At 39.6% G+C, this 144,179-nt stretch overlaps 4 protein-coding genes across 12 annotated transcripts in view; 3 read left to right on the forward strand and 1 right to left on the reverse strand.

Annotated features, from left to right (window-relative positions):
• Positions 1-13,125: 13,125 nt before the first annotated feature.
• On the forward strand, positions 13,126-83,392 carry LOC131685017 (progestin and adipoQ receptor family member 3). Of its 6 annotated transcripts, none has more exons than XM_058968369.1 (8): positions 13,126-13,344; positions 13,417-13,479; positions 25,225-25,640; positions 68,663-69,166; positions 69,228-69,380; positions 69,443-69,631; positions 70,039-70,210; positions 81,199-82,856. In XM_058968369.1, exons 3-8 carry the CDS (start codon positions 25,446-25,448, stop codon positions 81,267-81,269), a joined length of 1,284 nt encoding a protein of 427 aa, XP_058824352.1. In that variant the 5' UTR covers positions 13,126-13,344; positions 13,417-13,479; positions 25,225-25,445; the 3' UTR covers positions 81,270-82,856. The 6 variants fall into 6 exon arrangements, with proteins under 6 accessions (XP_058824352.1, XP_058824362.1, XP_058824371.1 ...); XM_058968379.1 differs by having other exon boundaries at positions 25,360-25,640; XM_058968388.1 differs by lacking the exon at positions 81,199-82,856 and adding an exon at positions 82,876-83,392 and having other exon boundaries at positions 13,126-13,479.
• A 15,022-nt stretch (positions 83,393-98,414) lies between these two features.
• Positions 98,415-112,248, forward strand: LOC131685040 (beta-mannosidase-like). Of its 2 annotated transcripts, none has more exons than XM_058968422.1 (7): positions 98,415-98,652; positions 109,090-109,284; positions 109,345-109,649; positions 109,715-110,079; positions 110,152-110,540; positions 110,603-111,076; positions 111,134-112,248. In XM_058968422.1, the coding sequence occupies exons 2-7, from the start codon at positions 109,149-109,151 to the stop codon at positions 112,210-112,212; spliced, it is 2,748 nt and encodes a 915-aa protein (XP_058824405.1). In that variant the 5' UTR covers positions 98,415-98,652; positions 109,090-109,148; the 3' UTR covers positions 112,213-112,248. The 2 variants fall into 2 exon arrangements, with proteins under 2 accessions (XP_058824405.1, XP_058824394.1); XM_058968411.1 differs by having other exon boundaries at positions 109,108-109,284.
• A 564-nt stretch (positions 112,249-112,812) lies between these two features.
• On the forward strand, positions 112,813-126,526 carry LOC131685047 (beta-mannosidase-like). Of its 2 annotated transcripts, none has more exons than XM_058968435.1 (7): positions 112,813-112,899; positions 123,234-123,388; positions 123,463-123,767; positions 124,058-124,422; positions 124,479-124,849; positions 124,906-125,379; positions 125,441-126,526. In XM_058968435.1, the coding sequence occupies exons 1-7, from the start codon at positions 112,889-112,891 to the stop codon at positions 126,511-126,513; spliced, it is 2,754 nt and encodes a 917-aa protein (XP_058824418.1). In that variant the 5' UTR covers positions 112,813-112,888; the 3' UTR covers positions 126,514-126,526. The 2 variants fall into 2 exon arrangements, with proteins under 2 accessions (XP_058824418.1, XP_058824424.1); XM_058968441.1 differs by having other exon boundaries at positions 112,829-112,899; positions 123,203-123,388.
• Positions 126,527-132,665: 6,139 nt separating this feature from the next.
• Positions 132,666-144,179, reverse strand: part of LOC131685053 (WD repeat-containing protein 44) — a 17,977-nt gene continuing 6,463 nt past the window's right edge. For both annotated transcript variants that reach the window (XM_058968462.1, XM_058968455.1), the window contains 4 exons: positions 134,082-136,154; positions 133,799-134,013; positions 133,595-133,726; positions 132,666-133,523 (listed from right to left, as the gene is read on the reverse strand). In XM_058968462.1, the coding sequence (XP_058824445.1) occupies positions 133,362-133,523; positions 133,595-133,726; positions 133,799-134,013; positions 134,082-136,154 (2,582 nt within the window). In that variant the 3' untranslated portion in view covers positions 132,666-133,361. The remainder of the gene's footprint in view (positions 133,524-133,594; positions 133,727-133,798; positions 134,014-134,081; positions 136,155-144,179) is intronic.

Raw genomic sequence — 144,179 nt, forward strand, 5'->3', positions numbered from 1 at the left:
ATTGTGAAGTCATAAAATAACATAAATAGTCAACAGGAAATCTTACGTCGGATGAATTTGTATTTTAGGTTCGTTTAGAGAAATCTACCCATACTCTTCGTACATTGGAAACGGAAATGCTGCAAATTTTGAATTATACTAAGACGCAGCATTTCGCAAGGCAGAAGGAGATACAAGATACTGAGATAGTGAGATTCGCGAACAGAACTTAATGAATGTAAAACAGCTACAGTTTGAAGGATAAAAAAACATGTGTGAAATTGAAGTAAAGTAAAAAAAACAACAGATACAAGAAAAACCCTATAATTAATTTTTATTAGACTTTTTTAATTAGATTAATTATTACTATTACTGCTATCTTATTACTAAACACATGAAAATATTACTGGAAGTAAAGCGAAACAAGAAAGATACAAAACCCAGATGGAACGTGTTTTTGTTCACAGAAGTCTCCTCGTAGCACCGCAGGGACCGAAAATCCCACGTTATTATGGGCCGCTTATTTAAAGACATAAAGCTACTTTTCCCTTGGGAAAATTTTATTCGAACAAAATTCATTCCGTGAGGGCCACTCTGGAGTGTCAAAAAACTAAAAAGCGCAAATAACCAAAAAAAAATACTTGGAACTTCGCTAATATGATATTGGAAGGACAAAAAATCTCAAGAATCGAATGTAAGTAGGTCCTATATACCACATTCTTCTTCTGTTCTCCTCGTTAACCCAAAAGATGGCATTTACTTGGATGACAAAATTAAGCTGTTATATACACTCAATTCTTGAGACATTTTTCTGTTATAGAAACAATCTTATACCCTTTATTAGAGTTAACCACCGGCCAATAATTACGTAGGATTTTGGGTTTCGATTTTCCACTGCGCAGCGGCAAAATGTAGCATTAAAAGTGGATTTTGGTAGTTTGTTTTTTACTGATCAAATATTAATTTAGGTGCAGCAGTATTTTAGTACAGAGAAATTCGATTGACCATCAATGATCTTTATTCAGTACTAGAAAAATGAAATATCTGACCCTATTCCCACAGTCACGTCAGCTAGTAGTCACTAATAGGGGAATAGGGCCAGCTATCTAATGACCATCGACAACAGCTTATGTTTTAATCCTTTTCCAAAAACCACACACACAGTTTGTGGATTGTTGACGTTCTGTGGTCATATCAGTAATTCAGGGTCCATTATCGCTGAACTCAGATAGGAATGCACTCTTGAACGACACATGAGTGGTAGGGGAATCTTTCATCAATCGAGTATACTTACCTCTGCAAGGCCTGTCCTGTTTTGAAGTGGCGAATAATGTATGAATTGCATTTTGCTGATTACAGAGTTTCGATTCAAACTTTTTAGTGTGGAAAGTGCAGTATTTTTGTGTTGAGAACAATAGTATATGGGAACTGTGAGTAAGACGGACACATGGTTATTTTAGGGAGGGGGTCGTTTGGCATAATTTTGAGAATTGATCACGTGATCCACTCGTTTGCCCGGATTACTCTGACACAGGGGCTATAAATTAGTTTAAGTCCGACAGAGCAACAGCGATGTCGGATAGCACGCGACCTGAAGCGAGCCACATTAGGCGTAAATGTTATTTATTAATTTATAAAGAAGAATAACCTAATTAATTTTGGTTCAAGTTCAATTTTAGTACGATTGGTGGAGATCGAAGTAGGCTTTGAGCAAAGTTGGACACATTTTCTTCAAATGTCACGTTTTTTTGTCGAGAAACCAGTCGTTTGTGCTGCAAATTAATTTCTTTTCGTGCATTTTTTTTCATAAACTTAAAAGTAATTTTGCACGTACGAGTGCGTATGAAAGTTTTATGTACAAAAGCCCGTAATCTATTATATATAGTTGCTTCGTGGAAGCGTTAGTTCCAGTCATCGGTATCGGTTTATTACGGATTTTGGAATATTATCCTTCGGAAGCAGTATTCGGATATGGATATATAGTGTTTGGATCGTTAAATATCCGTTTGCAGCACACCACTTGTAATGAGGACCAGGGAAACAGCATGTAAGCAGATGCATTGGCGCAAAGCAGCGACAGCTGATATGAGGGGAATTTGCGAAAAAGAAGTGCACGTCCGACTTGGCATACAGTTGTCAACACCACCAGCGGTATACTAGAAGGAGGTGGTTGAACGATGGTGTCTGAAATCCTTACCTTTTCCAGCCCTACTAAGTAAATCCGGTGAGATAAATCTAAGTGATTTGTTTATTATTAATTATGTTGCTTATTATATAAATCTAGAGATGGACGGGTTGGGGGTTTTGGACCCGAACCCAACGGGTTTCGGGTCGGATTCGGGTTCTGTAAATTTAAGCTTCTCGGGTTCGGGTCGGGTTCCGGGTTTTCAAATTTGGAATACTCGGGTTCGGGTCGGGTCCGGGTTTTTGAAATTTTGAACTTTCGGGCTCTGGTCGGGTTCGGGTTTTACAAATTATCGAAGTCGGGTCAGGTTGAACAATACAACCCAACCATTTCATGACACTGTTTGCGTCTCCACACAAAACGCAGTCTTTTTTGTAGTAGTGAATTATTCTTCGTGATACGAATGGATGACACACATAACCATACCAAATGTTGGCACCTCTGAATCGCTAGAATTCGTCGTATTTTCTGGTGCTCAAATATTGTATTTTTTCATTCTTGCATAAAATTCCGTCTCTTCAGATTTGCAAACTGCCTGAACTATTTAATTTTTTAAACGAACATTCATGAGAGAGCATTCAACAATACGTGTTTCACATCTAAAATCTCTTTGCGATTTATTTTTTACGATAACTAGTAATAAACCAAGTCAACAAGAATTTATCGGAAAATTTCGGTTCAACTTTCTATAATGGAATAAATTTCAACAGGTACTTTAAAACCGATACTTAGGCCGCGGCGACTTTTTCTCTAAGTAAACGATTTTGTGGTGTACATTGGTACCCCAGAACTAAAATCGCTCTAATATATCTAATTTTTATTAAATTTATAATCAAATTGGATAATTTAATTCTAAAATCATTCGTAAAGTAACCTGTTTAAAAATACTCGTGTTTTGACTATTCAATTATGTAATAGTTCATTTTGTATAGAATAAGTCTTTAAAATACGTCAAAATTCCCCTTTTTCTTCATATTCCTATAACTCCGGTAGTTTCAAATCAATTGTGACCATATTATATACGACGTTGTAAAGATTATTAAATTTCCTTTTGAACAATTTTTTTCAAAAGCCGTATGTATTTATTCCGATGCTTTTTTGAAAACCAAACGCCAGTACACTGCCGCTCTACGCATAATTGTCCCAAGTGTATAGGGAATCCCATAGCACATGGGACATTTATGCGTATTTAAAAATACAGCAATATGCAGTAACGGAGATGAAACAGGAAGGCGCCGAAGGAACAGGTTGAGCCGGTGCATTGTACGTGTATTTAAAGTATGTTCCAGAGACTGGGCTGTAGAAGATAACGAATCGAATGATGCATCTTGTATACTATATACAAATCATATTCACGAATGTGTTTTGCCTCTTTCATCCGCAAAAGCAAAAATTACGATGCCGATCCAAGCGCATTTTCTAGTTACTTTGCTATAGTAGTTTTATTATATGAAATAACAAAGTTTATAGAATTTCACATAAGTTTCTCGCTTACTATGTATTGATATTTTGCTTTTAGAAAAAGATATGATAATTTTTTGAATTATGTACACATGACAAAACACTAACGCAAACGGCTTTGTGGGGTACATTTGTACCCCAAACAAACTTTAAGCGAGCACTGTTAAGTTGGGCAAATGAAACAAATAGGTTGTACCTTCTTTAACGGAAGTTCAATAATCAAATTGGTTTATGATCAAGATTGCTTGAAATTAAAATAAACTGTTACGGAAAAATAAGGATTTGAACTCACAAATTTGGTGATACTATGGCGGCTCAAATTTAAAAAGGACACGTTATGTATTTTTTTAAAAGCAGATAGTTTAGGCCAAATTTATTTTCTAGAGACTGTCTTTGTTCCATCAGACCTAAACCTAGCTACACTTTCGCCAGGTTTCGCTGTTCATGACACTCATATGGTGATGGTATAATAACACCACTATCAAATCAGTGGTACATATATGAAACAAACACTTTCTGTCAGATTGTTCCCGGGCTGAGCAGTTGCATGATCCGGATTCCTTCATGAAAATACATAAATTTCCACGAACTTAAGGAATTGATCGCAAAACTGTTGTATGTTCTGTTGAAGCCATTAACGGATTTTTAAAAGGTAGGATTCATTCCGAGAGCTCTATTGAAGATATCGAAGCATCTCTACTGGCGCGCTAATACCATATAATCTGAAGCATAAAATAACTTAGATACCCCATCATAGATCGTCCTAACGCTAATGATGGGACATCAAGAACACGTCAGAAAATCTTGACTGATACCCTTCGATACAGGTTTGACCCTACCAACCAGTAACGTGGGTGACGTCATGTAAACTGTCGAAAACGGATTGCCAATTGCATGTAATAAATTATACGAAACTGCCTTGCAGGAATGGTTTCTGATAAAAATATTAGAAATATAAGTTTTACAGAACACTACAAATTCGACGTTCAATAATAGTAAATATAGATGCTGATTCTACTCGGCAGTGATTTGTTTTGCCATATGCAGATATAACTCAATGTGTATGGTGCTACTTCAGATTCGAGTGATTCTACTATTCTTAGATGAGCCTAGGGTCCAGCTCGGGTGCCTAGAATTAAAAATCTTCGAGATTTTTGGTTGATTCTCCGTATTTGCAAGTTGGATTCGGATCGGACTTCTCAAATTTTAAATTTTTGCGTTCGGGTTTTAAAATTTTAAAATTCTTGGGTCGGGTTCGGGTTTTACAAAATTTTCATTCTCGGGTACGGGTCGGGTTCAGGTTTTTAAGTTTTACAATGTTCGGACTCGGGTCGGGATCGGGTTTCTCAAATTTGATAATTTTGGGCTCGGGTCGGGTTCGGATTTTTAAATTTTCATGCTCTCGGATCCGGGTCGGGTTCGGGTTCGAAAAAATTGAAACCCGACCATCTTTCGTAGGAGATAGGATGGTTACCACACACACATTGGTAAACAAACTCATTTAAATATTTAGGTAGTTGCCGCTATGCTCAAACATTTGAGCTACATGTAGTTGAAAATATGGCAAATGGCCTCCATTGTGATCACTCTCCAAATTATGCCGAATGTCCGTTATGCCAAATGACTATGCCAATTGAACCAGATCCTTATTTTAGGCATATACCACACAAAATTCAAATGAATTGTACGTGTACCCTATCGTAATGTATAACCTTGAATTATGAAACACTCGATAACTTAACTCTCAAGTGACATCTTCGTTGAAAATAACAGGTAAGTTGATTTATGAGTGAATAAGTGCAACGTTTAATTGGGTGAATGGAAAACAGTAAGTCTAGTAATGTAAGGTATGAAAACTAGGCTCGATGGAACTATTCAAGTCAGTCTTGGATATCACATACATTTATCAGATGTTCATTCAAGCTGTTCTCAACCCCTATTCGTTTCACGCAATCGCCCGCGTTACGGCTTGGTAAGGCCAACCTGGAGTCGAAGGAGTCAATTAAGGTTGTCTGACGTATTAGCCAAGTTATTAGCGTTCCTGCATTAAAATCGACAGACAGCCTTTGTTAATTATAAGATTAGGGAATACGTATAAAGTTATATATAATGTCTTTTTCGCTTCAGATTGCTGGTATTCGCGTCAGATTTCGATTCCATGAGACGATCGACTGACGGTGTTAAAATGCCAGAAGAAATGAGCAGCGATAAGCTTCAATTTCGTAGGCATCGAATTTTAAAACAGAGAATGAGACACTTACTACCACTGAAATGAAATCTGCAAGTGGCACTAAACATATATTACATTTCCAGCTAAAACAGTTCAGAAACTGTACGGGATGGCACTGGGCCTGTGGCTTTCGACTGGCTTGGTCCATTCTCATTGGTTTGGACGTCTTCATGGCTGGTTGGTAGACGTGTACCCTCACTTACAAGTGGATATATCAATTCGCTTGGGTGGGGGACATGTAGGAAAGCTGCTGCTAGTTGTCGACTCTTTTCACCTACGAGATAAATCATTATTCAGGACTCGTTTCTATGGTTGTTTAACTCAACCCAAGCATACCAGCTCCTAGAAATGCTGAGTAACCTTTTTTCGGGTCGGTGTGGTCTGTTCGAGTCGAACCATAAATAGTGTAGCAACTAATAGTATATTTTAAGTAGGTGAAACATCAACCTTTGCCGTGTACCTTATTCTTCCCCGTGATTGATGAAAATGTGGGATGGGTCAGCAATGGTGGCTGTCATACTGTTGAGGTTTCGATATAGGTCAGATTGGTATTAACTCCTACTTGCCATTTCTTAAGCAATAATTCCTAGGTAATCAACCGTGAAACGAAATCGAAATCACAACGCAACAGGTAAGTGACAAATTTTGCGTTAGCAGTAGTTGACATTGCTGGCAGCAGGTCGTAGATCCAATCAAAAGATCACTTTCATGACGTTACGACGATTTGACGAATCTTCATTCGACAAATATGTTATAACTTTATCAAATGAACGCCTACATCAAAACTTATTATAGATTCAGAAAGTAGACAAAATTTCACGAAAGATTCAATCAGCATTAACTGAATGTACTGGAAGAGGATTGTTTTATAAACGATAATGTAACGTGACGTTACAACGCGTGACAAATTAGAACTTTCAACGTATTTCAATAAAAGGCAAATCATCCAATTCTAGTATATTCAGTTTATGTTGATTGAACTTTTCGTAAAATTTTGTCTACTTTCCGAATCTATAATAAGTTTTGATGTAGGCGTTCATGTGATAAAGTTATAACATATTTGTCGAATGAAGATTCGTCAAATCGTTGTAAACGTCACAAAAGAATGTGTTGTTAGATGGAACACTGCGAGTTTTAATCATCATTATATTTGAATAAAAAGTTGTTCTTCCACGTATCCTTATCAAACTATAGGTGTGGTCCAGTATTACGAGAAACTGTAATTACTCCGGGGTTGGCAAAAAGAAAATTGTTTGGGCATGCGCATTCTTCTCATTTTTGAAACAAAGTGTAATCCATTGAGATTGGCTAGGAGAAAGACGCGATAGCTCATCGGTTATATCCAGGATAGCAATTCCATCTCAATACAAAAATGTATCACAGCCCTGGTATGGGGATTATCCCATGATCAAATAATACTATAGAAGGTTGGTAAGGTTGACCCCATACTATACAAGGTTGGAGCTTCAGTAGAATAAGCCATCGATTTGTTTCACGTTCCATGAACAATAGGGATCTGGGCACGGTGGTGTTATAAGTATTCCCAAAAATAGTAAAAATTGTCATAAGCACATTAATATTAAACTTCTGTGTTATGGAATATACTATACAAATCAATTACCGCCTAACTATGCTGATGGTAATTATGTCGTTTTACACATGCTTACTCCAACAATATAAATCTCTAACAATATAAAACCACAGAGAAAAGACATATAAGCTAGAACAACCTTTCCCGAAAAACCTGTGTAAACATTCAAATGAAAATACGTTGAAAATCACCATCGCATACAGGTTCGCATGCGTAAATCACCATTGCATCCAAGTTTGCACGCAAGGCCCGTATAGTGATTGCTGGTTGATCGTAGCGCCGACCAGTAGCAAGTTGCTACTTGCTGTTGTCATTTCAAAGCGACCTTATTTCTTACACAAGTTGAAAATTTAACTTGTATGTCAGTTCTCAGTGATAAAACTGCTAAGCATGGAGGAGGCAGTATTATGGAGTGGGGGTGTTTCGCTTGATCTGGTGTGAGAAATCTGTTCAAGGTTGATGGGATAATGACAGCAGACTCCATTCTAAATGAAAATTTGGAGGAATATTTGCTGAAAATTGGACTGAAAAATAAATTTGTGTACAGCAGGATAACGATCCCAAGCACACTGCCCGAAAAACTACTGCTTTTTCCGTGCCAACAGAATTAAGTTACTGGAATGGCCACCCCAGATGCCAGCCCGTAATCCTATTGAAAACTTGTGGTCTATTTTGGATCAACAAGTTAACAAGGGAGGTAGTTGTCACAGATAAAACAAAATTGTTTTCAGCCCTTGAAAATTGCTTGAACTTGAAATGATAAATCCAACTTACAAGTACTACATATATGCACTTTGAATACTTTAAGCATTTTCAATTTTGTGTAATCATATTAGATATGGCGAAGCGTCCCATTAGCTATAACAGAGGTAGACTTTCATTAATTATTTATTTATTTATTTAATTGCAGGCTTTAACCAACTTGGTCATTCGTCTGAAATTAATTAGTTTAATTACATAATAAGTAGATATTTTCATTACGACGCAATCAAGCCTAGAGACCCGTTGCTAAGAGATTAGTTACTTATTCGCGTTACTAGAGATGGTCGGGTTTCAATTTTTTCGAACCCGACCCGAACCCGAAAGCTTGAGAATTGAAAAATTCGAACCCGACCCGAGCCCGAACATTTTAAAATTGCAAAACCCGAACCCGAAAATAAAAATTTTGTAAAACCCGAGCCCGACCCGAACCCGATATTTTCAAAATCCAAAAACCCGAACCCAACCCGAACCAGAAAATTTATAATTCGAAAAACCCGATCTGAACCGGACTTGTTAATACGGAGGATCAACCAAAGATCCCGAAGATTTTTAAACTTAGGCATCCGAGCTGGATCATCCAAAAGTATCATCCAAAGCTCATCCAAAATAGTTATAGAATCACTCGAACCTGAAGTAGCACCATACGCATCCAGATATATCTACCTATGGAAAAACGAATTACTAGCGAGAGAAATTGGCATTTATATTTTGTATCATCAAACGTCGCATTTGTAATGTTTTGAGAAATATCGTCGATATCTTAATCAGAAAGTAGGGTAAATCGGCTAACGGCTAACGAATAGGGAAACCAGAAGCATAATGATGACAGATTCAAACAACTTTGCCCGTCGTACTTAACCAAAATTTCTTTAGTAAGTTTGTATAATTTGCAATAGTAGTTTTGTATAATTTATTACATGTATTTGGCAAGTCGTATTCGACAGTTTACACGACGTCACCCGCGTTACTGGTTGGTACTGTCAAACTTAAACTTGTGTCGAAGGGTGTCAATCAAGATTCTCTGTCGCGTTCTTGATGTCACATCCAGGGCCGAAAATTCTCATACCCATTCAATGAACGATGAAATTCACTGAATTCACCTTCGTCTTTTCGCTGCCTCCTTCGTTACTAAATTCACACAAAGGGAAACAATGAAGACAACGCCCCTTCTTCTTTCGATTCTATGAATGCGAGTAGCAGAAGTAGTTACTTTCGTTTTCCTATGACAATACGAAAATTCAATCTCGTTTTAATTTCAAATCAGTAATTTTGATTTTTATTTTAATTTTCATTAAATGAAATTATAGCAATGTGCATCATAAAATGCAACTAGAACGCCGCAAACACAGGAAATACGCACACCACTGCCCCTTCAGTCGTCCAATATCATCGCTAGCTTGCTACTCTCCCAAATCGAACAACGACAAATAAATATCGTTACTAGTTTCTTTTTGTTTGGTCAGCGCTATGTGCAATATCGAAGAGACTAATGTCGTTCTCAATTTCGAAGCGAAAACGAATGTGTGGAGGAAAAAATGAAATTGAATTTACCCGCATGCTTTGTCGTAGGCCGTTGTCTCATTTTCGGTTTCGTAATGTTCTAGTGGTTTAGAAAGTAGCATCGCTCGCTCGTCATTTTCGTCGGATTTTGGTAAACGAAAAAAACATTTTTCGACTCTGGTCACATCATTAGCTAGTACAGTATGCGCGCCAGTGCAGATCTCCAATGGAGTTCTCGGAACGACTCCAAACTTCAAAACACAAATCCGCTCATGGCTTGAACAGAGCACACAAGATTTTTAATATTAATTCCTTAAAATAGTGGAAATTCGCAATATTTTCATGAAGAAATCCTAATCATGCAACGGCCTAGCCCGGGGACAACCTGACAGAAAGTGTTTGTTTCATATATGTACCACTGATGTGATAGTCGCGCTAGCATACCATTATCATATGAGTGCCATCGTTGATAGATTGTGTCTACTTCCGATAGATTCTTCTTGCTTGAACCAATATATTTTCCGAAAAATTTACTTTGACTTGGTTTATTGATGATTATCATGAAAAGTAAATCGCTTATTGTTAAATGCTCTCTCAAGAGTACTCGTTTAAAAAAGAAAACAATTCGGACAGTTTGCGAATCTGAAGACAAGAAATACATGAATAAAAAAATACAATATTTGAGCATCAGAAAATATAACGAATTCTAGCGATTTAAAGGTGGGAAAATTTAGTACGGTTATATGTGTCATCTATTCGTATCACGAAGTAAAGTAAAGTAAATAAACTTAATACTACAAAAAAAGACTGGGTGTTGTGTGTAGACGCAACCCGGTCAAAAAAAATGCGGACGAACATGGTCAGGCGATTTAAACAGTTTGACGTTTGACTCAACTCGCCTGTGCTAATTGCCCCTAGGAACAAATGCAATTTGCGAATGCGATTTAAAGGCAATTTCAACACTAAGACAAATTTTCTGGCGGCTAAAAAGGACTTGGTTGTTTTTGCGTTTTTCAAACATGGCGGTTCATGCTTGGCTTAAGCTTAAAATAGTTTTTTCAAAACGGCGTGCTCCCGCTTGTATTTTGTTTGTCTATTGCTCTTTATTTAGCCAACGAATGTGGGAAATTGTGGAATCGTGTGTAAATATAGTGGAACAAGATCTCTGACCTAAAATCTTAATAAAAGTCAGATTGTGGTAAGTTTTAATGTGTGTAATGCCAATTTCACCATTGATTCTTCCTATAGTTTGGTGATGATTACCTAGTGTAGTGATAAGTTTATGTGAGTACATAATGAATCCGAAAATAAGTATTATTTGTAATTTTCATAGTAGGCAATTAAGGGCGATTAAATGGCGCGTTCCCTGGGCGATTTAGGGGCGATTTAAGGGCGGATTGAGCGGCTAAAAAATGACGGCGGTAAATCAATTGCCAAAAATAAGTCACTAGTTACTTTTGTTAGTGTTTAGATAACAGTTTGTCATGAATTTTTATTGAATTCAAACTTCAAATGCGATAACAACAACGACGCCCGTGAATGCCCGCGATCACACTATACTCATTCGAAAGCTTTTAATTTTCTCTTTCAAATGAGTATATGCTAGTTTTGTGAAAACTTGCGATAAGCAGTCAAAATTTAAAAAAAAACTGTGAATGGAGACGAATGGTTATTACTGATATTGAATTTGGATAATCACTTTATAGCTAGAATAATGACACGAATACATGCACAACTTTCAAATAGCATTGAGAGCATGATCTACAAGGGTTTTACTAGTGATCAGGACTAAGGAGCTGAGTGGGAAGTATGTTTTTTAGATGGTAGAGGTATTAAGACTGATTGAAAATCAGCAAATATTTTTAACCATCTGAAATAGGGTATAAAATGTTTCTGGAACTACTTCTTGCTAACTTGCGCAATAACTGTCAAATAGAGTGAACACAGTTGAGTTTTAGTCATTTGGTGAGTCTATTTTGATCCGGATTTACATAGCACTGATATAGCTTAAGGGTATGCGATATTATCCAAATAAAATAAGACCATTTTTAAATGAACCATATACACGAAAAAAGGGTTTTGGGTTTATTTTCATGAAATAAGCAATCTAAGTAACTTAAAACACACTTACGAAAAAAATCGTTAATAATCTTGTTGATTAGTGAATGTAATTAAACATTCCACTCAGATGCTCAAAATGTTTGTTTTGAAAATGATAGAAAATGTAGCTTTCATATCAAGTAACCCACTAACGAAATAAATATTCCAAAATTAGTCGAACACATCTCATTTGATTCGTAAAAACAAAATAGTCATTTCTGAAGCCCCATAAATTCCAAAATTACTATTGAAAAAAAAATCATTATAAAAGACAAAATACTTACTTTTGAGCCACTCTAATAAGTAGTAAAGCTAATTTCTGATTTTATAATTAAAATAGAAATTTAGCGCACAAAAACTTTTTTAAATTTTTTTTTGTATCTTCGCTACAAAATAATTCTTCGAGCAACCCTAACGCATAATGATTTTTTTTTACATGTGTTAATATCAAAAACGATTTAGTACACGAAAATTAATATACACAAATTGTAAGAACGACTCCGAAAAAAAATTTTTTTTTTGAGACGCCCTAATGAATAGTAAACGCTTATTTTTGAAATGTTTTAATATCAAAAACTAATTCAGCGTACTAAAATTACAAAAATCGTCCTATTTAAACCGATACGGCAAGGTTTGGACTTTAGTCCACCTTTTGTTCTAAGTCGTCCCACTGTGCGTTAGCCAGCAACTTGCCCTTTTTGACTGGGAAACAGCGTCAAGAAATGGTTAAGTGTGATCTGTTTAAAAACACAAACCCGACCCGAATTCGAAAATTCCGAATTCGAATAACCCGAACCCGAAAGTTTAAAACTTCAAAAACCCGGACTCGAACCGAACCCGAGAAATTGAAATTTGAAAACCCGGAACCCGACCCGAACCCGAGAAGTTTAAATTTACAAAACCCGAACCCGACCATTGATATTCATTCTGTGGGTACTTCACATCTTCTTCGTGTTTAGACCCTAACCAGAAAACTAGTCGAAAGCGACAGTAAGTGCGAAATATGAGAATGTGAAGAATAGGGGTCTTCCCGAATAGAAATGTACAGTAACAAAATCATCATTTTCACTGTGACAGTACAGTAATTTTGTGTAAAAGCCCCTAATATTATTATTAACTATATTTAGTATCGTTATGACACCTCCTTAATTCTCCTAAAACAATTTATCATTTCCGCAATAAGATAACATGAACCTTACAACCAGATTTCTCCGATTCTCTACCCTCGGTATAAATATGTATGCAATCTTCTCTCGCTCCCTAGAAATTTTACTTTCAGCAAGGCCGACCGACAAACCGTACTGTACGTACTAGCGTAAACAGTTTCTCTCCGGGCTGCGCATGAATCGGTCCGCAGCAGCAACCCGGCAGAGCCGCGGTGTGTGTCGTGTGGTGCCCCCTACCTACCCTATACATAAGCTGATTAATTCATGCATTCATTGTGATCAAGTGCCCTTTACAAGAGTGAAAGTTTCGACACGCATCTTCTTCAGTATTTTGCTGGGTCAATATATATCAAAGGCATAGTGTAATACGGTGTGTTCTGTTTGACGGAATTCGTAGAGCGAAAATTTTAAGAGTAATTTGATTTCTTTAAAAATACCCAAGCAAGCGGCGAGAAAGCATCGAGACCGGCAGTGTCTGTGCAATAGGAAAATCCGGCAGTCAAACGTATGCGCCCGCTATATTATTTACCTACATCATAAATTGTTTAATGACTTTTTATTGCAATACAATTCCATATCAACTTTTGAATAGGGCTAATAAGATTTGTAAACAAACTTTTATTTTGTTGATTTCTCTTAATTTGTTATAATTTCAACACAGAAAACATTTGAAATTGAATCTACCAAGGGTAAAGATGTTGATTCATGTGTAGTGTTCATGAAATTCAACTCGGTAGCGTAATAATGAGCGAATAAGTTTGTTTACAAAAATCTTATTAGCCCTTTTGAAGAATTAATATTGAATTGCCAGTTTGAGACGGAGAGAGAGAGAATGGATGCTTTGCGAATGTGCAGCGTGTGGCATGTGCTGCGACGAGACGATACGCGTTCCTCAACTAACTTCAAGTATAGTCCCGCAAATGTGCTGCAGTGTCTACGTCAGAGAAAAGATGCGATATTTACAGTGCAGCAAATTGGAATGCACTTTTAAGAGCAAACTGGGAGCGAGAGAGTGTTCTCTTTTGATCTGTGAATTTTGACAACATATTTAGGGTGCCCGTCGGTTGTTCTTTATTATGGGTTTTATACACACGTGATTGGGGTGTAGGTGCTCAGATGGTTGCAAAAGCTGTTGTAAAACATTTTGAAAAACGAAGTCTTCAAATTTGAGCCCAGTCTTGTTTTAAGACGTTAATGTACATATTCTCAAACTCAAAGCCCTGTTTGAAACTGATGGGTAATTGAGATGGTTGGTTTCATAGTTTTGAAACGGAAACCCGTACCTGAGCCGAATTCCTCGGATTTTTACTCATTAATTTGCTTTGTCGTATGCTAACGCTCGGCAAATTGAGACAATTATCACAAATCTTGCAATAGTATTTTTCATCACTTTCAATAGAATCTATTATTACCTCAAAATTTTAGTTTTTTTTAAAGAATTTCCATTGTTTATTTATGAGTTTAAAAATGATGAAAAATATTACTTTAAAAACTATTTGGATTTACTGCTTTTAGTGAAGTGTATTTGAACCATTTTTTAACTGAAAATCTCTACATTTCAGTTGTAACTAATAGTTTAATTTTTTTTTGGAATTTTGGTACTCAAAACATACTTTAACTAAAGGAATATCTAATCAATTACTAAAAAAGCCCAGAAAGATTCACACTTTGAGGTGATTGATCTCTATTACAAATTTTAAAAAAATGTAAAAAGATTTGTTATGTTGGCACTTAACTATTAACGCCGTTTTGGTTAACCAAAATTATTAACCAGCCACGGAAATACTCAGTATTAATTATTCAACCTGCAACTGATGTTTTATTCGCCATTTATAGACATTGGTATAATTAAGTTATGTTAGTTGAAAGAGTATTACTTCAACCAACGCTTTGGTCTGTGGTACCCGGTGACACCATTCAAGGCACCCCCGGGGATGCAAGTATTTCGTTATTCAGCAGAAATTTTTAGTTGTTTTCACTAGGCACATTAAATTGTTTATTTGTTTCAGTTTAAATGGAAACAACAGGACGCAAATTCGTTTTCAAATCAAAGTAACCAATGCCGGTTTTCTATACATTAATGCTGACGCGACCAAAGCAGCGCACGCTTATAATTGAGTTCAAGCAGTTAGTGTGAGGCAACCTTTGCAGTACTACTTTTGACACCAATTTTGTCAGCAACTGAACAGAAAAATCAAATCTAACAGTTTTTAGCAGGCTTGGGCAATAGCAATACGATGTTTATGTAAATTGTCATAGTTCGTTGCACTCGCCACGAAAAACAAATACTTAGAGGTTAGTTTATGCCTAAATTCAGCTACGACAACCGAACTAAATTACTATAAGAACGTAAATCATAAAAACACAAGAAATGGAGTGATTGCATAACTTTCCTCTGACGAGAGAGACAACAAACGGTTTGTGCGAAATACAATTTTCTGCTATTTTTAAATGGAAGCACGAGTGGTTGTCGCTTCTTTATTGTCTTAAATTGATCATATCAGAAAATGGATGGGAGTTTGATTAAATTGGTTTCATTTTATTGTAACGAGTTTACCAAGGACATTGGCGCCAAACCTTTTCTGTAGTTTTATATATTTTGTTTGTTTGGTTTTTGAAACACCGAGTGCCTGTATAAACGCTGCCATACGCATGCGGTCTTTTGTTTACAAGCGGCAACACAGTGGTCTAGTACTGTGACAAAACTGGTCAAAAGTACTTATTCCGTGTAGCCCTATTGTGTTTTAGGGAGTTTCTGGGCAAGAATAACTTCACTTTTGACATTAACAGGTCATTGGAAGTAAGATCTAAAATTATTTATTTTTTCAGGACGTTCGTTTTATGATCTGAATCTTCGGTAAAGCTTTAAAAAATATCCTGCTTAGACATATGGCACCAAGTGTGGTTTCTTTATAGTTTTTAGTGCACAGCTTTCAATCGTACATAGTTTTAACTTGATTATTATTTTTTCTAACTTCTGCTGGTATGAAAGATTCTACTGAATCATCCGACTCATTAATACACATAAATTGTTAGGATATTAGCATAATTTAGGTTGGTTATTGTTGATGACTTTCGCAAGTTACACACCATTTTTTGTTTTTGTTTCAGCAAAATATTGTACTGAAACTGCTCCAGCTAAACAGAATTTGCTGAATGTTGAGACTTGCAATTATTATTTCGCTGATTTTTAGTAAAGACACTTATTACGCCGAAAATCAGCAAATCCGTTGAGCTCGATTGCTGCCACAATAAGTGAAAGAATGATAATTATGCCAAGTTTCAGCAAATCAAACCAAAATTTTGACAGTTTTGAGTTGCTGAAATTTCAGCGAAATATTTTTTGCTGTAATTTAGCTCGACAAAATTCAGCAAAATTTTGCTGACACTCGACAATCATTGGTGTTGAATTGATACGGCCAAGTGCATCATTATTATTCGTCTCCTGATTATGATTTACTAATAATTTCTCACCACTTTCTACAACAAACAGAATAACTATTGAATCGGTTGAGTGTGTTTTATTAAATACATTTAAGCTTTCTTGCACAAATGTTGTGCAGATGCATTAAATAGATTGGTAATGCAGTAAGATTCCGTTTTTGGCAACATAGTTGTTGTACATAGTATGTCTTTGAAAAATGTGCAATACATATTTTGTTGTAAAAATTGATACTACATTCGATTCTATTTCAAACATGAGAGTCATGCTTATTATATTTGACGCTATACGCATTGTATTTCATGTACACAATGTCACATGGTTATTTTAGGGATACAACATAAAAACTTCAATTATTTTGTATCAGTATGGGTAACCTTGAGTTATGAAACACTTAGTAGGCCTTGACTACTGTAAAACGTGTACAATTTAAGCAAATATTTATAATCAGTAGTGCAGACTCACGCGGATGTAATTTTGAAGTTTTCGATTTTAATGTTTATCGAGAAAAAAAATTCATGAAAACATTTCACATATTTTTATATAGTTAAAAACCCTTACATTTTTGAAGCCACAAGTTTACAATAGAAACTATACAATTTAGGTTCCACAAAGGCTGCTCCACTTAGAATCAGATCATTTTTTTCCTGTAGCAGCGCTTCTAGCGGTCGGTATGGAATTGTTTTGACAGTGACAGTACACTTATTTTAATGATAAAAGTTTCGTCTCGATACGTGCATCATAAAAAAAGTTGCGGTAGATGGAAAATGAGAAAAGAATATTAGTCCTATACTTCCACGTCGCAAACCCGATGTGGTCGCTCATATATTCGCCTAGAAACTGATCTAGCAAGGAATTCGCAGTCTCGGACTCACAACCATACTTTTGATCGCTAACAAAACGATGACTCGAAGCTGTATAAGCAAGAGTGTACCTGGCGACATGTTTACCTTTCATTAAGGTTTACAAAGGTCCAGTTCTGGCCAGATTTGGTAAGCTGCCACTACAACCGGGAGGTGTTACAGGGATACCGTAATAATAAGGTGGACTTCGTTCCCAAGAATATCAATCCATCCAACTACCTGCAATTCCGCCCAATCGAAAAGTATTGGGGAATTACCAAGCGTAAAATAAAAAAATCTTGAAAGACGACTCAGAACGCTGCACAAATGACTCAATGTTGTACAAAAATGGCCGCTAAGGTTCATCAGTTCAGTGTCGGGTTTTAGATATGGGTGTACGGGATCAATTTACTTTTCTGATCTTCCATCTAGCATAACATTTCTATTACTTGGAATAAAAGCCTACGAAATTTTATTAAACGCCTGAGAAAAGCCTGAAAACGATCCTTCAGAAAAAGATGCGAAGGCGACAAATCGTTCGTCCGTGATTTAGAATGCCAATTCGAAGCGCAAATTTCTTTCGCTCATATGTTTCCCGAACTGAGTACAAGTTTAATGATGACCATAAACTGTTTTGCTGTTATCTGTGAAGCTGTCAATTATAGAGACAGGATATTAACGACACCGGCAGAGACAGCAAGTCTGTTTACGTAATTCTTTCAAAACGTATGAAGTAATAAATCACCAGTCTGAATCGTGCTGGAGTAGTTTGCCGATGTTCCTTTTGAACTTTACTACAACTTCATTTACCGAGCAGGATATATATAGGATATATATCAATATTCGTGGTGTTGACAGTTCATCAAGAAAGGCTCTTTTTTTCTGACACTATCGGCATCTATGCTGTTCAAACGTTCTCTTACAGAGAATGCTTATTCCACGAAGTGGAAAAAGGTTTTAATTACACCAATCTACAAAACCGGCAACGTACATGATATGATAAATGTTTGAGGAATTTCAATTCTAAGCTGCCTCCCAAGGATATCCTACTATATTACATCTTCTTTGGAGTCATTTCGGGCCTCTTTTTTGTGCTGTTTTTGTGAAAAGTGTACCGTCGTGTCATTTGTTTTTTTTTTTGGGAAGCAGGGAAAAGCCCGCTGGTGCTGAATTTTATTGTAATTATCTCTCCAGCAGGCATAAAACCTCCTCATCTTATCAACAGATAACCGATATCCAAATGATACATTTCGACACTTATAACTATAATTAAAACTAACAACATAATCTTAATAACAAATGGAAGTCGAAGGCAGTGGAACAACGATTGAAAAGACGACACATACTGACGAAAGGTCCGTTATAACCATAATTTGTTTTGGCTACCGAGATGCGAACGAAAGGATGGATTCGAAGACTACGACCACGAATGTCGATGTCCAAAAGATGTAGAAGTTCGAAGCAATCGATTCGAGATTGTGTTATCTTGAGAGAAAAAAGGCTCGCTGACCCACTAACAAAACCGAACAGAGTGCCTGAGGTAAGATGAGACATGTGCAGACTTATCGCTCAACCGTCGTGGTTCCTCCTCCTCCTTTGGAGAGTCTATTGGTGTCCGTTCAACCTGGCCAGGTAAGTTGACGTTGGATTTACTGCTTGTAGATTCTTCACTGTCCGGCACGCATTCGTCTGTCTTCTTAACCCTTGCCGGTGGCGCTTGTGTCGCTCCCTTTGATGAACAAGCTAAATAAATGCTGCTTGCTAGTGGCAATCCTACAACTACCACGAGGACGGCCCACATCCAACGGTTTTCATTGGCGAACTTCTAAACGCGGGAGACAAATGTTTCCGCTCTATCGTACGATACACTGGCCGTCCGTATTTCTCCGGCTCACAAGTTACCGTTAGCTTCTCGCAATCACTCCGAAAAAGATAGCGACTGGACCCGTACACTGCAACCTACACTCGCGGGCCGCGCGAAGAAAACTTATTGTGCCACGGAGAATAACTGCTCCTACCTTCTGCTGCGGGCTCGCACGACTAATTTGCGGCGTTTTTTTCCTTGGCCGCTCTCGCCTCACGTCCGCACTCAACCTGCTATCCAAAATTGTGAACATGCGGTTTTCTTTTCTGACAGCTCCAGTGCTGCCGTTATCCCGACAACCCGTCGCGGGTGGGGTGCGTTCACGCGCGTGCTGCACACTCCCGTCTAACACCTCATTATTGCACTTATAATTACCCTTAACCCATTTTAAACGTACCAATTGCAGTAGATCGGCAATGAAAACGATCTTCGAAACATCCCGGCGTACATACAGGAGATCGACGTCAATACACGGTGTCTTTTTTTAACAACTTTATGCAAAAAAATTCAGCATCTCTGAAACTTCAGGATATGAAAGAATGGGCTTTCCCCTTTCATTTGAAACCAAAATCTAAATAATCCGTCGGGGGGTCCAGAGCAACTTTTTTTTTGAAGTTTTTTCGTGAAAACATAGATTTTACAATGGAACTAGTTCATATTTCTGCCCCCAGATGGTGCTTTAGACATTCGAACAACACTAAAAGTAAGATTCTGATAGATTATTTAATTGTCTACAACTTTGTTACCAACTAAAAACTGATTTGAAATTATCCCGAAAAGTAGTTTAAAATGTTAACGAATTTTAAGTCTAAGTTAGTTTCACAGAAGACCTAGTGGTTTGTCAATTCACAAGCACTTTTTTTATTTGCCAAATAGTTGTGTTTAGTTCAATAGTGAATTCAGCGGAATTTGAGAGCTTGGAAAGTCTCATCTTTTAGCTGAAAATTATAATTCCCTGATACAGGGCACCATTAATATTTTTGGGATGAGAAGTTTTAGATAAGTGTTGACCAAACTAGTATGATATTAATATTCTTTTTCATGATGGTAAGTGATTCCTCCCGCAGAAACAGCTTTTTCAATTATGTATGCCTTCTTTTTCATTTTTTTCGATTGTCCTCAGGGATGACTGATAACTATTCTTACATGAATCTCCTACTCTGTTAGCATCTTCGTATAAAATTGACTTGTCCTGAACTTCAACCTTTATATTTGAACAAACTTAATAAAACTTTTAACGCACCATTGCAATATTTCGCGGATTTCATTGCAACGTTTGGTTAAAAACGCTGATTATCCGTTTTCAAAATTAACTCAATGTGACAAACAGTGAACAAAAAACTTTGGATCAAGATAATTTTTTTGGGATATATTCGAAGACTTCTATGTATATAAGATTATTGTTGCACTCAAATCATATTTTGTTTTCAAAAGTAATACATATCGCATAATCTAGGACCAATTAAGTAACGATATCTCGCATAATTGATAGGAAATAGCCGTAAAATCCAATTGCCACAATATGCTTTGCGGAGAAAATTTGAATAAATCGTTTCACACTAACCACTAATTTGGACAGTTACTGCTGTGGTTTGCGTTAAATTAGGAACGGTGTGTCCCAACATTTCGTCTTGAACGGAATTATAATAGCTAACTTAAGCGATCATAACCTAAATTATACGACGCATGAACCTTTCTAAAACATAAATGTAAGCAAACCCTTGTAACCAAGCAGTAACTTCCGATGAATGGTAGTCCCTTCGAACCTATCGGGAAAGATTACAAACCAAAAGCACAAATAGTTTTCTGACTCTGTCAAACATCCTTATTTTCAGAAGTTCAATTAGAATTGTCAACGTAATGAATCCCGTCTAATATGTTCATGCCACAAAACCCAATTATTTTTTTGGTGATGTAATAAGTGCGAGAAAACATATTTCCAAACCACTAGGCCTCGTGTGAAACTATCTTAGATATAACTTTGTTAAAATCTTAAACAACTTTTCCGGATGATTTCAGATCAATTTTTAGTGGTCAACAAACTTGTAGACAATTAAATTTTCTATCAAATTCTCACTTTTAGTGTTGTTCGAATGTGTAAAGCACCATCTAGGGACAGAAATATGAACTATCTCCACTAGTAAAACTTATATTGTTACGAAAAAAACTTCAAAAAAAAGTTGCTCTGGACCCCCCGACGGATTATTTTGATCTTAGTTTCAAATGATAGGGGAAAGCCCATTCTTTCATATCCCGAAGTTTCAGAGATGCTGATTTTTTTTGCATAAAATTGTTCTAATAAATACACCGTGCAATAAGCTTACAGCGATCTATGTAGCTCAATAGGTTCAGTGGGTCCCTCGATGGGAGTCGAAAAAGTGCGAAACGAACAAATTTGCGCTGAATAGCTTCAATGCGTTGAGTATCATTTTGGTAATAAGGTACCCAGACTACATTGCCATATTCAAGTGTAGAGCGAACCAAAGCACAAGAGAATGCTTTTAGACAATGTATGTTGGTAAAGTTCTTAGTGACTCTAAAAATGAATCCCAATAGCTTAGAGGCCTTAGCAGTAGTGTACTCAATGTGGTGCTTGAAGTTTAGTTTGGGATCTAAGTAGACTCCCAAATCATTAACGGATGATTCCCGTTTGATAACGATTTGTGAGATATTGTAGTCGAAATTAACTTTCGAATGTCTTTAACGAGTAAAAGATATAATCGAACACTTGGAGGCACTTAACATCGTTCATCTGGGACTGCAAGAATTCTGCGTCTTTGACATTCCTGATAAGCTGAAATAGTTTGAAATCGTCAGAAAACGAAAGTTTCGTGCACATCAGCAAATGGTTTAAGTAGCATTACATTAAATTAGCAGTTATGTAACGCAGACGATGAAAATTTATCTTGTTATAACAACTATGGTAGATGCTCCACATTACAAATGGTAGTCGAAACCCCTGACCCGGATTGGTGTGGCTATTACATAGCTGCTAAAATATCTTTTCAGGCGAAGCTTATTTTTGATTTATGACAGCGATTGTCAACCCCCAGGGGGCCGTGAATTAGTTACCAGGGGTCCGCGAGGAAAACTATTTATCTCGGAAGGACCTTTTTTGTAACAGAATGAAAATAATATTTGGATAGTACACAACATGGACATTAGGCCGCGGGGATCCGCAACAACCCTGAGTAAATATTTGAGGAATTCCGGGGTCCGCGGGACGACAAAGGTTGAGAACCGCTGATGTATGGGGCATCTATTAAACAAAAGTTCCCATTAAGTGCGCTGAACAGCCAGAGACGATCCTATAGATTCCATTTTATTCTGATAAACTGTTGTGTGTTCCTTCAAAAATCGATTTATTGAAAACTAAGTTCGATGAATGAAATTCAAACAGAGCGGCAACCCTAATGTGTATAGACGTAAACACAGACAAGAAATGATTGGGTTTGATTTATCCGAAACTAAACCCGAATCCGAGAATTCCAAATTGAAAAGCAGGAAACCCGACACGAACCTGAGAATTTTAAATTTATAGAACCTGAACTCGGACTGAAGGTAGCAGCCATGGCTTCAAATAAATTTTGTAGGATGGAAGTTGACTTCTCCGTGCGTGTTATTCATCAACCTGGACACGGCCGGGATCAATTCGTGCTTCCATTTTCCATTCGCGCCACGTTGTCCTATTCCTATTGTCGCTTCCTCTTGGTGTAAATTCGCGTTCTTTGTCGGCCTGCTCAGCTGGGCCTTTTATCTTCGCCATGGTAACTCTGTAAATGTCTCCCCAAGAATTCGCGTTGGCTTAGTGGCAAAGCCCCTGAAGGCAGGCTTTCTTGCTTTGTTGAGAATGGTCGCAGCTCTGTGCACCAATTTTCGTTCCTCTCTTTCGGTTTCATTGCAACCCCTGGAGCTGTTTCTCCAGTCTCCGAGATAACTTACAATATAATCGGTAATCGTATTCTACGTTTGTTTGCTGGTTAGCGATTGTTTCTCGGTTTTGCATTCCTCAGCATAATTGTATCGTTCGTCTTTGTTAGTACTGCCATGAACTAGTCCTCACTTAGGTTCAAGAGGATGCTCTCAAATCTAAGTGCTTCTTCGACCAACACGTCCTTGTCAAAGATCGCCGTTTTCCTTCTTTACCCGTTTATCGACTTTCTCCGTGATTCAAACTGTGTTATGTTCGCAATGCCGTACCGGATCGCTTGATGGTCGCAGAGGGTATACTGCTAATACACTTTTCGGTTTATATTCTCTGTCAGTCTAGGACTGCAAAAAGTGACATCGATGAAAATTTGCGGTAAGTTTTGATGGTGTTGATGGTACCTTAACAATTATCGAGATCACTGATGGTCAATCAAAGTCCCTTTGAATACAGTGTCCGTAAGTCTCGGGTTCTGGGAAAACTCCATATTAAAGTTTTATTGGTTTCTTGGAAAAGCCTTTTTTGATTGTCACAAACTTAGTCTCAAATGAAAGGTTTAATATCCCCAAAGGTAGAGGTAGGTAGAGTTCGCATGAATCAAACCTCCCAAGTAACAATTGAAGTTTTATAGCATGCTACAAGTGCAATCTAAGTTTTATGAGTGGCTATAAAACCATTATAAAACCTCAATTGTTACTAGGCCTGTGGCTGCGGAAATACGGTCTGAATATTACGGTCCCATATGGAGTCTTTCAATGTCAATGAATTTAGAATGGTTTTTTAGCAAAATTCATTCCGAATGAATCAACTGATTTTGACTTTATCGAATCTAAGAAAACAATCTGCATTAGCCTTTTCATGAGACGTTTGTTTTACAATTCACAGGTGGATCCGACGAACGTCACTCGTCATTCATATTCATTTGAATACGGTTTTGTCGGACGTTGAATCCACCCGAGAAACGTCAATACAAAAAAAAATGGAAATGTCTCATGGCATAGCAAATTACAAATCAAATCCCGGGTGGTTTTTGAGGATAGGAGAAAAACGTGCTCTTAAACAATATATAATATAATAATGCGTGAAAGTAATTTCCAAAACTGCCATAGTAGTATTCAAGTTCGAAAGGCAAAATTATACGAAAGTTGTTTTATGAAACAAGACCGTAATAATCTAAAGCTTATTCCAAAAGAAGCACAATTTTATCTTGAGAAAATTTCCTGTAAAGACCAAGCATGAAAATGCAAGCGAGAACCCGAAAATATTTATGACCACCTTTCCTCCAATTTGAGACCACTGTGCGCCACTAGGGAAGCAGACATAAACCGCGAATGATGATATTAATTCACGTGCCCGAGCAGTGCGCCGCTCAACTCAAACGGCAAATGTGCCAAGTGTTAATTGGGCAAAATGAGGTTTGCGGTATAAATTTGCCATTCTAATTTGGGGGAATTAATCGAGTAAGGAAAGTATGTCGAAAGGTGTGCTGTTTCGCTGCTTGTATTAGATCTTCTCGGTGTTCCTGAATCTAAGTCTGTCGATTCGTGGATACTTTCATGTAAATTTTGCCATAAATTAGGAGATAATGTTATTGTGCAGAGTATTTAAGTCACAATAAAATATTAAAAAGCATCAACGTACATACTAGAATTAATACTTCAAGGGTAAAGTATTTGTTTATACCGCCTAAATTTTCAACCGCGCGAAAAGTTTACAAAACAATCATAGGCTTCAAATTCCGCGAAAAATTGAGTTACCTCGTGGAGCAAACTTTCGTGAAATTAAGAATGATTTGTACTCGTCTAATCAAATGTATGTAAAAGAGCCGGACGTTGCTCAGGACTGCTCGAGTGTGCACGCGGCAAAGTTGATTGATATGTCATTTAGGTTCAACAAATTTTTCCTACTCAATAATGGAAATGACGGCGAGATTGCCGCCTCAGCCGAACGAACACAAGGGGCTTAGAGTGACTAGCGTGAACAATTCCTTTTATATTGAGTACCTATCTTTCAAGCAGCACGCTTTCGCTAAAGCTAACTATTCAACTGGCATATGCGGTGGTCGTGTTGCACATGCACACAGGCTCTGCTGCAATTTGATTTCCTCTTAATTTACAATTACCCCGGAAAACGGAGCCAGTGCACCAACAGACATCGCTTCATAATGTTTGTAGAAAGTTTCACTCGTAGTGTATCCCGTCATCGCTTTGCATGATCTCTCGCAAAAAGGGCAATAATCAGTCATTAAAGGACAGCGAAAGTGTTTTAGTTTTAATATTGACAAAATTTTACGTCCGGAACAACTAAAGTGTAGTGTGCTGCAATGTTCTAAAAAGCCTTCGTAAGCTGAAAACAAATAGTGCTATAATTAATGCTGAAACACAAGATGTGATAGATGCAGAATAAACCATCGGTTACAAAAATGGAAGAACTAAACAACTTACTTCAAACGGACCTGCTAACCGCTGCCGGTTCTGCGACCCTGTCGCTCGACGAAAACATGAGCTCCGGTGGTATGATGGCGTCGACGATTCTTACGACCACTACAACGGCTGCCACGTGCTACCAGCGGTTTGCTAGAAGTCGAAAGGTGAGTTTTTTACATTGCTTGTAGAAATTTGGTGCTACACCAGTGACGTATGTTTACAAAAACAAAAATTACTTGCATTGTACTGGTGGAATGCGAATTGTTAGTTCAAGTGCCTAACAGTGGGTTACTGTTGAGATGGATGTAAATTCGTCAAAATTGTACATGTCCGGGTTAATTGCTAGATACCAACGGTACACACACTTAGTACTATTACTTCACTTGGTTTACAAGCTTTACTTCCTTTCGACATCACGATATTATCAACATATCTGAATTTTGACGTACAATACGATCCAAGCAGCCGCTGCAATTCTTGGTTCGTATTTCAATGTGGTGTTAGCAATATGAAACTATTTTGACGCATCGCTAGGGATGGTGCGGTTGTTTTGATAAAACTAGTGACTGTTTATGCTTATTGTGCATTCTCAATAACAATTTTATGTGCACAGGAACAATTATTAATGTTAGATTTACGCCTAGGGTATTTATCCATTCCGTTTGCTGTGACCACGAACTATGATCCGAACATGTGATTTTATCTCAAATACTTTCTAGTTAGCTTCTTATGTTAAATCGTTCAGGTATTAAATATACTGATACAAAACAAATGACATAGTAACAGTGATTCATTACTCCTACAAACTATTAAATTAATAAGATAGGCTAGAAAAATTATCCGTAATAACTATAATTTGAAATTCATCACGCAATGGAAAACTCAAACAGCCAACAACGATGATAAATTGTTCGAGGTACAAGTATACCACAATGTAATTGGGTGTATATCTATTGGAAGGTATTATGTGATGCTTTTAATGTGACGTTCCTTCCTAATTATTCTAAGGTTTTAATATTTTTCCCGGATCGAATATTTACGCAGTAGCGTAACTTATTCTGGCTCACAGACTTCTCTAATGGTACAAAGTCTGTGAAAAGAAATCTGATAATCATCAGCACCGTATTCTGATATTTAAACTTTTATGAAAATGTATATAAAAATTCAATTATTAACGGTTAAGATTTGAGCGCCATCTTTAAAAAATTTTAGGACCTACAAAGTTTGTATCTTGAGAAAATATTCTTATAATTACCGTAAAATGGGGGAATATTGATCAATTTTTTTACAGTTCTTCGAAAAAATTTCCTCAAAACAGGTAGACAGTAACTGTTTGCATTTTTAAAACAAGTACTGGTACCCATAGATTGAAAACGTCCAAATTCTTTGGTAATTTATTCCGTTTTACTATAAAAATAAAATTAATTTGTTATAAATTTTCATTCGTTGTTTTCGGGGTAACTTTGATCAGCAAAATATGGGTATCGAAATAAGAAATAAAGCTCCAAATGTTGTGTAATTTGCATATCTGCAGGCGATTTTATGGCCCGATGTTGTGTCGTCTCGTAAGAAAACAAAATTGCCTGGAAGGATACGACTGACTTTTATCGAACTTTTTCGGGAAAATAGTCGAAATTAAATAGTTAGTAGTAAAAATCTCGGAATATTTGGAAAAATTATTGGATAAAAAAAATTACGGTTTCTAAAAAAGTGAATAGTTCAGATGAAATTGATTGATTTCATTAATATACAAGGAATTGTTTGAACAGATTGAAACGATGTGTGAAAGTTGTATCATTTTCAAATTGAATTTATGTTCATAAAAGGTACATTGAATGACAAAATAATCGTTGCCGGTAGATGTTGAACTTGTTTAGAATATGGTTTGTATTTTGTTTCTATGATTTTGTTAGAGGGAATCATCTTATCGCACGCTACTGAAAAAAGTCTCATTTGATCAAACTTACCCTGGTGATCAAAGATATCCCGTTTTACGGTACCCGACTTCGTCGTAGACACCATTATAATATCTAGTTCCGTTATAAAACTTGATAACGGCACCGCTCTAGGGACTGAATTTCGAACTAATATGGTACGATGAAGTAAAGCGCTAGATAGTACAACCAAACACAAATAATAAAGACATAAATCGCACGAAATTTTTTTTTTAAATTTGTGGTTCATTTTACAATTTTAAAATGAGCGACACCGGTCCCTTAATATTTGACCACACTCACCGCTTGATGGCGTCCCAGTTTTGAGAGAAAGAAAATCACCAACGCAGGCTAGATGAATGCAAATAAATATAAACAATGTTTCGAAAGAAGATTGGCAAGTTTCTTCGTCATGAAGTTTGACATCGAGACGGAATCCAATTACGTTCTGGCTTCCCATGAACGTCGACGATGTGGAGCGCAGCTGTTTCCAACAAAACAGTACTGGAATGGGATTGACCGGTTGACACACTTGGCGAGTGTATAGTGGATGGTCCTGGTTTTCTCACATTTGACAATGTGGGAGGATTCGGTTGCTGGCAGGTATCTGCTACGCCGCCATGATTTCAAAGCCAAAATCTAAAACGTCGCGTTGAGGTCGATCCACAATAAACATAATCGATTTCATTCGACACAACTTTGTGATGGTCCAGTTCGTTTAATTTGTTGGTATCATGGCGAAAAGTTTTTGTTATTCACTGACATGTTCAAAACAACACTTTTCTTCCCTTTTCGGTCCAATTTTTTCACTTTTCGACAAACATCTAACGATTGAGTTATACCGTACGGTGTATGATTAGTGCAGAACGAGCTTCAAGCAAAATGAGCAGAACAATCTGAACTGTCAGTGATAGGGGTGCCATATACGTGGTTGCTGGGCTAGAGAAGAGGATGTCACTGTTGGAGTAACAAAGCTTTTGGATGAAAAGTTGGAATCGTGTATCAACTTATGATAGCGATCGTGACAGATGCGGCATGTGAACTTGGATCCGCAACTTCTAGCGTTATGACCGGTGCGGAAGTAGTTCCAGCATAATTTTCGTTGGGAGATTTACTCACAACTTGGGTTGATGACCATTTTGGCAAAGGCCGGACATTGGAACAGGTAGTGACTCTCGGTACAGGCAAGACAAGACGCAGCGGGTGACTTACCTTCGGAAGCAACTGCATTCGCTGCTATTCAGGGACCTTTACTTGAGTCGACTGTGACCGTTGAAACAGATCTCCGACGCAACAGAATACAATATTCTCATTAGTTGATATAGGAAGTTGACGAGGACGTCGAAGAGCACTTCGTCACCTTGACTACTTCTTTCCTCCCATGCGTTGCTGGATCGAGATTATAACCGAATTCGTCAAGCTTAGCGAGAGCTCATACATGATGACGTAGACACTCTTCGATGAGTTCGTGTAACTGTGTAGATCATCAAGAATTCGAAAGAGGTTTCAGTGCTCAAGGTGAAGATATGTGGAAGCCACGAACGCGCGCTTGTTGCTAGGCACCGACTCGCTTGTTTACATTCAGAAAAATTGAAATCTGAAGTGAAAATTCAAACGCACAAAAGAGATTTTTTGGACATTTTCCTTCTGTCATCTGCACCGTGGCAGAAAGTTTGAAGTTTTGTTAGTAAACGATTAAAGTTTCGCTTGTGTTTTTGCAGTGGTGTGTGAATAAAGTGCATTTGAAAAAGTGCAATAAAAATGAAAAGAAGAAAAATAAGAGTGTTTGAAAAGAAACCCCAAGTGACGAGGGGTAAAATATTCGCACAAAATAAGGACTACAGACGGCATTCCATCAAAAACTTGCATTGATTGTATAGGAAAATTTTCTAGTTTCTACAAGTAGCAGTTTCGTGGCACACCGGCAAGGTTAGTGTGTTGAAAAACGTATATTTATGTTTGCTCATGTCAGATACATGGTTGGGCAGGGGAAAGAGGGGTGTATAGCGTAGGAGCTATGTTGAGGCTTGCTTGTATAATGTCCTTAACCTACGAGAGACTGATACTGTAGCTTACAATGGACCATTAAGTTAAATGTATCGCGGAACTATCGAGAAAAGTTACCGTTGATTTTAGGAAGGTCTATCTTTGGCAGCCTTAAACGAAAACTGCTGGATGGAGGCGGCGTAGCAGTGATCATTAACGTATTCAAAGCCATCTGGTTTAGATCCGATATTCGAACCGACAGCAAAATATCTTTGGCTTCACAGTATAGCATTTCAAGGTAGGTCTGTTCTGTAAGATGATCATCAAGACTGCCTGGCTCATCAGTTCTCTCAATCTCCTATTGCACATTCAGGAAAAATTAAAAAAAGAGAAATAAAATAAATTGAAATCAGGAAAATTGTTATTGTAACAGATTTGTTTATTTTTAACTACGTTGTTTTTCTTTCCTTAGATACGAGCTTATAGCGTGTTCCTTTTTTATTTGGTGCTACACCGGTGTAGTGCAAAAAAGAGATAGACTGATTACACCCAAGTTTGAATGAGTGTAGCACCAACTAGGTGTAGTTCACTGTCAAAAACAAAAACGCCATTAGATACCTTCATGTTGTTTTTTTCTTTGGACACCATTCGTCGATAGAACAATGAGTGCCTGTATGTTGTCAATAAATCGTCATGTTTGGGTTTGACATTTCGAAAGACTGTGAGTTACTTACTGGCGAATCCAAATTGTACTGAAAAATAATTGTTAGATGCAAGGCAACTTTGCCAAAGACACAATAACCAGAGCCTTGAAATATTGACGTCCCCGGGTGAACTTGAAAAAGGAATGAAATTCAGTTCATACCCGCCGCGCTGAATGGAATAATTCGTTTGTTTCCCTCGCCATTCGTTCGTTCGGTACAGCGCATTCATTCAGATATTTTTAAACAACACACACTTAATTTAAATTACTGGGTACAGTAAAATTTTGCTGGGGTTTTGAACAGCAAACCGTTGGGTAATCAAGTCAGTAAAACAATTTGGTACCGAACTCTCCGCAATCCGTTCTATCCAAACGTCAAAAAACACTGGTCAGTCAGCAGTTTCCTCTGAAAATGGCGACTTGACAGATGATTTGCTGTACCCGTTTTGTAAGTTTTTGACGAGGTTCGGTAACGTTGGTACAATTTTGCCGAACAACCAGTCAGTATTTTACTGGATAATGTTTATGTACCGAAAAAACAGCCCTCGATGACGGTAAGCTAAATATTACTTGTATATTTAAAAAGATAAGGTAAAATATGGTGTGGCTAAAAACTATCACTGTAGCAGGTCCAAAAACAATTTCAACGATGGATTTTGAAAGAAATTCTGCAAAAAATTGTAAAATGTACTATTTCAGGATAAAGACCAGAGAATAAATAACTCAGCAAAATTGTTGGCAATGTTTTTCAAAAACTGTGGCTATTTTTAAACTGTAAACTAGAATAAAATGGCAATATGGCCCTAGGTAAATGCATCGTCACCGCTCATTTGGATAAGTTTTAAATGAGAAACTATAATTAAGAAGAAGAAGAAGAAGCAAAGTAACCGGAACTATATTAATTCGGAAATCAACAAATTAAACAAACCAGTTATTATCGGGTTTGCCCCAAATGATGTGATGGACATTTGCGTCATTAACAAAACTGACTGATGGAAGTTAATTGCCTTTACATACACAGCGCATAAACCATAAAGTAAATATAACTCAAAGTATACAAGCATAGCAAAATGATATCAACCAAATGAAGCTTTCAAAATTTAATTTCAATTTGCTGCAATTTCGAAGTTTGACTTTACTCGGGTCCTGACCTTGGCACATACAACCGCTACCGTATCTAAAGAATTTAATTCTGATTCAGTGTAATTGGAGAGTCCGTACAATGGGCTTTCTAATAACTATTTACTTTGTGATGAAACTCTTTTGATATAATCAGTAGGCGAGGAAAAATATGTTTATTTTTCTGTCAGTTTTCAGCGGTCAGTTGAATCGCGATAGAACTGCTATCGCAAGTCATGAACTTGCATTAATTAAACGAAGTAGTTCAGTTGATATTGAAAGCATCCTAAATAAAATTGTAAACAAACAACCTTGGCTTGCCTTAAATTGTTTACGTTTATCCAGAGGGTTATTTCCACTACGTTTAAGTAGAGCGCACACTAGGCATCAGGACACACTCCACATCGTGCATCCAAGATTACCTGGCAGTAGATAATCGGTAATGTGTACTCCCTTTTCGTCCAATAAAAAATGAAATGAGTCCAATTGTAACCAAAATTTTTAAAATATTCCACAGAGACTGTATAAAATTGGTAAGTGATCGTAAAAAGACGTTTTTACTCAAATTGGACGCCAGCTAGAAACTTTAAAATAAATTTCTTGAGGATTTTTTTTAAAAAGACATCTACAATGAGTGACCATCGTCTTTCGATCTGTACTGTGAAATAAGTGAAAAGTACTATAGTGACGCCGAACAATCGAAAGAGAAAGTAAACAAAGAGAGTCACTCATTGTAGATATGTCGTTTTGAATGCAAGCTCTAGATTTGGTAAACTCAAACAAGAAATCAATCAAAACCGCTGACGATAACTGAAACAGCTAGGATCAATCTATGACAGCCGGAAGCAGAATGTCCTTCCACTTTCCGGTTCTACTCACAAACAGCCCAAGTCATTAAACCCACCGGCATCAATCATCTATTCGGCGCGAGAACACGACCACGAATCTCCGCACACCTCGTGGCATTTACCGTTACACTGTGGGACAGCTGACCGCGGATTGTTCGCGCATTACTTGAACCACTCCTCCTCCGGTTCGATGGATGGAGAGGGTATTGTCGATATATTTCTTGTATATAGCATTTTGCAACACCACCAACAGGGGTTGCCGTACCAAGGTCAACTAAATAAGCGCCTCGCCGAGACATTCAGAGGAACCAAATAACGGCGGCGGCGGTTGAGTCTGTCAAATTATTAATGGCCGGGTGAATGGCCAAGAGAGCGTAGAGCGTTTCTTGAAGGAAAAATCGGCTTCGTGATTTGCACCTTTCTACAAGTGTGCCCACTTGGCGCGCGGAGGTATATTTGAGCCTATTTTGTACGGCTCAAACTGTTTCGTCACAACGCACAGCTTTGAAGGTTAACCAAAAGTTGGAAACGTAGTTCGTATAGTGTTGAGATCCACATTGACTAGAGTAAGGTTTTTTTTCTGGCGATAATCGGCTGTGACGCATGGCGAAAAATATCTGAGATAAATAAGACGTGAGTTAGCAACTTTCAATATTTTTTTCAGAACTGGTTTGATAAAGTGAGATGTATTTTCTTCGAATGGGATTTTGATCTCAAGGACATTTCGAGGAACGGCATCACAGGTTAATTGAAAAACAACTGTTAATTACGGAATAATTATCGATGTAAAAAGCTCAATCCACGAATGGCGTAATTATGATTTGTGAATATATGTACACGACCAAGTTTGTTCATATATCCAATGTAAATGTTAAAATGCTTCTGCAAATATTTTAAATAAAAAAATATTATTTCGACTTTTGGGGGGTGGAGATAGCGTAGTTGGTAAATCGATTACCTTGTACGTACCTCACCTGGGTTCAATTCCCAACCCCGCACATAGGGTTAGAGATTTTTCTAACCTGACAAAGAGGCGAATGACCCTAAGGTTAAAACCTCTATAATAAAAAAAAATTCAAATTGTGTTAACCATTAAAAAGGTTCTAGGTTATTTGACCGAAAGGTGTTTGGCCGAACGCCGTTTGGCCGAAATACATTCGGCCGAAAGGGCCATCAGGCCGAATGCTATTTGGCCGAAAGGGCCGTTTGGCCGAATGATATTTGGCCGAAAGGGTCATTTGGCCGAATGGGTCATCTGGCCGAATAGGACATTTAGCAGAATGGGCCATTTTGCCGAAAGGGCCACTTGGCCGAATGGGTCATTTAGCCGAATGCCGTTTGGCCGAATGCTATTAGGCCGAAAGGGTCGTTTGGCCGAATGATATTTAGCCGAAAGGGTCACTTGGCCGAATGCTATTTGGCCGAAAGGGTCATCTGACCGAAAGTTATTTGGCCAAAAGAGCCACTTGGCCGAATGCGCCATTTGGCAGAATGGGTCAATTAGCCGAATGCCGTTTGGTCAAATACTCTTTGGCTGATTTAGCAGAATATTTATTGGCCCTATACCGTTGACTAATCGATGACCCAAATAGTGGTACCAATTTTTGTGTTTATGCACTATTACCTGCGCTATTTCGAGCAACACGCACCTTGATAAAAATTGAAAGGGTAACACCCAAAGGCTGCAACCCTGTGACGACATCGTATGACAGGCGTGATAGTTGACAGAGGCAAATTGTCATCAAAGCGATTAAACAATGTGCACGGCTTGATCGTAAGTTAATACTAAAATTACCACATTCTTCAAGATATTAATTGGATTAAATTAATAATTAAGTTATTGAATTATTGTCACTACTGAGCCTTAAAGGTAACTAAAATTATTAATTATTAACTGAATTAAAACCTAATTAAACTACGGTTAGGTTAGGTAGCTAGTCCGCAGATCCATCTGCTCCGAATCCGTATATTGGTAGATAGTGCAAATATAGGCGGAAGAAACTCGGGAAGAGAAAGGTGGCCGAGGATTACTAAACGTAAGTCTAAGCATTAACGAACAACACTGAACTCAAAGCTGTCCTATTTCAGGAGATTTTTATTTCTTCAATAAAGTTATACGAACACGGAAAATTCTCGGTCCACTGTTTGTTGCCAACAATATAAAAATCTCGTTTAACAGTATGCCTAGCACAAGGTCAAAAAATGCAAATTCGGATCAACTCGGAAGAAAGAATCCGCAAGGTGATTGCGATCTGTGCAGAGAACCGAATACTAGCGACATGGTTCAATGCGATACTTGTGATAGATGGTTTCACTTTATGTGTGTGGAAGTGACCGGCGGAGTGGCTGAAAGAGATTGGAGCTGTGGACAATGTGAAAACGCCGATAAAGCAGACCTGAACAAACGACAACCCGTAACAGACGATCCTGCAACAAACAAGGCGATTTCACAATCCTCACATCGATCTAGTAAGCTGAAACTGGAGCTAAAGCTGCTCAAACTAGAAGAAGAAAGGAAACTTAAGGAGAAGTTTGCCTTGCGTAGATTGGAAGTAGAGGAACAATTGGAGCAGCAATATCAGGACAAAAAGTTCAGTGTCCTTTTGGAAGCAGCCGACGCTTCATCAGGTGCAAGCGATAATGGGACAGAATTGTCGATGCCAAGGATAGCAGAATGGATCCAGGACGTCAAAAGATGCCAAAGCCCTGCGGGTGTTACGAGCGAAAATAAGAAAGAACGATATTCGTTCCACGATCAACGGAAAGTTGGCATTTAAGGAACAGCGGCCATCTCGCGGAATCAAAGCCATTCTTATACAGTAACCACACCCCAAGGTAACAGGAGCGTCACCAACGACGATCCTTTTATTCCTGGTCAACGATCTACACCTAACGATCGACAAGATCAAGGAAGGTTAGGACAGCAGACCGCTCTATCTGAGATAGATGGTTTTGTTTTAAACCGAAGTCAACTCGCCGCAAGACAAGCAGTTTCTAGAGATCTACCAGAATTTAGCGGGGACCCCGAGGAATGGCCGCTATTCTTCTCAATATTCAACTCATCTACTCAAATGTGCGGATTTTCTAACGAAGAAAACATTTTGCGCTTGAGAAAGAGTCTTAAAGGTCAGGCGTTAAACGCAGTACGTTGTCGGCTTCTACATCCATCAAACGTTACAGGTGTAATGTCGACGCTAAAAATGCTATTTGGGAAACCAGAAGCAATCATCCACGCAATTACAAGCAAAATCCGAGTATTGCCACCTCCAGATATCGAACAACTTGATACCATCGTTAATTTCGCGCTGGCAGTTGAAAATCTGTGCGCCACGATTGAAGCATGTGAAGTAGAAGAGTTCTTGTACAATGCCTCCCTCCGGTACGAGCTTATTGAAAAGCTTCCATCTAGTCTGAAACTAGACTGGGCAAAGTTTGCCAGAAGCTTGCGTTGCCCTAAGCTATCCGACTTCAGTGCGTGGTTGTACTCGACGGCGGAAGACGCTAGTTCTGTGCTGGTCACCCCGGCTAGTTATCCAAGATCTCGTGGCATCAAGAAAGATCACCGGTATGTAAACCTTCACGGCAACAGCCGATCGTCATCGCAGGCATCTTCCGTTAAGTTGAAACACCAGCAGTCCCACTCCACTAGTGACCTACAACAATGTCGGGTGTGCAAAGAGAGTTGCACATCCATCGTGAAATGCAAGGTTTTCGGCGAGCTTAGCCATGACTCGAAGTGGGCGGTAGTGAAAGAGCAACATCTGTGCAAAAGGTGCCTTCGCCGTCACAATGGTAGCTGCCGGCTACAGAGAGAGTGCGGGTATGATGGCTGTAAATATAAACATCACCCACTTCTGCACAATCCTAGTCAAGCAACAGGTCAAACACACCCTCCACAAAACGATTCACTTTCGCAAACCTGCAACCTACATCAAGTACATACTAATAATGTCCTGTTTCGGATTGTTCCAGTCACCCTGTACGGGCCGAGCACGGAAATCGAGACATACGCCTTTCTAGACGATGGCTCTGAGTTAACCCTAATCGAAGAGGGACTGGCCAGTCATTTAGGGCTTGAAGGACCCCTGCAACCGCTTTGTCTCAAGTGGACGGGGGGAACGCGACGGTTTGAGGAAGGATCTCGTAAAGTTGACCTAAGCATTTCAGCCGCTGCAAACTCAACCACTAAGTACCGACTTGCTGGTGTACGCACCGTAAAGGAGCTGAAGCTGCCTCATCAAACGATGGTTATGGAGGAACTAGAGCAGAAGTACGAGCATCTTCAAGGGTTGCCGATAACAACGTACCGTCATGCAATCCCTCGAATTCTCATTGGCCTGGACCATACCAGCCTCGGTCACGTGATGAAGAGCCGAGAGGGTACACATAATCAACCGGTAGCAGTCAAAACACGACTCGGATGGACAGTGTACGGAAATTTCAACGAAAATCACATTTCCAACCCCTTCGTGAACCACCATTCTATTCGTGCGCACAAGTGCGCTTGTGAAACCGACGATGAACTTCACAAGGCCATGAAAAACTACTTTTCACTGGATAGCATGGGTGTGCGAGAGTCTACCAAGATTTTACTATCTGGCGAAAACCAACGAGCTCTGGACTTACTAAAAAACCTGTCGTGTGAGAATGAAGGTCGTTTCGAGACAGGACTCCTGTGGAGGTATGAGAACGTTAGACTACCAGATAGCAAACCAATGGCATTGAGGAGATGGAAATGTTTGGAGCAGAGATTAGCGAAAAATGAGTCTTTAGCAAGGGTATTAGACAACAAAATTCAAGAGTACATAGACAAAAACTACATCCGGAAGCTATCCGCCGCAGAGCTTGCCATTCCACATTCGCGTATCTGGTATTTACCAACCTTTCCCGTATTTAATCAGAACAAACCGGGTAAGATCCGTATTGTTTGGGATGCAGCAGCAACTGCTTACGGTATATCATTAAATTCTATGCTGCTGGTTGGTCCAGACCAGCTAACATCGCTTCTGTCAGTCTTGCACAAGTTTAGAGAATTCCGAGTCGGTATCAGTGGGGACATCCGTGAGATGTACCACCAGATCCTTATTCGGGAGGAGGATCAGCAATGTCAGCGATTTTTCTGGAAAGACGACAAGTCAAAAACTGAGCCCAGTGTGTTCCTGTTGCGTGTCATGACATTCGGCGCCTGTTGTTCGCCGAGCAGTGCGCAGTATATTAAAAATATGAATGCTATGAAGTACGAAACGCAGCATCCCGTTGCAGTCGACGCGATCGTTCGAAGGCACTATGTCGACGACATGCTAACGAGTGTTGAAACGGAAAGTGAAGCGATTCAACTCGCTCGAGATGTAAAACAAATTCACAGTTTCGGAGGATTTGAGATGAGAAACTGGGTTTCAAACTCACCTTCAGTGCTTGAAGCGTTACAAGAAGCGGAAACAGGAGAGAAGAATCTGGACGTTGGAACCGGAATATCAAATGAAAAGGTTTTGGGAATGTATTGGTGCACATCGTCCGACACATTCACATTTCGTCTATCTTCTCAACACGATCCTGAATTGCTAACAGCCTCACGAAAGCCGACGAAACGAGAAGTCTTGCGCACGCTGATGATGCTGTACGATCCATTGGGCCTGATCGGGCACGTACTAATCTATCTGAAGGTACTATTGCAGGAGATCTGGAGATCGGGAATCGGATGGGATGAGAAGATTGAAGGTGAGTTACTGCGAAAATGGTACTTGTGGTTAAAGATCATACCGAGCGTGGAAACGGTAAAGATTCCTAGATGTTTCCGAGTAACAACACCCATGTCCACGAACACCACGATAGAAATGCATACATTTGTTGATGCAAGCGAAAGCGGCTTCGCCGCAGTAGTGCATCTGCGTTTTGAGCACGATGGAATGGTAGAGTGCACGCTTGCCAGCGCTAAGACACGCGTTGCTCCATTAAAGTTTTTATCGATCCCAAAATCGGAATTGCAAGCCGGAGTTCTTGGTGCTCGCCTGGCAAACAGCATTGAAAAATCCCTTACAATCAAAATATCGAAAAGATTCTTCTGGACGGACTCCAGAGACTTGCTGTGCTGGTTGCACTCCGATCATCGGAGGTATAGTCAATTCGTTGCATTTCGAGTTAGCGAAATACTGGAAACCACAGATATAAGTGAGTGGCGGTGGGTGCCAACAAAAGAGAATGTAGCAGACGACGGCACGAAATGGCAACGAGTTCCTGATGTAACAGAAAATAGTAGATGGTTCAAAGGTCCCGATTTTTTGTACAAATCAACGAACGAGTGGCCCGCGATGCCTTGCAAATTGGGAAGCACTAATGAAGAAAGCCGACCTCACTTGCTGTTGCACGCAAAAGCAACCGAACGCATAATCAACGTTGAAAAGTTTTCCAGTTGGGTACGACTACGTAGAGTAACTGCCTTCGTACTACGTGCGATCGCTAGATTCAAAGCCATCTCGACCAGGACAACTATGAACAGAAGGTGTCATCAAAATGGCAAAACGGATCCCCTGAAAAAGGAAGAGTTGCTACAAGCCGAAAACCTTCTCTTTCGACAAGCACAACTTGAATCATATCCAGAGGAGTCTGCAATTTTGGAAATGGCTGTCGGTAGCTCGCACTTAAAACTTCCTTCACGGAGTCAGCTGCTTCGTGAATCTCCCTACTTAGACTCCAACAAAGTTATCCGCAACAGGGGTCGAATTAGTTCCTGCCGCACACCGACTTGGAATCACATAACCCGATAATCCTCTCTCCAACACATCCCATCACGCAGCTTATCGCCCAGCACTACCATCGGAATCTTCTCCATCGCAACCACGAGACGGCTATTAATAATAGAGATGGGCCATTCGTTCGCGAACGGTTCAAGTGAACTGGTTCTTCGAAGAGAATGAGCGAACGGAAGTTCTTTTTAAAAGAACGGTAGTTCTCAATTCTCTTCAAAGCGAATGAACTGAACCTGATCCAAAGCCGTTTGGCGAATTTCTCGGACCGATTTTTAGGCGAACGAATGAAAATGAACCGACTTGCCGTCCCACAAATCGCTCTCTGTGCTCTCCCAGAATGGAACCGGCGAAGAACGACTCATCACATTCTCTATTTCTCTAGTTATACATCATGAAGAAATCGCTACCGTTGATGAACTTGTTAAGCATACAGGGGTATAATAGTTTGGGCAGCATCTGTTTGGTTCCTCTCCAAGAATCGAATGTTTTGAGAGACATTCGCTAGATACAAGTAAAATATCAGCTGAACGGAAGAACGGTTCATCTGAACTAGTTCTTTTTACAGAACTGTTCAGTCGGGAATGGTTCTTCGAAGTGAACTGTTTCGCCCATCTCTAATTAATAAGCTTCGACTTCGTTTTCACATACCAAAATTACGAACAGTATACAGGAAACTTCATGGCAACTGCCAGCGCTGTAAGCTGGACCAAGCTACCCCGCGTCCTCCAGCGATGGGAAATCTTCCCATAGCTAGACTAGCAGCATACACTAGACCCTTCGCGTATGTTGGGATAGACTACTTCGGTCCTATGACTGTATCACTTGGGCGTCGCACGGAGAAAAGATGGGGAGTCCTAATAACCTGCCTAACAGTCCGTGCGGTTCATATCGAACTCGCCCACTCGCTGAGCACCGATTCCTGCATCATGGCACTAAGATGCTTTATGGCTAGACGCGGTGTCCCCATAGAAATTCACAGCGATAGGGGCACAAATTTTCAAGGTGCCTCCAAAGAACTTGCCAGCGAATTGCAAAGGATGGACCAAAACAAACTGATTTCTGCAATAGTATCTCCACATACCGCGTGGAAATTCATTCCTCCGGCCTCACCGCATATGGGTGGCGCGTGGGAGAGGATGATTCAAACAGTGAAAAAGAATTTACAACAAATGAAACTGCCTAAACTACCAAACGAGGAGGTTTTGAGAAACGCGTTGGTGGAAATAGAAAACACAATTAACTCCAGGCCATTGACGCACATTCCTCTCGATGATGAAAAGGCAGCAGTTCTCACTCCAAACCACTTTCTAGTGGGCTCGTCTGATGGCCTAAAGTAGAGATGGGCGAAACAGTTCACTTCGAAGAACCATTCCCGACTGAACAGTTCTGTAAAAAGAACTAGTTCAGATGAACCGTTCTTCCGTTCAGCTGATATTTTACTTGTATCTAGCGAATGTCTCTCAAAACATTCGATTCTTGGAGAGGAACCAAACAGATGCTGCCCAAACTATTATACCCCTGTATGCTTAACAAGTTCATCAACGGTAGCGATTTCTTCATGATGTATAACTAGAGAAATAGAGAATGTGATGAGTCGTTCTTCGCCGGTTCCATTCTGGGAGAGCACAGAGAGCGATTTGTGGGACGGCAAGTCGGTTCATTTTCATTCGTTCGCCTAAAAATCGGTCCGAGAAATTCGCCAAACGGCTTTGGATCAGGTTCAGTTCATTCGCTTTGAAGAGAATTGAGAACTACCGTTCTTTTAAAAAGAACTTCCGTTCGCTCATTCTCTTCGAAGAACCAGTTCACTTGAACCGTTCGCGAACGAATGGCCCATCTCTAGATTTTTTAGATGAGCTTCACAAATAATATAAGGGAAACATAAATCCAGCACGATCTCAATTAGTGTGATTTTTCCACTAGAATTATGAGGTCAAACAATCGCTTTGTCATGTATTACTCACTTAATTACTCGTATTGGCTAAATAGCGTTGGGCCGAATTGTATTCGGACAAGAAGTATTCGGCCAATCGACATTCGGCCGATCTACAATCGACCGATCGACATTCAACCGATCCACATTCGACCGATCGACATTCAACCAATCGACATTCGGCCAATCGTCATTCGGCCAAATAGCATTCGCCCAATTGACCCGTTCGGCCAAATGGTATTCGGCCAATTAACCTTTTAAATGGCATTCGGCCAAATGACCGGACACCGAAGAAATGGTTACCGTTACCGATAAGGCTTACACCAGTGTTTCGAGGTAGAGTCGATTGCTGGTATCCTCTTAGTTAGACAGTTTCCGAACAAGAAATGGATCGAAACTTTGAACCAGGAGGTGTAAAGGTTCATATCCCGTCAGAAGAGCTTAATTATCTTTTATGGGTTTTCAGTCCCATTATTTCATTCGTTCATTTTGTGTTGCTTTCCTGTTGCACGGAAAAAATCCGTTCATAAAAAATGAACAAAAGATCATGATTTTGTGAACTGAACGATTTACGAAAATCGTGACCAAATTCCTGAAATTGTGAATAATAAACCTCGTATTCGTGAAACTATTTGTGTTTCTAAAAACTAGTTCACCCCGAATATATACATGGCGTTACATTCGAATGTTTGGTTTGGTTACTGTGGTTGTTCCCTAGACATGTTTAGTTTTTGTTATGATTCTTGTTCATAATTTGGGAATACACAGCCGACAGCTTATTCGCGATTTTTGTGATTTCTCATCACGTTACCGTGCTGTTTTATTCATGAGTTTACTATCAGATTTTTCTTTAAGACTGGCGGGATTTACGTTCATGATGTCAGGATCATATTCGCGCATTTCGTAATTTCTATTCACGTTATCGTCATATTTTAGTCATGATTCAGGTTCATGATCTCAGGATCTTAGTCACGATTTTTGATATGTTAATCACGAGTAATGTGGTTTATGTTCACGATTTCAGGAACTTTATAATGATTTTCGTGATTTCTATTTACGTTGTCGTGATATTTTAGTCACGAGTAGAGATTTATGTTTATTTATGTTCTTTATTTCAGGATATTAGTTACGATTTTTGACATTTTTGTCACGAATAGTTTGGTTTATGTTCATGATTTCAAGATTTTAGTCACGATTTTCGTAATTTCTATTCACGTTATCCTGATATTTTATTATAGAGCTAACTTTTCAATTTGACAAGTGGCGTAATGTGACTCATGTTCAAGATATCAGCAGTTTTACTCTGTGAACTATATCAACAACTCGATTTGTGGTGCTCAACGCAGTTTTTGTTTTCTGTCAAGACATCACACTGAACCTTCTTATCAAATGAATAACGATGTTCGAGGCTCTAATAGTTTTCTTATATCTACAACTCGTACCTATCACAGGCCGCCAGCAGCTGAACATTTCATGAAAAAGTGCATGGAACAAAAATGATTCCACGAATATTACCCCAAATTTCATTATCTTGTTGCATGAAATTGAAAATGATAAGAAATGTATTTGAAATATTACAAGCACACAACATATATCGTAAATCATGTGCTATGTATTATGAACTAGTTCACGAATCCATGAATAATATTTCATAATTTTGTGAACCATTTGACGAGCACGAATTGTCAAACGTATACTAGAAATCATAAACCAATTCACTAATACATGAAAAATATTTTATGATTTCGTGAACTATTTCACGATCACGAATGGTAAGTCGTGACTATTATGTTAAGTATCATGAAACAGTTCACGAATACATGAGCAATATTTGATGATTTTGTGAACTATTTCACGAGCATGAATGGTAGGTCGTGACTATTATACTAGGATTTATGAACCAGTTCACGTATACATGAAAAATATTTTATAATTTTGTGATTATTTCACGGGCACGCATGGTCCGTCGTGACTATTATACTAGGAATCATGAACCAGTTAACGAATACATGAAAAATATTTCATAATTTTGTGAACTATTTCACGAGCAAGGATATTGGATCGTGACTAATATATTAGGAATCATGAATTAGTTCACGAGAATTGAAGAGATTCATGAATAAAATTTCGAGTTTCGTGAACTAGTTCACGATAAAATATCCAGAATGTTTTGATTTTGCGAACTAATGTTCCTAAATCTAAGAACAACATCATGAGTTAACCATTGGTTTTATGAATAATATTTATGAAGTTGTGAATTAGTTTACGAACAGAAAATCGATTTAGTAGTGACATAGCGGAAAGTGTGACTGAAGTTCACAAAACAAAAACAAATGTTTCCACTAATAAAAGCGTTATGTGGGTGTTACTGAAGGGAAGTTGAACATAATTATGAAACACATGATTTTTGGTCATGGTCCTGTTTTCGTAACGTAAAAAAGTGATTGTTCCAGAATTCATGGCACTTTATTCACGATTTTGGGAACAACTTTTTTTCCGTGTGCACCACTTTAGTAATATCCACCATGTATTTTATTTATTTATTAGAAGGCCCCATTTCCATCATAATTCTACTCATAGAGAAACATATAAGAAAAATAAATACTGTAGGTACCATCACCAGAAGCGTAGGCTAACTACCACGTGCATTTGGGGAAATCCCCGGATCAATATAGACGACGGACATATTTATGCAGTCTAGTTATTCGACTACGTACATAAATATAACGATCAAGTTCAAATAACTTTGTCTATCTGGTGTAAAGCAATTGGAAATATCTCATGATAAATTAATGTGCTTTTATATATACATAGCACTTCTTCTTGAGGGTGGCAAATTACGTGTACTAGCACTCCGAAGCGACCGATCGACCGACGAAGCCACCAAATGACTTAGTTCTCATCAAAGCAATATACTTGCTACCCCTGAGGCGTCGCGACGAAACGAAGAGCGAAAAATACATTTTTTTTCTTCCAAGGCTACTCTACTCGCCGCCTGCACCTTCCAATGTACTATAGCCGATAGGTCGGCAGCCAATTCGCTGGCTAGCAAGCAGCAGACAGAGGGCGCGTGGTAGTGCAAGAAATTCACGCCATTCAAGCATATGTGCAATGCTAAACCAGCGCAGCAGCGGCAGACCACGAGAAGTTAGTTGACTTCTCGCCAGACTCAGTCTTTGTTCGCGTTTTGTGGTGTATCGACCTGCGACCATACCCTGTTCTGCGTGGTGCGGCAGGGACCATCGTGCGCAGGATATTATCTTCACCGTTGTTGCGCAAGCCGATCGGTCAAGTGTTGTGTAGTTTCAACGCGAAGGCACTATTCAATTGGGCCAACGAATTCTGGGACAGCTGGGCGGGTTGCCGTTCCGTCGTACAGCAAGTAACCACAACCCATTGCCAGTAGAATCGGACAGGGGGAGTGTGAAGCGATGGAAAAAAATTGCACACAGTGCAGAACATAGAATTTAAACAATAATAATCAACAGTGGCCCAGAAAGAAATCGCTAGAATAGCAGCTGCTTTCGTGTCGAACAACCGCCGGAAGGTTAGATAATTGCGCATGGTGGTGTGAAATCGTTGAGCCTACCCCACAATAAGCCACCAGTTTTTCGCGGTGCTCAGCGATCGGAAACTGAATTTTCATTTTGCATTGGTGTTGGATTGGAAATGATATCGTTCTTGCCTCAGCAGTGGTGATTTCTAACGACGATGGACACTTGTTTTCGGTGATGATGACAAAGTTGGATTGATGTTTGTTGGAGGAAAATTAAATTACGGAACGGTTCGATATAAACGTGATTCAAAGCAGCAAGCAAACAAACAAGTGTCCAATAAATTGAGTGGAGAAGTGATAATTACTTGACCGGACCAACCCGTCGTGTTGTAAGATGCAACCGAACGAGAATTATAATAACGTACGTATGACATTCGTAGGTTGCGACCACGTGTGGTCAAAGTTTTGAAATTTCACAAGTAAACGATATATTGTTTTCGGAATATACGGGAGGCACTGACTGAGGGGTGGCCATCAATTTACAATTTCGAATCGAGTTTGTCGTGGTGTTGATGTTGTGTGTGGACGTATCCATAGAAACTGCATAATTTTGACGCTTCGTGGACGTGCTGTACAGGCGACGGAAGACTGACGGATCGTGTAAATGGTACTTAAAGTGACAAATAATAACCTCTGTGACTTAAACCACTATTTAGTTCGGTCGATAGTATCGGAAAAGACGTAACTAGTTAGGCAGTGAAATATGTCTCATTGAAATTTAGTTATATTTCATCATTTGTCAAACTCTATAAAAATGTGCGCAGTCAACTTGTAATTTAGTGTAAAATGACACACACACACATATTTTTCTTAAGACGTATTTTTTCGCTTTATCAGCCGTGAATTAGACAGCGAAAACAACAATATTGTTTTTACTGCCAACGTTTCGATGGTTTTATTCCACCTTTATCAAGGACTAAAATATTATTTTTGTTTTCTTGTTAACAATTTTTAATCCTTGATAAAGGTGGAATAAATCCATCGAAACGTTGGAAGTAAAAGGCAATATTGTTGTGTTCGCTATCTAATTCACGACTGATAAGCCGAAAAATACTCCTTAGAAAATAAGCTCGACAATCAATAGACATTTTCAATCACATTTTTTCGATTTCCAACCGTCAAATTAACGATATTTCTATAACGATACTAGCCCAATCATCGCAACACGCACCTGCACGTTTTCCCTAATGGCAAGTTCATTCCCAATAGAATAATATCTTTACTTCGCAGAGAACGAGTTCGCGCCTATTTTAACTGAGACTGAGAAACTTAGAATTATCAAGCAATTAGTTTGAAAACAGTCGAGAACAATTTAGTTTCGAATCAGATGAGGACGGTTTTTGGTACAATAACAATGTAGTTTCACCTGTATCGATCTCGAAACATGATAAAAAAACTTTAAAAACACACGCAAGGTTAAAAGTTTGGTTTTTTAGTGCTTCGGATTCTCCTCGTCAGTAACTAACACCAACTTAATGCTAGTTAGATATGTCCAAACCACCACCAAATTGACGCTAGTAGGACACTAAAATCCAACAAATCACACATCTTGCGTGAACGCTAAAACGATTGGCTTGTACCGAGTGATATCTCGGTAGTAGGTGTTCATGTTTTCTGATGAGGAATATTAGGATGAAACCCAAAAGCCTGATACTGAGCATGAGCAATAAGCATGTGCATAATGGCCGCAAAATTCGTAGTTTCTACTCCGTGATTGACTAGAACAAGCGAAATTGCAAAGAGAATCAACGAATGGAGCCTGGGAGTAGCTATGCATCATCAATGTGCACGTTTCGATAGTTCTATACTTTAAAATGTCAATAACGGCGCCGGCCACATCCTTACAGTCATCGGGGAAGGAAAGGAATATTAGTAGAAACAAAGTGTACTGTTGTTATAGAGACCGTGTATGCGTCTACATCTCCACGTTTGCACGGGCAAGAGTTTTTGTTAGTAGGATAGGGTGAAGATTTACGCAATTCTGGATTCACCTTGATAATCTATACGATCTATGCAATTCTCAGTGGTTTTATAATGTGTTTATTGCTCTGGGCAGCTGACTGCCGAGTATTTATGAAAGATTTATCGTTTGTTGAGTTATTTCGAAAATATTCAGGTTGTAGAAAATGCTTAAACTTATACTCCGGACAGCCGACTGTCGCGAGTGTTGCTTATGTTTGACTGAATCAAACGGCATTTGTACGATTTCATTACTGCTTCTTTCTTTATTCCGGCGAAGCACGAGATACTAAGAACAATGCCAAATAATGAAAAGCGTTTACCTTTGTCGAGACTGTCGAAATAGGTATGGTAATACTTATGAAACTGAAGATTTTGTAATACCAATATTATTTATTGTGTATAAACTTTGGTATTATTATAAGAAATCATATGACCATAGCTACAGATTGCTTTTCATGCTCCGTCAAAAGGAGGGCCTCCTGTAACTGTAACAATGTGGGCAAATTGATAGGTAAATATAAAACCATCAATTTTGTATCATCATATGACGAACGTTCCGTGTATTCCAATCACAGGATGAATAGAATACCCTAGCCACCAGACGAAACATTGTTTCTCTGATGATCTGTCCGTTAATCCGTTGACGGACCGGTGCCAATAATCGCGTTTTTCATTTGCATTTGTAGCGTCGCGTATATTAAGAAAACTTCGGGCGATCCGACGTTCAAAAATCCCTTTCGCATATAATTCTAAGCAATCTCTGCCCACCACAAAGTAGGAGACTGTTCACGGTTGTTCGCATCCGGTACTCGTTTCGTCTGACATTTAATCGTAGAGCAAATGCATTGTGTAAAACCTGGGTGGAAATGTAGGGATTGAAACATAGGGACACCTCGGGTTTTTGATGCACCATGTAAAAAATTCCTGCGAGTTTCTAAGATTACCGAGACCAGGAACCACTTACTTCGGTTTTATAACAGAACCCTTCAAAGGACACTCTCAGGCTTTTACGAGGAAGCTTAGCAAACAAAACTTCCTCTTTCCTCTTTCGGAAATTTATAGGATGTCGAACCAGAACTTTCACTGACCGAAGCAAAGGGTTCTTGGAGAAGCAATTAAGGCCCCTACACCATCAATCTCTACTTCCCAGGCGGGTACATAGACAAGATACTTCTTCGTACATGGCCAAGCGGCATTTAGTTAAATCTCGCATATATCGATGATGTTAAATGGATTAGCTTTGCCCTCATTCAAGTTTGTTATGAATATACACCAAATTCGTTACTGATATTTTTTACATGTATCAGGCAACTAGCAGTTCAGAAATTGGATTCTGAGATGATTATGACTTTCATTGGTTTAGTTTTAGATAAAAATACACAGAAAAAAATAAATTCAGTTTAGACAAGGAAATTTTTTTATTCATATAACTTTTTTTTGTTTAAAACTTGAATTTTTGACGGTAGGTAGGGAACATAATTACCTATCTTGGAGCAAAATTTCATCCAAATTAAAGGTTTTTTTTTGTAAATCGACTTTAAATTTATAAAATCGATTTTTTTCAGTGTAGGAGTCGATGAAGAATTTTTTCAATATTTTTTTTCAAAAATTTAACTAATTTTGTGCAAATCACTTTTACAACACTTTTTGTAGGATTTGTCATTTTAGACTATAGCCGTTTGAATTGAATTTTCAAAAGACAGTCTAGATCATTTTTGGAAAAACAAAGTATGTAAAGTGGCTTTTTGTGACAAAGTTTTCATGTACGGAAAGTTTCATTAAAATCTGAGAGGGTGCTGCCAACTCTGAATACGATTTAGCGAGAAATTCGTCTATAATCTTATTTGACACATGCAAATCAATGATGCAGTGCGTGTGACGCAAGATGATATGATACAGAGTATAGGCGAGTAATCAATACAATGAAAATAATATAATGAACATGGTTTAATGGACTAAGAACAATCCAACAAATATGACAATAAATCAATAGTTTTTCGTACTGTTATTATGGCAGCCGCTAATTGGTAACTGGCCCTCGATCGCTCTCGCGAACTGTCAGCTCTCAATCGTAATATATGATTCACAGCCACTTTACCACTCGGGCAAGACCATGCGCACTCCCCACGCACATTAAATGCCCCTTGAATCAGTTCGATAGTCTACCAAACAAACACTATATAAACAAAAAAATTACCTGCTCGGTTAAAAGAAATTTAAACTCGTTAGCCGTCAATCAGTGGATACATGGCTATGCACAGTGGTTTTTTTTCACCAGAAACGCGCGAAAAAATTATTCACTCGAATACGGTAAAGCGTACAGCAATGATGTCTTCTAGGATGTTTTGTAATGATCCAAGATCTTTATTTGGCTGATATAGTTAGTCCCCCTTGAAGTGAGATATTTGCTCTATTTTGCAGTCTTCAGAAATGTTAATCAGTTTGCTTTTGTGAATAACTTTACTGAAGACCAAAAATCTCTATTTATAGCATACTCGAAGTTATTCACCGTTGTTTGTGAATGACCCCTTAGACACTTTTTTTTGTCAAAATAACTCCTACAATATCGAAGATAAAGCTTCAGAAAGTTGTTCGTCTTTTCGAGATACATATCTTTCCAGAAGCGATCATTTGTCTATCTCTTGTCACTTAATAGTTATTAGATTTTTTTTTTTGGTAAAATTAGTAAGTAATAACTTTTCAAATGGGAAAAACAGGCAGCCAGCTCTAGCTGCAATTAAAAATGATACATCAACACTATAAAAATCAATAAAGTTCACTTGTCTCTCGTTGTCTCCAGTAGAGTTATAGATTAGAAAAAAAACTATTGTTTTTCAAAAAATGTCCAATATCTTCGAAAACACTGGAGATAAGAAAGTTAATAAAAATGTGTATTTTGACGATTGAAAAAACTTCTTAGAATACATGAAATCCGTATCCGCGATAATTGAAAAGATATTTAAAAAAATGTTTTTGGGGGTCATCCAAATCTAACTTCTCAATTATAGTAATGAATTAACTTTAAAAGGATCATCCTCAAACAACAAAGAAAAATGTTGAAGATATTAAAGGTAAAGACTTTCTGTCTTCGGCAAAGTTGTTCAAAAAAGCTTGCTTTACAACTTTGCTGAAGGCATAATTTTAATATATACACTTGCAAGAAAGTTGGTAAATATATCTCACTTTTAGGGGAATTGATCATTGAAATAACAACATTATATGAAATGGCTTGTAATGTCTGCAGATTCCCCCGAAGATGACAATAACCCAAATTTAACGATTTGGGCGTAATCAATAGATTGCACAGTTTTGGCAAAATAAAAACGCTGTGCAACGAGGGGGATTTTTAGAAATTGCTCGAAGATTTTAAAATTTTCCAACTAAATCATTGAAATTATTGAAGCTATGCATCTAAAAACTCAAAATCGATTATTTGAATACCTGTGCTCCAATACGTTTTGGTAAACTTATTTTTCGTAAGAAATTTACAAAAATCTTGAATTTTAGCAAGCGATGTTAGGTACTTCCTTTTGAATTATTATTGAAACTCAAATCGAAAATAATGATCGTTTTCGAGCTCTCCATCGAGTCAGAGGTTGTTTTTTCTAGTCCGTAGTGCTGTGTGAGGCGATAAAGAATAGTTTTAATCCGCATTCAAGGTTATTTTGCCAGTTCGGTTCGGTCCTCAGTCTTTTGTTCGCGTGTGAGGATTAAACAATAGCCAGCTGTATAAGCTGGATCGGTTCGTCGTTGGACACCAGTTTAAAGCTAAGTGGTTTTTGTCTTTTGTAACACATTTATTGCTTTCTTCCGTCTGCGCGGGCGCTGACCCCGTGCGTTGACGTTTTCTATGGTTCCCTCTCCGGATGGTCAAATGGAAGTTGAATCGGGTTCAACTTCTAAGGCTCCCCCCCGGCCCAAATGCTATCCAGAACTCTCAACTGGTCCATTTGTGGTCTTCTTTCGGCCCAAGACTAAATCACTGAATCTTCTTCAGATTTCTAGAGACCTGACGGAACGGTTCTCGGCTGTGACCGAAATTTCAAAGGTCCGCTCGGACAAGATAAGGGTGTTGCTAGCCAACTCAAAGCAGGCAAACGATATTGCTTGCTGTGAGCACTTTACGCGGGATTATAACGTGTATATTCCGGCTGTAAGAGTACAATCCGAAGGCGTCGTAACCGATGAGAGTTTGACGTGCGAGGATCTGCTGAAGTACGGGGTTGGCCGATTCAGAGACCGCTTACTTCAGCCAGTTAAAATACTTGAGTGCAAACGTTTGCACTCAGTAGTAGTTGCGGGGGATGGTTCAAAAACGTACCCCCAATCAAACTCTTATCGGGTGACTTTCGCTGGTACCGCTTTGCCAAATTTCGTCCTCTTGCACAAGGTTCGTCTGCCTGTGCGTCTGTTTGTGCCGCGGGTCATGAATTGCACAAAGTGTAAACAATTGGGTCACACAGCCACCCATTGTAGTAATAAGGCCCGCTGTGGAAAATGCGGGGAGAATCATCTGGATGATTCGTGCAGTAAGCAAGCCGAAAAGTGTCCTTACTGTGCGGAGAGTCTGCATGATATCTCGGCATGTCCCGCGTACAAACTACGCGGGGATAAACTGAAACGTTCCCTTGCGGGACGATCCAAACATTCTTTCGCAGAAATGTTAAAGAATGCTACGCCACCATCCTCAGCAAACATCTATACTCACTTGCCTCCTGACGAGGGCGAGGCTGGTAACCCACAAGAGGGAACATCTACTAGGGTGCCTAGAATTTATAGGAAGAGGAGGAACACTTCCTCTCGTAAAGTTCCTTGTAAAGGCCAGAAGGTGTCCCTTGAGGGGGCTCCGAAAGTCACATCTATTGGAAGTGTTGCAACCAAACCGAAGCAATTAGCTCCTGGTCTCGGAGGATTAAGCTCAGAGAAGGAGTTCCCAGCACTTCCAGGAACATCAAAAATCCCAAGTGTTCCTTTGTTTCAGTTCGAGAGTAATCACAGCACTGGAATTATAAAACTCTCGGACATAGTGGACTGGATAATAAAAACTTTCAATATTACTGATCCTATTAAAAGTCTTATGTTAGCTTTTCTCCCTACAGTGAGAACATTTTTGAAGCAGTTGACTGCTAAATGGCCCCTCCTCTCAGCGATTGTATCCTTCGATGGCTAACTCATCGAACGAGGTCACGGATTTGATCACTGTTCTACAGTGGAATTGCAGAAGTATCATCCCGAAAATCGATTCCTTCAAAATTTTAATAAATAATTTGAGTTGTGATGCATTTGCATTATGTGAAACTTGGTTAACTTCCGACATAGATCTCAACTTCCACGACTTTAATATTATTCGCCTGGATCGAGACACCCCCTATGGAGGAGTGCTTTTGGGGATCAAAAAGTGCTATTCCTTCTACAGAATTAACCTTCCCTCGATAACAGGTATTGAAGTTGTCGCTTGTCAAGTAACAACCAAAGGCAAAAGCCTTTGCATAGCTTCCATATATATTCCCCCCAACACCGCGGTTGGGCACCGACGGCTACAAGACATCTTAGAATCTCTGCCAGCACCGCGACTAGTTTTAGGAGACTTTAACTCTCACGGTACAGCATGGGGTTGCCTCTATGATGATAACCGGTCTTCCTTAATTCAGGATCTTTGCGATAACTTCAATTTGACAATTTTAAACACGGGTGAAATGACACGGATTCCTGCTCCTCCAGCGCGCCCGAGCGCCTTAGACTTGTCCCTTTGCTCAACATCGCTGCGGTTAAATTGCACGTGGAAGGTAATTCCTGATCCCCACGGCAGCGACCATCTGCCGATTGTAGTCTCAATCAATAACGGTTCAAGGCCATTGAAATCAATCAATATTTCGTATGACCTCACACGAAATATCGATTGGAAGAGCTATGCTGCCGCGATATCCGACAACATCGAATCTACCCAAGAACTTCCTCCGGAGGAAGAGTACAGCTTTTTGGCTGGCTTGATTCTCGACAGCGCGAATCAAGCTCAGACTAAGCCAGTACCCGGCGCGAACATACAAAAACGTTCTCCCAATCCCTGGTGGGATAAAGAGTGCTCAGACGTGTACGCAGAGAAGGCCGCCGCGTTTAAGACCTTCCGGAACGACGGGTTACCCGCTAGTTTTCGACAGTACGCGACGTTAGACAAGCGAATGAAGAGTTTGATGAAAGCCAAAAAACGCGATTATTGGCGCCGGTTCGTCGACGGATTAACGAGAGAAACATCGATGAGCACTCTTTGGGGAACAGCCCGACGTATGCGAAATCGAAACAGTACTAATGAGAGCGTGGAATATTCAAACCGTTGGATATTCAATTTCGCCAAGAAGGTTTGTCCGGATTCCGCCCCGGCACAGAAGATTTACCGCGCCGCGTCTCCTCACGATAGCGCGAACGAAACACCTTTTTCGATGGTGGAGTTCTCACTTGCTCTCTTGTCGTGTAACAATAAAGCTCCGGGGCCAGACAGAATCAAATTCAACTTGTTGAAGAATCTGCCTGACTCTGCCAAGAGACGCTTGTTGAACTTATTTAATAAGTTTCTCGAGGCTAACATTGTCCCACTCGATTGGAGACAAGTGAAGGTCATCGCCATCCAAAAACCAGGAAAACCAGCCTCCGACCACAATTCGTACCGTCCGATCGCAATGCTATCCTGTATCCGGAAGTTGTTCGAGAAAATGATCCTATCCCGCCTCGACAATTGGGTCGAAGCAAATGGCTTACTGTCAGATACACAATTTGGCTTTCGCAAAGGCAAAGGGACGAACGATTGTCTTGCGTTGCTCTCAACTGAAATTCAAATGGCCTATGCTAGCAAAGAGCAGATGGCATCAGTGTTCCTAGATATTAAGGGGGCTTTTGATTCAGTTTCGATCAACATTCTTTCAGAGAAGCTGCACCAGCATGGTCTTTCAGCGACTTTAAACAACTTTTTACTAAACTTGTTGTCGGAAAAGCACATGCATTTTTCGCATGGTGACTTATCGACATCACGATTTAGCTACATGGGCCTTCCCCAGGGCTCATGTCTAAGCCCCCTTTTATACAATTTCTATGTCAACGACATTGATGAATGTCTTGACAATTCCTGCACGTTAAGGCAACTTGCAGACGATGGCGTGGTGTCTGTTACGGGACCCAAAGCTGTCGATCTACAAGGACCATTACAGAATACCCTGGACAATTTGTCTGCTTGGGCTATTAAGCTGGGTATCGAATTCTCCACGGAGAAAACTGAGCTAGTTGTATTTTCAAGGAAGCGTGAACCAGCACAACTACAGCTTCTATTAATGGGTCAAACTATCGCTCAGGTCTTCACAGTAAAATATCTAGGGGTCTGGTTCGACTCGAAAGGTACTTGGGGATGCCATATTCGGTATCTGAAACAGAAATCTTCTTTCTTCGTACAATAACCGGAACATGGTGGGGTGCCCACCCAGGAGACCTAATTAGGTTGTATCAAACAACGATACTGTCGGTAATGGAATACGGATGCTTCTGCTTTCGCTCCGCCGCGAACATACATTTCATCAAACTCGAAAGAATTCAGTATCGTTGTTTGCGTATCGCCTTAGGGTGCATGCAGTCGACCCATACGATGAGTCTCGAAGTGCTGTCGGGCGTTCTCCCGTTGAAAAATCGATTTTGGGAACTCTCATATCGATTGCTCATTCGATGCGATATCTTGAACCCGGTCGTGATTGAAAATTTCGAAAGGCTTGTTGAGCTCAATTCTCAGACCCGTTTCATGTCCCTGTACTTTGACTACATGGCGCAGAATATTAACCCTTCTTCTTACAATCCCAACCGTGTGCATTTCATAAATACTTCTGAATCTACTGTTTTCTTCGACACATCCATGAAAGACGAGATTAGTGGAATTCCGGACCACATACGCCCACAAGTGGTTCCAAACATTTTTTATAATAAATTCCGACTAGTCGACTGTTCTAAGATGTTCTATACTGACGGATCAAACCTCGAAGGATCCACTGGCTTCGGTATTTTCAATCAAAAGTTCACCGCCTCCTACAAACTCAGTGACCCTGCTTCAGTTTACGCCGCAGAACTAGCTGCCATTCAGTATACCCTTGGAGTCATTGAAACATTACCCGCAGACCATTACTTCATCGTTTCGGATAGCCTCAGTTCCATTGACGCTATTCGCTCGATGAAACAAGGCAAGCACTCCTCGTATTTTTTGGGGAAAATACGGGAGCTACTGAGTGCTTTATCTGACAACTCTTTCCAGATTACCTTGGTATGGGTCCCTTCTCATTGCTCCATTCCGGGCAATGAGAAGGCAGACTCCTTAGCTAAGGTGGGTGCCTTAGAAGGAGACGTTTACGAAAGACCAATTTGCTTCAGCGAATTTTTCAGTATTACTCATCAGAGAACCCTCGAAAGTTGGCAAACTTCGTGGAGCAGTGGAGAGCTGGGAAGGTGGCTACATTCGATAATCCCTAAGGTATCGACGAAACCTTGGTTCAAGGGGATGGATGTGGGTCGTGACTTCATTCGTGTGATGTCCCGACTCATGGCAAACCATTACACGCTGGATGCACATCTCCGGCGTATTGGGCTCGTGGATAGTGGTATCTGCGCTTGTGGCGACGGCTATCACGACATCGAGCACATTGTCTGGGCGTGCACCGAGTACAGTTCCGCTAGGTCTCGGCTAATGGATACCCTGCGGGCCCGAGGAAGACCAACCAACGTCCCGGTTCGAGATGTGCTGGCAAGCCGCGATGTTCTCTATATGTCCCTTATATACACCTTTGTGAAAACCATCAATATACAAGTCTAACTGCCCCTTGTTATCTCCTTATCATTCTCAGAACGCTCTTCCACCTGTATCAAACCATCTGTATCGAATGAGCCAACAAACACGGGACCTACGGCACGAACATAACACGCTTAACTCGAAATGTAGCCGATCCACATCTGAGCCGTACTACGAAATCGTCTGGAAAAACCCCTGCCATCTTGAGGAGGACCACCCGGCGTCCCAGTACATGATTCCCCTGATGAAGGCCACCCGAGTTTGTAATCCATCCGTTGATCTCACGATGCCTGAAACTGAAATAATTTTCTCTCCCTGCCATCTTTGTCTACCCTCCCTCCCCTGACTCTTATACCCAGAAGTAACACCCCTACCCCCCCCCCCCCCCCGCCCAATATCATCACGAAGCATTTAGCTCTTCTTGTCTCTTCTAGTTTTAACTATTATATTATATAATCTCATTGAAATTGCCCAACTCTACTACCCACAAAAATAACTATAATTACGAATCTTTACAAAATTCAATCATGCCCTCTAGTTATTCCTAGTTTTAAGTTAGTCGTAAAAAATTGTCCCCCTTAATTATACATTATTTGCTCCAATAATCTCACTGATAAAAATGTCAAACCATATTGCCACAAAAACTAAATGACCCCCCTAATCTTACGAAAACAATATTATGCCCTTGTGTAGATATATAAGATAGCTATAAAATCGCATTAGTTTCATTTTTAAAAAATCAATATGTAATCCCCTAGTTTTAAGCAATTTAAAATGTAAAACAAAACAAAATTGGCACCTTTAAGCTAACGCAACGTGCCTTATCAAATAAACGATTTGAATAAAAAAAAAAAAAAAATAATGATTTTTGTTGAAAAACTGGTAAGAGCATATTTAAGTGCTATTTGTTTACCGGCCGTTTATGTTTTCGAGTATAAACATATTCTGATGTTTCATGAAACCCAAACGCCTGGTAGTATGCAAAAATTTCAAAACGGGACTTTCTTTTCTGACAAGACCAAACACATTTTTTTGTGCATAAGAATACAATACCCAACATAAAAGTTTAGTTTTTAGTACTTCGGATTCTCCTCGTCAGTAACTACCAAATTGGTGCCAGTTAGGCACTAAAATCCAAAAAGTCACACATCTTGCGAGAACGCTAAAACGTCTGGCTTGTACCGAATGATGTCTCGGCAGTAAGCGCAGAAGTTCATGTTTGCTGATGAAGAATACTGAACCGAAACCGTCTTTTGGGATGAGACCCAAACGCCTGCTACTATGCAAAAATTTCCAAACAGGAAGGTTACCAAATCTATTTGTGCTATTGTGGATTTACAATAAATGATATATTTTGACATGTGTCAGCAATATGTAGCCTATCTGAAGGTAACACCAACTTTCATAGAAAAGGTTTATTAAAAACCTTATCTTGTTTAAATTAATTATCTTAATAGACAATCTTGATTTTGCTAAAAAAAATACTGCATTATGCTGAATTTGGCATCACTTACACTTTCTATATCAATGTATACGTAACATTTCAGAACCTCGCGGTGATTTTGAACACAAACTAGGTAAATATTTCGTTATGCAGATAGATTAGATAAATATTAGGATACATTGGAACAAGTTAGAGGAGCATAGACACGAAAACTGAAGCATACTGTTGACAAATTTAATTGATTTTTTATCTACTTTTCTTAATTTTTGATCATTGTAGTTCTATACTGGGACCTGGCGTAAGCAGCGCGGAGACTAGAAACAGATAGAGCCTAATGGATATAACCATTAAGGTAGCGTTCCCCTAACCCCAGCACGACAGTAATTGTCTGTATTGAGCAAGCCAAATTTTACCAAAAGTGTAACAAATTTTGACATCTTCTAAGCTCAACCGCACATTTCATGCCAACACTGGCCTAACGAGATACATAAGGGATCACCTACCCTTAGTCCCACAACACGGCACGGTGCTAAATGTTCATTGCGAAAGATTTTTGTTCTCTTTATCTGTTTAAACATATACTTCAACAACGCTCAACAGGGGAGGGACGAAAGTTTGCCATTACCCATTGCATAACATTTGCGACAGTCAGCTGTCTCGGGGCTTTCCCACCTCAACGAAAAATCATTCATTATAGTCGGCAGCCTTACCTGCACTCTGATCAAGTCACAAGAAGAAGATGATGTCGCAAGACTTGTTGTTTTGCATGGCATTCACTGACAGACAGACAGCCAGCGGGGTGGTAACGGGTTTTAGAGTAAATAATCGATTGGCAGCGGACAGATTCAGTGACACAGCTGCACACACCGGTCAATTATGGTGAAATTGAACTTTGATTTGTTAGAACAGATTCACTATACGATTAGCATTATATGCAAGCTGTTGCTACGCTTATAAGATATTATTAACCAGTGTTCAGTGTAACCAATGATTTTTTCTTAGAATATTCATGAATTCAAATCTCTATAGTCTACTTGAACCTTTGGATTTGGAAACTTACCTTGTATTCGGGATGCAAAAGCCGTTTTTATAGGCACTAAATTTTGAAAAATCGTGCCGTTTAGGGTGCCTTTGGTCACTAATGTCCACAAGTCCATATGGCCTACCAAATCAGGTACTACGAAGTGAATTTCCACAGCTTCTTGCATTTGAAACGACCAAATTCTCCTTAGACGTGAAATATTTTTTTATGTTTATTCGTTAGTTTTGGCAAGGCGGGATACGACTGCTCAGATTTTTTTTGTGTATGTAGATGCACGAAATTCTTTCGCGAACGGTTTGCTGATTTTCTTCCATCTCGAACGGAATCTCACTGATTAGTGTACAAATGGGTAAAAGCGAACAATACATGCTAAAAAGAAACTGAGTTAAATTTGGTTAATTTCGGTCAAGTATGAAAAAAGTTACGCAAGTTTAAGGCTCGAATGAAAAAGCCTCGAGAAGCGGCGATTCTTGAAAACGAAAGAAAAAGCTACCCTTTATTTAATCATCCTGAAAATTAATCTCTATATTTGAGGCATTGATAGGATACTACTGATTGATTTTCCTCAGAATTTTTTAAACGTTGTGGAAAAAACTGATTTTTTTAAACTAAATTTAAAAAACTTCAAATTTGACGTTATGGTTCTATTCTATTCTATTCTATTCTAACCCTTACACAACCAGTATTGAAAAGCATCCGGTAAACACCGCAGTTATTCTTTAGTATTTTTCTTGTCAACATTAACATTTGAAGCATATTATTTGTAATATGTCGCAAATATAAAACGGCAAGGCCCACTGTGCAGAATTTGGTTAAAAGGTGTTTCAAAACTATACGGCAAGTAGTTTACTCATTTAATGAATAATTTAACTGCCGAATCGTTTTGAATCTTGAATGAGGAAGAAACGAGGACAACCGTACCGACATTTTTTCAGTTTATAGGGGATTGGGATATATCGTTGGGAGTGACTTGGCTAAGAAGGTATTTACTCCTTGCCCTGGCTCATAAGCCTAGGTTAAAGCGCCTTTACTCGCTCTGCCGGTCCACTTTGTTTCTTTCCAATCAAACACAAATATTGAGGCTAGAGCGATTAAAAAAATAGAATAATGCTAATCGCATTATTCATCAGTCGCTGCAACCTCAACATCTGCGTTTGATTGGAAAGAAACAAAATGTAACAGATACACTTCATCTAATTTCATGCTATACGAACCACAATGGCTGTCTGTGAAGCAAAGAATCTATTACTTGACAATGGTGTTCATTTTTTAAATGTTTGCCCTGGGATAGTGGTACGCAACTTTCACTAAAGGGGTCTGATGTCGATGATACAACTCGATCGGATTCACTGCCACTAGGTACGCCACTTCTCGCCCTAGCAGGTGGTAGTACCGATATCTTGGTCAGGCGGGAGGAATCCTACAGAGTATCATCGGAAACGGAAGCCATTATATTCTACTCCCTATTCCATCAAGTATGCTCCAGGAATGGAAACATTCTTGATGGACCCAGGTTGTTGGCGGAACATTCGAAATGCACCTAGTTACGCTCCATTGAAGGAAAGGTCATGTTTTCAAACAAAATCAGTCCGTTGTTTTGTTATCTTGTACATATCACCCTTATCCTCTACAAACTCCTCCCACGAACGCCGCTTCATGTTCAGAAAAGTACCAGTAAACCTCACTGCAGCACTGACATGAAACCCCTGTTTCTGATTACCACTATGGTTATGGACCCAATAGAACCATCCAAGACAATGGATCGATCCCTGGTTCCAGTCGCTTGATGCCACACGCACTTATAGAATATATTCGAAAATCGCTATGCATTAGTTTCGTACAGATAATTTTCATAAAATATACGAATTTTTCGTACATATAATGAATCGTTCGTAGTTCTATTGAAACACATATATTTTTCATTACGAGTTTTTCGTGAAAACCACGAAACGAATTTCGTTGGCTTATTACGAAACAGCTTCGTTCGGCAAACGAATTGTTCGCTGCTATATACGAATATCTTTATAATATTTACGAGCACCATTCGTCGAACCGTCAACGTCAACAGAGCTTCAATATGGAGTCATTGTTGCTATACGTCATACAATTGTTGATGATTACGACGGTCTCGGTCTGACTATTTAGTAGCCGTATCCGGGTCCGCCGATTTCATGAAGATTTTCTAAACCTCTTCCGCTTCTAGTTGATCCAGAATCGCAAACTGCTCGATGGTTTTGTATGAAAAATTTTGAGTTTTTCTCTGCCGGAGCAATGTCAAAAGAATATGCTCTTAAATACGAAAACTTCTCTTAGATGAACGAATTGAATTCGTGCGCCCAACGAGATTGTTCGTAATATACATAGACGTTTATTAAAATAAACAAAACATTTCGTTTCATTCATGAAAATTAATGTCGTTTTCAACGACAACAATCGTGCAACAATGTACACTAAATAAGTAAAATTCACGAAAACTTTCGTTCATCAAGCGACCATTTCTTCATATCACAATAAAATCGATTTTTCCAGATCTGTTGTTTTAACTAAAAAAATCGGTGTTGTCAAACATCGATCCCAAAAGATCGAATGAAAAAATAAGAAGATAAGCAATACGAAAATTTTTCTAAGATGAACGAAATGAATTCGTGCGACCAACGAAGTTGTTCACAATATACACACACGTTTATTAAAATAAACAAAACATTTCGTTTCATTCACGAAAAATAATGTCGTTATCAACGATAACATTCGTGCAGTATACATTAAACGTGTAAAATTTAGGAAAGATTTCGTTCACCAAGCGGCCATTCTTGTTCATGAAATGAACGAAACCTACTATTTAGAATGCACGAAAATACTTCGTTGCAGCAAACGACGAATGAATTCGTGTATTGTATGATCGATTTCATTATATTTACGAATTTATATTATCAGTGCGGTATCTAGGCTGATTTGATCCAGAACAAAGGCGTTATCAACCTATTAATGGCCTCTATTTCCCCGCCACGAAATAATTTAACTATATAATTTCAAAAACAAACGCTAAAAAAGATAGTGGATATAACTAGAACGGGCTCACCAGTAATAAAGGTCCAAAATAATTTCACTCCGCTACCATCACTTGGGACTGTACTATTCCATTAGCGAAGAGCCCTTCTCCTCTTACTCCTAGTATCCTCAGGCGTCACCGAAAGGTATTTTTACTTTTACCACAATTTATTTTTCCCGATATTTAAAATTTTCACCGAAAAACAAATTGACGACAACGACACATTTTCGCACCCGGTTACTACGTTACATGGTTACTACGATCCTCAAATTTGACGTTATGGTTCGATCTTAAGCGGACCTTGAAGCGGACTCTACACGAGACAAGAATATTGTCAATAAAATATTGACAAGACTACTTCAATCCGTCAATCCCATTTGAATTCTACAGAATAATAATTTCCTAGTGGAGTCAAACCACGTTGTTTCTGTCCAAAGATATACAGGTTTTTGTCACGCGCCGCGCTCTTCCAACATGCGGCGCATTTCGATTATGCCCACGATAACGCACTAGCCACAGCCCACACGCACTCGACCAACGGGCATGTTCAAACTTGCGTTGAGCATCTTGCGGTATCTATCATTTAGCACGCGGCAACTTCTGTCGTATAGCAAATAGCAACTTCTATTGTTTATAATGTCGACAGTTCTAGAGTTAAATACGTTAGTTTAATACGTGTAACTAAAATTATTATGATATATGAGGTTTTATAGCTGTAAAGAGTACGATACATATACAACATATATGCTGAAGTGCATTTATTGTAAGGTTGAATGTTGAATGAATCGCAACAAACTTACAAATGTCTTTGGCAATGTACTGTTCTCACCAAGAGGTGACTAAGAATAAATTGCGACCATTGTGAGATTTTTCCTGTATTCCGAATTTATTCAATTTAACCATAAATTGAAACTCAAACCACCTGAACTGAAAGCGAGAACACCGTACAAAAGGTAGGCGAACAAAATTATTTTGCCGATTAAATACGAAATGCAGCAAAAAAAGAAACTAAGGCTTCACTAAAAATAGTGAATACAAAAAATTTGTCAGATTTTATAGGTCACTCCTCCAATGGCAAAGGTTTTCTTTCGAGAAGTCAAAAGATGAAGTCTTTCAATTGAGCCGCTTTCAAATAAGATTGTACGCAGATTTAAAAAATGGTGTTTTGAGAAAATACGCGTTTAAAGTTTTGAGAACACTGTCGATGAATTATTTGTGGAAGAATGTCAATATTTTGAAACAATTCGTAAAATTATGGGTGGTGGACATCGCTGATTACGAATCTGAGGTCAGTTTTTCGAAATTCAAAATGACCAATTCAATATGGCGGACCCCCACAAAAAATTAATGATATGTCAGCCAAAATCAAGACAAAAAGGTTCTGTGATTTAGGGACCATTCATAAATTACGTAACGCATTTAGGGGGGGGGGGAGGGGGTACGACAAGTTGTGACATAGGGGGGAGGGGGTGTTAACTAGATCGTTACGTAACATGTTTTCATCGAAGAAAAAAAAAATTTTCTTGGAATTTGTTACGTAACAGGGGAAGGGGGGATGGAGAAATTTGTGACAATTTGTTACATAGGGGGAGGGGGGAGTCAATTTTGGGCAATTTTTGCGTTACGTAATTTATGAATGGTCCCTAAAGCAGTGTAGTAGACGTATAAACCTTTCAAAAATGCATAGAAAAAAAATCTAATTTTAGAAAAAATTTAATGAGAACCCTAATCATATATTTACATTCCATAAATTATGCATAGTACGATTCTATAGAATTTCGCGCATATCCTGCATTTTTACATGTCAAAATGGCAATTTTATCTTGTTCGTAATTTTTAGACACTTTCTATTCTGACTACATTTGTTGACGCCAAAGTGACAGCTGGGCCCAGTTAGTCCCTTGTTGATCAAACGTCCAGTGCATTGGACTCACGTAAGACGACTTTCTCTTACTGGGCGTATGGCGTAAACGACTACTGTCAAAATAAGATGCATTCTTATATTACGAACAAGATGACTTTATCTGCCATCATGGCACGGAAAAAGCTGAATAACCTACACGGTTAAAATGAAATACCCATTAATGAGTACCAGAAGTATCCAGTTTCTAGTTCTTATCCAGCTGTCACAAATTGGGTACGTTTTAGAATTAGAAACTGGGTAAAATATTACCCATCACAATATTGCTGTCCTGCAAGAACAATGGGTAATGTACCACATATAAATGATTGAAAAAGACTTTGTTATTTTTAGAGTGAATTAGTAGAATGTGAGTCAAACATACATCAAAGTAAATTGCTCACAAATATCGGATCAGACTCTAACAGTAGGAAAATCAATGTTTCCGTGAGATGGTGAGTATTGATAGTGTCAAACGAAATAATCCTCTTTTAGTTGGTATTTAGTTTGTACATAAAGAATTATTCCAGAAGGCCATTGTTTGCAGTGTTCGCACTCGTTGTTTTTTATATATAATTCGTTTATTTGACACTGCTCATAGCGGTAGCTTAACGGAGCCGTGGATCTTTTATATGTTTACAAATGTAAAAATAAAAATATAAACGAATATTATTATTATATGGGATCTCGCGCGCAACTTTTTATTGCGAGCGGAGACCTTCTTTCGCGGGGTTTGCTGGCAATCTGCATCTGGGGGGTCGTTTAATTCTTTTTTGTTTTTCACGTCCAGGTCAAAGCCGGCTGGGTATCCGCGATCAGATGTTTTTCCCTGTTTCTTGCACTTATTGTTGACCAGCGTAAATCCGTCACTGTTATTGTTATCCTTGCCAATGTTGCTTACAGTTGATTTTGCGGTACTGGATGCTTCTTTTATGGTTGTCATTATGGTCTGTGCAACTGCTGCCACAAATTTGGCCACCGTTTGTGGTTCAGGCATTGGTATTGAAAACTCTGTTTTGGGTTGGTTTGCCGTAGATGAGTTGGCAATCGGTTGAGATGCGTCTTCCTCTGCATCTTCCGCGCAAGGTTATCTATGATTAGCTGTCTGATTACAATACTTACACGTAGGAGTTTGCCCCTCATGGGTGCATTGCGTAGTTTGCATAATTGAAGTTCCGTGAGTTTTGAGTTTTATTGTCAAGTAGGAGGATATAGGCCTTTCAACCCGCATCCTCACTACAAAAACGCCGTTAGGAGTACCCGGGAAGAAGTTTCTCCAAGTATCAGGTGTAACGGATTCTACTTCTCCGTATTGCGACATACATTTTGCAATTGGCTCAGGAGGGGTACGAGGTGATAGGTCATATAACCTTACCTCTATATAATCATTCTCAATATATATATATATATATATATATATATATATATATATATATATATATATATATATATATATATATATATATATATATATATATATATATATATATATATATATATATATATATATATATATATATATATATATATGTATATATATATATATATATATATATATATATATATATATATATATATATATATATATATATATATATATATATATATATATATATATATATATATATATATATATATATATATATATATATATATATATATATATATATATATATATATATATATATATATATATATATATATACGGGAATCTTAATTCCAACGTTGTCACTTTCAACCACGTGTTTTAAGTTGTTCTTCAAAACGAAACGCTCGGCTTGTGCTAACGTGTTGAATGATATTAACACTGCACTGCGAAGATGATGATACTGAACACTTCCGTAAGTCTAAGTTGCATTTTTACCTTCAGAAGGTATTCCACTTCACTAAAACTCTGTCCTTTTAAACAAAATTTAAAGCCGGGGTCCGAGTGGAGCTTTTTCGTCAGCTTTACTCATGATGACAAGAATAATCCGATGTTTCCTTTGTTCTCGAGACAATGCACACTAGATCGAGAGGCCTGTTGTTCACTTGGCTCGATTGTACGTCTGACTGCGGCAGAAGTAGAAAAATATGCTGAAAAATATGCCGATATGTGCCCGTATAACTGTAACACCCCTTCGCAGCACCTTTCATTGGTTGTGTTGGTTTTGAAACATATTTTAGCCATCAGAATGAAGAAAGATTTAAGATGCTCAACGAATAAAAAGCTTTAGAATATTCAATAAAAATATATGCAAATTTTGATAATTTTTTTGCAGATTTCCCATGAACATGTACAATTTTGTACCTGTGTTGTAATTTCGTGCACGCGTTCAACTTCAAACATACTTCGTCTCGATGTACAAGTTCGCCTCGAACATCGAACTCAAGCGAACGATGTGCAAACTCTAGTTCAAACATCCGTGTACGTACACCGGGTGCGTACACGAGAACGATTCGCTCATGGCAAAAAGAGTCAGCGCTAGTGACGATGAGAGTGAGAAAGAGAAAACTGGTGCCACGAACCGATGTGTACGCACACCGTGTACGTACATGGGGTTCAGTTGTGCAGGCGAACATGTGCACGTGTTTAGGTACGAAATAGCGTGTTTGAGTTCGTATACGAAGTGTGGGTTTAATATGAGCACAGGACCAGAGCGAACATTGTGTACGATGTGCATATGGGAAGACTGTTTTTTTGAATTCCAATGATTTTTCATAAAACTGTCTCCTTTTTAAAAGTATTCAAATACATCAAACATTTATACACATTTTCAGTTCAATACAGTAGACAAACCTGGATAAAAAGTCGGGTATATTATGGATGCCCAGAAAATAAGTTTTCCCAGTTTGTCGAATATGCGTAGTATAATACTCGTTATTGGGTATTTTATTTTAACCGTATGTGTGTGTGATTTGAGAAAAGTACCAATTTTGTATTTCAACTCATGTTCGCAAAGTTTTGCTGTTTAAATGACGATTTTCGAACAAAATCTTTTTTCAAATTAAATAAAAATTCCCTTGAGTTAAAAATATTTAGTATCCCACACAAGCGAAACGCTAAAAAAGGTATTCGTGTGGTGAGACTGCGGCCTACGAAACCTGTATCTTCCGACCAGTACTTTCGAAACGAAACCCATACTACATTGTAACTATGGGTTTCCCCACTAGTTGGGTTTTATTTATCCACCCGGCAGACCCTTATTAACAGGGCGGCCAAAGTGCGTCTACCACAATGTCGGATCTCCGTATACAAACAAAAAAGACAAATTCAACACTCCTGCTGCTGTTGATCTACTGTTACTGAGCGGAAAAGTGGGTGGTCTCATCCAAACGGCCGGAACAGCAACAACCGAGTTCTCCCTGGGTTGGTATTAGCTGCTCCGGTAGCGATCCTTTGCAATTAGATAGAGAAATAAGTTTGGCTCGTTTATTGGAACTTCCCTAGCTACGGCGCAAATAATCGTCGGTTCCACTCACTCCCTGTGAATAGCCAAGGCACCAAGACAACCACCAAAGACATCGGTCACAATATCCAGAATGCTCTCTGCTTCTATCAATGCCAGCTTTAACAGTTATTTTTGCGAATTGTCCGAAGAACAAAGGAAACCGTTACTTGTATTCTTGCGTGGTGATCTATCAAGATGACTGAGTCTCACCAAAAAACGTGGTCCTTCGGTCTATCAAAGTGCTCATTGACATCTGGTCATTTCGAATTACACCAAGTCACCTTTATCCGGTTCGACCATGCCAGGCACTCGGTGCTGATAACATGCAACAAATTGGCCCTGGCGAACAGATTCATTCCACAGAACAACTTAAAACACGTGATAAGAGATAAATTATGTAAGCGTACCTTCATAGAATCGTTTTCTATTTTTACGGGGATTTTTGTCATTATATATTCAATTAAAGCCTGTCCAAGTAAAATTTTGGACGCCTAAATAAAGTCAAGAAAAGAAATTGACTGTTTTAAAACGTATTTGACGGATTTTACAAAGTGGTAAGAGACCAGAACAAAGCTGGAATATTGTGGCTTCTGATGTATGGTTGCAAAAGCGTATATAGACAACCTGTTTCGTACACATCTTTGGCGATGAGATTAGGATTTGTGACCACAACTGCATATTGCCTGCCAAACCATGTACTATTTGGCGAATTTGGACAGCTTCTTTATCCGGCATCATCATCAATACGATTAGGCATTGCGATAACCAATAATTTACATGTAACCTTTGTAAAGCTTCAAATTTGCTTCATACCTATAAATACTATTTTTTGGCAATATACAACTATAAGCATTTGCAATGTAACCGTGGTCGTGTCTTCTACACAACTCTTGATTTGTTTTATGTTTCTCAAATCCAAAAATCTCCTCACTCCGTGTATACACTATAGGCCCTTAAAAAGTTTGTATATTCCTCCTTAGTGGAGAAAAATTTAGGAACAACCTAATATTTCTTTCCTAAGGAGAAAATTGTAACCACATTTGCGCATTAAGGGCACAAAATTTAAAACTAAATTAGTTTCAAATTTGCGTTTCGATTTCGTCTCATCAGAATCCGATACTAGCTTGGTGACAGGACTGAGCTAGCGCCAGATTGACGCTAGCTGCTAAAATGAAAACACTATTTGTTGTTGAACAAACCCCCAAACAAGCGTGATGTCCCACAAGAAAAGAAGTTGTTTTGTGTGACATTTGTTTACTGGTTTTATATTAAATATTTTCCGACTCAACCATCAAACGTATATTACTGAGATCTTAGCAAAATGAATTATTCACTGAGATCTCATCTATTCAGATATCGGTAAAGGATGCAAAAAATAGACAAATTAGACTGTTAAGAAATAATTTTAATACTCTCTCACTCGTCTCTCAGTATTTCGACATTGATTAAATTTTTTGAGACATCGTATTTTTTTTGTAAATATATTGTTTTTTTAAGTGACAGTTTACGAACTTGAATGAGAGAATGTGAGTTTCAAAACAACTTTCAACAGACCAATCCACCGAATTAATTATTTTCGACGAACTTCAGCGAGTCTCTGGCGAAATTCAGTATGTTTTTATAAATTTTCGGAGAAACAAAAGTTCACCGTTGTAGACAAGAATTTAAAAGCATATTAATACCGCGACTTTGCATTCTATGCTTATAGAACCAGCTTTCAATGACCTTCCGATCAGTTCATTCGTACCAAGAGTTATTGTTCCTGCTCCGAGAGCAGACAAATCCACTGCGTCAGCAGGTTAGACAGGTTTTGTGCTACACACCCGTTAGTGCGGCTTGTTTATAATACTTTAGTAAGCGGCAAAAGCATAGCACGCACGACGACGTCGGCATTTCAGTACGCTGCCCATAACAGCATAAGAGTCCCATGTTGAAAAACAGCAAACCGAGAAAAACGCTGTTCAAGATTGTCCCATCCATTGAGCCAAACGGATGGGACAACCATGTTTTGATATTTTTTTTTGATATTTTCTGAACAAACCCGGTAATCTTATTTGTGCAGTGTGATTCAGTGGTGATACAGAATACAATCCAACGGATAACTCATTTTCGACAAAAATCCACATGGGACTCTTATGCATTTATGGACAGTACGGTTGCAACTGAAAAATATTATGGTTCTGAAACAGCTTGTGTTGAATAGTTGCATGTTTATGTGTAAATATGCAAATATCCTACGGGACTTGAGATAAACTGACGGAAAGATGATAGTTTTTAATAATCTAATCTGTGTTTTTATTTTCCTTTATCTCTAACAATAATGCTCACTGTACCTTTGAAGTACCTATGACGACTTACAAATCTCGACAACATCCACATTTCATAATGAATTGTGAAATTCGTTAGTTTCTGGCATCAGCTAATATACTAATATAGCGAAAGTCTGTAATTTTCGTCCGTCGCTGAAAATTGCTAGCCATATCATCAGTTTTTGCTCAAATTTCTCAACAAAAACGAGAGTACACTTCTAGACTAAATCTACTTAAAAACCATTTTACGTACATGTTTGCATTGTCCAAAAAACAGTACACTTGACGATCCAATCTTATCCCAGTACAACATTTTCCGAGAATGAACTATAATTGTAAACAACTAAAATATCCTCGGTTCTACAGACGAAATTAAATATTAATAAAACATTGTATTTCTTTTCTTTCATAGAACATCACAAACGAAGAGTTCAGTTCCGCCTTTGACGCCAGCGAAAAAAACCCAATAACATGCACCAGTCCGTCGGCAACGGTATTCAGCAGTCAGCAGCGACCGAACACAAATGGCGAATGTTGCGGTCAACATACGTGTCAATTAGGTAACGGTTGCTGTGCGGACGACGCAAACAACGATCGGAGCAGCAGTCCAGCGGAGCTAGTTTGCGGCAAGCAGGACGTCTCGTACTACAAACAACGCCAGTTGCTTAGCTACGACGACGCACCGAAGCACCTGCAGTTCAATCCATTCATTCGAAGTGGCTACCGAACCATTCTGTCCACCAAGCTCTGCCTCGAGAGTATTTTCTGGTGGACGAACGAAACCATCAACATCTGGAGTCATGTTTTCGGTTGGTTCCTGTTCATCGGGTTGGCCTATTCGGATATTGTGCTGTTGGAAATGCACGCGAGTATGGTGGATAAGTTGATCGTCGGTTCCTTGCTCGTTTGTTTCCAGGTGAGTACAGGAGCTATCCATGCGTATGAATTAAGATCTATCACATTACAAATCGTTTTAGGTTTGCATGATACTGTCTTCCATATATCATACTTTCTCCTGTAAATCGGAGCAAAGTTATGAATGTTTTCTGGCGTACGATCTGTTCGGGATTGCACTATCGCTGTTGGCCATCTTCATCAGCGGCATTTATTACGCCTTCTGGTGCAACGCGGTTAGTATAATTATATTTAGATCTTAGCAACCATGGTTAAAAACGTGTCCAACATCACACAGGAACTGCGAAATTTTTACATCATTACCATCGGTGTAATATTCACGGTAGCCATGGTCCTGCAAATCCCCCGACTGAAAGTGAACTCCAATGTCAAGATGATGGCCTTCGTTGCGTGGGCGGCGTACGGTGTGGTTCCAACGCTCCATTGGTACATCGTGATGGGTGGTGCAGAAAGTACCATGGTCCAGGTGAGTAGCGCGCCTGTACCTGCTAATCAACACTCGATCGTGCCCGAAGAAACAACACGCGATGGATGGGTATATGTGAACAAACTGTTAAGCAATCAGTAGCGTTGGGTGCGTTTCTCAGGGCCGAACGCGGCGATAGACGCGTCGTCGCACTGCATAGCTCCATCCATTTTTGGTGAACCAGCGACATTGAAAAAGAAATTCGAAAAATCGAAAAATACACGATGATGAACGTGCTCCGTATTGCATAAGTTCCCGCCTCAAGTCTAATGTCAAGCTCATTGGCACAATGAAAAATTGCCATTCAACGCATTTTGTTGATTTGCTTTGGATCGTTATTTTTTCGAGCACATACCTTCGGCTGGGTACAGTGACCTTAAACTAATGTTGTGATTTTTTTGGCTTAGCTATTCATTCCACGCGTGATGATGATGTACCTGTTGACGGGTACGGCCTTCTTGATCTACGTCACAAGGATTCCGGAACGGTGGTTCGCTGGTAAGGTGGACTATATTGGCCATTCGCACAACTGGTGGCACATATTTGTGCTAGCGGCGCTCTATTACTGGCACAATAGTGGTAAGTTGAGATTTTTTTTTGTTTAGCTGTTTTGGTAGGTGCACTTTGCTTCTAATTCATCTGATCATGATCTTTCAGGCTTAGTTGTAAATATTAGCACACAGTCGGTAGGTTGAGTATTTTTCTACTGTATAGTTCCTGATCTGCATTTACTATCATGCTCATGCTAAATAATGTATGCTTCATGATCTGCATTACTTTACAAAATTTTCAGTATGTTACGACAGCGCTTCGCAACCTGAAATTCACAACATACTTTCAAACTTTATTAGGTCAAAATGTTGGCAATAAATTCACAAAAAAAATATACTTCTTAAGTTTCGATTTTGTTTAGAACTAAATTTTTACACTCAATTGGTCTACATTTTTCGCGTGTGTATTTGATCCAATAAAAAATCATTATGACGAATTGCGCTCCGAATTTTTCAGCGACGAAAAAAACATTGCGTCTCCTTTGGAAAACCCTTAACTATATAAAACATGCTTCGAATCATTTTACACCCAAGCAAAAATTAACAAGAGAAATAAGTCGAAGAACTTCAAAGTGCATGGTTTGTTGAGACTACAATTTCAACGAAGACTACTTCTTCCTGTTTTAATTCCATTTACTACCGCTACCGCATCACTATTTTTTTCCGAAAAAAGGGATAGAATATACACATGTTCAGAACAATAACTGTAAAATATCTGTTCTACAACTTTGTAGAAGACATGTAATTTCCATCTATCGCAATTGAAAAGTTAAAGTTAGCGCACTCTATGCGGTAGCAAGTGGAACTGAAACATTTTAACCAAAATATGACTCGTATTACATACTACAATTCTTCCAAACATACTATTGAGCTACACTAAACAATTAAATTACAAGTTAGTGGAAATCGAGTACTGACACATCGGTCGATACAAGTTGTGGTCGGAGGCTGGTTTTCCAGAATTCCAGAATCGTGAGGGACTATGTTACCCTCTAGGAACTTGTTGAATAAAATCAACAAACATCTTTTCGCTGATTTTCCAGCAAGTTGAATTCGATACTGTCTGGCCTTTCTTAGGTGTATGATATATGAGCAAATCAAAGAAGCAACCGCGTTGAAGGAAGAAGTTTAATTCTGTTGAAAAAAATCGGTACCTCATCATGAAGATATGGCACTTTTGACCCCTAAAAGTGCCCTTTCATAGGAGTCGTCTCGATCCAGACGAATAATGTTAAAATCGTGGAAGTTAAGGTTAATTTCAAGCATTAGTCCATAAAAATATATTGATAATTGGCGGAGTTATGGCATTTTCTCCGAAACCCTTTTTTTAGGCGGCTTGTAGTGATCACGATCAACAGATCAACTGAAATCCAAAAACTCATACAATAGCATTAGTATAGGAGTATTCCTCGTACCTTAACAATTACTTGAATAAATAACAATTTTTTCCTGCATTCGGGAATTTTTTTTTCGAGAGTTGTCCTACTGGAGCTGTAGAGCTAGGTTCTCGGAAGGGCTCCCCGTCAGAATCACATACTACAATTTGCAGACGAGACTGGCAATGTTGCCCACTAAAACACAGCTTTAGACCAATTGTAGCGGGCCGTGATTCTGAATGTGATATTCATTGTGCGGTTCAGGTAGGTGCGAACGTAGGGACTCGCGATCGCGTGTATCATCGCGAAGAGCTCGAGCATTTGTACGTTAACGTGTTCGATCGCGTGTGCCTTTGTATGTCACGTATGCTAACGTGTATGTAACTTCGCATGCATAAATTCGCGTGTATTCTAGAACGATCGCGCGCTGACCGTGAATCTGATACTTAATTTTTCGTGTGCGGTTCAGATTCTAGAAAAAAGTGGGTTCTTACATATCACTAGAGTTCTCAGTCATGTCGCCAAGGAAGGTGTTGCCTTGTGGATATGAGCTTTATTTTTCGATTGGTGTAAGTTAATGTATTGACCTAAGTTACTAGAATGGAGGTAAAGATTTCCGGATGTGACCGATTCATGATCGCGCGCGTTTGCGGGTTCGCTTTTGAGACCGCGTTTGTAACTTCGTAAGTACTAAATCGTTCACATTTTTACCGGAGTGTTGCAATCGCGGACGTAGTTGTGCGTAGATGATCGCGAAGAGCTGAAGCATCGTTTGTTGACGTGTTTGTCGCGTGTGCTTGTATGTATGTGCCACGCGGACCGTCATTCTGATATTTAGTTTTCGGTGTACGGATCACATTCTGACAGGGAGTGAGTTACTCCATATCACTAGATTTCCCGGTCATGTCGCCATGTACCGCGTTGTCCAGTGTATATGAGAGCTTTCTTTTTAATTGATTCAATTGAAAGCATAGACCTAGACTTCTGGAATCGAGCATAGAGACTTCCGGACGTGAATGATTCATGATCGCGCGAGTGCGGGGGACTGTTGGTTCACGCTTGAGACCGCATTTGAATATTTACAAGTGCTGAGATATTGTCACCGGGATGTTATAATGTCTGGAAAAGCGCGGGTGTAGGTTGCGTGGATGGTCGCGAATGGCTCAAGCATTTTTATGTTTGTTTGTCGCGTGTATGTGACTTTGTATATATAAATTCGATTTTCATGTAGTTTAGTGGATATGAGCATCATATTTTTGATTGGTCCACCTGAAGCCATTGGACTTATGCTACTAGGGCCGAGAATAGGGGATTCCAGACGAAACCGATTCATGATCGCGCGAACACGGGAATTTGGAGGTTCACTCTCGAGACCGGGATTGTTAATTTATAAGTGCTAAGCCGTTCATTTAGTCACCGGGGTGTTATACTATTAGCGAGATCGTGGGTGTGGTTTTGCGTGGATGATCGCGAAGGACTCGAGCGTTTGTATGTGAACGTTTTCGTCGCGTGTGCTAGTATGTATGTAACTTCGCGTGGACATATTATTTTTCTAAGCGTGTGGCCATTCGCATGTTCGCGTATTATTCAATGATCGCGCGTGGACGTCTTGTCTAGTTTTTATTTCTAGTGGTCCAACTAAAGGCATGAATTTGGGTTGCTAGGATCAAGGGCGGAGACTTCCAGACGTGACCGATTCATGATTGCGCGAGCGGAGGGTTGATGCTTGAGACCGCGTTAGTAAATTCTTAGGTTCCAACGTTCACCTAATCACCGAGGTGTTTCAATATTGGCGAGATCGCGGGCGTTCGTATTTGTGACCAGGTTTGTGGTATCGCGTAGGCCACATTTGTACGTTTGGAATGAGAGATTGTTAGTCTATATGAGAGAATAAGCAATTTGTGTAATGGGTGTTAGCATGCACAGAAAAAAATATTTTGTAATTTTAAGTTTATTTTCATGCACATATTTTGAGCATGAATATAAATGTAACATTAAGTTCCACCACAAATACACACGACTTGTCGTGCTTTCTTCAACGAATTTTATTATAATTTTACATGTGGATTGAAAATTACAGTTCGTTTAAACGGAAAACCAATGCACTTCAATGTATTTTTACTCGAATACTGCTGTAAAATGAATGACATGTAATATTACAAGAATGAAAGTGTTAAATTGTATGCTGTTTGATGCTCCAATTGATTTTAACGTAATTTTCAATCAAATTTTGGATTCAATCGTTGTATGTTTACATTCGTATTGATTTACATGTCGTTTAAATTTCATTATTTTTTGGTGTGTGGATCTAATTGAAAATATAGCAATAAAAGAAGGGTGCCTGCAGAGAGAATTGGGCCCTAAACCCACATTGTATATTATTTGACCATGGCAATGGATAATAAAGGTCGCCAAGTTAAGTACTAAAATTGATCACAGTGTAGCTTAACTAAAAAGAAAATAATCGTATCCCAAGTTTCTGTGATATAATCACTGTAATACTGCTTTGGAGGAAAAGCTCCCGGAGCACATCAAGGTACAGTATCATGCCGAGGGTCTAAAAATTGTATTCTTATCTTTAAAACAAAAATTTAGGCATAAAAAGGAATCGTTAAGGTATGAGAAAACTTAACTACAATCAAGTGAAAAAAAAAATTGAAGAAAATCGGTTGAGTGGTTTTTCAGCAAATGTGACACGGAAAAGCCACTTTTGGAAACTCGACATTTCGAGATAATCGGGTTTAAAATTTCAAGTTACCACTGCGATTCGAAGCGATGTAACTTTCGATCTATTTTTCGGATCTCTATGAGAATTTGGGAAAATATTCTCAAGGAGTTGTACTTTCAGATAAAGTAATAAAACAAATTTCGATTTTTTGAAAAACGAAAAGGTATGTAACCCCTTAACATCAAATGAAATTGCTTGCACTCCAATATCTTACCTGACTATTAGAACATTGACAGCCAAATCTGCTTCGCTAACAACACCGTTGATCTCCACATTGCGTGAAGGAATGTAGATGTGATACTCAACTGTAACAAATTTACCGCTAGCGATATGATTTGTTTGTTTCAAGCCAGTTACGACTACGCGCAGTTTATCGGACTGGATTTGCCAGTTTCTGCGTAACAGAAATACTGCTCAATGGTTTATTTTTAGGTCGAACATATAACATCCATGGGCTGCGAGACATTAGGTGTAGAGAGTTGTAGGTGAATGCAAAGAGAATAGGGAAAGAGACGAATAGTGTGAAGCCAAAAATACCTTATTGAGCAGACCAATCGCGCAATGTAAATAAACATTACTCACGCCTGAGTTGGAGGAGATAAGTATTGTACATCTATCAAAAAAGAAATTTCAATGTTCGTCAGAATTTGGTTCAATCGTGATTGTGAGGTGCATTCTATAGTATATGTATGAGTAAAAACAAGCTTTAGAATTATTCCATCTCTTTGTTTCGAAATGCGCATCGTTTGATAAACAAATCCAATGATCGACATACGGTTTGTTTTCAAAACATGATAGGAGTCATTTAAAGTGCTGCCTGTGGAAGTGGTTGCTAAAATTCTAGTGTTGAAATCATCATAAAGGGAGTGTTGCTGTTTTGACTGATTTTCACTCTTCGTCTCTTTCCCTATTCTCTTTGGGTGAATGTATATCAAGGGTAAAATCTTCTGTCTCGGAGCGATCGGAAAACAGGCGTTTCTCGGTCTCATAAACATCTCATAACATATTTGTGAGATTATCCGTCACAGTCCATTTCATCGCGGGAGCAACACGTTCAACCGCACTGGCAAATGGGCCAAATGTAAAATATGGACCACGGGTAAAATACCACTCACGGGACGCTCGACATTCGCGCGAAAGTCCACGTGAAATTTCGCGCGGAATTCCGGGCGAAATTGCACATAAAATTCCGGAATAGTGCGAAACTCCGCATGAAATTCGTAATTTCCATGTGAAATTTCGTGTGAAATTCTGCGTGAAAATACGCACGAAATTATTGCGTGGAAGCCTGTGTCAAATCTCGTGTGAAATTGCTCGAGAAATTCCGCTTGAAATTCCACGTAATCCCGCGCGAAGTTCGCGTCAAAATCCGCGCGAGATTCGGTACGAAATTCTGCATTTCTGCGCGAAATACCGCGTATGAATTCAACGAATTCAACGATATTTCGAAATCCCGTATGAAATTTCTCGCGAAATTCCACAAAAAATAGGCTTGAAATTCCACGTGAAAATTTGCGCGAAATTCCGCGTGAAATTTCACGTGAAATTCCACGTAAATTTCCGTGCGAAATTCCATGCTCAATTCCGCGTGAAATTATGCGTGAAATTCAGCGTGGAACGCGCACACCTCCGCGTGAAATTCTACGTGAAATCGCGCGAATTTCCTCGTGAGATTCCGTATGAAACTCGACGTGAAAATCATCGTGGAATTCCGCGCGAAATTCCATGTGATATTCCATGTGAAATCTCGCGCGAAATTCTGCGTTAAATCTCGCGCTGAGTTCGGTGTAAAATTTCTTGTGAAACTCCACGTGAAATTCCACGCCAAAATGTGAATTTTCTTACGTGAAATTACGCGTAAAACTCTGCGCAAAATTCCAAACGAGAAAATTCGTACGAAAATCCGCAAATAATCCCGCGTGAAATACCGCGCGAAATTCCGCGAAAAAATTCCAAGGGAAATTGCGCGTGAAATTCCACGTGAAAATCCGCGTAAAATTCCACGTGACATTCCGTGCAAAATTTCATGCGAAATCCCACTTGAGATTCCGCGCGAAATTCCACGTGAAATACTGCGCGAAAATCGGTGTGAAAATTCAGCAACAAAATTCGTGCGAAGTTCCTCGTGTAATTCCATAAGCCACATGAAAATCAGCGTGAAATGCTGTGCGAAATTCCACTCGATATTCCGTGCTAAATTCCACGTGAAATCCCGCGCGAATTTCCGCTTGAAATTCTGCGTGCAATCCCGCGCAAAATGCCACGTGAAATACCACTTGAAATTTCGCGTGAAACATTGCGCTAAAATCCGTTTCCCATCCCAAAGGACCAAAGGAGTGACGTTAACCTTCTTAGCCAAGTCACTCCCAACGATTTATTGAATCCCCTTTAAACTGAAACGGTCGTTACGGTTGTCCTCGTTTCTTCATCCTTTAAGATTCAAAACAATCCGTTATTTAAATTACACTGTTCAACACACTATCGGGGAGCAGAACGAAAAAAATGGCGAAAGTTTGGGGTCCCAGGAAACCCCTGGTGAAGAATTTAAAAAAAATGGAACGGGGCTTCACAGTTTAAAATTATAGTTTGTGTGGAGAACTAGAGGTGTTCAAGAGGCAATATATCAACGAAAATGGTCATCTTAAATTTTCGCATAAAGTATTACAAAAATTGCTTATTGCAGCGAAAAGTTATACAAGTTTTTAGCTCAATCGGACATCTTTAAGGGGGTGCGGCGTTTGAATATTGATTTCATAATATAAGAAAAACTCCAAACGGGGGAGTACATGAAATGTTGAAAATCGATTTTTTTGTCGAAATATGTCTGAAAATAACATGAAACATCAGCATCTAGTGTCATAACAAGCGAAAACCGCCGAAAACAAACTAATTTTTTTAGATCCAAGGACTTTATGAAATTTATGAAAAAATTATTCGAAAATCAAAAAATTTAAATACGAATTTCGTGCCAACTCGAACAAATGTTGGCAGCAACCTTTCAGATTTTTATGAAACTTTCTGTACATGAAGATTTTGTCAGAAAAAGCCACTTTGCATATTTTGTTATTCCAAAAGTTATCTAGACTATCTTTTGAAAAGAGTCAAACTATTTTCACCATTTTTTTCAAATGGCCATGACAAATCCTACCAAAAAATGTTGTTGGAGTAATTTTCACAAAATTAGTTAAATTTTTTAATAAAAATATTGAAAAAATTCTTCATCGACTCTTACACTGAAAAAAATCGATTTAAAAAAATTTAAAGTCGATTTACTAAAAAAACCCCAGCTTCGATTGGGACGAAATTTGGTTCAAAAATAGGTAATTATGTTCCCTACCTACCGTCAAAAATTCAAGTTGGCCATTTTTAAGAAAAAAAAAGTTTTTTGAAAAAAACTTTTCTTTGTCCAAACTGATTTTTTTTTTCAATGTATTTGAATCGAAAACTAAACCAATGAAAGTCATAATCATTTCAGAATTCAATTTCCCAACTGCTAGTTTCCTGATACATGCAAAAAGCATCAGTAACGAATTCGGTATATATTCATAACAAACTTGAATATAAACTTTCAAATAAGCACAACAATTAAGTAACGCTAATAGGCTTCTACTTTTACATTTTTTTTAAATATTAGCACGATGACGAAGTCTACCGATAAATCGACACACAATGACCTGCACTGCGAGCCGTGTCCAACAATGTTTGCAAACACAGCCCACAGCAAAAATCAATTCACATCGACCCGCGAGTCGGCCATGCTAGCGCACACAGACCAGTGGTCGTTTATTTGAGCAGGTGCGAAGTATAAAAAAACTTCACACATAAACAAGGCCCATAGGCTCTCTCGGTCTCCTCAATGCATTACTATCGAAGCATAGTGCAATAACCATCTTAATAACTCAAGAACTGTTCGATATATCAAATTATTCGGTTAAAAAAAAAATGGTGTAATGGTCTTCTATGATGGTAACAATTTTGTGGAACTAAAGTGTTTAAATTTTTTTTTTTCGAGAGTTGTCCTACTAGAGTTGTAGAGCTAGGTTCTCGGAAGGGTTCTCCTTCAGAATCACACACTACAATTGCAGACGAGACAGGCAACGTTGCCCACTAAAACACTGCTTAAGGCTAATTGCAGCGGGCCGTGATTCTGAATGTGATATTCATTGTACGGTTCAGATACGTGCGGGCGTAGAGATTTTACGATCGCGTGTATCATCGCGAAGGGCTCGAGCATTTGGACGCTAAAGTGTTTAATCGCGTGTGCTAACGTGTATGTAACTTCGCGTGTATAAATTCGATTTTATAACCGTGTGCCTTTCGCATATTCACGTGTGTTCTTAGATGATCGCGCGCGAACCATAAATCTGATACTTAATTTTCTATGTACGGTTTAGATGCTAGAAGAAAGTAAGATCTTCCATATCACTGAAGTTCTCGGTCATGTCGCCATGGAACGTGTTGTCCAGTGGATATGAAAGCTTTCTTTTTTTAATTGGTTTAATTGAAGGCACGGACCTAGTTTGCTGATACCAAAGATAGAAACTTCCGGAAGTGACCGATTCATGATCGTGCGAGCGCGGGAGTTGTTAGGATCGCCCTTGAGATCGCGTTGGAAAATTTATAAGCCCTGAGATGTTCACCTGACCACCGGTATGTTATCATGTTTGAGAGATCGCGCGTGTAGGTGCCGTGGATGGTCGCGAAGGGCTCAAGCATTTGTACATGAACGGGTTTGTCACGTGATCCTTCCTTAGAACAAAATAAGAAAATAAGGAAGTAATGATGAAATATTTGTTTAATGACATAAACTCTTTTCAATGGGATTCTTGATTAATAAAAATATACTTAGTTGCTAAATTAAACAATATTTTCTCACAAACTGAGTTTCATTGGATTCTGAGATGATTATGACTTCCATTGGTTTAGTTTCCGATAAAAATACACTTAAAAACAAAAATTCAGTTTGGACAAGGAAAAGTTTTTTTCAAATAACTTTTTTTCCTTGAAAGTGCCCAACTTGAATTTTTGACGGTAGATGGGGAACATAATTACCTATCTTGGAACAAAACTTCATCCATATGATAAATGGAATTTTTTTAGTAAATCGACTTTAAATTTTTAAAATCGATCTTTTCAGTGTTGGAGTCGATGAAGAATTTTTTTCAATATTCTTGTTAAAAAATTTGACTAACTTTGTGAAAATCACTCCTATAATATTTTTTGAGGGATTTGTCATTTTTAGACTAAAGCCATTTGAAAAAATAAGTTTGACCCTATGTATGTAAAGTGGCTTTTTGTGACAAAATCTTCATGTACAGAAAGTTTTACTAAAATCTGAGAGGGTGCTGTCAACTCTGAATACGATTTAGCGCGAAATTCGTCTATTGTAGTGCCCTATGATTGCAAAAAAAAATCCCATCGAACTGGACTTGAGAGCAGAACAAATAAAAATATGGCATGGATTTAGGGTTCCAACTAAATCATCGTCACGAAATTTTTGAAAAAAAAAATGGAGCGGGACTTCACAGTTTTAAACCAAAGTTTTGTGAAAAAATTTCACAAATTCCATTGCCCCGTTCCAATTTTTTCAAAATTTCTTCACCATGGGTTTCCTGGACCCCAAACTTTCGCCATTTTTTTTTTCGTTCTGCTCCCAAATTTTTTTTATCTTGTTGTTATTCATTAAATGAATAATTGCCGTCTAATTTTGAAACATCTTCAAACCCAACCCTGCACAGCAGGCCTGGCCGTTTTAATATTCACGACATATGAAAATATGCTTCAAATATTAATATTGACAAGAAAATCACTGCAGTTTTCAAGGATGCTTTTCAATACTGGCTGTGTAAGGATTAGAATAGAATAGAAATTTCACCTGAAATTTTGCGTGAAATTTCGTGCTAAATTCCACGCGAAATTCCATGTAAAAATTCGCGTGGCAACCGGCGCGATACTCCGCGCAAAATACCGTGTGACATTCCGCTCGAAATTCAGTGATGCTGTTCTCGTTCGTTGGCGCGTAAAAAGCCTTTCTCGTTCGCGCGAAATAGCGAGAACACTCTTAGTAGTCCATGCCCTTCGAACATTCACACTCGCCTGTGCTCTTCAATGCATTTCTCACTTGCGAGATGACACAGCAGACGAGCATTCGCGAGCAAAGCTTCCTGGAATTGCTACCTACTAGATGAAAGCTTGGGTTTCTCGCGAGCATTCCCGCCTGCGGTTTTGCTTCACCCGGGCGTGAACGATGAAGAACGCTAGGCATGCTTTTCGTACACACCCGCGAACGAACGGGCGTGGTGTGCTTCTCGCTCGTTTCGCAACACTGTCATACATTTACAACATTTTTCCGGTTCAGAGTGCACTCAAATACTAGCTCACGTTAAAATGTAACGCTGTGCAAAGTATTACTTTTACAGCGTTACAGCCAAACGCATACGTCAAAAATTGTGGGTGGCCCACATCCGGACGCACTCCCCTTTCCTATTAATGTACATATAATTTTTCTTTAATGAGAATCATTGTAGCTATAACTGGTAGAAAAATACTCAATTTAAGCACTAACAACATTTGTGAAATAACTCAATCTTAACCTTACCTATATCCCTATAAATTACCTTGCATAAACGTAATCGGTTCTGCCGAATTTGGATTTCTTTTATGTAGGAACAACCTTTTAATTTTTGTATACGTTTAAAACTAACAGTTTACAAATGACACTCGAAATAAAAAATGTTAATGAGATATCCGTACTCATTGAATTTGTTTCTTTTTGTTGCTATGAACCTCAATCCTATTGCAATCAACGTAGGCTTGGAATTCAGAGCATTACTGACGTTTTATGTTTGCATACACCCAAAATTACCGCTAAATTTCGCTGAGACCGATACACACTTCCTTTCTTTTTCACAGGTTTGGCCTTTGCATTTTTCATGATTGATAACGGATGTGTGGAGGATAGAGATAAATGTTACCGCTTGTAAATAAACAGGTCAAAGTGAAGCGTATAGGTGCACAATTGGCACCATTTCTATTTATGTATAGCCTTGCATAAACCCAAATAATCAAACGGAAGGAGCATTGGCGGGGTGTTGTCACTTGATTTCGGTTACCGTTTAGTTTCTGCATGAATCTACTTGGGCTCTATTCTCACAGTCACGTCACCTAGTGACTAGAAGAAAATTTTCTTCTAGTCGTCACTAGGTGACGTGTCTGTGAGAATAGGGCTCCTTATCTTTTTCGTTTCGGTGTGTTTGGGTTGCGGAACTACACAACTGTAGGGCAATAGAATCGTAACATTCCGACTATTGCATTAATATAAAGTAAAGATCGGTACAAGTTGCAACTTCTTAGTTGGTATTAGGTGTTAGAATCAATGCAAAAGTAGAGAATTTTGCTGAAAATAACATTCTTTTGTGAACGGAAAAAGACCATATATCAATTTAAAACGCGTTGTAACTTAATAGAAACTGTAGGAACCGATTTCCATAAGACATTTAAACTTACTTAGTTATATTGTTCACGCAAATTCGAAAATTCCAATGCATTGGTTAAACGTAGGATGACCCTTTTTTACAGGGCAATATGAATACGTGTTCTTTGGACTCTTTCAACACAAACCTACTCAAACTGTTTTAAACATTTCTTTACGATGCTATAAGGAGAAAAATTTAGGAGAAATCCAATTTTTCTCACCTAATGAGAAAATTGGGATTTTTTTTTAATTTTAAGCTTGCTAGTGGAATAATTGATAGTCCCAAAATAAATGACTCTCCCGTTGATATACTATCTGCAAGCTTCTTCAGTGCCTGTATCGGTTCTTGTTTCCAATATACTATCTTTTTCTCGAAATACGACAGTGCAGACGGCATTGAGTTATAACAGTCTCGGAACAAAAATATTAAGAGAGTTCGACATAATTGATAGGATATCCAATTTAAAATATATGACTGTATTTTTTGTTTAAATGTACATGCTAAAAGTTGTTCAAAAAAGTAGGATTGTTTTGAACCTGTTCACTCAAGCAATCGTTTCACAGAATATTTCATGTAGGTAAAACCAAATCGGGTATAGTCACACAAACCTAATGTTAACAGTGTTGCCAGTAGGACGAAACACCGTAAGTTATGGGTATTAGGTATAACATTTGACTAGACTGACATTGTTCTTAGCTTTGTCAATCAACCTAAGTCAAATGATGTGAGCTGATCTACTCCATACCAGAAATTAATATATTCCAGTCAAATCACAAACAGTATTTATTTGATTGACCAAAACTTAATAAATTTAACCTTATTAAACGAGTGTAGGAAAAACTCAACTTCGTAACAAACAATATATATTAAACAATTATTGATGAAATTGTTCTTAAAATGCATGTTATAACAGCATCGCTTAGCGCAAACCACGCTGTAGATAGATGCAACCTAAGCTCTACAACTTCAAGCTCAAAACCAGACGCAGACAAACATTTTTGCACGTTACAAAGCCATCTCGCCCTTCATTTAAAATAGTTTTTAGCCTGCTAACACCTGCTCACACCAGTCCGAATTTATAACTGATCCAAACAACCCCAACCCCTTTTTCTAGGTATGAAGTATGTTGAATTCAGAATGACTCACGGCTGCTCCGCTGGGGTCCAGTACACCTGACCAATAGATGCAGCAATAGATACACCACGGTCGGTAACGTGGGTAAGTGGAATGAAAGAGAAACAGAGAGAGAGAGAGTCAAATGAGACAGATTACAATAGGAGGCAAAAATGTTTTTTTTGACCTCTTCTCCTAGGTTTAGTCACTATTAAGTAGACCGCACAATTATGCGCAAACGTTTCAGTAGAAATTGTTACCATAAACAATTTTAATTAAACTGCACTGTTCTAGTTGCATAGAATAGTGAGTGGTTGCTCAAATCTTCCAAGCTAACAGTGCCGCGTAAGTCAAGAAAACTAGGTAATGATTAAACGAATAGTTAAATTTTTTATCAATTTGCAGTACAATATGTGATTTAAGCTGAATCTCTCTAATAGTACTGATAAAAAAAGAGCTCAATTATATTCTAGGCATTCAATTAAAAGCGAAGTTAAATCAATAAAGGAAAATACGGTTAACCCTATAACACGATTTAATTTACGGATCTGATGACAGCCATATTCAAACCAAGACCCCGATAAGATCTCTATTGTATTGACAATATTTACTTCCACAATAATAGCCGAACAGTCTTCTCTCCTTCGGTATTCGCGCTACATGTCCATTAGGGTGGGACAAAAAATAGATTCCAGCTCCGAGCAACGTTTTGGGTACCATTTGGGTCCTAGAACATCTGTGCAAATTCTTAGCTTGATCCCTGAAACTATATTTTTGCGCCCACTATTTAAAGTTTACATGGGATTTTATATGGGAAAATTAACTTTCACAAAATAATTCCTCCAGGAGTCGCCCATTGCTTCTTAAAAATAAACCGTTATGTGGCTTTTGTAGGAAACACACAGAAACAAAGTCTCGAAAACTACGAAACGATCTGACGCTTGAGAAAAAAGTTATTAAGCTGAAACCAATTGATGCTCTGACGATTGATAAAATATTCATTTTTTCTAGCACCACTGTTGTTGGTTGTCCAATTATATGCAATTTTGTTTTGATCTTCTCTTAATGCCTCCAAATCATTTTTCTATACTGTCTGGATACTTCGCAAGAGTTTTCAGGGATAAATTGAGTCTTCTTTTGTACATAATAAGAGAAAATTAAAGATTTTGTATATAATTCGACCGTCAGCAGCAGTGATGCTATGAAAAGTAAAATTTTCATCAATCTTCAGGGCATCAATCGGTTTTTGCTTAATAACTTTTTCCACAAGCATCAGATCGTTTTGTGGTCTTCTCGACTTTGTTTCCTTGACAAATTTCCTATAAAAATCATACATCTATTTATTTTTAGGAGGTAACGGGTGACTCTTGGAAGAATTTAATTGCAAAAGACGTTTTCCCCATACGAAATCTCATGTAAACTTTAAACGGGCGCAAAAATATAGTTTCACCGATCGAACTAAAAATTTGCAGAGTTGTTCTGGGAGCTAACTGGGACCCAAAAAGTTACTCGGAGCGAAATTTTATTTTTTTCATATAACCATGTCCCACTCTAATGTCCATCCCACAGTAGTCTGCCGCGTATTTTTAATATTCTGATGTCAGCAGCTTTGTACCTTTGTCAAGGATAGGATAAGGATAGTAGGATAGTAAAATAGCATAAACGTGTAATTGTTTCCGAACAGCCGAAAGTACGATATATAGGTAAGTAAACTGTGTCACATTAACTTCAAATGGGAAATGCAGCGATTCAAAGTATGATTGTGTTGGAGAGACCAAGGCTTGTTGAATATACTACCGAAAAGAATAGACATCTGTGGATATTTTCCGGAGATTTTTACGCAGGCGATCAAACTCGACGTTCCGTCCGTACTCCATGTGTAGTACGATGAAACAAAATCATTTTTTCAAAACATGTTTATGGTTGTTTTCGGGTTTACAATTCCTCATCATCATCATTATCATCATCATCATCGTAGCCCAGCAATCTGGGTACTCCGAATAACGACTCAATGTATTTTAAATTTCCAGGCTACTCGATCTTGGGCCGCTATTCTCCAGTCTTCTTGAACGCCTGCCGCACTCTTCCAAATCCTCTACTGAGCATAACTTTAGCTGATCGCTCTTCTGGCATTCGTACTTCATGCCCAACCCACTGTAGTCCGCCGTGATTTATCACCATTCCGATGTCAGTACGTTTGTATACTTGGTATAGATCGTGGTTCATGCGTATGCCCCATTTCCGATTTTCTACCGTACCGCCGAGCATTGAACATAGAAGTTTGCTCTCAAACGCCGTTACGTTTCCCGAGCTGGCAAGATCAATGAGAAGTCGCGTGCTGACTTCTTGCTACGATTCCACCGGTAGACCTACCAGATATCGGTATTTTTTCCGTATCGCTTGCATTTAGTAGCGACTGTGATCCAAATTGTAGTTTTCCGATTATGTGTACTTTTGGAAGGGTGAGATTCGTTCCGAGATTTGCGACGCTTGAAATATGTAAGTTTACTTTCCAACTTCTGCTTCAGTTTTAAGGAAGCACTTCCACTATTGTTATTCGATTTTGTTGGCGCAATCGCAGAGAGAGATTCCTTGGGGCCCATATGAGGCAATCTAGGGAGACAATATTTCTCCTCTGCCGGAACGTTTCCGCAAAAACATAAGATATTCCCTCTTGTGGGTCATCAGAATTAGACTCGTTAGTTTGCAAGTGAGTATATAAATTTTCCGCAAGAGCAGATGATGAAACACATAAACATGTCTGTAAAAGAATTTTGAGCGTTCCTTAAGGGAGCACTTGAGTTCCTCGCGCGCAACTTGTGCGCAAGACGCAATGCTAGTTCATGAGGACTCTTTCCACAGTAACTACACTTTTCAGTATCCTTACTGAAGGAAACACACCCATGTTTCTTTCTACATTTGCTACACCGGAGTTTATTGTCCCAGAGGCAGTATATGACAGTTAGATGAACGTGACGTTGTTAGGTAGAGCTAACCCGCCGAAGGTTATGCGAAATGAGTTCAATTTGACCTAGTTAGTTTTTCCGTCCTTTACTACGGCAAAGTGAAGTTTCTTGCTACCCAGAATTTCAACTGGTTGAAGCAAGAAGTTCTTAAAATGACCTACTACATCTCGCAACAACTCCTCGTAAGAGAGACCTGTCTCTGCAACGACACTATTAACCTCTACGTTACGATCTGGAACATACCATACATACGTACCATGTAAATGTTGGTAGTGACCCAATACTATTCCGTCTAGTCTCGAGAAATACGAATTATGTTCAGCGTCTTTTTGACATTAAAAATGTCTTACTCCACTATCTGGGGCTAGGTGTCATTCTAAAATCTAAACTATCTCCCATGTAACGAAACTATGTAAGGTTTGCACGCTTATAACTCCGATATTACTAGATGGATTTTAATCATTCATACACCAACCGATTCAGAAACACCTAACTTAAATATTGGTAATAATTTAATATCTCCCCAATAAAAGTAGACTTTTGGAAATTGGTAAAATTAAAAAGTTCACAAAAAACGGGAAAAATACCATTCGTGAGGCTTAGTTGTTCAATGAAACACGAAAAGTCATAAATAGAAGCAACGCATGTCCGTTTAAATCAGTTGTTGCTCTTATCCCACGCGAGCAACGTCGTCTCCGGGCGATGCAATAAGCGCTATCGATTTTCGGTAACGTTGGCATTTGCACACACTCGCACCTAAGTGACTAAACCATATACGGTTAGTTTATAAATAGAGGTGACGCGTACCCGTTTGAATCAGTTTTTGTTCTTATGTCGAACGGGTAAGATCATGGCTGCAGCGTCTGGGCCAGGCTTACCAATATGACTGCCTTTTTACTACTGTCGCTGTGGAACAGAATAGGATGTCTCTGTGTGTGCTCGACGCTCTCTTGCTACAGCACGTTCGCTCGCCAAGCCGAACTGTAATGGCAACAGTGCAATCTTGTGAGAAAAGGTGCTGTTTGGGGACAGCCTGTACCGCGCTCGTTTTGTTGACAATATTCTACGCTAAACGTAGCGAGCCGAATGGGCTGTCGGTTTACCATTTTTTTGTGTCTGCTGTTTCGCATAAACTGTCGCGGAGACAGCCTTCTGAGAGGGATAACATTCTTCGTCCAAACTGGTAAAACTGTCGTCTAGGGCTGTCATATGATGAATGTCACCATTGAACATTTGCATGGAGTTTGAATCGACGCAGCGGCAATAATTTGCGCTAAAGCGGACCCTACACGAGCAGAAATATTGACAATAAATCATAGATTGATTCTGTAGAATTTAAATGAGATTGATGGATTGAAGCAGTCTTATCAATATATTTATTGACAATATTTCTGTCTCGTGTAAGGTCCGCCTTAGGATCAACGCATGTTTAAGCGAACGAACGTGTAAAGTGTACTTTTCAGCATAACAGTTATACTGTTATGCTAATCATGCGCATTAATTTGGACGTGCTTTAGGCATGATAAAACGCAGTTTTCAAACGTAGAAAAATTTGCCCAGGGCAGAATTCTGGAACGATTTTCATTGGATGTCATTTAACATCAGATTTCAGTTTTCATTACGTTGTCTTGGGAAATTGATTTATAGCATAATGGATTGAATTGATTAAATAAATAGTTTTCTAATGCCGTTTTTTAATGAACAACCCCGGCAGTAAGTTGCAGTTTCTAGCGAAAGAGCCGGCCACTAGACGTGTTCATTCCCACTTCTGTCAGAAAGTGAAACACTAGTGCAATTCGCTGCCCCGGATTAACTTAATTTAAGGTTCAAGTTACATTTTTTAAGCATGTGTTAGAATTGAACGCTTGGTAGTGTGCGTAGGAAAATTTGTGTTCAGCTTTCCCACCGGATTATCCATTTAAACCTTTTTAAAACTCTAAAAGAAGAATATCAGTCGATTTATTAGATCATCACGATTCAATTCATGCAAAATACCTGCTGGAAAAACCATCGGCTTAGCTAAATGGTGCTTTTGAAAAAGTGGCTGTGGTTTTTTCATTGCGCAGTTGTGTTGCGTACCCCAGCTCGATGTGGTAGAGTGAAAAAAAATCACAGCCACTTTTCAAAAGCACCATCCAGCTAAGCCGATGGTTTTTCCAGCAGGTATTTTGCATGAATTGAATCGTGATGACCTAATAAATCGACTGATATTCTTCTTTTAGAGTTTTGAACAGGTTTAAATGGATAATCTGGTGGCAAAGCTGAACACAATTTTTCTTACGCATACTACCAAGCCTTGAGGTAACTTGAGCCTTAAGTATTTTTAGCATTTCACTTGTTTAGTTCTCACCGAATACTGTGACGTATGCAATCTGTATATTGTAAAAACGAAAACTGAACCATCAAAAATATTAAAGCTTTCAAAAATCTAAATATTGATCCAAATTAAGAAATCGAAATTTTTAAAAATTGCAAAATTGAAGACTTCAAAGTTGCAAAATTAACATATTAAAATGTTACAAATTTCAAAAATCAAGAAATCGATTTTTTTTAATTAGAGGGGTGTTTTGGATCCCAGGTATTTTTCAGCTATGGCAATACTGTGAAAAGCGTATGTATATAATTTTCATGACTGTAATGTAGCTCTGTTTTTTTCTCACAAAATTTTGCGGTTCTCAGTTTTCGTGAGCGTGCGCTTTTTTGATAAATGTGTAAACCGAAAACAAGATTATTGTTGGCAACAACAATTAATTAAATTATGTGCATTATCGTAATTTTGGACCTGCCGTCTAATATCTTTTATTTAATATCTTATTTTAGGCGAGACTATCAACTGTTTTCGTTTAATCTGTGTGTGAATATGGGTTGATTCAATTCGGACCTTTTACCATACATACGATATGATACGCGATCGCGAAAAACCGTTTGAGAGGTCGAGCTTTCAGGAAAAGATAAGTTTTCGCAAATCGATTCACAGATTTCTACGTTTACATCTCATAACCTATTGTTAGGTAATTTGGCCCAACTCTTACTTTTTATGGAATATTTGCCACAATTTTTTTTATATCAAATAGAACTTGTCAATTCACAATTCGAAACTTAGTGAAAATTAAATAGGAATAACTTAGGTCAACATAGGCATTTATTTCCATTGCAAAAATCGACATGGGTGGTCCTAATTGGGTTGGGGTAATTCGGACCTTTCATGTACTTTTGCGTAGAATCCTTAATACACAATACGGTACGATATCGGAAAAAGTTACCTTAGAAAAAATGTGCGCAATTGATCAGACTTTCGGGAAAAAATATTTATTTGTGAATCGGTTGTAGTTCTATAGCTCATAAACCCTTACTAGGTCCGAATTGGCCGACCCCTAACGATTACTGTACATTAAATATGACATAAAAAATTTACTGAACATTAAATATGACATACAAAATTGAAAATTAAAGAATTTAAGCTGAAATTTCAAAAAATAGGATTTCGGAATTAAAAAATCATATGATTAATATACGAGAAAATGAAAAATTGATAAATCTAAGAATTTAAAAATTTAAGAATTCAAAAATTTAGAAATTTAAAAATTTAAAGATTTAAAGAATTAAAGATTTGAAATTTTAAATATTTTGAAATGTAAAAGGAAAAAAATTAAAATATTGAAGATTAAGAAATTTTGAAAGTCAGATTTAATAATTTTGGAACTTTAAAATTTAAAGCTATAAAAATTTAAAACATGAAAAATATATTTTTATTTAAAAGTTTATAAATACGAGACCGAGGGAATATTTTACGAACCATTTTCAACTATTCTTGATGATGAAAGCCATCATTTTTTAAAAACAAGTGCTGTATTAGGGCCGTTTACCACTAACAATAATAATACATTCCATATTAAACATAAAAAGTGATTGAAATTTATTTCTATTATTCTGTAGTACGTACGCTAAACAAAGCAATGTTAAAGGCATTTTTTTCTTATTTTTAATGGGCCTATAGAAGTTAAATTTTAAGATAATTCTAAACTAAATATTAGAAATGTGATCTGATTCGCAATGGATAGGTGACCATTGATTCACGCTAAACCTCCTGAATTCGCGGTTGCGGCACGGGACGTTTAAAATTGTTGTATAATCCTGTTTTTCAGGTAAAATTGCTAATAAGAAAATGAGGTCATGACAGTAGAAATATTTAGTAGTTACCACATTTTAATTATTTATGGCTTAGCGCTGTTCACAACTCCCAATGGTTCACAACTCCCCAACGTCCCCTATTTCGAGGTGTGCCTGTACCTTGAAAAGTGCAGTTGTTAGGACAATCTCGACAAACACGTTTGCTATTGAGTGGCATAATAAAACAAATAAAATCATCAGCTTGTTGATCACCTCAAACAAATTAGCATAACTAACAAATCACGAAAATATTTCAGGAGCCTGAAATCGGCAGCGCGCCCCTCTTAAAATTAAATTTAACTATATTATGTATTTCCCTATTGTAGCAACGCAATTTTTTAGCTTTCCGATGAAATAAAAAAGCCTCATAACTCATGACCTATGTTCATGCTGTGATTCGTGACTAGGTGCAATCTGCATTTTCATCTACACGGCATATCCGTTTTCTGAAACCGTCCAACTTTCCGCAATACGTACTTCTAAACGATTGCTTTCTGCCCCGATACGGCAATTCGACCCACATCACCATTACTGAACAATTACTATCCAGCTTCACTCAAATGATTCTCCCCGCAACATAACAGTCTACCACAACGACTAAAAATATTTGCTCAGGTTTTTAATTTCGAACGACGTTAAAAATTCGCTAACTGTTTGAAATCAAATCAAATAGAGCCGCTGGTTTTGATCCCGTATGGGAAATGAATGAAAAAAAACGAAAACCTTGCATGCAGCATTCATTCTAAATCGTTCAGTATCCCGCACCGTACTGGGCTTAACTAATGTACAGAGCTCGACTTTCACAGAAAAAAATGTTCTTTGATTGCATCGATGTGTCGGTTCTACCACCAAGAACGATAGAAATGTTACGCAAAACCAACTGAGGCTGTCATCGCACATCAACTATAGTTGTAGACGTATGCGCAAACTGTCGTGTGCGGTACAAGACGGCAACGTTGCAAGTCGCATAACAGTTTTACTGAGAGCTGTCGTGCTTGATTCGGTCATCAAACTGTCGAAGCGAAAAGAAGACGACAGCCTCTGAAATACTGTCGCAAGGCTGTACTGTTGGAACCCCTGGTCTGGGCACTACAATAAGCGGTAGACGCTATGCATTTTCGGCAGCGGTGGCCGAATGATGAATGATTTGCAAAGTGGGTGGGCGGGGTGGTTTGGATTTAATTCAATACGGTGTGTGCTGCTTAAGAGTGTTGCGTTTGAAAAAAATATATTTATTTTTATGCATGCGTGTGCGTTGTAACTTGTTAATCCATGTTTACGGCGCTTTGTAGCTGCGTAGGGTAAAGAGCCAATTGGTTTTCATGTTTCATATTTCGGTTATATGTTTTTTATTAGTAAGGCATCTGACAACGTGCTTCTGTAGTTATTGCACTGTTCAGCAGCGTAGTATTTTATATAGGAGAGTACACTCAGGTTTTTTACGCGGATTTTGAAATTTACGCGGTTTTCATTAACGCGTTTTTTTAAATTTACGCGGTTTTCATTTACACGGCCTGTATCCCCTGCGTGAAAAATCTGAGTGTAATTGCATCGGAAACAATCACATTCCCAGCAGAACTTTTTGTTTTCTAATTTCAAACACTTTTGTTTCGTACTGCACACAACGGAAAATTTTAAAACAGAACTTACCGTCCCAGCAGCAGTTGAAGCGGGTGTTCTTTTTCGATTCAAATTCAAGCCATGTCTTAAGCGTTATTGGACTTAAAATTGTTTTCCCAGTTTAACCAGTCAGAATATCTGTCCTACCCTATGTATTTAAAACACAGTTCTAATTGCGTTTTAAGGTATACAACAAATACGGTTGGGTATACTAATTTAAATTTTAAAATAAATCTGTTTTAAATTATGAAACAAACCGCTGTACTGAAGATATAATTATGTCAGTCCTATTACCACATAAAACACCTATATAACATAAAACGCTGCAGAATTGGTTTAATAATACAACGTTTACACTACAGAGTTATAACACGTTTTAATAATTAGCAACAAGAAAAATGTCACCAAGATAGCATAAAAACCCGTTTTAACTGGTAGTGCGAACGTTGCATAACAATGTAATTTATCAAATAATTTCATTTTTCCACCACTAATCGATCAAGAAATACTAACACTTAAGATTGTTTACTTAAGTTCATTAGTACATTATTGAAAATTTAAATGGAAAATGAAATTTCATAATTTATGGAGAATCTGTATGTTTCCGTTGGCGGGCGTGGGTTTCCTCATCACAGCTCTCAATATGGAACTTTTCTTTTGAATATATTTTCTGGACAGACCAGCCTATTTTTACTAGATGGATCAGCCAAATAATGCCAATCACCTAGTGAGATACTTGATTAATTAATAGATTACCGTTAAAAGACCTTCAATAAATTATGTTTTAATGGGGAGGGTATATAGCAAATTGTAACATATGAAAACAGGCGAGTGAACAAGAACGTGTGTCGATATGTGTGATAGATAAAAAAGCTATATTTTTAATGTCACCGTGGTCGTGTCCTGTACACAACCCTTTAATTTTTTTTTCTTTGGACAAGAAAAGCACCACCCACAACTCAGTTGAGTTAGCTAGGTATAACTATGGGCGTGGGGCACGGTACCGGTGGTTGTGTGGAAAGCTTGATCGCTACCCACCCCAGTGGTGGGTTCCATCCCAGCCAAGGTCGTTAAGATAATCTGAGGCGAAAGCTTTGTGGTCACGTCTTTCTTCGTTCATCTTTGAGGGTGGACATTATTCCGTTCACGTTCGATAGCTGAAACAAACGACATTTGAATGTTTCCAACACCTTTGGATCATTTCCGCAGTCAGAGAATTCGTAGAGCTGAGTAGACGTAGAATCAAATTGCATCTCTTTCAAATTGCTCTAACTTTTTTATCATTAGATATTTTCTATTGAAATTTTCCAAGTAACCAATAAGCATTATAACGTAGCCCTATATCTGGTTTAAATATGCATATTAGGCTATAATAAGCCCTATATGCTGATTTAATGCTGATATAATGTCAGAAAATGGAAAATATTTTGCCATTACTATGCAGCAATTGACAGCCCGTTTTCTCCACTAATCCACCAATGCAATTACAGCAATTACAGAGAGCCCATGTAGAACTATCAAAATTAAAAGCCTCTTATCGGAACTACTCATGTTATTAGACAGCTTCAATTGGTTGTTATTTTCCGCAATGATGTTGCGACGCTTTCTTATGTTTCCTTTTCAGAATGAAAGAAAAATGACAGGAAAAATTAAAATTAACGTTTAGATCTGTAACTGGCCTTCGTATAATTATACGAGATGAATAATAATTTCAACGGAATTTGGTTTATTAAGGTTTCATCTATAAAATCAAACTTTTCGAGTGTAACGTGTTAAAATAGCGGTTTTTTCGAAACAAGATTTTTTGAATCTATGGGCATTATCGTTTTTGAACCATTTAACCGATTAACTTCGCGTTTTGCCCGCCTAAAAGAAGACAACATACTCCGGCGCTTGTAACCCGTCAGGGTAGCAATTTAGCACTGGGTGGAAATATACCTATTTGTGTGTACTCTCTCCGTAGAGTGTATTGTTATTGCAACATAACTCACCGGTGTTCATTATGCTCGTTCACGTTTTTGATGTAAATTTCGTTTAAATAATAGTCCATGAACGTTGTCGTTAGTCTAGATAGGTGTAGTATTTTTTGTTGTGTATTTGTAAATAAATAGCATAGGGTTTAGTTAGGTTACCGCTCTCCTTTCGCTGCAAAAGTGGTCTGACTATGCTGTGCTACAGCGATGACAGCTATGCGGCGGTGCGTTTTGTTGGTGTTTGTTTTGGGTCGAGTGAGGAAGGCGGCCATCGAGTTTGGAGAAAGTGACGAACCACGGCAGTGAACAGACGCCCAAATATTCGATCTTTTTTCGGGACAGTTTCCCGCCACTAGTGCCAGTGAGGTAGAGTGCGCGCGTGCGACGGCAAGTTAATCCGTCGAAGAGTGCCGGCCCGTGGTTCGGGCACACGTAAACGCAGTGTCGATTCGCCATTAAGGGGTAAGCTAAACGTCAAGGAGTGTTTTCGCTACCCCGGCTAAACATTAAGGAATCGTATCACCGACCGTTCCCACTGTGGAGGATCAGTCGAACGAGCCTAGCTCTCCTCCACAGTTAATCGCCAAGGAGAACGAAGCAGGGCGGACAAAGGTTCCCCCTGGGAAGTGCACTGCGGTGACTTCCGGGATCACTCGCGGCGAGCAAGTCGATCCGGCGATACTTCGCCATCGTCGCTAGGGAGGTTCCAACAAAGGAGCAAAGCTCACCTCCCTAGCTAAAAGTCAAGGACCGCTGCCGGAGCAGCCAACGTAATCAAGGAGAACTCGGCCGTTGCTGTCCCGGCCGGTAGGACGAGACCGCCCAGCAGTAGCAGCTCGACGGCAGCAGCAGCAGTGGAGAGTATTAGGAGGAAATAAAAGCCTGTAAATTTGTTAATTTTTTTTTGTTTGTTTACCTTTTTTTGTGGTTACGAAAATCCGAAATTCTGTAGAGGCACCTAGGCCGCCCTGAAAAGAAGGGTACGCCGGGCAAACAAGAACCCGAGTAGTGGACAAACTACCTACTTACACGCTGTAGCCTACAAAATCGCAATATTTTGATCATTAACGATTTTTTGTAGCCGACCATGGTGGAGAAATCATGCGAAAAAACGATACTTTATTTTCAAGTGGCCGCCATTTTGTTTCTATAAGGAATTTTTTCATGTTTTTTTTAAGTTGGGGCGGCTCTATGGAATGTAAGCTTTAAGATCGCTTTGGTTTTCTGCTTGTAGACGAGGAACTGCGAGCTGTATCGTGCCCGCAGATGAGGTCGATTTTCAAAACACCTTTCACTGGAGCCGCCATTTTTGACATCTTACGCTCGAAAATTTTGATTTTATATATGAAATCTTAATAAACATTTTGAAGAATAGCGTACATGTCTAAGTTATTTTACTTCTTCAAAAAAATTATCAAACATTAGGTACTTTTTGCATAATTATATCAGACAAGAGTAGGGCGGTGATCAGCTATTTTTGTCCGCGTCCCTCATCACCTATTTTTATAAAGTGATTCATCAACAGTGCTATCTTAGAAAATGAACCACCTTGGTTTTGCAACTAATTTTTTCCGATCTTTTTTAATTCAAATAATTAAGCAGTCTTTATTTTGTTATATTCCGAATTGCACATATTTTGTCATATGTCATTTTAAATGTTCTTTGATTTGATGGCATTTAAGGGAACACGTATCCGCCGGTTGATGCCAATCGAGCTGACATTTTTTTAGACTGAACAATCTAATTTATTTGTTTAGTATTTATTTGACCAACTAATGCGCGTGGGGAATACGCATGGTCTTGTATGAGTGACTTTCGAATTATGTATGAGGGTTGAGAATTGACAATTCGCAAGAACAATTCAAAACTAATTACCAATTTGCAGCAATCATTTCAGCACGAGGAACAAATATTTTATTGTCATATTTAATGGTTTATTTTTAGTCCATTAAATGGTCATTCAATTATACTGAGCTAAGAATAAGTACATGCTATTTGGAGACGGCATATGTTTGATTTGTGCGTGATATTAATATCGTTTTGGAACGCAGCATCGATATTTTTACTTTTTCGCGTCTTCATTGTAATATCGCAACGTTTGCGTTTATAAAGGAACATTTGTAAATTGTGCCACGCTATTAGAGGGAAGAGCTATGACAAATAGTGATATGAAAGGGATGGGGAGCACGTCATGTGCTTTGACGCAATCGGCCGTTTTACGCACTATTGCACGATGTACATAGGAAATTCCATAGAACATGGACACTTTTGCGTGCAGCGGCAGTATTGTGCTCCCACAAAAAAGGGAAAAACCGAAATCATTTGATTCGTATTAGACCAAGAGGATAAAGAGAGTTGTAATATGAGAGAAAGTTAGTTAGCATTGGGCAATCTTTGCATGACATAATGTATTAATGGTCCTCAATACCACTTTTAAACTCATTGTGTATGGTCCATTTTATATTGTCGACAACACTCCCGGCAGCCGGCTGTCCAGAGTTAAAGTTGTTTTCGATTAAATAAACTCTCGATAAATGGTTACCCAGAGTTTAAACGCCTTCACATCTAAAACATTTACGTATCCTACTGTCAATAAACTATTCAAACGTTTTATGCACTAAAATATATTCTCAATCGTATCGCTTGCTAGAGGCGAATCCTGACTAACAACCCACCCACTACCCAATCCGTGGTACTTATGGGAGTGTCAATGAGTCGGGGCCCTCCGTTAAGTAAGTACCACATCAACACTTCCTTTCTCGTATCCCAAGTTACGGTAAAGATGGTCGTGGCCCGCAATGGTGTTCTCAGGCGAAATTCTCGCTTGAACTGGATCAATTGTTATTCCCAAACAATCCTCAAGTAGTCCGGGTGGAAATGAGAGTCATCAGTCTGCAATCTACGAAGTATACCGTGCTTACGCAACGCAACGCAGTTATATAGAACAAGAAAAGTATCCCCCTTAAAGGTGCAAAATATGCAAAAATAAAAAAAAAAATTTAAATTTCGCATTGGGAGACGCCCTTAAGAAAAATTGATATCACATAATCAGAAAGGGTTATGGGGCTACATCTAGGTACTATAACAGAATATTTTAACAGCTTCGGTTAAATGAAAGGAAAGAAAAAAATTCTCCCGATTTTGTCAATATCCCCATTTTGTCAGCCTAAAATAAACAAAAGGGTTGATAAAACGTGTTTTCGCTGTATTACATATGTTCGAATGCAACGAAATATTTCGAATATAATACTCAAGATGAGTTCATAATGAATATTACCAGTACCATAATATTGGCTTTATATTTACAATATAATAGCACTAAATGCATATGTAAATTATACATGTTTTAAAGATCCCTAAAACGTGTATGCGTTATATCAGCTTTATATACGTATAATATAGAGTTTCAACTAACGCAACACCAAACACAAATCCTCTAGAGCGCAAATGACTCTGTATTTCCGCTCTCGAACTGTGAGAGAAAAGTTCCCAAATAATTCAATCAAACTCATACTTACACAATTCAATATCGAACCGATCTCCTTGCTGACCCACTCGGTAAACTTGGGATCGCTGCTATAATGATAGCTACTTTTATATAGCTCATTCGAAGAGCTACTGTAGTTATGTGTCGTTGTGGCTCAGCATGAAAAGAGGTGTTTTTAACGAGTAGATGTTTATCGGTTCTAGTTCTGATGCTACCCTAACGCGATGAATACCAGAAGAAAGTGAGGAAAATAACTGCACGTAAGCTCTCCACTGTTGGCGAAACCGCATTATCTCGTCGTGGATGACGAGATTTTTTGTCAAGGCAGATTTGCGGCAGCTTCATGGACTGCTTCTCCTTTTGCTCATCATAAATTCAATGTCCCTAATGAACTTAGAAAGCAGAAGATGTCTAACCTTGCCAAAAATACATGATCTGGTATGCAATTTGCTCGTGTGGAAAGTGAAGCATCCTGTTCATGACAACCGGAACGGTCAATGGGCAGGTGTACTTGAAAGCATACCTCCAAAAGCGACCTTCACTGCTGAGGTCTCACGATGGCCCCACACTTTGTTGGCCGGATTAAATCTCGTGCTCGAAAGATGTTCTGAAGTGGTACAAGGCTAACGTAGTGTTAAGAAAAATATTCGTGCATTTGGATATGGCTATGAAATTGAATAAAACGAACATGGAAAAAGTGTGAATGGGAGAAATTTCATGAACCTTTTCTTGTGATGCAATTTGATTCCGTGCGGTACACCCCTTATTTATTCTATGCCCGTCGCGTTTGGTAATTGAAGCATAGGATACGAGTAGGCTTTACTGGCTCTTATCTCGTTAATCAAATATAATTGAAGACCCATTCAACTCTATAGTTGAATAGAGTGTACAGTTTTAATCGGTCAACGTACCCTTCCTAATCCGACAGGCGTTGTGATCCAAAATTTCCAAGCTTCCTTTTTCGCGCCTATTGGTTCTAATTTGATCCGGATTAACGAACGATTAGGGATTTGTGAGAATCAAACATACTACTGGTAAAATAGCTAAACACAATTAAATTCAAAATATTGATTCCTAGAGGCTACGAAAAATATTGAAATAATGTTAACAGTATATAACGTTAATTTAAGAACCAAGTTCCACTTGCTAGGGTAAACCCATACAGAAGAAGCCCTACGCAAACAAAAAACTACCATGCAAAAACAGTTCCTTTTTCGCATCACTTCTGTGCGAATAAGAGGTTCGGAAGAAGCACTACAAGAATCAGTTTCATTTGCGATAAAGAGAAAACTGAAAGTAGTCCCTTGTCACACTTATGTATGTTCATCAAACTGTGCACTTTAGTTTGTGCTCAACACTGGAACAATTCGGAAGTGAAATTCGCTCGCATTCGCCAACGGTGCGTTGCGGTTCAAAATTGCCAGTAGAGGTACACGCCTCGTGCATAAACAGAAAAGAAAACAGAAAGTTGAAAGGTTATCAATTTAAATGATTATATTCTCATCCGGTCTATGTTGAGTGTTGAACAAATTGGAGATTAACTACTGATAGTGAACGTAATGGTGAGCATTCCGAAGTTTTGTTATATACATAATTGCAATTTGCGTCTTGGGGGCCATCCATAAATCATGTCACAAGAAAAGGAAGGGGTAATAAAGTTGAAGATGACGTGCCATGATTTTACTGAAGAAAATTTTTTAAAAACAATATGACGTACTAGGAAAGAGGAGTTAATGGCATGTGTGACAATTTTTGATATGGAGGAGTCAATTTCGGGCAATTTTTGTATGGGTAATGGACCCATAAGCAATTGTCAAGACCAAAAAGATGTTTGTGATAAAACAATAACCAAATAACAGACCAAAACAGACCACGTGAGGTAGTGGAATGTTTGGAATTCATTCTAAGGCTTCACTGCAAACCTCGACAGTTGTTTATGATTATGTATTGATCGAACCAGCACCCCTCAGCATATTTTCATATCAATGGTATCAGAAAAACAAAAACACATATTATTATTTCAATCTGAGTGGTACTACAGTTCTGCTTTAATCAGCGAAGCAAACAAACGTGAATTAGTTTTGATTGGAATACAAATATAACACAGCGCGCACTTATTTCGCACATAAGGCCATATATCTACTTTCTCTGTGGCAGGGATAAGTGGATTAGTTGTTGAAGCAGGTGCAAAAATAGGATATCGTACCTGAAAGCTCGAATTTCAAACGCTTTGGTGGATTAGCCGCACTATTAGCCCGTGTGTGTTAGAAGTACTCTACAGTGGAAAGGATTAGCATCAGTCAACCATCAACGGGGTCCATCCATAGGACGCTATTCAAATGAAGTTCAAGCTATTTTGACCATAAAAAGGTTCGCCAGGAAAAATCTTTGTTGTGGAAAACAGTAAATTATATGAACATAAAGGACGAAGATTTGCGATGAAAAGTTTCTAATTAGGTATCCCTATTATGGACGCCATCGCGCGATTTGCAAAACGAATCATTCTACTTTTTCACCCCATCAAAACAAACATAAGCTTCACACAGGAAACAATCTCATCAGCTGTTAGAGAAGAGTTCCCAAAATTGCGGTTGCAGAGAATACCATACCATAAGGCTAACAAATTGTAATGACTAGAGTTCCTATATATAGAGTTAGGCGGACACAAAAGCCGGAAAACTGGCAGCTCTTATTCCAGGAAGAAAACACTAGCAACCCATGCAAATGTTCAAGCTCTAGCTTAATGATTTCATTGTCGTCGTGAGTACGAACTTTACATGTACGAATAGAAAACCAATTCGAAGATCTGATGATATGATTTCATACTTGTGCGAATATCTCTTTGTGTTACAAAAAAATCTTGATCTTCTCGTTTCTCTACACTCGATAACACAAGAAAAGAGTAAAATAATTATGACCATAATTACAATACCTTTCCATATACATCCAAAGAGAACATGTTATGTGACGTCATGCTCGATTGGCTCCGCCATTTGACGTGTTCAATTGGCTCCGCTCAGTGTCTCCGCCTAACTATGAATATAGTAACTATAGTAATGACTAGTTCCATACCATACATCGTCGCTGTTGTGCTATCTTATGACAAACGCCATTTTGGGGTAAACTGAGTTGGATATGCCACATTACTTGTCTAAAAAATCTCTACAAAGTGGCGTTTAGAGAATTTTGACATTCTGCTTGGTTACTGAGATATAGCGAGAAACGAGCTGAGAAATTTTCAATTTTTTGCTTCAAATGACTGTGTCTGGGGATTGGCTCTAATTATCTTTATGTATGAGATGTTTTTATATGTAAAACTATCTGATAAACACAATGGCATAATCATTTTCGAAACAAAAATGCACGAACTGTGAGAAAAATGCAATTTAAGTTTTAAACTGGAAATATAACATATTTGGCAACACTGTAACCAAAAATAACTATTTTTCTAGATTCCCTGACTCATTTCATTCAAAATGCATCTCACCGATTGTTTATAGACCAAATGAAGCCAAAGATATGAATAAAAGTAAATAATTGATGATTTTTTTCTATGGAAAATTTTCCATGCACGATTATGACACGCCATACAAATTTTGTCATCAATACACACCTATGACACGTGTGAGACCGACTTTTGTTTACATTTTTAAAGAAAACTCGCAATGTAGTTAACCGATTTTCGTAATATTTGAGAGATTAATGCAGAATAGATAGAAGCATCATTTGTCTTCTTTGAATTGTTTATACCATTTATAAGTTTCAAGATATTCAATCTCAAACTTTAAAAATCGTTTTTCTCGAAATGTGCAAAATGGCGCTTGTCATAAGATAGCACAACAGCGACGACATAGCATTGTCATGAGTATAGTATATCTGAAGCAAACTTAGCGAAAAATGGAACCTTCGCATTTCTGGATCACGTATTATAATACATGGCATAGCCTAGCGTTTAACGAGTGATTTTATGGTGAATTCATCAAGTTGAATTTAGGTGATAGTTCTTTTTTTTATCCCTTTCATACATCCTTGACCTGACGGACGAAGCTATGGTACCTTGAACACAAGCAACGCAGATCCAAGGCCACCATTGAAATGATAAGTTCTGCGTTTGAGATGTACTCCACCCGGTTGCCAGACGAATACCTGTAATTATTACGTGTGATTATGTATGTATATGTCTAATTGTGAGTCCTACTGTGGTGATTTGTGTACGGAATGTGTAAGTTTTAGCGTTCGAGTACAGGGGTGCATACTTGTCTGAGTTGGCGTGGATGCTCACTAATTGCGTAAGAGTGTGTGGATGTTTTTTCGAGAGTTGTTCTACGGGAGCTGTAGAGTTAGGCCGATGACATGCTTACGCGATTTGCGAAGCGGTAGCGGTAAGCGAAGCGAATGCGTTTGACCTATCTCTTTGGTGTGTGCATGTAGAACGCGCAATACTGTCATAGTAAAAGCGGGGCGAACGCGGCAAAAGTGCTCAGACGCGTCCGCAAACGCTTCGCTTTCCGCTTCAGCTTGTCATCGGCCTTAGGGTATCGGAGGAGCTACCCGTCAGAATCACTCGCTACATTTGCAGACGAGATCAATTGCAGCGGGTCGTGATTCTAAATGATATTTGTTGTACGGTACAGACATGTGCAAACACAGGGACGTCACGATCGCGTGCATCATCACGAGGGGCTCAAGCGTTTGTCCGTTAACGTGTTCGATCGCGTGAGCGTTTGTATGTCGCGTGTGCTAGCGTGCATGTAACTTCGTATGTATAAATTCGATTTTATAACCGTGTTTCCGTTCGCAAATTCGCGTGTGTTCCTAGATGATCGCGCGCGGACCGTGAATCTGATACATAATTTTCGCAGTATGGCTCAGATGCTGAAAGAGAGTGCGTTCTTCCATATCACTTTCGCGTATTCGAGATTTTGGATGTATTGGTGGACGATCGCATTTGCATGTTCGCCCCTGCCAATTCATGACGAGGGACTCAGACATTTGTATGGTAGCGTATTCGATCGCGTGGGCCTATGTATGTCGCGTGTGATGGCGTGTATGCAGTTTCGCGAGTATACTTTCGGTTCTGTAGTCGTGCGGCCATGGAGCAGACTTCCGGACGTGATCGAGCCGTGACCGCGCGAACACGGGCGCCTGTGGGTTAGCGTTTGTAAATTTGTGAATGCTATCACGATCATTTTATCATCGAGGTACTATCTGTGCTTTGGAGATCACGGGCGTATGTGTGCATGAGTTATCGCGTAGGACTGTCAAAGATTGTTTGGTATATTGTCATCTTCGGGAGCCCTGACATGGTACAGTCCAAATTTAGGAGAGGTTCAGGTCGGGGCTTGTCGCTAAGCCCAAGGTGCCTCCAGAGAGTACTTGGCCCCAAACCCACATTGTACATTATTTCGACCATGGCATAAGTGGGTATTAAAGGTCCCCAAATTAAGTACTAAATTTGATCACAATGTAGCTTAACTAAAAATAAAATAATCGTATCCCAAGTTTCTATGTGATACCACTTTGGTGGAAAAGCCCCCGGACCACGTCAAGGTACAGTATCATGCCGAGGGCTAGTTGAATTTAAGTGATAGTTCTGAACAAATATTATCATAATTAATCAGGATAAAAATTATCATTTGTTAGTATTCGATGATTGTTCGGTTAACCAATTTTTTCTTAACACTGTTGTGGTCCTGAAACACAAAACATCTGTTTTGATGAAGAAAGAAGCTGCTCACGCAGTGTTGAAAATTGCTCAATTTTTATCTTTTGATACCCAATATAATTATCCTAGAGAATTTTCAATAGGCTTATAGTATGGCAAAGGTAGTCCAAGACAGTCTAAGTTGAAAAAATATATCAAGACAACAAAGATATATTAAAATTCCCTTTTTCACCGTTTAATAAACCTGTTCCTGGCAGCACTGCTGCAGCGGTATCAAATCAGGCTAATTGAGTTCTACAAGATGACGACACGAATGAACTTATGATGAATGAAGTTCATGTTTGACAATTCTCGGTGGTTTGTTTACTTTGTCAATTGCGTGAGTGCGAGTGCAACGGGTGCTCATCTGTTATATTCGAACTCACGTAACTCCCATGTAAACAAACCACCGAGAATTGTCAAACAAAGTTCATCCGGCTCATTTTGTGGGGTTATGTCGGTTGGTGTAAAACCTAATAGCAATAACTTCAGTGCTGCGGATAACATTTATAACTTTTAGAGCTCGAATGAAAGGTAGTAGTCCCAATGATTAGCCTTAATTGAATTTTGAACGTCAGATATCTCAATACCATCATCGGAGTAACACTAATAACTAGATGCTATGCCATATTGTCCCAAGTGCAAATGAGATCCACTGTTTACTCTTTCTCTTTCGAATATTCAATCACTAAACCTTATCCTACTTTTCAGCATTCAACCAAAGACTATGTTTTCGACTAACAAATTATGCAAATTTTTAAAGGAATCACCTTCCGATAAACACTTCGTGTTGTGCACCTCCCCATTGACCGCAAGTTGCAAAAAAGAAGAAGACCGACTACCTACCGACTACGACGCAGCCCACCTCTTTCTTGCTGAGGAACGTAAAGTAGCCGGTCCCTGCCAGTCATTGCCGTCGAGTGTCCGGTACGTTTCGTCGTACATGATCACAATTACGTTGCGCATCGCAGGGAAGACATCCTTGACGAGCACCGCCAGTCGTTGCTTTTGGGTGGTCGCTTGTACTTCCTACACGGTTGGCCTCGACTTCCGCTTTGTCATGACCATGTCCATGTTGGCCAAATACTTTTTGACTGTCTGGCCAGTCGCACCTTGCCTTCCGCTTCAGCGTTTGCTGCATCTTCCGGTCACGTAAAGTCGTCGATCGGACGGAATTCAGCTTGCACTCGATTCTTTCACCTTTCTCCAGAAGTGCCAAGTTCTTGTATATGAGCGCTCGGCAGTATCCGGCCGACACAAACTTTTTTGCTCCGGGGTGGAACCGACGGTAATTACAAACCATTAAACGTAGTTGCTTCACTGCTTTCGCCATGGCTACCGTAAACAATATGATAGAGCTGTCAATTTTTTTCTGTATCTATATAGCCTACTTATATTTATTGGAGATTCGCGGATGGACTCACCACCAGGTGGTAGTATAATCATATGAAACGTCAGTGAACCTAGTCTCTTTTTTTAATGCCAGCATTATCGTGATATCCGTCGCCACAAGCTCAGACACCACTATCCACGACAATACATCGGAAATGAGCGTCCAGCGTGTAATGATTTGGCATGAGTCACGGCATCCCACGAATAAAATCATGACCCATATCCAATCCCTTCAACCAAGGTTTCGTCGATACCTTCGGGATTTGCCAACTTTCGAGAGTTCTCTGCTGAATAATACCGAATAATTCATTGAAACAAATTGGTCCTTCAGAACTGTCACTTTCTAAAGCACTCGCCTTAGCTAAAGAGCCCGTCCGGGTAATGAGGCAGAATGGAGTGTTGAGAAGGTATCCAAACCAAGGCAATCTGGAAAAAAATTTCAGATAAACCACTAAGGGACCATTCATAAATTACGTAACGCTTTTAGGGGGGGGGAGGGGGTTCGACAAGTTGTTACATATTGTGACATAGGGGGGAGGGGGAGTAAGCTAGATCGTTACGTAACATGTTTTCACGGAAGAAAAATTTTTTTTTCAAGGAATTTGTTACGTAATAGGGGAGGGGGGATAAAGAAATTTGTGACAATTTGTTACATGGGGGAGGGGGGAGTCAATTTTGGGCAATTTTTGCGTTACGTAATTTATGAATGGTCCCTAAGGAACTTCCGTATTTTCCACAGACAATACGGGGAGTGCTTTCCATACTACGGTGCTTATTAGAAAATCCAACTAACTCAGTTTTCTCCGATGCGAGTTGTGATCGGAGGTTGGTTGCTCTGATTTGTGGATGGCGATGACACAAATTTGTCTCCAATCGTGTGGGACAATGTTACCTTCCAGAAACTTTTTTAAATGAATAGTCTGGTAGATTCTTCAACAAGCTGAGCTTGACTGTCTGGCCTGGGGGCTTTATTGTTACTGGATAACAGAGCAAGTGAGAATTCCACAACCGAAAAAGGGTGTTTCGTTCTGTGCCGGAACGCAGCCCGAAAGACCTATGCGACAGGACGAAATCCTAACAAACCTTCTTGGTGAAATCGAATATCCAACGGTTTGAATATTCCACACTCTCATTAGTACTCATTAGTACTGTGTCGCATACGCCATGCTCCAATGAGTGCTCATCGATGTTTCACTCGTTAATCCGCCAACGAAACAACGACAGTTATCACGTTTCTTAGCTTTCATCAAACTCTTCATTCGCGTTTCTAACGTCGAGTACTATCGTCGTTCCGGAAGGCTTTATACGCGACAACTTTCTCCGCGTATACGTTTGAGGACTCTTTATCCTACCATGGATTGGGAAATTATTTTTGAATACTCCCGGCGAGTACTCGTTTCGACTGAGCTTGAATCGCGACCAAATTTAAATCGGACAATAACTTGTACTCTTCCTCCGGAGGAAGTACCTGCGTCGAGCCGATAGTTTGGGGTATCGCGGCAACGTAGCTCTTCCAATCAATGTTTTGTGTGAGGTCATACAAAACATTGATTGATTCCGATGGGCTTTAGCCGTTGGGTGCTGAGACTACGATCGGTAAATGGCCAACATCGTGGAGATAAGGGAATACCCTCCACGTGCAATCTAGATGTAGCGAAGTCGACCAGAGGGGTAAATCTAATGAGCTTGAGCGTGCTGATGCGCTAGGAATCCGTGTAATTTCACCAGTGTTCAAAATTGTCAATTTGAAGTTGATTAAAGAAAATCTGCAATCTTCATAAGGGACCATTTATAAATTACGTAACGCGAAAGATGCCCAAAATTGACTCCCCCCATGTCACAGTTGTTTATCCCCTTCCCCTCCAATAGAAAATACACTATTAGTTTTTTTCCTTCAGTAAAAACATGTTATGCTACGTTCTAGCTCAGTGTCCTACCCCCCCCCCCCCCCCATTTGTCAAACTGAAACATTTTGCCATACTCGCTCTCCTTCGGCGAAGGCAACGAACGCAATAGCGAGAATCATGCCAAACGCCGGCGGCCCGAGAAGCAGCACGAGACGTCTGCTATCTACTGTTTCGTCATCGATACTCCGATATGGGGTTCCTGCCTGGAGTGCTGCGCTGAAAACCAAACGGAACCGTGAAAAGCTAAACAGGACATTCCGGCTGATGGCCGTATGAGTTGCGAGTGCCTACAGAATAATATCGTCGGAGGCAGTATGCGTTATCGCCGGGATGATCCCCATCTGCATTACCCTGGCGGAGGACGTGGAATGCTATCAGCGGAGAAATGCACGTAACGCTAGGAGAGTGGTCCGAGCGGACTCGTTGGCTAAATGGCAACAGGAGTGGGACAACGCGGAGAAAGGAAGGTGGACCCACCGACTCATCCCAAATGTGTCGGCCTGGGTACATAGGAAGCATGGAGAGGTGAACTTCCATTTGACGCAGTTTTTGTCCGGGCACGAATGCTTCCGGAAGTACTTGCATCGGTTTGAACATGCTTCGTCACCCCTTTGCCCGGAGTGTGCGACTGAGCAGGAGACACTGGAACACGTGGTCTTCGAATGCCCTAGGTCCGAAGAAGTTCGTAGGGGTATACCTGATATGACAGTGGACAATATCGTCGAAGAGATGTGCCGTGACGAACATACCTGGGACGCTGTCAACAGAGTGGTCTCGAGCATACTCTCCGAGCTGCAGAGAAAGTGGCGAAGAGACCAACAAGACGCCACAAATCGGGTTTCGAGAGAAATTCCGCCGCTGGGGAACTCTCCAACTGTGTAGACTAGGTCCACCGCCGGGGACCAGTTGAGTAGTACGTGACGTAGCACCGAGTTAGGTCGTCGGGGCACCTGTGAACCGGACGTCAAGCTTCACCGGCATCGCCGAACCGATCTCGGCACCCTACCAGGTATCTCGTGAGTAGGCTAGATCCACCGCCGGGGATAAGACCGAGTAAACCGCGTCGCAGAGCTAGCAGTGGGTCGTTGGGGCGCTGGTGAACCAGAAGTTACGCTCCACCCGGAATCACCGGATAGACCTCAGCACCTACTGTATGGCCCATTGAGTAGGCTAAATCCACCGCCGGGGACTAGATTGAGTAGATCGGGACGACGCGGAGAGCAAAATGGATCACAAAAACAAACATCGGAATCAGGAGAAATCTACCGCTCGGTTGCAGGAGAATAGGCTAGATCCATTGTTGGGGACTAGACTGAGTAGTTCGCGAACAAGTGAGGGCGGGAGCTGAATGGCTCATCGGGAAAGTAGAGCGAAACGAAACGAGAGAAAGCCAAAGGGCTCAAGAAATTGTGGTGCTGAAACAAAAGAAGAATCGGTATCGGGAGAGCTTCCTTCGCCGGGCAACTCTCCGTCGGCGTAAGCTAGATTCACCACCGGGGACTAGACTGAGTAGACCGCGACGAGATACCACCACTCGCAGGTCGTCGGGGCATCAGCGAACCGGACGCCCTGCTCCACCGGAGTTGCGGTGCTAACTGGCACAAGGGAGCCGAAGGGCTCGGTGAATTAGACAGTGTGAAGTTTGCCGCCCAGATTGTCTTCGTAGAAGAGGAGCATTAAGTCTCGACTCACAGCCAGCTTTCCGACTGCCATGCAGAAATTGCCAGTCTGTGTGGATGGTGGAGAATTGGTGGTGTGTCGAGGAGTGGGGCTGTAACCCTGCGGAAGAAACGAACTAGTAAGTAGTTGAATTAGAGTGTCTGCTATGCACATAAAAACCCCTCCCCGAAGTAATGCCGTAAGGTGGTGCCGGAGAGGAATAAGGTTCTGGGCAAGAGCAGTGGTTTTTTAGCGGGTCGGGTGATGGCAGCCCAAACCCGTTCCCTGGGACATTGGGGTTTTTGTACATTTTCCTTCAGGTCTCAGGGTTTTCCTGATTTTTTTACCGTTCTCTAAAAAAAATACTCGCTCTCCCTTACGTGTTACGCAATTAATGAATGTTCCCAAAGAGGTCCTTGAAACAGCCCCATGTTCCAGCAAATGTCATACTCTCATCGTTATCCACACCATCTATTTCTACCTTATGAGCTGATAAATAGACACAATATTCCTTTGTAAAAAGCTCGGAAGAAGCAATCTAATTTTCCTGCGTTTAGCTGGGTAACAAGACCCTGATATTGTGCGAGCGGATCTTGAAAATTTTGGTCGCAACCGAGAAGTATTCTGCCAGGTCGTTAGAAATTTTTAATGAATTCAAAGATGTAGTTTCGGGGCTGAGACAATGCCATAAGCGGATCGATTGATAGCTCTGGGTACCGTTTAAATCGGGGATTTCCAGCAGAGCCCGCCTGAATCTCGAGTGTCGATTCGACCTCAATTTGGCCATCCAAAGTGAAAATCGTCATCGAATAAAATAAATAAATAACGGGTATTAGATACATTTACAGAATATAGGGTGGAAAGAATGAAAAAATGGTACTTAGCTACTTAATCCTGATTTCAGGAGTACACCGACCCAAATTAACATGTCAAACACTAATCGTTAATCACACCATCTATTTCTACCTTATGAACTGGTATTTACCATAATATTCCTTTACTATAATATTCCTTCGTAAAGCGCTCGGAAGAAGCAATCTGATTTTCCTGAATCCAGCGGGATGACAAGACCCTGACCTTGTGCGAGCGGAACTTTTAAATTTTGGTCACAGTCGAGAAGTATTCCGTCAGCGAATCGGTTAAGAGCTTTGATTACCGTTTTATTCGGGGATTTACAGAGTCTTGAGAATCGATTCTACCTCAATTTGGCCATCCAAGCTTTGGAGCTCCTTTGAAAAAGAAAATGAGCATGATTTTCGTTTACCGTGACCCAAAATCAACCTTTTTCTAGCCACTGTAAAAATATTACACTAATAAATTGATGAATTTCAAAAAAGCAATTGAATCTTTTCTAGATGATTTAATTCGAGCCCCCAATCTCGAAAAAAAACGAAACATGTTGGACACGTTAAAATTCCTGCTCTTCGTGATTCTACTGTTCATCACTATCATCCTTAATCAAAATGTCACGTCAAAAAAGTCTGGCGAACGAGATCTTAGCCAATTCTGGCGCCTGGAAAACGCAAATAGAAGTATGTAATAGTGACAAACGCTAAAGCTTTTTTAATAACAACCATTTCTTTTATTTCAAGCACTCAAACTGGAGAATGTATCTCTCCCGTCAGGGGTGTACACTGCGCTTGAACAGGGTCTTATAATTGAATCAATTCTCGATTTCAAAAACGACATAACCACAAAATGGATTGCTCGAGACAATTGGACCTATTCGCTCGATCTGCCCTGTAACCTCGAGGAACTAAACTATACGAATGTTCTACTAACTCTGCACGGAGTGGATACTTTCGCATCCGTTTTTCTAAACGGTGTTCTCATCGGCGAGACCAACAACATGTTCGTGCGCTATCGGTTTGATGTTAAGCCTAAACTAAGGAAAGAGGTAGGTAAGGAACATTACTACGAATTATTACAGATTACAGATGTTTAATCAAGCCGTCATTACAGTGCAAAAACTTCTCGCGTCTAGCCATAACAATTCGGTCTCCGGTATCGGAAGCAAAATCCCTATCAAAGAGCTATCGACAACGGAAAATAGTTCCGGAATGTCCACCAGCGGTCTACAACGGAGAATGTCACGTTAACTTGATCCGAAAAATGCAAGCCAGCTTCGCATGGGATTGGGGACTGGCGGCACCTTCGATGGGCATATGGAAACCCGTTCGGTTGGAATTTTACAATTCCATTAAAATCCGAGATATAACTTTTTCTTTGACCGACGAAGAGACGCACTGGAATGTTCTGGTGGGAGTACATTTGGAAGCTGGAATAACGCGTAAACGTGTGAACGGGACTTTAACCTTCAAATTATTGTAAGTTAATAATGCCCAAATTTAAAATGAGAATGCCCAAATTTAAAATGCAGATTTTTTTAAATTTTCCAGGGAAGTAGAACTGGACCCTAAAGAGCAAACAATTACGGTTAACGAATCCAGTAATGAATTCGGCGAACTACAGATAGAGCACACTTTAACCATTCCAAAGGCATCAGTGAAACTTTGGTGGCCGAACGGTTATGGTAGCCAGAAACTCTACAACCTGTACGTAAAATGGGAAGACAACCTGGTCAACAGTATTAGGGTTCACGATCGCGACACACTGATTGCTGAGAAAGTAATTCGTGTAGGTTTTCGCAATATCAAACTTAGCCAGGAGAGAACCTCTGATGGGCTGATGTTTTACTTCATAGTAAACGACATACCGATGTTCATGAAAGGGTCGAACTGGATTCCGTCCTCTGTACTCCCGGAGAGTTCCTATGACGAAAACTATGGTACTTGATAAATTTATATTAAACTTTTTAGGTTATGTTTCAACGCATTTTTACCGTTACAGTAAAGTTCCTGTTATATGCTGCCCGAGACGCAAACATGAACATGCTTCGTGTCTGGGGAGGGGGCGTATACGAGAGTGATTACTTTTACAAACTGGCCGACGAACTAGGAATTCTTCTGTGGCACGATTTAATGTTCGCCTGTTCTATGTATCCTGCGAACAAAGAATTCCTCGCGAATGTCGCAATCGAAGTTAACCAGAACGTGAGGCGAATACAACATCATCCAAGTGTGGCGCTTTGGGCAGCTAACAACGAGAACGAGGTGGCATTGCGACAAAATTGGTACGGAACTAAATCAGATGAGGTAGCATACATACAGGACTACAAAAAGTTGTACGTGAAGCTGATTCAACCGGAAATTTTGAAAGTAGATAAGTGGAGACCAGTGCTGATATCGTCACCTTCGAACGGAGACTATTCCGTAGAGGAGGATTACATTGCTCAGAACCCTCAGGATCCTCGATACGGAGACGGTAAGTTGTCTGATAACTTTTAAAAATATTGTTTAAAACAGAAATCATTTTTTTTAGTTCACTACTACAACTACATTATGGACGGGTGGAATCCGATAATCTACCGAGGAGGACGATTCATCTCCGAGTACGGGTTCCAGTCCTTCCCAGCACTTACCAGCTGGCCAATTCGTGATCTAAGCAATACACAACTGTCGGATTTGATCGACCATCGACAGCACAGTCCGCTCAGGAACCAACCGATCATGGAAATGATTGAAAAAAATCTTCCAACGCCATCGGTTAATTCAACAAACTATTGGCGCGACATCATCTACCTCAGTCAGGTGTCACAGGCAATGATCGTCAAAACCGAAACCGAAGTGTACCGATCGAAACGGATCGAGCAGGGTACGATGGGTGCACTTTACTGGCAGCTGAACGATGTATGGATAGCTCCGTCCTGGTCCAGCATAGAGTACGGTGGAAAGTACAAAATTTTGCACTATTGGATGAAAGAAGTGTTTGCTCAAAAGCATGTAGTGTCCTACATGAATCCTAGGAAAAAGCTGGAGCTGTACGTAATTCGTGACACACTGGGACCGGATGAACAGTGGTCTGTAGAGATTAAAGTTCATCGATGGAACACCTTCCTGCCTGTTGATCTGATAACCTACGACCCGATCACTGTTCCGGAAAATACAGTTGTTAAAGTAGATACGCTCGATATATATGATCGTCTGAGGCAGAAAAAACGATTAGCAAGCGATCATTTGCTTCGTATCGATCTTTATCGCGCAGATAAAAAATTGGCCGAAAACTTCGTCTTTCTCGATAAAATTAGAAACGCTGTAAGCATATCGAATGCAGCTCTTAAAGTAACAATTGCCGCTGTAAGCTGCAACAAGGTATCCAATATTTTACGTGTCAGCCTAGAGGTGACAGTTGAATCTCCAGCAGTGTTCGTCTATCTGGAGCTAACACCGGAAAACAGTGCCCTGAAGCAGTGTCAGTTCTCCAAAAATGGCTTCCTGCAGTTTACGCCCATTAGAACCGTTCACATGCAGTGTGTGGATGCTGGATGTAAAGCTAAGCTACAGAGTAGTGACATTACTGTGTTAACGGTGAACCAAGTAATGTTGCGACAAGACAATTAGTTGAATTAGTAAATTAATAAATAAATAATAAAAATATTTATATTTTTTTTCATTTCTCGATGTAGAACGATTATATGGAAATTCAAACCACTCATGAAATCGGTTACTTGGTTACCAAGGTTTTGCGCCCATTTCATAAACGATAAACATTTTTCGCAACGAAACGGTTGTAAACTTTTACTATAGTAACTGCAACAAACATGCTCAATGCGTCATTATGAGCTACATGCTCGCATAGTTACCGCTTTCAATAGACAAATAAAATCAATTTCGCATTCTGCCCTGACAACAAAGGCAGCATGATAACAACGACAACAATCAAGCATACAGTCGTGAACGAAATTTTTGGAGCACTTTCATGCATACTAAATGTCTGATAATACAAGAAGATACTTTAGAAATGATGACCATAACCTCTTCCGGGAAACCGGACATATTATCAAGAAACTTATATCACATCCTAATAACATATTCTACTACTGCTTAAAACTCATTATTTGTGATATCATCATATCAACACAGCTTCCAATATAATTCAGATAAGATTGACGAAAGTAAATTGGAAAGGCAGAGACAGATTGTTATTGTCCAAAATCATCAGTTTGAACTCGATTGTTGACCGACTCGGTACCATTTCATTAGTTCGACCCGTGTTATTCTTGTTTGGCAGTGCACAATGAATTTGTGGTAAATATATTGTCTCTAGATACAATTATTTAAGTGAAAAAGTCGTCATGATTTCTTGAACCGCCATATGAATATTGCCCATCCTATGAATTTTAAGCCGCTAGCGCGTGAGATTTTTGACAGCTAGTTTTCCTCACTCACTAATACTCATGCAGAATTTGGACAACAAAATATGTCGTGTCATTTTTTATCGATTAGCATTGGAAATTTCAATTAAGATTAGTAGATTAGTTAAAGATAAGTAATATCTATGGTTGGTTTTATCATTGAACAACGCAAAACGGATGAAATCGTCCTTTTGCAGAATCGGCTTGGAGCTTCAAACAGGCATTGCCACTCCACTTTCGTCGCATGTAAAAATCACTTCTCGTTTCTAAAAGTTTTTCGCCAGCAGGCAACAACTGAGTGAATTGTTCGGCAGTATTTCTGGAGACCAGCTTCCTTGCCGGAACTATGGCCCTTAAAATCCTGTACCGCAATATGCAGCCAGCAACCAAGCAATCCTTCCAGCAATTTTCTGAGAAAATCTGCTTTCACTTTGTTGGTGATCAACATTTTTTGCTTTGCTGATATCCATCCCGGTATCGGACAAGCTTAAGCTGTATACAATCATTTCAGATGACAATGAAGCAGCAGGAGAGTCATCGTAACGCAAAAGATCGTCCGAGAATAGTTGATTATATTTAACCACTCTTCAGCTTCCGGATCCGAGTCCGTGGGTTGTAAATCGTCCGTAATCATATGTTGTTTCAATCCGTGTTTACCGAGGCTGAAAATGGTTCCGCATTAACATAATATCACACATTTTATTTAGCCTTTTGTTATAAAATTTTGAAAAAAAAATTTACCTAATCTAGCGGCGGCAAATTGCAAACACAAAACAAAAAGAACTGTCAGATAGGGTACGAGTATACAGAACGCATATGTATATGTGTAGTGAGGGAAATGCACTGTGCAAATATTTTCAACGCAGGAGTCTTGTTAGGTGCAAAATGCGCAATATCTTGCGGATTTGAAAATTTCAGCCATATCGCCATGAATCGGGACCAAAGGCTTAATATTCCTTCCGAAAAAAGACGTTATCCGAAATTGTTCACGTAGAAAATTCCAACGAGCCAAGAACTAGGATTGAACTATTATCGTGGTACCGATAGTACCGGTAACGCAAATCCCCGGAATACCGACCCATCGTTGGGACCGAAATAACGGTACTGAATAAAGATAAGCACCGATATTTTCGGTACTATGCAAAGCTTTTGATGACGAATGTAATTAACCTAACTTTTTAACTAACATCGTCCTGCAAGGTGACATTACAAGATTAACGAATATAGCTACCGTTAGACGCAACTGGATATTTTAACTATTTACAATTACTTACAATAACCTTTCATTAAATTTGGGTATTTAGAGCAAGCATGAAAAAATGCCAATTGATTTGAATCTCCCATAAGCAACATTCGGGTTTGTTCCCATTATTCGAAGTATGCCGACATAACAAGTTTGAGGCCTAAGTCACGCCTGCTGACTGCTTTTTGCTGTTAAATATTAATCTATAAAAGAACTAACGCCGAGTTGATATTTAACCTCAATCCGAATAGGGCATATAGGAGTCTGACCTGAGTTCGTGATCAGCGTTGTTTGATTATATGTGATTTGCACCCAAAGTTAAGTAAGAAGGAATGTTTTTTGTCATCTGGATTCTCACAATATGAACTGTTGGGTATTCCCTTGGAAACAGTTTCTTCAAATAATGAATTCCACTTCTCCTTATTTCGACAAGATTCCTTTAACCTTCAAACTACCAAGCACTCTTCGATACACCAAAATCGACGTTCTTTTTGCCATAACTTTTTTTCTGTTTAATCGATTTTGATGCAGTTTTTTGCAAAAGAACCGAAAATTATTCCAATTTTCGAAAATGCGTTAAAAATCGTATTCGGAGCTACGACCCCGGAGTAAATCCAGATTGCAGTGGGGTACCAACTTTTGGGCATTTTCAGTTTTTCATACATATTTTCAAAACAACGCTAGAATTCAACATTTTTCGACAAGAATTTGTCATAATTGACCTTCTTACATAATAATTGCACTTCATATATTAGTAATACGAATTGGCCAGTTCCTGGAAGCGGTTCCCAAAAGTGGCCATTCATGAGCTTACATTGCATATGCTTTATTATAACAGACACACTAATTTATTTCAACAAATCTTATCAGATCGTCTACTTAGTATAGCAAGCAATTAATTCAATAAAGGTTTAATATAGATTTGCCACTTTCTGACCAGTTCCGGGAATTCCGGAACACGGTTCCCAGGACGAAATTTATTTTATATGATAATTGTGGAATGCGACACATAAAAAAACATCAACTCGATGATCTATGAAGAATGCAATCACATTCGAAGGCATCCGGACACATGTAGACACTTGATGACCAGTTCCGAGAATTCCAGAACACGGTTCTCGTGTCAAATTTTTTTTATGATAATCATGGCTTGCGGCACATCAAAAAACATCAACTCGATGATCTATGAAGAATGCAATCATATACGAAGGTATCCGGACACATGTAGACACTTGATGACCAGTTCCGGTAATTCCGGAACATGGTTCCCAGGTCAAATTTTATTTTTATGATAATCATAGCATGTGGCACATCAAAAAACATCAACTCGATGATCTGTGAAGAATGCAATCATATACAAAGGCATCCGTACACTTGTGGACCATTGATGACCAGTTCCGGGAATTCCGGAACACGGTTCCCGGGTCAAATTTTATTTTTATGATAATCATGGCATGCGGCACATCAAAAAACATCAACTCGATAATCTATGAAGAGTGCAATCATATACGAAGGCATCCGGATACATACGGACACTTGATGGAGAGTTTCGGGTATTCCGGAACACGGTTCCCAGGACGAATTTTATTTTTATGATAATCATGGAATGAGGCACATAAAAAAACATCAACTCGAAGATCTATGAAAAATGCAATCATATTGAAGGCAACCGGACACATATGGACACTTGATGGAAAGTTCCGGGAATTCCGGAACACGGTTCCCAGGATGAATTTTATTTTTATGATAATCGTGGCATGCGGCATATCAAAAAACATCAACTCGCTGATCTATGAAGAATGCAATCATATTCGAAGGCAACCGGATACATACGGACACTTGATGGAGAGCAACATAACCAAACAAATCAATTCGATGATTTACGAGGAAAGCAGTCATTTTTTTTTTTTTACAATGGAGAAGACCTTTATGTCCTAGCCCAGTACACGTGCTATTGGTAGAGTCCAATCTACCGCACGGGGTGCACTGGGGGCGTGTCGGACTCGAATGGTGACCAGCCATTAATACCGACTAAACCCCATTGGGCTCCGCCATCATTCTTCCCAGGAACTACCTCTCGGTATTACTTCTGGGGGGATGGCTGTACTAAATGTACTCATTCACTCTCACTCACGCGTTCATACATCCTGTATTAGGCTTACTTGGGTGCTCTCTCAATCGCACTTTGATTCACTCCCAAACACTCCCACATGAGGCTGACTTTTGTGCTCACCTTTTACGTTCCATGCGAGGCTGACTTGTGTGCTCACCTTACTCATTCCTTGCTAGGCTTACTTTTGTGCTCGCCCTACCCATACCATGTGAGGCTGACTTGGGTGCTCACCCTATCACCTGATTCACTCTCAATCGTGCCACTCTATTGTACCTTTGTCACTCCCTCTGGCATCCCATGTGGGACATTTTTCTTAGGCCCCACTTCTGACATACCATGCGAGGCTGACTTTTGTGCTCACCTGTTTCATTCCTTGCTAGGCTGACTTTTGTGCTAGCCTCTACCAACCTGTGAGGCTGACTTTTATGCTCACCCTTAACATGCAGTGTGAGACTGACTTGGATGCTCACCCTTTCACTCCTCTGCCACGCCATGAGGCATCGATAGCTTAGTTCCAACATACTACGCTACGACCCTCCCGTCTTGGCATGAGGCAGTCCACTTATACGCCTATACACTCACTCTTCTGCCTTGCTTCGGGGTGGCTGGGTTTACCCCTTACGCGGTTGCCATTCGCTGCGCCAACCTGCCTCGGCATGAACAGACCATTCACTCTCTTATTTTGCGCTTGGCCTTTTTCGCTCCAGCTAACCAATCACTAGTTAGCCGTGCCCGTCGTCTGTTGCTCGGTTCGCCAGATTACCTGTAGCCTACTGGCAATCTGGATGGTAGCAGCCGAGACTGCGTTCCACTTCTCCACCGATTGACACATCCGCTGAATAAGGGTATCAGGGGTTGTGTCCCAGCCACAGACGTCAAGCATTGCTCTTCTTTCGACGTCGAACCGATGACATACGAACAGTATGTGTTCGGCAGTTTCATCTACACCTGGGCAGCCCGGGCAGACTGGGACCTCCGCGTGCCCGAACCTGTGGAGGTACTGACGGAAACAGCCATGGCCTGACAGGAATTGTGTCAGGTGGAAGTGAACTTCCCCATGGGGTCTTCCCACCCAGCTCGATATGCTAGGTATCAGCCGGTGAGTCCACCTACCTTTCGAGGAGTTGTCCCACTCACGCTGCCATCTGGCGACCGAGGTCGCCCTGGTGCGCTCGCGGGCTCCCCTATTTCCACGTAGCTCAAAGCACTCCTCATCTTCCCGAATGACCAGCCCGACTGGCATCATGCTCGCTATCACGCAGGATGCATCGTGTGATACCGTGCGGTAGGCAGATATCACTCTGAGGCACATCACGCGGTAGGTGCTCTCCAGTTTCTGTAGGTAACTGGTTACCCTCAGTGCTCTTGACCATGACGGGCCGCCGTACCTGAGGATAGATACGGCAACGCCTGCCAGTAACCTACGTCTACTGGCGCACACCTTTGAGCTGTTGGACATCATTCTCGATAGTGCCGCAACAGCAGTCGACGCTCTCTTGCACGTATAGTCGACATGGCTGCCGAAGGTCAGCTTGTCGTCTATAATGACTCCGAGAGACTTCAGACTTCGCTGTGAAGTGATCGCGACTTCTCCCACATGGATAACTGCATGTTGTGCCGACTTGCGGTTGTTGACGATAACTACCTCCGTCTTATGATGAGCGAGCTCCAGGCCTCCCCAGCCAACATTTTGATTCACTTTAATAAGTTGCAATTTGATTAACTGTACTCTTCTATGATATGAATTGATTGTATAAAATGCACAGATCTCTTCTATGTGAACAAAAGTGGAGGCCATATACGTACAACAAATCGGTATAGTAGAACTATGTGATTTACGACGAATTTTGATCTCATCAGAAGCATTATACAATCGTCTAGCTTATCATTGTGAGTTTATATATGATCAACTTTACAATCACACATGAAGGTTTATGCAGCCCAATGTGGTAAAAAGAAGTATTTTTAAAAAAAAATATGAAAATAAAAAATCAGGATGAAATTTCTATAATTCTATTATAAGACACAGTTACGCCCACACTGGTAGAGAGAGATATGTTTTTCATGGGTGAGGTTGGAGTTACTGGAACATCAATTATTAAAATTACCTGCTACGATTTACTTCCAGTTTCGAACCTGTGATCTTCGGATTCCCAGCATAGCCGCTATGTACTCATCTATTTATACACTGTCAAGCAACGATTATATTTGATCATTTTTATCGCTTTGTGATTACGATCTATACCAAATACCATAATCCAACTAAATATGGCATTCCAATGATACCTTCTATACCTGTCAAATCACAACCCACATTCTGTACTCAAGCCATTTTTTATTGCTCAAATATTGAACTAGTCTGGCAGAGAATTTGCGAAGTGCTATAAGGAGGTGGCTATTTTTTTGAACGATTTTGCAGTTTAATCCAATTGCAAATTAATTTCTATACAATGTTTCAAAATTGTCTTTATTATTCCGCATGTACAATCTTGTTTTAAGTTGTAGTGGACTAATAAATAACGTCAAGTCAACATTGTATTTCGATCACAGATTTGCATTTTATGTGAACTTTTTACAACAAAACATAATTTTTGCTTGCACTATTTGTAATTTTGATTTAGTCTGTCATTATTTGTAATTTATTGTAAACTTTTATATACGATTGCTGGTTTGCTGGGTCTCGCGCTCATCCATTCCTCCACCGTGCTAATCGCGTGTTCTGCGGTTAGTTCTACCTCAGGAATTGACTCCCCGTAGACCTCCAAGGTTACGTCGTCGGCAAAGCCGACGATCTTGACCCCAGGAGGGAACTTCAGTCTCAGAACCCCGTCATACATGAGGTTCCATAGCACCGGGCCTAGGATCGAGCCCTGCGGGACTCCGGCGGTAATCGGAACCCTTTTCTGACCGGCATCGGTCTCGTATAGCAGTACGCGGTTTTGGAAGTAACTTTCCAGGATCCGGTACAGACCCACCGGTAGGCTAAGCCGGTGTAACGAGAGCGCGATGGCATCCCAGCTTGCGCTGTTGAATGCGTTCTTCACGTCAAGTGTCACTAACGCACAGTATCGAATACCTCGCCTTTTTCGTTGGATCGCTATCTCGGCAGTATTTATCACTGCGTTGAGAGCATCCACTGTGGACTTACCCTTCCGAAAGCCAAACTGGTTGCTTGACAGACCGTCCGTACCTTCCGCGTACGGGGTGAGCCTGTTGAGGATGATCCTCTCAAGCAGTTTGCCAGTCGTGTCTATCAGACAGATTGGTCTGTACGCCGATGGATCGCCTGGCGGCTTCCCGGGCTTCGGCAACAGCACCAGTTTCTGCCTTTTCCATCTATCGGGGAAACGGCACTCGTCAAGGCATCTCTGCATAGCTAGCCTGAACATGTTCGGGTTCGCTATGATCGCTGCCTTGAGAGCGTTGTTCGGGACTCCATCCGGCCCTGGAGCTTTGTTCATTGCTAGGGATTTAGCCACTGCGAGTAGTTCTTCGTTCGTCACTGGAGCCACCATTTCGACCGTGCCCGCACTGTCTCGTAGTGCAGGTGGCCAGGGGCTTGTGGCTCGAGACGGGAAGAGTACTTCGATAATCGTTGCCAACCGGTCCGGAGACCGTTCTGGGGGTGAGGAGCCCCCTTTGGTCTTGGCCATCACAATCCGGTAGGCGTCACCCCATGGATTCGCGTTGGCACTCTCGCACAGGTTGTCGAAACACGCTCTCTTGCTGCTCTTAATAGCCTTGTTAAGGGCCAATTTCGCAGCTCGAAACACTTAGGAAAGCAGTCATATATGAAGACATCCGGACACATGCGGTCTATTGATGTTGTGGTTCCGTGGATTCCAGAATACGGTTCCTTGGCCGACATATTTTTCTGTAAGATCTGTAATGTATGTAAAGCAAAGCCTTGATACTACACTCCGTTACGTAACTTATTTTTTTAAGCTTTACCCAAAATAGCGCGGTCGCATTTTTTGATTTTGAGCTAACGCTCTCTTGTCCAAAAGTCATCCTCATATACATGCAGTAATTCGCACACAGTGATTGAGTGCAAATATCAACGAACCACAAAGAGATAAAATAGAATTGGATAGTCTTTTTTTTACCACCACACCCCTCTCTCATTATTGACATTTTGTTTTTTTGCGCCGGGTAACTCCTATAACTATAACATCACCAATACCATACAATGGAATAGTAAACTTCATATGCGTGATGAACGATATTTTTTCCCGGTGGCGTGGTTAAAAAAATTATCGTTCAGCTTCTCAACCTCATCTTTACCCCATTTTTAGTGCCAATTTGATTTGCTTTTTTAGGAAAATATTTCTCAGCGATCATGATCAATGCTGAAATTTGTGGGAAGTCAAATGAGAAACTCATAAGTAAAATGTCACAGTATAAGTAAGCACAAGTCGCCACAATACAGTTATTTGTCTCCGATTTTCTTATTCATACTAGACATGTTTGTAGACATGGTATTCAGGAGTGACATTAAGTTTATACGGGACATGTTGTGATAGGAGCCCAAATTTGGAGCGATGACACACTCACATGCGTCTGCTATAATCCGCACAGCTTATGAGCAACAAAACAAATGCTTTTCTGCTCCAGAGTATTTGTTTTGTGTGCTACGGTTTCACAGACCATTAGCAATCGTTCCTTAACGAAAGGAAAATAAAGCGTGTTCCGGAATTCACGGAACCGGCCATCAAATGTCCGTATGTGTCTGGATGACTGCTTTCTTCGTAGATCATCGAGTAGATGTTTTTTGATGAACCGCATAGCTCAACTCAAAAACAAAAAAATCGAATAAAAAATTTCGTACTGTGAACTGTGTTCCGGAATTCCCGGAACTGAGAATCATGTGTCCGGATACCTTCATATATTATCATGCTCATCATGGAAAACAAAATTCGACTCGGGAACCGTGTTCCGGAATTCCTGAAATCGATCATCAAGTGTCCGCTTGTATCGATGCCTTCGTATTCTTCATAGATCATCGAGTTGATGTTTTTTGATGTGCCTCATGCCATGATTATCATAAAAAACGAAATTCGTCCTCGGAACCGTATTCCAAAATTCTCGGAACCGGGCATCATGTGTCCGCATGTGTACGGATGTCTTCATACATGATTGCATTCTTCATAGATCATCGAGTTGATGTTTTTTTATGTGCCGCATGCCACGATTATCATAAAAATAAAATTTGTCCTAGGAACCGTATTCCGGAATTCCCGGAACTGGTCATCAAGTGTCCGTATGTGTCCGGATACCTTCGTATATGATTGCATTCTTCATAGATCTTCGAGTTGATGTTTTTTGATGTGCCTCATTCCATGATTATCATAAAAATAAAATTCGTCCTGGGAACCGTGTTCCGGAGTTCCCGAAACTCTCCATCAAGTGTCCGTATGTATCCGGATGCCTTCGTATATGATTGCACTCTTCATAGATTATCGAGTTGATGTTTTTTGATGTGCCGCATGCCATGATTATCATAAAAATAAAATTTGACCCGGGAACCGTGTTCCGGAATTCACGGAACTGGTCATCAATGGTCCACAAGTGTACGGATACCTGCGTATATGATTGCATTCTTCACAGATCATCGAGTTGATGTTTTTTGATGTGCCGCATGCTATGATTATCATAAAAATAAAATTTGACCTGGGAACCATGTTCCGGAATTACCGGAACTGGTCATCAAGTGTCTACATGTGTCCGGATACCTTCGTATATGATTGCATTCTTCATAGATCATCGAGTTGATGTTTTTTGATGTGCCGCATTCCACAATTATCATAAAAAATAAATTTCTTCCTGGGAACCGTGTTCCGGAATTCCCGGAACTGGACAGAAAGTGGCAAATCTATATTAAACCCTTATTGAATTAATTGCTTGCTATACTAAGTAGACGATCTGATAAGATTTGTGTTTCTGTTATAATAAAGCATATGCAATGTAAGCTCATGAATGGCCACTTTTGGGAACCGCTCCCAGGAACTGGCCAATTCGTATTACTAATATATGAAGTGCAATTATTATGTAAGAAGGTCAATTATGACAAATTCTTGTCGAAAAATGTTGAATTCTAGCGTTGTTTTGAAAATATTTATGAAAAACTGAAAATGACCAAAAGTTGGTACCCCACTGCAATCTGGATTCACTCCGGGGTCGTAGCTCCGAATACGATTTTAAACGCATTTTCGAAAATTGGAATAATTTCCGGTTCTTTGGCAAAAAACTGCATCAAAATCGATTAAACAGAAAAAAAGTTATGGCCAATTGAACGTCGATTTTGGTGTATCGAAGAGGGCTTGGTAGTTTGAAGGTTAATGCCTAGCGTCCATTATGCCTAACGTATTTATGCCAAACGTCATGGACCCAATCAGAGCAGAGAACTCAAGAGAAATTTAAAAAATGGCGCATGCGTTTCTACATTGTTTTTTTTTTTTTTTGGAAACTGTTCAATGCTAGAAGCATCAAGACGATCGATTTCATATTATGATCATTTTTAATAGAGGTGATCATGATCATGACGAACCTCTAAGAAAATTAGTAGTAATTTTATGAAGATTATGATCATTGCACGTTATTCTGACAATTATCACTGATGATTGTTAATTTTAGGTAATTTACTCAACACTGTTCTTGAGTAAAAATAGTCTGATTGCTTGTGAAAAATACGAAGATTTATATGCGAATGCGACTGCAACATTTTGTTCGAATCAGAGACGGTTGATTGTTATCGTCTGTGCAGAAATGGAATTCCCCTGCTGAATTTTCGTTCGACTTATCTTCCGAGTTCAATTCGTTCCTTGCTATCGGTTCCGGTAGTGAAGAAAATTTTTCCCATCTTTCCCAACAGCAATTTACGTTCTGATCGTTCGATTCAAACCATGATCCAACTCGTCATTGCTATCGCCGCCATTATTTCAATCCAAGCCGCTTCGCAACATACGCCATTGAGATCGGAGGAATTTGATTTAAATCACGGATGGCACGTCGAAAACGCCAATGGAAGTAAGTAAACCCTTTCGAAATCGTATAGACCATGAAAAGTATTTTCTAAAGATATGCTTGCTTTAATTATTAAGCGATCAGATTGGAAAACGTGACGGTACCATCGGGAGTCTATACTACTCTGGAACAGGCTCATATCATTGGATCACTTTACGATGGCAAAAATGACCTAACTACGAAATGGATCGCGAAAGATAACTGGACCTACTCATTGGATATACCATGTGACGCTCTGGATCTTAGCTATACACACGTTGTACTAACATTTCATGGAGTTGATACATTTGCCGATGTTTATTTCAATGGTGATCTATTGGGCAGGACAAACAATATGTTTGTCCGCTATCGGTTTGACGTCAAATTTATGCTACGAGATAAGGTATGTATTTCTAAATGATTACTTGTGTTACTCCTTTTCTTGCGAGACATCACGCAGGACTAGGTGTTTGCTCAGAAACACAAAAGGTGAGTTCGTTTTTGGAGCTAGCGTCGATCTGGTGATAGCTTTGTCCTGTCACTAAGTTAGTGTCGGATTCTGATGAGACGAAGTCAGAACGCAAATTTCATATCTAATTTAGTTATAACGTGAAAATGTGGTTTAAAACAATGTTCTGCTAAGCGGAGAAAAAAATAGTTTTCAACTAAATTTATACCCTCCAAATATTTCAGTGCCAAGGATCATCAAACCTCCGTGTGGCGATCCGGTCGCCCATCGTGGAAGCAGCGGATCTAGCTGCGAAAAACAACCATTTGAAGGTGGTCCCCGAATGTCCCCCGGAGGAGTACAACGGCGAATGCCATGTTAATCAGATTAGAAAAATGCAAGCCAGTTTTTCCTGGGATTGGGGTTTGTCCGCTCCTTCGATGGGAATATGGAAGCCAGTACAAATAGAGCTTTATCACTCTGTCAAAATAAGAGATGTTACATTTGCGTTGACTGAAGAGGACAATAATTGGAAAGTTTTGGTGGGAGCATACCTGGAAACTGGTACTTCGAGTGAAATTATAAAGGGAACATTGAGTTTTGAAATATTGTGAGTTGTAGATGTTTCGTAAAACAACTAATTTCCTAAAATTATTTTAATTTCAGAGAAGCACAAATAATTACGATCGACGAGAAGAGTGATAAAAACGGTGAAATACTAATAGAAACGATCCTAACAGTACCAAAAAAATCTGTCGAGCTCTGGTGGCCAAACGGTCACGGCAGACAAGTAATGTACAACTTAACCGTGAAATGGGATGACGAGAATGCGAATAACGCTCACATCCATTATCACGGCAAAATGTGGACGGAAAAAACTATTCGCATAGGCTTCCGTAGCGTAGAACTCATCCAAGAGAAAACAGATGACGGATTAATGTTCTATTTCACGATCAACAACATTCCAATATTCATGAAAGGATCGAATTGGATACCAGCTTCTATATTGCCAGAGAGCTCGTATAACGAAAACTACGGTACAGATGGAACCTTCTGCTGGAAAACTAGATTTAACGTCATCTTCCAATTTCAGTGAAGTACCTACTAGATGCTACACGTGATGCAAATATGAACATGCTTCGCGTTTGGGGCGGAGGTTTGTACGAGAGCGACTACTTCTATGAGCTTGCCGATGAACTAGGAATTCTGATATGGCATGATCTGATGTTTGCATGTTCCATGTATCCCGCTAACGACGAATTCCTAGCAAATGTGGCGTTGGAAGTACAGCAGAATATAAGACGCATACAGCATCATCCGAGTGTGGCTATTTGGGCGACCAACAACGAGAATGAAGTTGCGCTGCGACAGAATTGGTACGGAACTGCGTCTGATGAGGAAGCCTACATTGAGGAGTATAAGAGACTTTATGTGGAAGTTGTCCAGCCTGAAATTCTAAGGGTAGACAAATGGAGAACTGTGCTAATATCGTCTCCTTCGAATGGTGATCAATCAACGGCGGAAGATTATACTGCATCGAATCCACAAGATCCACGATATGGAGATGGTAAGTTGGTACCTTAGTTATTGCGATAACTGACCTAATTCCACCCTTTTAATTTTTTTAGTTCATTACTATAACTACGAAGCGGATGGGTGGAATCCAAATACATACTCCGGAGGTCGATTCATTTCCGAATACGGATTCCAGTCCTTTCCGGCACTTAGCAGTTGGCCTACCGAAAGCCTCAGTAGTGATGAATTGACGGATCTTGTCGACCACCGCCAGCACAGTCCTTTGAGGAATGATCCAATCTTGCTAATGATCGAACAAAACTTACCAATGCCATCAGTAAATTCCACTTCTTATTGGCAAGATCTGATGTATCTAAGCCAAGTATCACAAGCAATGATCGTGAAAACCGAAACAGAAGTATATCGTGCCAAGCGAGTAGAACAGGGTACTATGGGGGCTCTCTACTGGCAGCTCAACGATGTCTGGATTGCGCCGTCTTGGTCCAGCATTGAGTATGGTGGAAAATTTAAAATCCTACACTACTGGATGAAGCAAGTGCTCACTGAATACCACATCGTGGGTATTATAAATCCTATGAAGTTTTTGGATCTGTACATGATCCGCGATACGGTGGGCACCGATGAGAAATGGTCAATTCACATTAAATTCTACAATTGGACTAGTTTCACGCCAGCTCATTCGCTTACTTTTGAATCCATGAACATTCCAGAAAATACCGTTGTCAAAGTAGACTCCTATTACATATACGAGCATTTGAAACAATTCAACTTAGATCCAAGTGACCATATTTTATTAATACAACTTCACTCGTATAACGGAACAAAATTGTCGGAAAATTTTGTACTTCTTGATAAACTCAAGAATGCAAAGCACATGCCAACACCAACCGTTGAAGTCAGGGTTGCAAAAGTGAAATGTAGCCCGAAAACTAATATTGTTCAGTACAGTTTGACAGCAGACGTTAGTTCGCCAGCATTATTTCTGAATATGGAACTGAAACCGGAAATAAACGCACAATTGAAGCAATGTCACTTCTCAAACAACGGTTTTCTACAGTTCACACCCTCGAAAACGATCTACTTACGGTGTCTGGATGTGGGATGTAAATCTGACTTGAAACCGGCCGATTTCAATGTGATGATGGTGAATCAGTTTTTCGACTAAAATGAAAAATAAATTAAAGTTGATTTAATGTGTTTTGTTTTTTTCCTTTTCTGCATTCGAAAATTCCATAACTATAAGAAAGGCAATTTCGTACGAACTTACAGGAAGTACGAGATTTCTTTTTGTTCTAGCTACCCCATAGTGCGATGCCGGGAGGAGTTCCGCTATATCACAAAGTTTCCGGTTCCTAACCTACGTCCAATCCTGCACTATGCTGAATCTTTGGTTGAAATATCACATGAGGTATTCGGTGTGCCTGGAAGTGATGGATAATCCTTGTTTCGGATTAGTGGTAGAGCTTCCTCTTGCTGGTATATTGCCGGCCCCTCTCGAGAAAAAATATATTGCCTTTGCACCATTTGCTTGTAATTAGTGCAATATTTCATGCAGGACGTACGAAACAAACAACCGATCATGCAGAGGATTCTAGTCACCCGATACTAGTTTAAAGGTACACACCATTTTGTGCCGTCCGGTGCGATTGTCATACAGCGAATCTTTCAGCCAATCCTTCAGTAGATCCATGCATGTCAAATGCGAATCGATAACTACACCATCGATCTCAACATTGTGAGCGGGTATGTAAACGCGTTACTTCTCCATAAAAATCTTGTCGCCAGTAACGTCATTTGTTAGCATTAGACAAAATGTCACAATTCTGAGCTTATCTAAGCGAACTTTCGAGATATCTGGCACAGCTGAATACTTCTGCGCGTTGCAGAATATTAGAATACTTAGCGGACTATCTTTGATCCGAAAGAAGATCGAATACGGTCGAACCCAGTTCAATGTATTTTGATTTTGAATGGAAACTCGGAGTCTTTGATGACGAATCTTGTTTGATATTCATTTTAGGATCATTTGGGTCATCTCAGGAGAGTTCAATTATGCACGAGCCAGACGCAAAGTGAAAACTGTAGAATATGAAGGTAGAGGCAGAAATAATGGGGATATAATTTGAAAGACAGGTTTGAATAAAGGAATAATGTGATCATCCATCTTCACTCGATATATGACTGTGTGTAACTTATTTTCTTTGAAATTGGAACGAAAAATATGTTAAAAATTTAGTCAGCAATCGATCAAAAAAGTATCTTTGGGACTTTTTTGTTCAAATGGGGGAAAATTTCAAAATCGGGCTGGTATTTTTGACGCCAAATGACTTTAAAATGCATAAAGCGTCAAAATTTGATGCAACCTCGAAAAAAAATTTATGACGAAAATTGACTTTTTTGTTCAAAGGGGGGATTAAAGGGAAATTTCAAAATCGAATCTGAATTTTCGATGCCAAATGACTTTAAAATGAATGAAACGTCGAGATTTGATGGAATCTCGAGAAAAAATTTTTTTAACGAAAGTTCTTTTTTGGGATTTTTTTTTCAAAGGGGGAAAATTTCAAAATCGTTCTTTTTTGGACTTTTTTTTGTTCGAAGGGGGGGAAATTTCAAAATCGGGCTGGTATTTTTGATGCCAATTTTTTTTTAAGAAAATTGACTTTTTTGACGATTTTTGTTCAAACGGGGGGAAAATTTCAAAATCGGGCTGGTATTTTTGATCCAAAATGGCTTTAAAATGCATAAAGCGTCAAAATTTGATGTAAACTCGAAAAAATTTTTTGACGAAAATTGACTTTTTTGACGATTTTTGTTCAAAGGGGGGAGTAAAGGAAAATTTCAAAATCGAATTTGCATTTTCGATGCCAAATGACTTTAAAATGCATGAAACGTCGAGATTTGATGGAACCTCGAGAAACAAAATTTTTAACGAAAGTTCTTTTTTGGACTTTTTTTGTTCAAAGGGGGGAAATTTTCAAAATCGGGCTGGTATTTTTGATGCCAAATGACTTCAAAATGCATAAAGCATCAAAATTTGATGTAACCTCGAAAAAAAATTTTTGACGAAGATTGACGAAAAAATTTTTTGACGAAAATTGACGATTTTTGTTCAAAGGGGGGAGTAAAGGAAAATTTCAAAATCGAATTTGCATTTACGATGCCAAATGACTTTAAAATGCATGAAACGTCAAGATTTGATGGAATCCCGAGAAAATTTTTTTTAACGAAAGTTCTTTTTCGGACTCTTTTGTCCAAAGAGGGGAAAATTTCAAAATGGGGCTGGTATTTTTGATCCAAAATGCATAAAGCGTCAAAATTTGATGAAATCTCGCAAAATTTTTTTTAACGAAAATTGACTTTTTTTGACGATTTTTGTTCAAAGGGGGGAGTAAAGGAAAATTTCAAAATCGAATTTGCATTTTCGATGCCAAATGACTTTAAAATGCATGAAACGTCGAGATTTGATGGAATCTCGAGAAAAAAAATTTTTAATGAAAGTTCTTTTTTGGACTTTTTTTGTTCAAAGGGGGGAAAATTTCAAAATCGGGCTGGTATTTTTGATGCCAAATGACTCGAAAATACACAAAGCGTCAAAATTTGATGCTATCTCAAAAAAAAAATTTGATGAATTTTTGACGATTTTTGTTCAGAGGGGAAAATTTCAAAATCGAATTTGCATTTTCGATGCCAAATGTCTTTAAAATGCATGAAACATCGAGATTTGATGGAATCTCGAGAAAAAAAATTTTTAACGAAAGTTCTTTTTCGGACTCTTTTGTCCAAAGAGGGGAAAATTTCAAAATGGGGCTGGTATTTTTGATCCAAAATGCATAAAGCGTCAAAATTTGATGAAATCTCGCAAAATTTTTTTTAACGAAAATTGACTTTTTTTGACGATTTTTGTTCAAAGGGGGGAGTAAAGGAAAATTTCAAAATCGAATTTGCATTTTCGATGCCAAATGACTTTAAAATGCATGAAACGTCGAGATTTGATGGAATCTCGAGAAAAAATTTTTTTAATGAAAGTTCTTTTTTGGACTTTTTTTGTTCAAAGGGGGGAAAATTTCAAAATCGGGCTGGTATTTTTGATGCCAAATGACTCGAAAATACACAAAGCGTCAAAATTTGATGCTATCTCAAAAAAAAAATTTGACGAATTTTTGACGATTTTTGTTCAGAGGGGGGAGTAAAGGAAAATTTCAAAATCGAATTTGCATTTTCGATGCCAAATGTCTTTAAAATGCATGAAACATCGAGATTTGATGGAATCTCGAGAAAAAAATTTTTAACGAAGGTTCTTTATTGGACTTTTTTTGTTCAAAGGGGGAAAATTTCAAAATCGGGCTGGTATTTTTGATCCAAAATGACTTTAAAATGCATAAAACGTCAAAATTTGATATTATCTCGAAAAATTTTTTTTGACGAAAATTGACTTTTTTGACGATTTTTGTTCAAGTAAAGGAAAATTTCAAAATCGAATTTGCATTTTCGATGCCAAATGACTTTAAAATGCATGAAACGTCGAGATTTGATGAAACCTCGAGAAAAAAATTTTTAACGAAAGTTCTTTTTTGGACTTTTTTTGTTCAAAGGGGGGAAAATTTCAAAATCGGGCTGGTATTTTTGATCCAAAATGACTTTAAAATGCATAAAACGTCAAAATTTGATATTACCTCGAAAAATTTTTTTTGACGAAAATTGACTTTTTTGACGATTTTTGTTCAAAGGGGGGAGTAAGGGAAAATTTCAAAATCGAATTTGCATTTTCGATGCCAAATGACTTTAAAATGCATGAAACGTCGAGATTTGATGGAATCTCGAGAAAAAAATTTTTTAACGAAAGTTCTTTATTGGACTTTTTCTGTTCAAAGGGGGGAAAATTTCAAAATCGGGCTGGTATTTTGATCCAAAATGACTTTAAAATGCATAAAGCGTCATATTTTGATGTTACCTCGAAAAAAAAATTTTGACGAAAATTGGCTTTTTTTGACGATTTTTGTTCAAAGGGGGAGTAAGGGAAAATTTCAAAATCGAATTTGCATTTTCGATGCCAAATTACTTTAAAATGCATGAAACGTCGAGATTTGATGAAACCTCGAGAAAAAAAATTTTAACGAAAGTTTTTTTATACTTTTTTTGTTCAAAGGGGGGAAAATTTCAAAATCGGGCTGGTATTTTTGATGCCAAATGACTTCAAAATGCATAAAGCGTCAAAATTTGATGAAATCTCGCAAAATTTTTTTTAACGAAAGTTGACTTTTTTGGCAATTTTTGTTCAAAGGGGGAAGTAAAGGAAAATTTCAAAATCGTGTTTGTATTTTTGATGCCAAATGACTTTAAACTGCATGAAACGTCGAGATTTCATGTAAACTCGAAAAAAAATTTTTGACGAAGATTGACGAAGATAAACTCGAATAATTTTTTGACGAAAATTCACTTTTTTGGACTTTTTTGTTCAAAGGGGCGAAAATTTCCAAATCGAGCTGGTGTTTTTAGTGCCAAATGACTTTAAAATGCATAAAGCGTCAAAATTTGATGAAATCTCGCAAAAATTTTTTTTAACGAAAGTTGACTTTTTTGGCAATTTTTGTTCAAAGGGGGGAGTAAAGGAAAATTTCAAAATCGTGTTTGTATTTTTGATGCCAAATGACTTTAAACTGCATGAAACGTCGAGATTTCATGTAAACTCGAAAAAAAAATTTTGACGAAGATTGACTTTTTTGGACTTTTTTGTTCAAAGGGGCGAAAATTTCCAAATCGAGCTGGTGTTTTTAGTGCCAAATGACTTTAAAATGCATAAAGCGTCAAAATTTGATGAAATCTCGCAAAAAAATTTTTAACGAAAATTGATTTTTTTGGCAATTTTTGTTCAAAGGGGGGAGTAAAGGAAAATTTCAAAATCGTGTTTGTATTTTTGATGCCAAATGACTTTAAACTGCATGAAACGTCGAGATTTCATGTAAACTCGAAAAAAAAATTTTGACGAAGATTGACGAAGATAAACTCGAATAATTTTTTGACGAAAATTCACTTTTTTGGACTTTTTTGTTCAAAGGGGCGAAAATTTCCAAATCGAGCTGGTGTTTTTAGTACCAAATGACTTTAAAATGCATGAAACGTCAAAATTTGATGAAATCTCGCAAAAAAAAATTTAACGAAAATTGACTTTTTTTGGCAATTTTTGTTCAAAGGGGGGAGTAAAGGAAAATTTCAAAATCGAATTTGTATTTTTGATGCCAAATGACTTTAAACTGCATGAAACGTCGAGATTTCATGTAAACTCGAAAAAAAAATTTTGACGAAGATTGACTTTTTTGGACTTTTTTGTTCAAAGGGGCGAAAATTTCTAAATCGAGCTGGTGTTTTTAGTGCCAAATGACTTTAGAATGCATAAAGCGTCAAAATTTGATGAAATCTCGCAAAAAAAAATTTAACGAAAATTGACTTTTTTTGGCAATTTTTGTTCAAAGGGGGGAGTAAAGGAAAATTTCAAAATCGAATTTGCATTTTCGATGCCAAATGACTTTAAAATGCCTGAAACGTCGAGATTTGATGTAAACTCGAAAAAAAAAATTTAACGAAAATTTACTTTTGTGGACTTTTTTTGTTCAAAGGGGCGAAAATTTCCAAATCGAGCTGGTATTTTTAGTGCCAAATGACTTTAAAATGCATAAAGCGTCAAAATTTGGTGTTTTTAGTGCCAAATGACTTTAAAATGCATGAGACGTCGAGATTTTATGGAATCTCAAGAAAAAAAAATTTTTGACGAAAGTTCTTTTTTGGACTTTTTTTGTTCAAAGGGGGGGAAATTTCAAAATCGGGCTGGTATTTTTGATGCCAAATAACTTCAAAATGCATAAAGCGTCAAAATTTGATGTTACCTCAAAAAAATTTTTTTGACGAGAATTAACTTTTTTTGACAATTTTTGTTCAAAGGGGGGAGTAAAGGAAAATTTCAAAATCGAATTAGCATTTTTGATGCCAAATGACTTTAAACTGCATGAAACGTCGAGATTTGATGCAAAACCGAAAATTTTGACATGGAAACTCGATGCCCCAATGAATGTGACTTACCTTTCCAGAATCCTAACTCACGAAGACGGTAACAGATAATGCGACAACCATCATCCATCCTATAAGCGCTCCCAATTCCGTTAGGCAACTGTCCACTGCGGGAGAAAAGACACTGCCGATACGAGGTTGCAGAAAGTAACTTTCGTAGTGCTGAGTCCTTATCGTTGAATGCATATAGTGATTCAGATTAATTAGCATTTCAGGGATATTCTTTACTTCCTACTTCACTCATTAATAATAAACTTCATATTCAAAAACGCTATATACATACACAATAATAAATTAGGTAACCTCTGCATTATAAACTATCCCTTTCAACAACAGCATTGCAGTATCCTTAGCGTCAGCGCTCCCATATGAAAATCTACCAAAAATAGTTATTTGTCACGAACATACAATGTATTTAAATTTTACAATCAACTTATCCAAAATATAACATGTACACACTCCTACCAAAAGTGGAAAGGAACACATAGACTGATCTCGGGGAAAACCGACATATATAAGTGTGCGCACACGATTTCTACGAGTTTAGATATGGAAAGAATGAAAAATGCTGTTGCTTTTTTTGTTCGCTTTTGCAATTTGAATCATTAAAACAAAGCTGATACATCAAAATATTCAACCAAGACAATACTTTGATGCTGCCTGTCTACAAAATTTGACATTCTTTACGGTAACTGCACTTCCCGTTTTTTTTGATTATTCGTGATTATCTCAAATGCGTCTTCCCTTGTTAAGTGGACTAATGTTGTAATAATATGTTGGTGTCACGTGAGCTTCGCATAAACCGATTCTATTCTTTGCCGAAATTTTGACTTCCGCTCTATCATCTGGATTAGATATTCCTAACTTTGTTTTATAACACAATAGAACAGCTTCACTCGATCACATCCCCCAAAATAACCACTACCTATCACCACCAATCACATATGATCATTAATCGAGTATGGCTGTATATGGCAAGCTACTATGCTTAGGTTTTGTCTTATTGATGAAAACTTTGATACAACCGTTAAAATCCGCACTTACCAGTACGTAACCACCGCAACCCTTTTTCCGCTGCTCCACCATTGGATCGGCTGGATGAGTAATGGAGATCTACGGTAGCGAAAAATAAACATGATTGAAGACTCAAACCCTTAATGAGTTATTCAAAAAAGAAAACTTACATTGTCCGCATTGATTTCGTCATCGAGTTCAGGCTTAATGATGGCTTCTGGGTGTGGCGCAAATATAGCGCAGGTAACCGTTGCATTATGTGCCTTGATACCCTCCCAGAAATCACTGCGATCTCTTCTGACCTGAAATTCGCAAAAAGGACAAAACAAATTATTATGGATAGAGGTATATAGAACTGTTGCAAAGGAACTTACCGAACTTAACTTCGTGTAGTCGTGATGCGTCTTCCAGATGTATATCGTCTGATTCTCGGAACCGGAAATGATATACTTCCCGTCATGCGAGAAGGACGCCTTGATCTGAGAGGAAACATTTAAGTAGCCTTTATACTTGCAGCTCAGATTAAGATCCCTCAGATCATACAACCGGATTCGACTATCGTTCGATGTAACTAGGATTTTATCCTCACCTATGAATGAATTATTAAAGTTTGCATGATTATCATTACAAGTCGGTCATTTCTCCCACTATAATTACCAGGCATAGGTTCTATTCCGCTAATTTTCCTGCCAATCGCATTTTTCCCTCTCGTAGAACGAACATGAATCTGCGTATGGTACTTCAGCTGATCCGTATTGTAGAACAAACAACGTCCATCGTATGATCCGACAACGGCGAATTTCCCATTCTGGCAAAAATTCGCCGCCGTTATCAGTTTTGTCTGTCCATCCACCTCGTTCCACAGGGCAACCTTTTTATCGGGAATATTCCACAGTCTCAGCTTCCCATCCAAACTACCGCTGAGAAAGTACCGATCATCTCGAGGATGAAATGCGATCGCCGTAACAAAATCAATATGTTGGAAACAGCAGAGACACTCCCTACGGGAAATATGCCACAGTCGCACGGTTTTGTCCATCGAACTAGATAGAATGAAATAATTTTTCGACCAGGATACATCCAACAGATCCGAAGTATGGCCAGAATAGGTGCAGAAAGATTTCGGCATAAACGGACCCGGAGATTGCTCGGCGGCCATTACCAGCGCAATAGCTTCCTCCGCGGAGTGATGCGAGACTAGTGATTCCTGCGATGGCGTTGGCGAAGATTTCTGATCGGCTGCATTATACTTTGTGCGCATATCTTGGAAGAAGGGGAAAGCATCCTTCAAAACCCAGATCCGAAGCAGGCGATCTTGTCCAGCCGTAGCCAACAAACGACCACAGGAGCTGAATTTCATGCACCAAACAGCACCGGTATGCTCTCCCGACAAGTCCTGGACGTGTTGCAGCTTAGTAAACTCATACGGACCCTTATTGGTACTCGATGCTTTGATTTTGATATTTTGCTCTGGATTCATAACATCTTCAATGTCTGCGACGTCTTCCTTGTGTCTTGCGTGGGATACTTCCGAGGCAATCGATTTAGCCTTATCTACCGTTTTCTTTGCAGTCGACCGAAAGAACCTTTTTATCTTGGCAGTTTTTCGTTTCAATCGGCCACCTTCTTCCTCAATTTCAAGATCTTCCTCGTATCCTGGAGGAGCTTCAGAGCCCGGTGGAGGACCAACAGATTCTTCGTCTGACTCCGGAATATGGCTAGTTAATCTCATAATGTGCAGTGACAATGGGTTGATGCATTGTGGCAACTTTTCTTCAACCGCTGACAGCGGAAAGTTTTCACCAGTATCCAAATTCTTCACCGGAATCTGCTCCAAAATCTCCATATCTGTTAGTTGTTTGCCTGAATCGGTTCTCGTTTTCACATAAATATTCAGCTGCTTGAACAAATCTTCATCCCCTGCCGATTTCCTTCGTTCCTTTAAGTTCATGTGTTTCGCCAGCGATGAACTGTATCTCGTGCCACTACCCAGACTATTTGTTCCGGTACCCGACAGGCTAGCTCGAGTAATGGCTGTATTTCCCATAATATCTTGTCTTATTTTTTCCACCCGCTCTATTTCCTCTCGAGATGGTCCTTGTGCCTTATTGAACGCGCCATCCGTAGGTTTTACAACGTACTGCCCTTTGGTGGCTTTGTAGATGTTCAAACCTTGTGAGGGATCTATAGAGCTGACTCTTGCCGGTGCCGAGTTACTTTTTACGCTATTTGAAGGACTAGGTTTCGAGTTAACGGATATCGAAGAGTTTCCTAGCGAGTTTGATATTCGTGTCATTGAACCAACCAACAGCTTACGTGGTTCGCCATTGTTCGTGTCCAAACATCCACCACCAATTGTAGAACTTCCATTAGAAAATGCATTCGCAGCATCTTTAAAGGAACTCTCGATTTCACGTGTAATCGATTCCAGTGTTGCCGGACTCGGAGGAACCCGAGTAGTATCAACGGATCCACTGTTTGTTGAACACTCGGAGCTACGACCAGTGCTGCAGGGTTGCTGAGCCGGTGGCAATTTCACCGTCAGCTCTGTGGAAGAACTATCCGCCGGAGGAAGCTTCAGACCTTCGTTCATGTTGAACTGCTCGGAAGAACTGCTCGATAGTTTGCGTGTCTTCTTTTTTCGCCGCGGTGGCGCAATGGGACCCGAGCAGGTTAAACTATCCGTTGTCTTGGAGTGAGCGAGTTTAGTGCTGGCTATGACATCTGGTTCTGAAAAAAATTGAGCATTAAAACTAATACGTTTATTCTCGATTAATATTGGCTTTAAATTTCAGATGCCTTAAACTGTCGTAACTGCTGGACTGGCACCATCAGCATTATTTAAACTTGGATGAAATAAGTCTATTTCTTTTTTTGCCTTTCTCATCGACTTTCCAACCGAGGCCCGGAGCGTACCATTCCAATCAGTTCGTCGAGATCGCATGACTATGTGTATGTGTGTACATATACATATGTGTGTGTCAAATAATGTCACTCGATTTTCTCAGAGATAGCTGAACCGATTTGCACAAACTTATTTTCAAATAGTATAACGCTCCCATAAGACGTTATTAAATTTTTAGTTGATCGAACTTTCGGTTCCGGAGTTATTTGAGTTAGGATGTAATAATGGGTTCAACATTACTTGGATTTGCGGGTCTAGATCACTAATGACGGTTGTTGATGCCCTCGGGGAACACGCCAAGCTCCTGAGCTAATGTCGCACACATTTACACCCTTAACCAATGTCAACTTGATTTCAAATGAAAGATATAATACTCTTATTGACTTATATTGAATTTCATTCAATTCTGACTTTTGGTTCCGGAGTTACAGGTTGGTTATTGCGGTCACGTAGGAATTTGACAAATAAACCGGTACAACCATAACACCTCACAGGTTGAAAATCTATTAAAAGAACATCAAATTTCTTTAATTGGCGAATCGAGGATTATTGGAATATATTGTCCACTATAGATAATACCGAAAGTCCCGGGTTCCGGACATATTCCAGAACTAAAGCCATTACGGTCATGACTGAACCAATTTTCACTAACCTAGTCTCAAATGGAAGGTATAATGTGCAGTCCGGTGTTGGACTCCCCATATACACCTTCCCCTGCTTCCTCCCACCCCCATATTTTCTCACCCCCCCCCCCTTGCAGACCAACCACACATCTGCATTCCTTTCATCCACCCCGTATACCAACAAAAAGTTAGGTGGTTCCCGACGCATCCTCCCTCTCTTACTAAATATACTCCTCCCCTCCCCCACCACCAGGCATTTCAAAATATGTTAAGATGAAGACAACATTGAACAACAACACGCTGATTAAGCTAATTAAATATTATATTTTTGCTTGTTTCAAGTGTGTTACTGTCGATATGTTGCTTATGTAATAAGAATGTAATATACATTTCCACAATTGAACGTAACCAGCTTTTAAATCATAGCTTGGATAAATGAGAACGGCACAATTGAACCACTAGGTGGATTAAAACAGGATTTCATATTATCTATACACTCATATTCCATATCTGAGCAGTTATGGACCCTGGGATTGCACTACTGTAGAGCACGAAAAAATAGGCTTATTTAGAATTTTTGAGCACTCATTGTGATGGTTAAAAAATTATGTTTTCAAGTAATTTCATCACAAGATGGCGGCTGTGCAGCATTACCCAAAGGCGTAAAATAACGTCATTGGAACTATCAATACATTTCGCTTTAAAGGTACAAACGCCCACTTGGATACACCACTACATGGTATGTTCCTTCTCCGTGGCAACTTCTAAAGAAATACCCTAGTTACCCCGTGGTATTGTTCTCTCGAAGGGCTTCCAGACCGCACTGAGTATTGCTGGCCTAATTACAGATTTCGAATCTGCCTTTTTGTAAGTAGAGGTTTGCCCACTACTCGGGTTCTGATTGCCCGGCAGACCCTTCTTGTCAGGGCGGCCTAGGTGCCTCTACAGAATTTCGGATTTTCCTCCACTTCTCCAATTCACTGCTGCTGCTGATGGTGATTCACTGTTGCGGGTGGAAAGGTGGGCGATTTCTTCCGACCAGCCGGGACAGCAACGGCCACGTCCTCCCTGATTATTTCTGTTGGCTGCTCCGGCAGCGGTCCTTGGCTTTTAGCTAGGGAGGTGAGCCTTGCTCCTTTGTTGGAACCTCCCTAGCGACATTGGCGACGAATCGCCGGATCGTCTACTCGCCGTAAACGATCCCGGAAGTCACCGCAGTGCACTTCCCAGGGGGAACCTTTGTCCGCCCTGCTTCGTTCTCCATGACGCTTAGCTGTAGAGGAGAGCTTGGCTCGTTCGATTTATTCTCTACAGCGCGAACGACCGATGTCACGGTTCCTACACTTTCTATTGTGGCGGGAAACTGTCCCGAAAACAAAACACGTAATCTGGCGGACGTCTGTATCTCGCCGTGGTTTCTATTCACTTTCTTTTGTCTCGATGGCCGCCTTTCGCATACTCGACCAAAACAAACCCGCCAAATCGCCTCGGTGCATAGCTGTCATCGCCCTTGCAGCGTAACCTACAACTAACTTAACAGCAAAAGGAGAGCGGTAACCTATCTAAGCCCTATGTTATTAATTCACAAACATAAATCAAAAATTATCTAACAAAACTATTCACAAGTACGAAAATGAACAAAAATTTACAAATAAACGTGAACGGTATCGAACAGCGGTGAGCAAATTTTTTGTAAACAAATACACTCTACGATGAAAGTACGCATAAATAGGTATATTTCCACCCAGTGCTAAATTATTACCCTGACGGGTTACATTGTGAGTGCACAAAATTTACCTCCCGAGCTAGCTTGATCGTCCTTTTTTCATTATAGATGCACACTAACCGGTAATCTACGATAGTACTACTTTTGTATGACTTCTGTTGCTGCTGGATATCTGTGTGAAACGATCTGCATTCAGATTCACCACTTTCTGGACAAAGCTCGGAGAGCACCAAACGCCGTAGGTCATAACGCATAGACTATTAGTTTCCCGTTTCATTACCCGGTAAAACATCTCCCGGATGTCACCAGTCAGGGCAATGGGACTCTCACAAAACCGGAACACGGAATTCAGATATTCCGTGTTCCTTGGCTGCTGCATCCCATACGATTCTCATCATTCCGGGTTTGCGACAAGGAATACTGGAAGATACCATGCACGATGATATAACTGCTCTAGCTCGTCCTCTGTTAGTTTTCGACTGTAGCCTTTGCTTAACTATCTTGTGCGTTAGAGTTTCAGCAAGTGCTTTGTCTTTTGTATGCGTTTCTCAAGACATTGGAACCGATGCGGGGCCATCGCTTGGTTATCCGGCAGGCGCGGATTGCTGAGGTGCCATAGTAGTCCAGTTTCGTAGCGTTGTCCCGTAAATCTGATCAAAGATTGTTCATGACACTAGGCTTTCACGTCTTCGACGAAAAGGAGTAGGTTCTAATGTGGAGGATGGAGTGTACAGGGCTTGATGCCAGATATGAGCTCACAACTCCACACACCATCCAACCCAATCGTGTCTTTACTGCGAGTGGTTTTTGCTATTTGCTAGGGAAACTTTGCCACTGCCACCACTACTGGGGTCATCTTTTGTGGCTGCCCCTGTTTGCTCTACATGTTACAAATTGCCCGAATCCAATGTAGTTGAAAGCGAGTTGGTTGTTTGTCTTATTGTACTTGAGGATCCGTTTGGGACAGGCGTCATAAGATGCCTTTCGAAGGATCCAGTTGCTGAGGTGCAGATTTTTTAATCCGATCAGAATTCGTGGTATGATGCGAGCGGTACAATTTTCTTGTAAGGGTTGGTTGTCCATCGTCTGGAACAGAAGCATGAGTTCGTTTACTGTGCGGGCATCGTGGATGGTAGCTCTTTGCATCACCGTGAATACCAACACAGCGATTAACCTCTTCTTTCCGCTCAAGTGCGTCAGCCAGCTCTTTATCTAGGCTGATTTATCGTCGAGGAACGCGTAAGTTCGCAAAGATCTACGCTCCCCAGGCAGCAGTGCAGGTAGGTAGTGAAAAAGGGTTTTGCTGGATTTTATCTGATGTGAACCGTCGAGTTCGAGTCTGGAAATACTATGGGGTTTCTGGAGATGTTAAGTTCGTGCTCTTGAACGTCGTTTCTGTAGCCAACGAGTGCCGCTTCCGATCGTTATGGAGCAATGCATGATGTTTGTATTGGTATCCGTCTTTTCCATAGATTTTTGCTTTTATGTGTACCGTCGCACAGTGTTTTAAAACGTCGTTTTCGTGCTCAAAATTAATAGCGTCTAAACCGTTGACTTTAGAGGTATAGCTTGTTCGGAGAAGTTGTTGTTCTTATAATTGCGCATCCACAGGAGTATACCGTTCGGAGATTAATTCACCTATAGGTGATATACAAAATTTATTTTCCGAACTAATTAAGATAGAGACTTTGTGTCTTCGGCACAGTTGTAGCAAATGTTACTACAAAAGAAATTGCAGAAGACACCATATATCTAGCTTCAGTAGTTTACGAGTTATGGAACATATTATATGGAAGACCCTTAAAATTAGTTTTTTTATGATAACTTTTTTAGACATTCTTAGAATCTGCCACAAAGTTATTTGCGATATCAAAATACATAGTTTTGTCAAACATAGTTACTTCCTATCTGTTGAATTTAAAAAGATATTCCAAATTTTACGATTTTTTTGGGGTAACTTCCACCTTAAATAAATCATTAAGGAACAAAAAGGAGCAAACAACATCATAACATACTGGAAATACTAGCTTTTTACTTTCATATAGTAGCCCGATTGTTAGACGACGCGATTCTCCCCGAGTGTTATGTTCAATGCAATATGCCATCGCAGTGGTATAAAATGAAATATTCAAGCGCACTGCGACAAACAGCTTCATGTTTTTATGGTAAATTGCATAGAACACGTTCGCCTATAACATGCAATGCATATGGTTTGCTTTTCAAAAATCAAAGTGTACGTACCCATTAACGATTTGAGAATAGGGTAATATCATTCATTCGTTTTACCAGATAATAGGATCCGAATTGTTACGTGCTCCAGTTATCCTGAGGGAAACTTCGGAGGGAACCACAGCTACTAGATGGTTCGATTGATCTGAATTCTGACAATCGATTTGCACATCAGAATTGCTTCAGTCTTCAATCAGGGTTTCCCCTGACATCAACCTGATCGGGCATAGTTCACCATCTTCCGGGTCACACGGGCACGACGGTCGGGATACGCAAGCGAACCACCGCATGCCCGCTATAACACCCGGGGATGAAGGGACGAGCAGCGTTTCGTCTGCAATCCCGTACAACGAGTAAGTTATGTTTTTACTCCCTTGGTTTTACATTCAGCGACCAGGGACAAGCCCCGTTCTCACCATTGGCTTGCGCGCAAGATAGACTTCTTGGTCCGTGTTTCAAGACAGGTCCCGAAGGTAGCTCGATTTTATCATTGCCGTTCGACGATCCGCCCAAAACCCGCACAGAGAGTGTATGTTCGGGGGAACAGACGGGACGGTGTCCACTGTTAAATCCATCACGCGCCCAACGGCACACCACGTGCAGTAAGTCCCAGCTCGCGACATAGGCCTTCAGAACTGAACGTTGCTACGGTGGGACAAGCAACCAGGGGGCCACTGTCGGGCGGTTTGTGTGTGTGTTGCCACACAACACTTTTCGTCAGACTTCCCATGAACATCGACAAGTTTGTACCTGTGTGCAAAATTTCGTGCACGCGTTCAACCTCAAACATGCTTCGTCTCGATGTTCGCCTCGAACATCGAACCCAAGCGAACGATGTACAAACGCTAGTTCAAACATCCATGTACGTACACTGGGTGCGTACGAACTAGGCAAATGAGTCAAAGCTAGTGATGATGAGAGTGAGAAAGAGAAAACTGGTGCCACAACGTTGTACGTACATGGGGTTCGGTTGTGCAGGCGAACATGTGCACGTGTTTTGGTACGAAATAGCGTGTTTGAGTTCGTACACGAAGTGTGGGTTTGATATGAGCACAGAACCGGCGCGGACATTGTGTACGATGTTCATTTGGGAAGTCTGCACAGCAGTGCAACGGCGGTCAAGGAGCTGTAGTCTGGTCACAGCAAAAGTCTGATTACGACATTTCGCTGACGGTACTTGTTCGCTAACGGTCTCGTGGTGATATTTAGCTTTAGAAGGAGTTTACCTCCCACTTTGTGCTGCACTATCATGCAACACGACTCTATGGTAAAATTTTCTAGTATCAGCGACGTTCTATGGGGCTATCACCCTCTGTGGGAGTAAAAGCCACATTCTAGTTGAACTTAAACCGGGTTACGTTGGTTATGGCAGATAACAAAATTTCCAGTGCACGGAATCAGATACGATACGCAATGCGTATCACTTCTACGTGTTAAGCTCCTCCCATTTCGCTCGCAGCTACTTAGAGAATCCTTGTTAGTTTCTTTTCATCCCCTTTTAATATGCTTAAATTTGAGGGGTAGTCACACATTATTTGAGGTCAACTATGTGTTATCTCTTTTGCTAATATGCTTGTACACCAGCATCCAGGCCACGTTGAAATATGGGTTTTTTTTTTTCAATGGAGAATGCAATTTACGCACTAACCCAAGCTACCGCACGGGGTGTACTGGAGTGTCGGGCTCTCGTGGTGAACCATGACTAGGTAATACCGACTAAACTCCATTGGGCATCGCCATTGTTCCCCCCAGGGACTACCTCTCGGTATTACTTCTGGGGGGATGGCTGTACTTGATGTACTCACTCACTCTCGCTCACGCGTTCATACATCCTGTATGAGGCTTACTTGGGTGCTCTCTCTATCACACCTTGATTCACTCTCTAACACGCCACATGAGGCTTACTTTTGTGCTCTCCTTTTTCGTACCTTGCGAGGCTGACTTGTGTGCTCGCCTCTAACGTACCATGTGAGGCTGACTTGGATGTCCCCCTCTACCACGCCACGAGGTATCAATAGGTAAGTTCCAACATACTACGCTACGACCCTCCCATCTTGGCATGAGTCCACATACACTCGCTCTTCTGCCTTGCTTCGGGGTGGCTGGGTTTACCCCTTACGCGGTTGCCAGTCACTGCGCCAAACCTGCCTCAGCATGAACAGACCATTCACTCCCTTTTTTGCGCTTGGCCTTTTTCGCTCCAACTAACCAATCACCAGTTAACCGTGGCCGTCGTCTGTTGCTCGGTTCGCCAGATTACCTGTAGCCTACTGGCAATCTGGATGGTAGCAGCCGAGACTGCGTTCCACTTCTCCACCGCTTGACACATCCGCTGAATAAGGATATCAGGGGTTGTGTCTCAGCCGCAGACGTCAAGCATTGCTCTTCTTTCGACGTCGAACCGAGGACATACGAACAGTATGTGTTCGGCAGTTTCGTCGACACCTGGGCAGACAGGATAGACGGGGACCTCCGCGTGTCCGAACCTGTGGAGGTACTGGCGGAAGCAGCCATGGCCTGACAGGAATTGTGTCAGATGGAAGTGAACTTCCCCATGGGGTCTGCCCACCCAGCTCGATATGTTAGGTATCAGCCGGTTGGCCCACCTAACTTTCGAGTAGTTATCCCACTCACGCTGCCATCTGGCGACCGAAGCCACCCTGGTGCGCTCGCGGGCTCCTCTATTTCCACGTAGCTCGAAGCACTCCTCATCTTCCCGGATGAACAGCCCGACTAGCATCATGCTCGCTATCACGCAGGATGCATCGTGTGATACCATGCGGTAAGCAGATATCACTCTGAGGCACATCACACGGTACGCCACCGTAACAAAGTTCAGTGTGCGCGTGCGACAGCAAGTGTGGTCCGGGCATTCGGTAAAAGTCTGGTGTCGGGTCGCCGATTAGGGAAGCTAATCGCTCTCACAGAGGAGGATCAGCCGAACTAGCCTAGCTCTCCTTCACTGCTAATCGTCAAGAAGAGCGAAGCAGGTTGGACATCGGATCCACCTGAGGTAGGTTACTGCGATGTCTACCTAGGCCATTCACGGGGAGTGAATGGACCCGGCGATTATTCGCCCCGTCACTAGGGATGTTCCAACAAAAGAGCATAGCTCACCTCCCCTAGCTAATTGTCAAGGACCGCTACCGGAGCAGCCACCTTAAATCGGGAGAACTCGGCCGTTGTTGTTCCGGCTGGTCGAACGAGACCACCCGCCCTTCCGCCCAGCAGTAGCAGGTCAGCAGCAGCAGCAACAGTGGAGGAAATTGGAG

This window comes from Topomyia yanbarensis, chromosome 1, assembly GCF_030247195.1.
Source record: "Topomyia yanbarensis strain Yona2022 chromosome 1, ASM3024719v1, whole genome shotgun sequence".
Taxonomy (NCBI): domain Eukaryota; kingdom Metazoa; phylum Arthropoda; class Insecta; order Diptera; family Culicidae; genus Topomyia; species Topomyia yanbarensis.

Excerpts from the sequence above, each read along its gene's own strand:
- LOC131685017 (XM_058968349.1), top strand. The coding sequence starts at position 25,446 with ATGCAGAATAAACCATCGGTTACAAAAATGGAAGAACTAAACAACTTA. Across the intron at positions 69,167-69,227 it reads CCTTGCTCGTTTGTTTCCAG|GTTTGCATGATACTGTCTTC; the intron begins GTGAGTACAGGA and ends AAATCGTTTTAG. Across the intron at positions 70,211-81,198 it reads CTATTACTGGCACAATAGTG|GTTTGGCCTTTGCATTTTTC; the intron begins GTAAGTTGAGAT and ends TCTTTTTCACAG.
- LOC131685040 (XM_058968422.1), top strand. The coding sequence starts at position 109,149 with ATGTTGGACACGTTAAAATTCCTGCTCTTCGTGATTCTACTGTTCATC. Across the intron at positions 110,080-110,151 it reads ACTTTAACCTTCAAATTATT|GGAAGTAGAACTGGACCCTA; the intron begins GTAAGTTAATAA and ends TAAATTTTCCAG. Across the intron at positions 111,077-111,133 it reads GGATCCTCGATACGGAGACG|TTCACTACTACAACTACATT; the intron begins GTAAGTTGTCTG and ends CATTTTTTTTAG.
- LOC131685047 (XM_058968435.1), top strand. Across the intron at positions 123,389-123,462 it reads CGTCGAAAACGCCAATGGAA|CGATCAGATTGGAAAACGTG; the intron begins GTAAGTAAACCC and ends TTAATTATTAAG. Across the intron at positions 124,423-124,478 it reads ACATTGAGTTTTGAAATATT|AGAAGCACAAATAATTACGA; the intron begins GTGAGTTGTAGA and ends TTTTAATTTCAG.